This window comes from Natator depressus, chromosome 6 (assembly GCF_965152275.1).
Source record: "Natator depressus isolate rNatDep1 chromosome 6, rNatDep2.hap1, whole genome shotgun sequence".
Classification (NCBI taxonomy): Eukaryota; Metazoa; Chordata; order Testudines; family Cheloniidae; genus Natator; species Natator depressus.
Window position 1 is genome coordinate 111,214,905 of NC_134239.1, and position 143,185 is coordinate 111,358,089.

The 143,185-nt window shown below is 45.4% G+C and overlaps 2 protein-coding genes across 2 annotated transcripts; both read right to left on the minus strand.

Moving 5' to 3' along the window:
• Positions 1–78,306: 78,306 nt before the first annotated feature.
• Positions 78,307–114,994, minus strand: LOC141990195 (exocyst complex component 3-like). The gene is made up of 12 exons (XM_074957175.1): positions 114,748–114,994; positions 111,683–112,274; positions 105,933–106,044; positions 101,147–101,221; positions 95,241–95,341; positions 92,720–92,812; positions 91,442–91,574; positions 85,045–85,155; positions 83,677–83,832; positions 80,690–80,811; positions 79,311–79,499; positions 78,307–78,468 (listed from the first exon to the last, which is right to left on the minus strand). Exons 1-11 carry the CDS (start codon positions 114,992–114,994, stop codon positions 79,316–79,318), a joined length of 1,926 nt encoding a protein of 641 aa, XP_074813276.1. The 3' UTR covers positions 78,307–78,468; positions 79,311–79,315.
• Positions 114,995–126,048: 11,054 nt separating this feature from the next.
• Positions 126,049–128,102, minus strand: LOC141990196 (uncharacterized). Its single transcript, XM_074957176.1, has 2 exons — positions 127,384–128,102; positions 126,049–126,401 (listed from the first exon to the last, which is right to left on the minus strand). Exons 1-2 carry the CDS (start codon positions 127,751–127,753, stop codon positions 126,118–126,120), a joined length of 654 nt encoding a protein of 217 aa, XP_074813277.1. The 5' UTR covers positions 127,754–128,102; the 3' UTR covers positions 126,049–126,117.
• Positions 128,103–143,185: the final 15,083 nt, after the last annotated feature.

Consider the following 143,185-nt stretch of genomic DNA (forward strand, 5'->3'; position numbering starts at 1 on the left):
GTCAACCTGTGGAACTTGTTGCCAGGGGACGTTGTGAAGGCCAAAAGTATTACTCAGTTAAAAAAAGAACTAGATAAGTTCATGGAGGGTCGGTCCATCAATGGTTATTAGCTAAGATGATCAGGGATGCAACCCCATGCTCTGGGTTTCCCTAGCTTCTGACTGCCAGAAGCTAGGAGTGGATGACAGGGGATGGATCACTCAATAATTGCTCTGTTCTGTTCATTCCCTCTAAGCATCTAGCACCAGCCATTGTCAGAAGACAGGATCCTGGGCTAGACGGACCATTGTCTGACACACTATGGCCTTTCTTATGTTCTAAAATTAAAAAATGAGTGTGGCACTGGCAAACAAGGTGCCTGCTCATGCCAAGCTCCCCACGTCTCACTTGCATACTGAACACCACATAGCTGGAATCAGTCGGGTTCACCTACATGTTAGTACTGTCAAAACAGGCATAAGCAGCGAGTTATATGGGCCCGGGGTGCCCGGGCTCCAGCAATATTCAGAGCCCGGGGGAGCAGCTCCACCAATGTTCGGGGCTGGGTCTCTCCCCCGGCCCCACCTGCCGCCCCCCTGCACCTCCCCCGAGTGTCCCCCGGCCTCCCCTTGCTGCCCTGGATCCCCAGGAGTGCAGCGTCCCTGTCTCTCTCCAGCACCTCCATGCTGCCTCCCTGCATCAACTACCGCCGCAAGGTCCTAGTGCCCAGCATCCAAAACTGCCAGGACAGACTGACCCTGAGTCTGCCCTTCCCCCGCAGACACTTTCAAGGGAGCAAGCAGGAGGTTCCCGGAGCAGCTCCAAGGCAGAGGGCAGGAACAGCACACGGCAGTGGGGGGAGGGACAGCTGAACTGCCAACAATTGATAGCCTGCTGGGCGGCTGCCGCACAGGGAACTTAGGGGAACTGATGGGGGGCTGTCGGCCCACCCTGGTTCGAAGCCCCCACCAGCTTGCGCCAACGGGCTGCTCTTTCTGCAAGCAGTGGACAGAGCAGGTGGCTGCCAAACAATGTTATAAGGGAGCACTGGGCAACTTTAAATGATCATGTTCTCTAATTCAGAGGTGGTCTGCGGATAGTTCCCTCTAAGGTGCGCGCCTGGCTGACCGCACATGAGAGAATGAAGGACCACCCACCTAATTAGTAGAGCTGCGCAGGCGTGGCTCCTCTAATTAGATGCCCAGCAGGCTATCAATTGTTGGCAGTTCAGCTGTCCCTCCCCCCACTGCCGTGACCATCAATGTCCCTCCCCCCACTGCCGTGACCCCCATTGGTTCCATCGAGACCAATGTTCGGGGCTGGGTCTCTCCCTGGACAAGATGCACATGTAAGGGGAGGTGGTGGCCTTGGGAGGAATAGGGGGTAGGTAGGTAGGAGGGAGCAGTGGTGTGTGAAGAGGGGGTGGGGGGAATTTGGGATGTGCAGGGCTATGGCGGCCAGAGAAAGAGGCTCCAGGACTGCGGCTGCTGGGGAGAGACCCCCTTCCTTCCAAGTTTCAGCTCTGTGGCTGCTGTGGCAGGGGAGAGACCCCTCCTCCTTTCCAGCCAGAGCTCAGGAGCTGCTGCAGTGGGGGAGAGTGGGAGAGAGACTCCCCCCTTCTTCCCAGTCACAGCTTGGGGGCTGCTGCGGCAGGGGAGAGAGGGAGAGACACCCCCGCACTCCTTCCCAGCCCCAGCTTGGGGGCTGCTGCGATGGGGGAGAGAGGGCACATCCATCGCATTAGAAAGGTTATGGCTACTGATATTAAAATACGAGTTGGGTGCTTTTATGTGTAGAACAAAAAAAGTTAACTATTATTTAGGGTTTTTTTTAATATCGCACTTTAATCCAAAGCATTTTAAAATAGTTAGCTAATGGTACAAACAACATTTGGAGGGATCATTAAGTGGGCTGCCAAGACCCTCAGCAATTTTCAAGTGGTCCGCGGTAAAAAAGTTTGAGAGCCACTGCTCTAACTGATCCACAATGTAACAAGAAAGCAACGTAACAAGAAAGTTAACTGGGACAACTTTAAGTGAGGAGTACATTGGCTTACAAGGCAGGTGTTGGGGGAGGGGGAGTGCGGGACTTGGACCTGTTCTGGGCACCACCAAAAATTATACAAACCTGCCGTCCCTGAAAACAGGTACTATAGTTATAAAAATGTGTTTAGATTGTACTGAATGTTTGTAAATTGCTACATGCATTACTCTCACTTATAACATCTGTAAACCATATTGTAAGGTAATATTTGAGCACTTGTATTGTAAGCTTCTGTAACTGTGTAAGTCACCAGACAGGAGAGAAGCATTAACTAGTGTGAAATGTTAGACTCCAACAGAAGGTGTTATGTCCTGCCTGACAATAAAGGCCCATCGACACCAAATGAGCTATTGTGGAACATCAGGGAACAAAAGACTGTCCATTGCTTCTCTTCCCCCCCACCCTCTCTGAAGAGGAGACATGCAACTGAATTCCTCCCAACAGCTGAATCTGCAACTCAAAGCAGAACGGGGGAAGGAATAAAAAGCCCTAACAGGGAGAAAATGTATCTCTGGAAGGTGATAATAATAAGGTGATAAATAACATCAACATGGATTTGTCAAGAAATAATGATGTCAAACCAACCTAATAGCTTTCTTTAACAAGGTAACAACCCTTGTGGATGGAGGGAGTGGTAGATGTGGTATATCTTGATTTTAGTAAGGCTTTTGATACTGTCTCGCATGACCTTCTCATAAACCAACCAGGCAAATACAGCCTAGACGGAGCTACTATAAGGTGGTTCCCCAGGTAGTTGGAAAACCATTCCCAGAGAGCAGTTATCAATGGTTCACAGTCAAGCTGGAAGGGCATATCAAGTGGGGTCCCGAAGGGATCAGTTCTGGGTCTGGTTCTGTTCCACATCTTCATCAATGATTTAGGTAACGGCATAGAGAGTACAATTCTAAAGTTTACAGACAATACCAAGCTGGGAGGGGTTGCAAATGCTTTGGAGGATAGGATTAAAATTCAAAATGATCTGGATAAAGTGGAGAAATGGTCTGAAGTAAATAGGATGAAATTCAATAAGGACAAATGAAACATACTCCACTTAGGAAGGAACAATCAGTTGCACACATACAAAATGGGAAATGACTGCCTAGGAAGGAGAACTGCAGAAAGGGATCTGGGAGTCATAGTGGACCACAAGCTAAACATGAGTCAACAGTGTAACACTATGGCAAAAAAATAAACAAACAAAAACAAAAAAAAAACCACCACAGAAACATCATCCTGTATTAGGAGGAGTGTTGTAAGCAAGATACAAGTAGTAATTCTTCCACTCTACTAAATGCAGATAAGGCCTCAACTGGAGTATTGTATCCAGTTCTGGGTGCCACATTTCAGGAAGGATGTGGACAGATTGAGAAAACGTGATCTATAAGGAAAGATTGAAAAAATTGGGTTTGTTTGTTTAGTCTTGAGAAGAGAAGACTGAGAGGGGACATGTTAACAGTTTTCAGGTATGTAAAGATTGTTACAAGGAGGGTGAAAAATTGTTCTCGTTAACCTCTGAACATAGGACAAGAAGCAATGGGCTTAAACTGAGGTAAGGGAAGTTTAGGTTGGACATTACGAAAAACTTCCTAACTGTCAAGGTGGTTAAGCACTGGAATAAATTGCCTGTCATTGGAAGTTTTTAAAAGGAGGTTAGATAAACAACTGTCAGGGATGGTCTAATACTTAACCCTGCCTTGAGTGCTGGGGACTGGACTAGGAGACCTCTTGAGGTCCCTTCCAGTGCTACACTTCTATGATTCTATGCTGCTTGGATTCTCAAGGGCAAGGTTTTTTAGGTAAAAGCAAGAGATCCCCAAAGTGTGGCCTGTGTTAGCTCTAAAGGACATATAGAGCTTGCTTGTTATAGAAGCTTTTATTACCTTTTGAAGCTCAAGACTGGAACTCATTTGTGTGTATATATGTTTACGTGCTTTTACCTTGTAAAAACTCTTATTTTGTTTCCTTGATAATAAATATTTAGATACAATAGTTTATTATAGGAATGTCGACAGGTGTTGTCTTTGGTGCAAAATCTAAAGTGCAATTGACTTGGGGTGAGTGACAGGTCCTTTGGGACTGGGAGTAACCTGAATATTGCTGTGATCTTTGGTGTAATGGACCATCTGTCACAAAGGTAAGCTTACCTGGGTGGCAAGACAGATCAGAGTACCTAATGGGACTGTCTGTGACTCCATGTTTGGGCTGTTATAGTGCCTGAGGAGTTAGATTTCACCAACCGATTATCAAGTGTAAGTATAGAACTCACAGCCAGTTTGGGGGTTTGCGACCTGTTTTCCAACAGTCTGTGCTGAGGCTGGCACCCACGCTCTTGAGCCACGGTAGCACAGCTTGACAATGAGCATGCATGGACACAAGCTGCTGGTATCCTGACATTTAGGCCTTTCTGCATTCAAAGGTACACCACTTTAACATGAAATCAAGTTAGAGATCAATCTAGTTAAAATGATGCAACGCTATAGGTGGACATTCATAATTCAATCTAAATCTGGTTTATGTCAGTTCAATTCAGTTCTACATCAAGTTCAACTAAACCAAGCTAAACCAGACAATCAAATTAAGAGTGTCCACACTGGGTTTGGCATCATTTTACCTGGATCGGTTTAAAATTTCACCTTTAGTTAAACCGTGCAGGCTGCAATATAGACAAAGCCTAACTGTTACAATCCACTAGCAGCCTAGCAACTCTCACACAGCAGCCTAGCAACTCTCACACAATAAAGTAAATTAATTCAAATCAACCAATCAACCAAAGCAGCGGATTAGTGCCAACAACTACTGCATGGATATTTTTTGCCCCGATGACTGTGTCCTAGGAAGTCTTCATGTCTCCTAGTTGCACAGACAGGCATAAATTCAGTTAATGTAAACAAGACATTATAGCAGCATTTATGTGTCCCTCACTGTATTACCTAGTGGCACTTTACATAATTTAGATTCACAGCAAACACTTTGCAAACTCAGGGAGCAAATGACCTTATGACCTCACAATGCTAAACAGAGATGAAGAAAATTTCAGGAGCAGACTGGATGCTAGAGATTCCAGATGTGGCAGCTGGCAAAATCCTGATCAAAGTGGTGCCTCGGAACACTTTAGACAGAGGCGTTGGTGTGATGACTACATACGTGTTTCGTAAAGAGGATATGGCCACACCCTCTATTATGGCACTTTTAAAATATTGACTATATCTTGTGTAGTTAGCTGTAAGAGACGTGTCAAAATAGGCGGCAGCTTAATCCATCGCCTTTGTGAATAATTTAGCACTGCAGCTATTTGAACAAAGAACATTGCCCCCACCAAGTGAAGCAGTGATTCCACAAGTCTAAGAAAAGCTCTGAATCTTGCCAGCCCCATTGCTATGGAGATGAGAATGTACCTGTAGAAATGTGTTAGAATACAAATGCTAGTTTGATCACATGTGTCATCTGGGTGGTTGATTTGAAGGCTGGGTAATTACACTGTTTGAACAGATGAGCTCTAGAAATGTAAACATTCTTGATTATGGGTTACAGTCTCCCTGGGCTTTAGAAATTGGGTAACAATAGAAAATCCTTCTTTTTTTGTTCAGCCTAGAGATCTCCTCATTGGTCCTTTGACCCACCCGGTCAGTTCCTCCTCCACGTTCTTATGTATTACAGTAGGCCCTACGCACAGTAGGCTCCTGTACTTTGACTTTTGAAGCTCTCCAGTTCCCTCAGTGCCTCTCCTCTCAGTAGTCACTACTCTGCCCTTTTTCTCTCCTGTGTTGCTCTGCTTCTCTGTCTTCAGACAGACCTTTCTTGCTGATCATCCCTCTCTACAAACCCCTCTTCTCGGTCCTTGGTCCCGACCAGTGTGGTCCCCGCCCCTGCAGCTGCTCTTGCACTCCAGTATCACCCACCCTTTTGTCTCACATGGCAAGCACCCCAACGCTTTCCCTCGTTCTCAGTTATCTGCCACCCTTTCCTAGGGGAGCAGCTGACGTTTTCAGTCAAACCTCTCAGCTCAATAGCTCTAGTTTTCCTTGGCACTCTTTGCCCTTTCTCTACCTTGTTGCAATTCCCTCTGAATCTTTTAATTGCTTCTAGTGCCTACCCATAGCAGCAATTCTGGCCTGGGTCTCCCCCGGGATGTTTTTTGAATCCCCTCTTAGCATTCACGGGTAGTTCTTACCCCATGCGTTCCCTGTGACCTTCCCACTGCACTCTTGAACCATTCCCCCATTCAGCCAATGTACGCAATGCAGCAGAGCATGGAGTAAACTGTGTCCTAATACGCCATCTGCTTTAGGAGAAGGAATGAACCACAAGCTCCGATAATATTTATCTAACTAGGACAGAGCATTCAGACAAGAATAACTCCTGCTGGAGACTGACATGTTATTCAATCTTCAACAAGTAAAAAGAGTGAACTTTGAGCAAAAAAGCTGAGCTCTCCAAGTGCTCATTAATGTTGGAATGCCTGTGAGAGAAAGGAGATTAACCGGAAAAGGGAGGAGATGCTTTAACTCAAACCATATGATAGAAAAAAATATTGATCCTGGAGTCTCCCAGAGTTGCCAGATCCTATCCCACAGGCACCAACCCAACCCATAAACCCCACAGATGAGACTACTGAAGCTTGACAGCTCAGCCAAGAACAAGAATAAAAATGATTTTGTAAAGGCAGCTTCAATGTCCTATTTAATAGGGACCTATTTCTACTAGATTCTGTTCACTCGGTTCCATCATGATCCCACCTACTCACATATCTTCATTATTTTTCTGAACTATGCTTAGCACAATAGGGTCCTCGTCCTTGTCTGAGATTTCTAGGAGTTACTGTAATACATAGGAACATAAGGCATAGGATGGGAAAGGACCTTCTGAGTCATTGAATCCAGTCCCCTGCTATCACAGGCAAACCAGTCACATCCCATTCATAAATGTAGCAAGCTCCATCTTAGAATTAGTTAGATTGTTTGCACCCCTCCCCCGCCATTGGGAGGCTGTTCCACAACCTCGCTGCTGTGATGGTTGAAAAACCTAATTTCCGGTCGAAATTTACTCCTAGCCAGTTTGTACCCATTTGTTCTTGTACCAGCTTAAATAGCTCTTCCCTCTCCCTGATGTTTGACCCCCCAATGTATTTATACAGAGCAAGCAGATCCCCTCTCAGCCTTCGTTTTGCTAGGCTAAACAAGCCAAGCTCTTTTCGTCTCCTCTCTTAAGATAGGCCCTCCATTGCCCTGCTCATCCTAGTAGTCCAGCTCTGCACCTGTTCCAGGTACAATTAATCTTTTCACAGTATTCCAGATGAGGTCTAACCAGTGACTTGTAGAATGGCATTATTACTTTTCTACATCTACTGGAAATACCTCACCTGATACATTCTAGGATCGCATTTACTTTTTTCACAGCTGTATTTAATTGGCAGCTCAGACATCCTGTGATCCATGAATACATATAATGTAAGCACATAACTTGCAATCCTCATCAGCCTCAGTTAAGTCTCCAGTGCTTTTTAAAGCTTCTGATCCACTCTGAGCCTATTCTTCTAATTCCCACTTTTGTAATTCTAAGGTTTACAAAGCCCAAAGGGAGGGAACTGAAATGTGGAAGATGAACAAGAGGAAGTGAAAGTGGAGGCCTAGCCCTAATGCTGCCCCTTTCTGTGCCTATCTCTTGGATCTGAATTCCAGCCCAGCTTTGACATTTCATCCCCAGCAAGCAGGGCTGTTATTTGCTGTGTATTCGGACAGCCAAACTTTACCAAACTGATGGCCACGTGGCAACATGTCAGCAGCATGAAGGCAGCCCCAAACTTGCATGAAACAGACTAGGTTGAAATTGCCCTTAATTGCTGCAGCCCACAGAGATGCCATTAATTAATGGCAGCTTCAACCTATTCTGTTTCATGCAAATGCTCCATCTTGGAGACATGTTCCATCTTGGATCCAGATCACAGACATTATTAGAACAAGTCCATCCTCCAGCACATGTAGGCTATAGTTCCCAGTTAGGAGCCAGGCATGCTGGGAGCAGCTGTCTCCAAAGGCTGCACCTAATTAAAGTGGGAGTGTCACTGTTTTTGACCCAGTTAATCATTTCCAAAGTTTTCAGTATTTTCTCTCTACCCCTTTTCTAGCTCCTTCGCTGTCTGGTTCGAGCTGGGGGCTGCTGGTACTGCTCTAATGGGGCCCAGTTCATCATTGTCCTGTGGTTCCCCTTGCATAAAAGGGTTGTAAAGCAGGCATGACCCTCCCCCCCCACAACCTGAGGAATATCCCCAACATAGGGAACCTCGGCACCACTTCCAAAGGAGCCCTTGGTTCACAGGGCATTCAGGGTTGGGCCAGAAAGTGGAAGGGGGAGATTGTTAGCAGGTAGGGACATGGCCAGAGTGAATCTGCATCCCTGTGGTTCTACAACCCGGCAATAGGAACCATTGTATCAGGGGAGCAAATTAGGGTAACCTTAGTAGCCATTGAGAGAGCTAAACCATCCCCTGGCAGTGTCTACTCTGGGCAGCTCATAAACAGGAGAAGCACTCCCCGCATCCCAGTGACTTTCCTAGGCTTCACTGGGAACAGGTGCAAACTAGAAGTTAGCAAAACACTATATGGCACTAGCAGCAAGCACAAAGACAGCCTTAGCAGTAAGGCAGTATGAAAAACGGAGGAGTTGCCCTAGAGAAACAGGGCTACATAAACAGAGAATGCATCAAAGGAAGTGCAGCCATCAAAGCTCTCACAGTGTTTATAGCTATGCTCAAAAGCCTTTTGTGGGTCTTTGTTTAACTGCCCAACTCAGGATCCCCTACTAATCTGTTAAAATATCACGAGGGCTAAAGTGATATTGTGGAATGTATGAACCAAACATTCCCATTTTGTTTGATTTGATCTCCCTAATAAAAACTCCCAAGGAGCTCAAATTGCTTTTATGCAGGGGAAACACTTCTCCAGATGAGCACGTACAGCATGAAACCCACAGCAAATTGGTTAAAGAGAGGTCAGACCCGTTCTTGCTCTACAAGCTGAAGCTCGTGGTTCCAACTAGAAAGCCAGTCTGGGAAAGTACTGTAATTAAAGATGTCGGCCCCAGTTCTCAGTTCCATCGTGACCCTCTTATGCTGGCTGGGCCTGCTACGGCCTGCAGAAAGGCCGGGGGAGATATTTGTGGGCTACACGATTCAACAATGACGATCCATTTATTTATTAAAGATCAGAATTGGATAGATCTTTCCTGACACTCATCCCCCTGACGAGCTTTTCTGGATATCTGGGGCTGATGAATGGCCTACAGTGCTTCCCCATTGCTAATGGAGGCTAAACCATTTTAAATTCCATTCCTGCCAAAAAGTTATTTATCATTTCTATGACTACCATGTGCACCCAGCTGATAATGGAGTAAATGCCCAGCAGAGCTTGGAGACAATACAAATTCTTATCAATGTGCACTCTCTGTTATCAGTGCACAAATGGGAAAGCATGTATTTATCTGCTGTATGTTAACCAGTGAAGGAGCAAAGCTTCACTAAAGTTAAATCCTCCTTTCTAAATCAGACTGAAGCAAATTGTATGAAGTGTCTGTTTTTCAAAGGGAATTTGCTAGTCTACTAGCATTGTGGAAGAGCCTGGGAAGTAAAAAATACAGCTAGTAGATAGCATACGGCATTCAGCGCAATACTAGCCCCAAACTCTGAGTATGCTAGGCAGCAGTGCACCCCTTGGGTACCTTTTGGAATACTGCTGGAATATAAGCATAGGTGATGGAGACACACAGTCTGTTCACATATGTTACATGCTGAAGGATGAGAGTAATGTGGCTACACCATTATTAATCAGAAACTGACTGTGCCTCTTTTTGTTTTAAAGGCAAGGCTTCCCTTTGGTAAGGCCCCACAGGTCTAGAACTCAGGCCTGAAATGCTACTAGGGAGTGGGCAGCTCCATACTGCCACCTAGCAACAGCTGTAACCTGGTCACACACCACTGCCCACAACCCTCTGTGGACTCAGACCACGGGAAGTTCCGCCTCAAGGGGTCTGACAGGGAGCAACCTCATGGCTGCTGATTGACTCCCCATCCTATATAAACCTAAGGGCATTCCAGGAAGCATCCAGGCAACAGTGTGGATTTACTGTAGCTGTCATGGCCATTCCTTGCTCCTCAATTCCTGGCTTCGACCTCAGCTTGATTTGGGATTTGTCTTCTGACTCAGACCCTGACCCTTGATATGGACCCTGGCCTGGAGCCTGATTACACTCTACTCCATGCCTCAGGGTTGCTCCTGCTCCAACCCTTGGTCCTAACTGCCCGTGTTGGGATCCTGACACCTTTAAGCCCAACCTAACATTGGTTGATTTTTTATGTGTGTTTGATTTTTTGGAATGGCCAATGAAGTGCACAGCTCCCCACAGAGAGAATCAGGACACAGAAATCGGGGTTCTGAAAAGAGACTTTGGCACAAAAACTCCCCCCCCCCCCCACTGCACAGGGCCAAGATGTTATGCCTCATTGTGAAGTACCTCCACTACATGCGAGCCAGCCACTACAGACCTGTTATATTCTATACAGGTTCTCATATGATGCATATAACCTCAATGATATTATTACCTCAACACCAACCAGCAGATTCAGGTTGCACAGTTGCAAAGCACAACAGGACCAAGTTTAGACATTCCCAAACCCAGACAGGCAGACAATCAAGGTCCTCTTTCAGCAACCTGCAGGGAACCTTGAGGGAGGAGCACAGGTTGCAGGAGGGAAGAGTTTCAAGGAGGCACCAAGAAGCCAGTCTGTGTGCAAGTGGCTGGAATGCTAGCTGCAGTTACAGCACCTCTGTAAATAGTTCTCTTAACAAACAGCGTTAAGTTTTAGAAATATGGAGTCTTCATGTTACTACCCAACACATGGTACAAAAAACATGGTAGTAGTAGGCACTCTAGTGAGGCCCACACCAAGGAAGACTGTGATTTAGGACATTCTGCTACTTCTGGGAATGGTGTGGGCCCACCCCTGCCTGCCTGACCTCACATGCACCATCATGTCACACAGGGGAAATCATTTTGAAGAGCACACTGCTCCATCCCCGCGGGCATGATCTTACTTACACACACGATGCATGCGAGTTCAAGCTGGCGGGAATGGAGCAGCACATGCTTCAAAATGGCATCTCCCATCCAATACCAAAAACTATCTCCCGTTCTGTTTAAGTACCACATGGGGAACAAATTGCCCAAAAAGAGAGCTGTCCAGTTCAAAAATCAGACAAGTGGTGTCCCTACTGTGATTAACATGCAAACAAAGCAACACCTAGAAACAGAGCAAACAGGCAGCATGGAGGGACTCCAAACACAAGGCTTGCTGAATTTGAAGACAAAATACTTTGGACAAGCATGGGAGCAGGGGAAGCAATAACTGAGTCTGTATGCAGAGCTGACCATGAGGAATAAAAAGGCTTGGCAGAATTCAATTTTACATTCTTTTAAATAATTGCGACAGAAAATATCAATGTTTATTCTGAAGCATTTTTTCCCAAATTTGTATTGTTTTAAATTTTCAGTTGTGTGAAATTATGGTGGGGAGGGAGGGTCAACATCACACGTAAAAATATACAAAGTAAATATCTTCAAATCGAACTCTAATCAGTTCTCAAACATTCTTCTTACTCTGCCTATCTGTACATTTCTTTTATTATCAATGGAAATATTTTTTCCTCAACATTTATGATAAAAATCTAATCCTTCCAAGCATAGGGATAAAGATGAAAAAATGAGGTAAAGCTTTTTTTACTATCTCTATAGGAAAACAGGGCAAGAAGTGAGAACCATTGCCAGGAATAACGCCCAAAACTCTGGAACAGCCGGTAGAGGTGTTTGAGGAGTACTGAGACACCAGACAAAAATGAGACTGTGGAGAGATATTGGGGTGTTTTTTTAAAAAAACATGATACGAACAAACAGAAGAGAGAACAGATACTTACATTGCAAAGTGGAGAACTCTGTCGTCCACATGTAACTCTGGAAACATAAAAGATTCCCTGATTAGGGGACAGGATAATTTGTGGGACACTTGATTCCAGCTTCCATGAGAGAACCAGATCTAACCCCAGAAAAATGCTTCCAAATAGCAAGGGCAGATGAACTGCCTGGGGAAAGTATCAAAACAGCAATAGCTACGAGTGCAGAATAGGTACACAAGCTCAACCTAAAGGAGCCCGATAAGCAGGACAGAGATGGAGTGACTGAAAATGTGAACATCATGGTCCAGTGTACATACTGCAGAAGGCAACACAAAAGGCAGAAAGAAAAATGCCCAGTTTATGGACAATGGGGTACAGGGTGTGGAAAATAGAAGCATTGTCTGTGCCAGTGCTGAAGCTACCCCAGGAAGATGGGAAAAAGCAGCAGTATGTGCAGTGATTGAGGATGTAGAGACTTCTAGTGAAGAGGAGAATATCTGTAGTGTGACTTGGAGCCTCTTTGGGATCTGCTAATATACACGCACTACAGAAGAAGGCTGCCAGTCATTTAATTGCCATATTTATAGCTATGCTAGCAGAACAATGACTAATTCAATCCCAGATGGATTGCTGAGCCAGCTGCAGAGTAATCCCAGCAACACTGATAAACAACAATATTATACTGCAGAAATGTGACCAAGTGCTGGTGATGTACAAGAAAACCATTCTGAGGCCAGTGGGCAAGTACACAGTGTTGAAAAGAAACCCACAAAACAAGAGATTATCTCTAGGAGTTTATAGTAGCTGACACATAGGAGTATCTCTCACAGCTAGGCAGTGCAAACCATGGATTTGGTTGCAATACAGCACCAGAATATCCCCAGCTTGAGAGAAGAGGGAGAACAGTCACTGTGGGCCCTGTCCAGCTTTCTAATAGAAAATATGGACAGAGAGCCTCAGCTAGCAGGAAACCTGATGTAGGAGAGGCAGAAGAAATGAGGTGCACATGCAACACAAAGGACAAACAGGACACCACCCAACAGAACGAAGGCAGCAACAGGATGGAAGCAATCCTGCAATAACAATCATAACACAAACAAGTGGGATAGTGGTTTAAAGCCTATGAAGCTTAGCAGGCTGCAATGGGTTGGTGGTAAAGGCCATGAACTAGTAACTTCTGGCCCCAAGTCAGTAAATCCTGTCATAAAAGACAGAGCAGAAATTGATAAAAGGAAAGATGAATGTAGCAACCTGCATGGAATTTGGAGGGAGGAACACAGGTTGCAGGAGGGAAGAGTTTGAAGAAGACACCAGGAAGGCAGTCTCCTGTGTTTACATGGCTAGAATATTAGCTGCAGTTCCAACATCTTTATACACAATTTTCTTAATAAAGAGTCAGTTTAGTTTTAGAAATATGGAAACCTCTCCTGTTATTACTTAGCATGTAGTACGTGAAACATATTTTAAGTTCAAGGCTTAGTCATAGATAAGGCTGCGAGTCTGTCACAGAGGTCACGGATTCCGTGACTTTCCGTAACTTCTGTGACTTCTGCAGCAGCTGGTGCTGGCTCAGGGGCTGCCTGGCTCAGGCAGGCCTTGAGCCAGCAGCCGCAGTTTGGGTGTGTGGGAGGGGGCTCAGGGCTGGGGCAGAGGGTTGGGGTGTGGGGCAGCACTTACCTTGGGGTGGGGGGCTCCCCAGGTCCCACTGGCATGGCCCTGCAGCTCCTAGGTGGCAGAGGGATCAGGGGGCTCTGTGCGCAGCCTGCAGGCCCCACCCCCACAGCTCCCACTGGCTGTGGTTCCCAGCCAATGGGAGCTGCGTAGATGGTGCTTGTGGGGGGGAACAGTGCACAGAGCCCCTGAGCCCCTCCACCGCCTAGGAGCTGCAGGGTTACATGGGGCCAGGTACGGAGCCTGCCAGCCGCACCAACCATCCCCGCCTCAGCACCAGTGGGGGTCCTGGGCCACATGCTGCCTCCCGGCTTCCCCTCCCCTGCCTGAGCACCAGTGGGGGTCCTAGGACACGTGCTGCCACCTGGCTTCCTCCGCCCCCCCCCAGCACCAGTGGGGGTCCTGGACCATCTCCTTCAGCACCCATGGCACCCCCAGACCAACCTCCCCCAGAATACCCCAGCCCCTCACGCCCAGACCACCCCCCAGACCACCCCAGCTCCCCACCCAAGTTTTAGTTAGGTTTAGTTTAATTTAGTTTTAGTAAAAGTCATGGACAGGTCACGGTCCGTGAAGTTTTGTTTACTGCCCATGACCAGTCCATGATTTTTACTAAAAATACCTGTGACTAAAACATAGCCTTAGTCATAGACCACAAATAATCTCTGGGTAGTGCTTTACAAGCCCCAGCATAGTCGCTCACCAACTGAATTTCATAATGCTCATTTGCGTGGTCCCAAAGGGCCACATGTTCAAGAGTCTAATCTGGCACGCTCAGAAACCGGGATGTGGATGCATGTGGCCCGAGCCACTGTTAAACATGGGCCTGAGCTGCAAAATTCATACCTGACCACAGACGCCAAACCCATCCCTAGCTCCCAGAAAAAGAGTTTGGGGTGTTTGTCCACTAGAGGAGGGAAGATGAGCCACAAAATCCCAGTGTGGATCCGATCAGCATCTGCCTCAGTTTGGAGGTAGGAAGATGCCAGGTGTCTGCCTGGTATTCTTCTCCAGTTTCCACACTCCGTTCAGGCAGCTAGGCAGCTGACTACGCACCCTGTACACAGATACCGGCTGGGCACCACATCTGCCCTCTCCACAGAGGCCAGGCTGCGGTCAAATATTGAAATAGCAGCAAACACCGGCACAGTCCAAACAAGCTGCAGTCCAAGCTGACAGAGCCAGTTTAACTCTGCAGTAGCGAGCAGAGGTAGGGCATCTTCTGCCATTAAGCTGTCACGGCACAGGGTTTGGGAACCCCAACTGCAGATTTACAAGTTCATCTCAAACATGCTATATAGACCCCAGTACCAGGAAGAACGAGACTCTACCTTGAGCCCAGACCAACATCCATCTACATGCGTCCAGAAAACAAAGGCCCTTTCAGGGCTAACCAGTCATAGCTCTTTTTCCTCTTACCCGCATTGGTTATTCTCTTTCCAGAGCAAGACATTCCCTGAGAGACAGGGATAGGAGCTGCTCAGCACATATTAGCCCTACCACCAACTGCTTCCCATTAGGTTGAAGTCAGGTGAATCCACAATGAAAATCAGTAGGCCCCAGTTATTCTCTCCCCAATGCAGAGATAAATGTCAATCAATGGAGAGAAAAGTGGAAAACAAGAAGAGTCAAGAAATTAATCCAAACTGAAACTACAAAGCAAAACAGCTTTCACATACACAGCACTCTACTGATGTAGGGCTAGAATGCAGGGGATGAAGTACCTTTGGGTTATACTAAGCACGCCATTAATGTGCTACGCTAATACTGTGTTAACTATGTGTTGGATCATAAGGCCTAACAGTCTAAGCTTACAAAGTCATCTTTTCTTACCTCAGCCAAGAATCCTAGTGCTCTAACTAAGGCAGGAAAGAGATGAGAGTAGCTCATCCCAAGCATATCTGAGCATTCTGGGCAACAGATCCTGCAGGAGGGAAGGGACAGAATGCTGAGCACCTTCACCTGAGCCTACACTCAGACAGTGCAACTCCAATTAGTTGCCCCAGAGCACACCTGCCTATGGGAACTGCTCCCAGTTGATAGATTGGGATGGGTTAGAGGAAGCTGAAAGGCTAATTAATTCATTAGTTCAGAAGGCACAAAAGGAACAGGAAGGAAGGGGGAAGGGGAAAGGGGAGGAGGGCAGCGAAAGATCTCCCTTCACCTAGTCTAAGGAGCTGATGGCTCCATGTTACTGGCGGGATGAAGTAGTATAGTCTGTAGGTGGGTGTTTTCGTCCATCCTCCCCGTAGAAGGAAAAGGCCTGGGTAGAGACTGTTGAATCGTGGAAGTCAACGAATGGCTACGCAGGTGGTATCGGAGAGAAGGCTTTGGATTCTTTGACCATGGGATGGTGTTCCAAGAAGGAGGAGTGCTAGGCAGAGATGGGCTCCACCTAACGAAGAGAGGGAAGAGCATCTTCGGAAGCAGGCTGGCTAACCTAGTGAGGAGGGCTTTAAACTAGGTTCACCAGGGGAAGGAGACCAAAGCCCTGAGGTAAGTGGGGACGTGGGATACTGGGAGGAAGCACGAGCAGGAGAGCGCGAGAGGGGAGGGTTTCTGCCTCACACTAAGAAAGCAGGACAAACAGCAAGTTATCTCAAGTGCCTATACACAAATACAAGAAGCCTGGGAAACCAGCAGGGAGAACTGGAAGTCCTGGCACAGTCAAGGAATTATGATGTGATTGGAATAACAGAGACTTGGTGGGATAACTCACATGACTGGAGTACTGTCATGGATGGATATAAACTGTTCAGGAAGGACAGACAGGGCAAAAAAGTGGGGGAGTTGCATTGTATGTAAGAGAGCAGTATGACTGCTCAGAGCTCCGGTATGAAACTGCAGAAAAACCTGAGTGTCTCTGGATTAAGTTTAGAAGCGTGAGCAACAAGGGTGATGTTGTGGCAGGAGTCTGCTATAGACCACCGGACTAGGGGGATGAGGTGGACGAGGCATTCTTCTGGCAACTAACCGAAGTTATTAGATCGCAGGCTCTGGTTCTTATGGGAGACTTCAATCACCCTGATATCTGCTGGGAGAGCAATACAGCAGTGCACAGACAATCCAGGAAGTTTTTGGAAAGTGTAGGGGACAATTTCCTGGCACAGGTGCTGGAGGAACCAACTAGGGGCAGAGCTTTTCTTGACCTGCTGCTCACAAACCAGGAAGAATTAGTAGGGGAAGCAAAAGTGGATGGGAACCTGAGAGGCAGTGACCATGAGATGGTCGATTTCAGTATCCTGACACAGGGAAGAAAGGAGAGCAGCAGAATACAGACCCTGGACTTCAGAAAAGCAGACTTTGACAACCTCAGGGATCTGATGGGCAGGATCCCCTGGGAGAATGACATGGGGGGAAAGGAGTCCAGGAGAACTGGCTGTGTTTTAAAGAATCGTTATTGAGATTACAGGGACAAACCATCCCGATGTGTAGAAAGAATAGTAAATATGGCAGGCGACCAGCTTGGCTTAACAGTGAAATCCTTGCTGATCTTAAATACAAAAAAGAAGCTTACAAGAAGTGGAAGATTGGACAAATCACCAGGGAAGAGTATAAAAATATTGCTTGGGCATGCAGGAGTGAAATCAGGAAGGCCAAATCACACCTGGAGGTGCAGCTAGCAAGAGATGTTAAGGGTAACAAGAAGGGTTTCTTCAGGTATGTCAGCAACAAGAAGAAAGTCAAGGAAAGTGTGGGCCCCTTACTGAATGAGGGAGGCAACCTAGTGACCCAGGATGTGGAAAATGCTAATGTACTCAATGCTTTTTTTGCCTCTGTCTTCACGAACAAGGTCAGCTCCCAGACTGCTGCACTGGGCAGCACTGCATGGGGAGGAGGTGACCAGCCCTCTGTGGAGAAAGAAGTGGTTCGGGACTATTTAGAAAAGCTGGACGAGCACAAGTCCATGGGGCCGGATGCGCTGCATCCGAGAGTGCTAAAGGAGTTTGCGGATGTGATTGCAGAGTCATTGGCTATTATCTTTGAAAACTCATGGTGATCGGGGGAGGTCCCGGACGACTAGAAAAAGGCTAATGTAGAGCCCATCTTTAAAAAAGGAAGAAGGAGGATCCACGGAACTACAAGCCAGTCAGCATCACCTCAGTCCCTGGAAAAATCATGGAGCAGGTCCTCAAGGAATCAATTCTGAGGCACTTAGAGGAGAGGAAAGTGATCAGCAATAGTCAGCATGGATTCACCAAGAGCAAGTCATGCCTGACTAATCTAATGCCTTCTATGACGAGATAACTGGCTCTGTGGATGAGGGGAAAGCAGTGGACGTGTTGTTCCTTGACTTTAGAAAGCTTTTGACATGGTCTCCCACAGTATTCTTCCAGTAAGTTAAAGAAGTATGGGCTGGATGAATGGACTATAAGATGGATAGAAAGCTGGCTAGATTGTCGGGCTCAACGGCTCCATGTCTAGTTGGCAGCCAGTATCAAGTGGAGTGCCCCAAGGGTCGGTCCTCGGGCCGGTTTTGTTCAATATATTCATTAATGATCTGGAGGATGGTGTGGATTGCACCCTCAGCAAGTTTGCAGATGACACTAAACTGGGAGTAGAGGTAGATACGTTGGAGGGTAGGGATAGGATACAGAGGGACCTAGACAAATTAGAGGATGGGGCCAAAAGAAATCTGATGAGGTTCAACAAGGACAAGTGCAGAGTCCTGCACTTAGGATGGAAGAATCCCATTCATCGCTACAGACTAGAGACCGAATGGCTCGGCAGCAGTTCTGCAGAAAAGGACCTTGGGGTTTACAGTGGACGAGAAGCTGGATATGAGTCAACAGTGTGCCCTTGTTGCCAAGAAGGCCAATGGCATTTTGGGCTGTATAAGTAGGGGCATTGCCAGCAGATCGAGGGACGTGATCCTTCCCCTCTATTTGACATTGGTGAGGCCTCATCTGGAGTACTGTGTCCAGTTTTGGGCCCCACACCACAAGAAGGATGTGGAAAAATTGGAATGCATCCAGAGGAGGGCAACAAAAATGATTAGGGGACTGGAACACGTGACTTATGAGGAGAGGCTGAGGGAACTGGGATTGTTTAGTCTGCGGAAGAGAAGAATGAGGGGGGATTTGATAGCTGCTTTCAATTTACCTGAAAGGGGGTTCCAAAGAGGATGGATCTAGACTGTTCTCAGTGGTAGCAGATGACAGAGTGAGGAGTAATGGTGTCAAGTTGCAGTGGGGGAGATTTAGGTTGGATATTAGGAAAAACTTTTTCACTAGGATGGTGGTGAAACACTGGAATGCGTTACCGAGGGAGGTGGTGGAATCTTCTTCCTTAGAAGTTTTTAAGGTCAGGCTCAACAAAGCCCTGGCTGGGATGATTTAATTGGGGATCCCTGCTTTGAGCAGGGAGTTGGACTAGATGCCGTCCTGAGGTCCCTTCCAACCCTGATATTCTATGAAAGGACCCAATAAATAAATTGTACGAGGTGTTTTACCAGAAGGTCTTTGAGCAATTTGTGGGACTACAAAGTAGGTAGGGGCAAGTCCACCCTGCCACAGGGGCCTGCAGCTTGAAATTCCACTTACAGAAGGTGATGTCTGAGGCAGGGCTAAAGGCATCGTTCTAGTCAGAAGACACAGTCCAGCTGCTAACACCCACAGTGAAGTTATAAAAGGTCAGGTCCAGAGGAACACTGAATGTGGGTCTCCGAGGAGACATGCTGTTATGGAGATGCTGCCTGGGTTGGAAAGCAGATTGGTCTTTCTTGCCTATTGATAGAGAAGGGAAAGGGTATTTAGGAAGCAGCAGATTCAAAAAATTGATTTGGCCTATTGGCTATAGAGGAGAGTATGCCTATGTTTAACAAACCCAGAGAGTGGGTGTCTCTGCATCTTCCCTCCTAAGAAACAGTTTATTATAGATGGTCACTGTCAAATAATGAAAACAGGATGATGTGAATCCCTGGGTGGGATTGTTTAGGAGGAATATGCAACTGCACAAGTTCTGTTTCTCCTCCAAGCCAGCAGTTCTTTAGTTGTTAAGGCTGTGGGTATTTTATTTAATTGATAATTAAGACCCTACTTCATTTGTGATATTGCAGAAATTGCCAATCCTGCACTATTAAGCTTCCACCACAATTTTGGTTTTAATTCGTATCTCAGTACGGACAAGTCTTCATAAAGCAAAGACAGGGTGTGAAAGTGGGGTGCACAGCACTAACAGTCTATGCCTGTGAAATGTAAAAGGCTGAAGTGACTGGACTCGATTCTTCAGCAGTTGTGTTAAGACTTTGTCTTCTGCATTTTATATTGTACTGGTCACTTTTTTTTTTTTAATGAATGTAATATAGTTGCAGCAAAATGTCTGGTTATCAAAAAAAATTATCAGGCCTACCATAATATTTGAGTGTTTATATCATTCCAGCAAATTTTTCTTAAACAAATACTCAGGTAATTTTCCAAATTACCACGATAAATAAAGGTCCATTATTATTTTTCTGCGATTTTTTTCCATGTCTTGTCTACACCTCAGCTGCAATTATTTAAATATCATCCCATGATTCAAGTAGGGCCTTAGCTATAATTGATGGCTCCTCCACTACAGAAAGCTGTAATGGAATGAGCTAATAACCAAAACAGGTTAAAGTTCAGCATTGTCAAAAAACTTAAGAGGGCCCAAATTCAAGCATTATACAAGCGGGTGTGGAGCTGCAGTACATCAGGGCTGAATCTGATCTGTTATTCCTAAGGGAATAAATAAAATTTGACAGGGGAAATGGGTTCTTTCTGTCAGGGAATCCTGATGTTACAATCACCTCTGCTACAATACATGCAGAAAATCAGAACCAGGTAACAGCTAGCCACGTGGCAAGTTCTCATCACTGCTGCTGACTGGCTAAACCTGTGCTGCACATCCTATTGGGTGTGTTATCCTGTCTCACTTGCCCACCTGTTTGTCTCTCCCACCTGTTATGACTTGTCTTTTAGGCCCTGCCCCCAAAGAGTTTATCACTTATTATGTTTGTACAGCACCTAGCACCACCTGGTTTGTAGGTGTTTCCGCCACATCAATCCTAAATAACAAGAGTGGGAGAATGTAACTTGTAGCATTGCAGTATTACATTGCCAGATTTTATTATTTCAGGGTATTTCAGTTACAGGCATTCAAAGCACCAACTTGTTCTTTCTAGTATATGAGTTTGTGTGGAGGAAAGATTAGAGGACACGGGGCTTTGTTTGTTTTGGAAACCCTCCAGAGTGGAAGTGCTCTGCCCGCATGTGTGTTTTATTTGCTTTATATCTCATTAGCAGGAAATACTGGCACTTTCAACCCTGATGAATTCTGATTATACTAACAATAGCCAGGAGAATTCCTGCCAGGAAGTGGAAACCTGAACATCCTACACAACCCAACACAACAGCTCATGAGCTGAACTAACATGTCCTCACCCTGCAAGGACTTGTGTTGCAATTATTAATACTATTTGAACGTATTAATATGGGAAACCACCAAACACTAATTTAATCGTAAATTCCTTTATTAAATCCAAAGGCCAAATTTATACAATTACTCTAGACATGCCTAAAAAGCCTAACTAATAAAAAATGTACTACATCCAAACAGTAACAAAACATTATAAGCATTTGATCAAGATACTTACAAATGGACCAAACCCAGGGTGCTTAGACCCATATTGGCTGGGTCCAGTGTTGTCAGGCAGGTATTAGCAATGAACCCCTTTGAAAGTTTACTTTTTATACCCTTTAATGGACAAGCGATATCATTGCCAATTATTGACTTCAGCTAAAAAACAACTTGAGACAATTCACCCTTATTTTCAGTCTTCATCCAGACAAGATGACTTGCTGCTTACAAACAGGGAAGAATTGGTAGGAAAAGTAGAAGTGGGTGGCAACCTGGGCAGCAGTGACCATGAGATGGTTGAGTTCAGGATCCTCACAAAAGAAAGGATGGTGAGATGGATTGCACCCTCAGCAAGTTCGCAGATGACACTAAGCTGGGGGGAGAGGTAGATATGCTGGAGGGTAAGGATAGGGTACAGAGTCACCTAGACAAATTGGAGGATTGAGCAAAAAGAAATCTGATGAGGTTCAACAAGGACAAGTGCAGAGTCCTGCACTTAGGATGGAAGAATCCCATGCACTGCCACAGGCTGGGGATGGACTGGCTAAGCAGCAGTTCTGCAGAAAAGGACATGCAGATTACAGTGGATGAGAAGCTGGATATGTGTCAGCAGTGTGCCCTTGTTGCCAATAAGGCTAATGGCATATTGGGCTGCATTAGTAGGGGCATTGCCAGCAGATTGAGGGAAGTGATTATTCCCCTCTATTCGGCACTGGTGAGGCCACATCTGGAGTATTGCATCCAGTTTTGGGGCCCCCAGTACAGAAAGTATGTGGACAAATTGGAGAGAGTCCAGCAAAGGGAAATGAAAATGATCAGGGGGCTGGGGCATATGACTTACGAGGAGAGGCTGAGGGAACTGGGCTTGTTTAGTCTGCAGAAGAGAAGAGTGAGGGGGGATTGATAACAGCCTTCAACTACCTGAAGAGGGCGTTCCAAAGAGGATGGAGCTCAGCTGTTCTCAATGGTGGTAGATGACAGAACAAGGAGCAATGGTCTCAAGTTGCAGTAGGTTGGACATTAGGAAATGCTATTTCACTAGGAGGGTGGTGAAGCACTGGATTGGGTTACCTAGGGAGGTGGTGGTATCTCCATCTTTAGAGGTTTTTAAGGCCCGGTTTGACAAAGCCCTGGCTGGGATGATTTAGTTGGGGTTGGTCCTGCTTTGAGAAGGGGGTTGGACTAGATGACCTCCTGAGGTGTCTTCCAACCCTAATCTTCTAAGATTTGCAACTTCCTTTCCTCCTTATCGCTTCCCCTCCTTCTTGCTGACCAACACAACAGCTTTATCATTGGACCTGGGTTCACATGTGAGATAACACTGGTATGCCGGGTGGGGAAGGGGCAGGACCGTGTTGGCTCATTTTATGACAGGTTCTCTTTGTTTTATTTAAAGCCATCTGCAGTCACCCATATCAGTCAGAGGCCTTCTTTTTAGAAAATTCCCCTTGTCTCATTAGTTACTCTTTGAACCAGACATCCTCCTGACTTCTGGCCTTATAACTCATTATTTTCAAGGCCTTCCTTCTACTTGCTAGCCAGCGCCTTTAGTTACAATGCCTTTCCTTAGCCAACTTTAAACTAACTTTAATTTTATACTTATCCTACAACTTGCATGCGTACTTGATTTTAAACACAAGTAGTCCCATTGACTTCATCAGGACTATTCCCCTGTGTAGAATTAAGCATATATAATAGAATCTCAGAGTTACGAGCACCAGAGTTACGAATTGACCAGTCAACCACACACCTTATTTGGAACTGGAAGTACACAATCAGGCAGCAGTAGAGACTTAAAAAAAAAAAAAAGAAAAGCAAATACAGTACAGTGCTGTGTAAACTACTGAAAAAAATAAAGGGAAAGCTGCATTTTTCTTCTTCAAAGTAAAGTTTCAAAGCTGTATTAAGTCAATGTTCAGTTGTAAACTTTTGAAAGAACAACCATAATGTTTTGTTCAGAGTTAAGAACATTTCAGAGTTACGAACAACCTCCATTCGCGAGGTGTTCGTAACTCTGAGGTTCTACTTTACATAAGTTTGTGCAGGACTAGGGCCCAAAATCCTGTAACACAATATACACTCCTGTATATTAAGGGACTATAAACAACATGATAGCGCAATTGCTATTAAAACACAATTCAGTCTTGTAGTGCCGAGGGGGCCAAACGGTACCTTACAGTTGTTTATGAAGCACATACCATAGTCCTAGCAGGCCAGATTTATCCTTGGAGTAAACCTGAAGAAGTCAATGAAATTACATCAGTGCTGAATTGGGCCCATTATGTATGTTACCAGTTTCTTCTGTAAAAATAGTTTTACAAGATTTGTTTGGCTGTATTTAATTTTTCCAGAACAACTCTCTATTTTAGATGGTCCTTTTGCCACAGTGCAGAGCACATCACTGTTTCGAATGTATTTATCACCACACATCTCTCTGAGGTAAAGCAGAGCTATAATTGTACAGATGAAGAACCAGGCACAGAGAGATTGGTGGTATGTTTACACTGCAGTTAAACACCAGTGGTTGGCCTGTGTCAGCTGACTCAGCCTCATGGGGCTTGGGCTGCAGGGTTTTTTAATTGCAGTGTAGACATTCGGGCTTCGGCTCGACCCCACACTCTGGGACCCACCCTCTTCATGGCGTTCAGAGCTCAGACTTTAGCCTGAACCTGAATGTCTACCCTGTAATTAAACAGCCCTACAAAACCAAGTCAGCTGGCACAGGCCAGCCATGGGTGTTGAATTGTAGCGTAGACATAATCCACCTGACTTGCCCAAGATCACACAGGGGGTCTGCAGTAAAACAGAGAACTGAACCCCAGGTTTACCCGAGTACTAGGCTAGTACCTTAACCACTAGATCATCCTTCCTTTTCAGTTATGCTGAAATAGGAAGTTCTCAAATGGCTGAATGGAACAGTCTTTCCCCCCACTATTTGAATAGCTTCAACACTGTGCTGTTTGAGGTGCCATCTCTAGGATGTGTTTGATTTTAAGACCTGATTTCTTATCATTAAAGTTCTCGTGGCATTTTGTATAAGAGATGGCCTGTTAGCCCTAGAGTTCAGCCATATTCCAAGTAATTAATTACATTTGGCCTACCTAAAATTTCCCCCGCAGAATAAATTAGATATAGTGTTGTTCTTCACTTACTGCCCTATGTGGCTGCATAATGCTCCTGTAAGCTGTTAAAGAGCTGCCACCTTGCTTTTAGAAGTGGCTGCATTTCAGCGACAGCTGAAATGACTAATGTATAATTTGGACAGGGTATAAAACTCGTGCAATCTTTGTTTGTCACAGTGATCGCAATGGGATACCAACATGAGTGTTTCTATTTTTAATGTCACTGTTGTTGGGTTAATGTTAGAGCATTTCCCAGTGCCTTCCTCTGCCCTCTCACTCATTTCCCTTTACTTGATTCCTTTTGTTTGAGTGGTTCTGCCCTTCCCTGAGGCCCGTGAATCAGCCTCACGAAGTTTGCCAGTGAGTTTTCGGGTTTTTGCGCCACTTCCTCTTGTCCTTTCAGCCAGTCCTCCTGTCTGTGGTACAATTCACACAGAGACTCTGGCACCGTCTTTTGAAGAACCAGATGTTTAAAAGATGTAAAACCTGAAGATGTAGATAGACGCTTAGTGAGATTTTCAAAAGCACGTAGGCAGCTGCAGTTGTTGAAGGTGCAATAGCAATAAAAATGGTTTGCTAGATCAAACAGACTGGGTATTGCACATCTCTCACTGTTTACACAGCGAAGAGGCTAGAGCAACTGAAGACCATTAATTCCTAGAAAATGTCTTTCTGCTACGGAAAGTCTAATTACAATGAGCTGCTTTACTTTATAGCACAATCTCCTTCCTGGAACACCTAAATCTTTGTTCCAGTAAGTGGTCTATTTGTTGGAGGGCTTTATACAAACGGCAGTCTGAGCCATTGGTACAATGATTAACTTTGGCTTGGCGTGGTTTGGATGTAAATGATTTTTTCCAGACTAGAACATGCAAATTACAAACTGCAAAAACACCCTGATAGGGCAGAGGAAATTCCAAGCACAGTGACTAACTGCAGAGTCTCGCTGAGAGGGGAAAACTCATCAAAAGTAGGCTGGGAAACCATTACAATTAAGAGACAAAACTGAGATACAAGCTTTGTGCCTGGTCTTGCTGCTACTCTGCGTGCTGAATTCTCACAGATTCCAAACCAGGAAACTCAGTCACTTCGGTTCAGTTTTAAATTTGGGGATCCATTTGAATCCAAAAGTGAATATTAAAGTCAGGGGACACAACACAAGCAGCCCCAAATCCTCCCCACCCCCCCAATTTGTATGCATCCCTGTACAATTATAAACTACCAACTTTTGAACAGCCCAGGACCTAAAACAAGGGCGCTCAAACTGATTCATAGTGTAGCCCACATCTTAATAGAATGATTGTTGCATGAACCCCATTCACACATAGGTAGGCTGCCTCCCATTCACAATTGCATAATGTTCCTGTGGCAACTAAAACAGCAACCCATATAGAAAAGTAATATTGGGAAAATATTTCATATATTTGCAGCTGTCATTAATACCATCAGTGCATTGTCCTCTCTGAAAACAATTAGTGGCCCTCTACTTTTGCTCTTCATTTCATCTCCCCTTCCCACCTGTTCTGATCCTCTCTCTCCCCTGCACATTCTCCTTTGCTGACTGGTTCCTTTCTCTTCTATTTACTCACCATCATGCGTAGTGGGTAGGATAGGCAGGGGAAGGCTGTGCCTCCTCAAACAGCCCAGTGTGGCCCCGCCCATGCTCTGCCTCCACACCCCCTTCTGCCTGCTTCCAGTTCCCTTCCCGCCGCCCGGTGCCCACTCTTCTGTGGCGGAGATGCTGGGGCAGGCAGGGTGGGGGCAGTGCGCACAAGGCCGGGGGCTGGGGGCACACCACCCGCCTGTCCGTCCGGCGCTGGGGGTGGGGGCGTTCTGGGGCTGGGGGCACTGGCCACCCCCAGAGGGGCTGGTGGCTGAGGGGGAGGAGGGTGTTCTCGGGTTCTGATGGGGGAGAGTGTGGAAGGGGAGGAGCGGGGCAGAGGGGGAGGAGCCGGGGGCTAGCCTCCAAAGGGTGTGTTCACCCGCCGCCTAGGCTCACCATGCTTGATTGTTTCACAGCTATGGTCTAAAGCAGAACAGGGAAAATCTGGCTGCTGAAGTGTAGGGTTGTGATGAAATTACCCACCCGGTAAGAAAAAGGAAGCACTGAGTAGGAAGTGGAGAAAGGGAAAGTAGGCCTATTTCCTCTTGGCACCATGTGCCCTAACTGCAGAGCCAAGTCCACATCAGAGCTAAGGGCCACATCATTCAGTGCTTGAGTGACGACCGCAAGGATCTGCATGAACAGGCCAACAACAGCAAAGAAGGGAAAGAGACTGGCAAGAGAGTGGAGAGCCCTGGGAGCCCTGAGATGGGTATAGGGCATGATACCAGAAGGGAGAGCTCCTTGCCCATATTCTGGAGCAGGACTGGCCCTGTTACTTGGTTAGGAAAGCGAGAAAGTTGCTCACAAGGGTCATTGTGGCTCCTCCACATCCAAGGAAGAGAAGGAAAGATAACAAAAGATGTAAAACAGAAACATTATAATCTCTCCCAGCTGCTGAAGGTATCCAATCTGGCTGGTTCGAGCTCCATTCTGCTGGGATGGCTTTCAAACGTAGCTATCATTTCTTCCTAAAACACTGAACCGGCTCCAAGCCTTGCTTGGACTCTGTGTGTCTAACAGGCGACTCCAGCATATTCTAGCTTTTGAATTTTGTTGGAACAATTAGTCTGGTGTTTGAGGCAGTGGGCGCAGCGTGGTACAATGTCCACTCCCTCTAGCTAGCTAAAGAAACAGCTAGCCCCGTAAATTCCATTGCATTTCAAATAACTAAACACCAAGATTAGTTACCCTTTAAAGAATGACACATGTGGATCTATCCTCCCATTAACATTCCAGGGCCTGTTTGTAATTCACACTAAGGCCCCTTTACATTGCATCAGATTTCCATAGGGTGCAGGTGTACAGTGCTGCCTGCTCACTTTTCTGAGTGAGTTAATGGATAAAATCTCTGTGGCTCCTAAATGGAACTTTCAGGACAACGCCCAGCACATCTACAAAACAATCGACAATGGCACGTACCAGTGCATCCACAGTGTCCGTATTTTTAACAGTGAAATTACTACAGAGGAAGGTTGCTGTTTTGAGTAGTTTGAGCCCTGGAGATAGGAACTCCTGGATTCTACTCCCAGCTCTGACAATGGTTCCCTCTATAGCCTTGGACAAATCACTTAACCCTCTTCTCATTTTACACATCAGTGAAATGGGGACACCTATCACACTGGGAGTCTTGTGAAGGTGAATAACACCCATTATGTGTAATGCCAGCCATGGAAAGGAGTCAGGCGGCTAAACTAGTAGCTTCCCAGAGCCAGAGAGTTACCCGAGAGCTGTTATTACATGAGCACTGGAAATTGTAAGGGGTCACTCTCAGGTCCTGCAAAAGCTTTATCAATCACACTCATTCCTGAGGTTAGGAAGTGAACTGGAAAATAAAGCAACATCCACCTTCATCATTGTCCTTTCTAAAATCTTTCTCTCCTGCTTTTCAGTGTTGCCATTAGGGGCAAAATACTAATGACCTTAATCTGGAGGAGGAAATATATTTATAAAATACTATCAGCCGTGTCCATTTTGGTCAGCAGAGAATCCTGAATCTTCCCCTTGTTTAAAGAAGTTCTGGCCATGTGTACAACTAGAACTATTCCTCAATTTCTGAGGCTGAAAATGTTTACAAGAAAAATAAGTGCACCCTGACATCTGATGGTGAGGTGTGGCAAGTTGTGGAAAAGAACTTCAGGGGCTGATCTCATTTGCATAGGCACACCCACCCCGCCTAGAATGAGGCCATAGCTGCCCAAATGGTCACTTTGGCTGCTGTGGGATCCCCAGTGTCTCTGTTATTGGGGCAGGAAGAATAAATTGTTATTACCCTGATTATGGGAATCAAGGACAGTGGAACTGTACTTGGCCTTTTGTTATGATGGAGGGACTCGCCATCAACTAAGTAGCACTCGCTAGGCAAGGGACATGGGTTCCAAAACTCTGTGAATTGAGAGAGAGGTTGGGGACGGGGACGGGGACGGGGACGGGGACGGGGACGGGGACTGGGACTGGGACTGATACTTATACTTGGTGGCATGGGCCCCACATGCTAATTGCACTTCCTACTCTCTCCACTGTGGAATATCAGAGCTAATTTTGATTCCATTAGGAGTCTAGTTACAGGCTGCTAAACTGAATTCACTTTGGGCTAATGGTGCACCAGCACTGAGGCTCCCCTACTACAAGCTGAAAGCCCAAAAGAGCTAAACTTACTAAGAGCTGAAATCACTGAGTGTTGTGTTAAGTAGTGGGGGAGCCTGAAGATATAGGATGGAGCAGTTTGTGGGACAGCGAGCAGAGCGGCTTGTGGAGCAGAGCATTGCAGTTTGCAGGACGGTGAGCAGAGCGGCTTGTGGAGCAGAGCCTTGCAGTTTGCGGGACGGCGAGCAGAGTGGCTGGTGGAGCAGAGCAGTTTGTTGGATGCCTGGAGCAGCTCATGGGGCGGCTGGCAGAGCGGAGCCCCATGGAGAGGTGGGGCCATCAGCTTTGGACCATGTAAGGTGCCCCTTAACCCCCCACCCCCCATCTCCACCCAGGTTGGGAGGTAAAACTCTGCAGATAAACTTTCGAACTCTGGGGCTGCCCTGACCAGGGACAGAGACTTTTGCGTCTTTGGACTTTTGGGACTTTGGGTGATTTTGGGTTGCTGGAATCAAGAACCAAAGGGAAAGGACACGCCCCAATTTGCTTGGGGTGGGTTATGAATCCTGTTGGTGGTGTTTCCCCAACATAATGCCACATTGTTTCTCTCTGTTATTAAAAGGCTTTTTGCTACACTCAGACTCTGTGCTTGCGAGAGGGGAAGTATTGCCTCTTGGAGGTGCCCAGCGGGGGTGTTATATATTTGTCCCAGGTCACTGGGTGGGGGCTCGAGCCGGTTTTGCATTGTGTTGTTGGAATGGAACCCCTAGATACTGAACCCGGCCCTTGTTGCTGCCAACTCTGACAGCCAGAAGGGTTACATAAGTATTCGTGTTTCAGACATTCCAAACACCATAACAAAAGGATTTCTTGCTTCGGTCCCTTGAGACTACTAGTCTGTGGGAAATTCCACTTTTACTTCAGAGTTTCAGGTCACTGCTGAGGTCTGGATTTTAAGAAAGCGATATGAGATGTAAAAGTCTTTGGTAGCCAGAGACATCAGATGGAGAAAGTTTGCCTGCCAAGCTGAATTCTATAGTCTTTTTGAAGCCATCCCGCTTCCTGGTTTGTTGGTTGTTGCGGTGCTGCATAATGAGGCATTTGAGAGATCTGCCACAGCCTGCTCCAGCCCTACTCTCTGAGTGGGCATCAGTCAATTCTAAAGGGGACTGAACCGCTGTATCCCACTGGCTGCTGAGCTCCCTAGGACTGGGTAGTGACTGATCACTGCTCCTGGCTCTGAGTCACTCAGACGCACCTGCCAGATGCAGACCCCATGTTTGACACCCTTCTTGTCCCCGTAGTAAGGCTGCCTAAACCCTTGAACAAGTGACTCGGCCCTCCCGAGCCCCCAGTTGCTTATACCTTTTCCCTTCAGTGTCCGCCTGGCTGGGTGAGCTCTAGTTACACGCTGCAAGGACCACGTGACTGTTCAAGTAAGGAACACGTAGGCTAACTCACATTTTGAGTTGTGCCACCCTCACTCTGAATATTCTGCACACCTCTCGTTAAAAAGCAGCTACCACCTTTACAAAGGTACAGGGTAGGTGGCAACACACCTGCCAGGGTGCATTATACTTACAGAGATAAATCGGATGAGCTGTTACTGTGGGAGGTTAGGCTGTGCTATTGGAAGCTATGCCTTTAAGGGCTGAGCTTCCCAGACAGAGTCTGGGCAGGGCACTGCGAAGCTCAGGTTATGCATAGCAACAGATCCAATTCCTCAAAGGTATTCAGACTCCCAGTGATCACTGATCCCCCCAAGGACAGTCAAAAGGCCTGGTGTATCTGAGGAAAAGACTCCATGTTTCCCAAGCCATTATGTTTTTTGCAGTGAACAAATTACAATCTCTGGCCACGGTGTAGATGAATGAGTAACACAGGCATTGACATATGATCAAACTAATAATCCATCTAGGCCAGTATTCTCTTTCTGACAATGGGCAGTGCCAGATGTGCCATGAGAAGGCCCAAGAAACCCCTGAGGACAATTATGGACAAACTCGCCCCTATGGAAAGTTTCTAACCCCAGACAGTAAGTGGATGGCTTATGCCCTGAAGCATGAGGATTGAAGTCCCTTATTCATTTTTATCCTAAGAATAACTGCTTAAGAACTACTTTATTGTCCTTAATTAATATAATCCCAGAAGGAAAGGGTTAAGGGCCTACTCCTGCTTCTATTGAAGAGACTCCCATCGACCTCAATGGGGTTTAGAGTAGGTCCAAAGCCATCCAGGTATAATTAATTCAATGGGGAGTTTCCCAGTTCATTAGAATAGGAGCAGGAGCCAGGGCCTCTGTGCCATTTGGGAGGAATGAAATACTGTAGGAGGGTTATGTTTCATCACAACTTATGGAAAGGGTTATAACTGGGAGCGCAGCCAAGTGTTGTGCAAGTCTGGAGAATAATGGTTGGTACAAGAGACAAATGCATTCTGCAGGGGTTGGGGGAGTGGGAGATTGTTTATGCTGTGACACTGCAGAGTCAGACATTATTACCTGTTCTCTTTCCCTGCTCTGAGGTGAGGTGCAGTCACACCGGAGAGGTGCAGAGGATAAATGGGAGTGGGTGGTAAGCCTGATTTGCATTTCATTTCTAGATGACAGCTCCTCAGATTGTCTCAGTTCGGCAGCATCTTTGGGATGCCAAAATTCATGCCAGTGGGATACATTCCACAATGTCCTGTTATGAGAAATAACCACCTTGTGGGTTTACATCTGGCATTTTAATCATCCTGTGACATAAATTTACCACAGTTTTTATAGCTGCGCATGGATTTACAGGAGCTTGTGATGCACACACCAAGGCAGCCGTAGCTGGGGAATCGAAAAGACAGTGGGGATTCAGCTAATAGCAGGAGGGTGATGGCTTCAGAGTGACACTTTAAAAGCAAAAACAACGAGGAGTCCTTGTGGCACCTTAGAGACTAACAAATTTATTTGGACATAAGCTTTTGTGGGCTAAAACCCACTTCATCAGATGCATGGAGTGGAACATATAGCCCACAAAAGCTTATGCCTAGATAAATTTGTTAGTATCTAAGATGCCACAAGGACTCCTCGTTGTTTTTGCTGATACAGACTAACACGGCTACCCTCTGAAACCTATTTCAAATGGGTTACTTTGGGTGTCACCCCAACTAGCCCTTCATGTACAACAATAAGAAAGCCACACAGTGTTAGTGGCCAAATAGCAAAGACAATGGACTGTGAAAAAGCTTAGTCTTCCTGTGGAAGCTCGAGACAACCTACGAGTAATGGCTGCCACAGCCCTGCAGAGACACGGGTCCCAGTCACCTGGTACCGGACCCCTTCTTCCCTTTTGAATTGCCATTGTTTTTCTACTGGAAGACAAAGGGTTCCTGCCTTACACAAGAGCTATATAAGGCAGAGGAATGATATCATTGTGGTTCTACTCTGCTTCCCCACCCAAAGAGAAACACTGAAAAACACCTGGAAGCAAGAACTGAACTGGGGGAGAAGGGTTGAGCCGAAGCTGGAAGGGCATCTAGCTTGTGAGTAATAATACCTGAGGTCTCAAGCTGCAGATCAGAGCAGCTGCCTTTCAAGACTTTCTGCACTCTGCCTGTAACAATATCTAGGGTGAGAAATTACTATTTGTAACCAATTTTGTATTATAGCAATACAAAATAATAATAAATAATATAATTTGTATTAATTATACAATTATTATTTGTAACCAATCTTCCTGTGGTGGGAAGAACACATCAACAGTCCAACACCGTGGCATTTAATTTCAGAAAGGGGAACTATGCAAAAATGAGGAGGTTAGTCAAACAGAAATTAAAAGGTACAGTGACTAGAGTGAAATCCCTGCAAGCTGCATGGACACTTTTCAAAGACACCATAATAGAAGCTCAACTTAAATGTATACCCCAAATTAAAAAACACAGTAAAAGAACTAAAAAAAAGCTACCATGGCTTAACAACCATGTAAAAGAAGCAGTGAGAGATAAAAAGGCATCTTTAAAAAGTGGAAGCCAAATCCTAGTGAGGTAAATAGAAAGGAGCATAAACACAGCCAAATTAAGTGTAAAAATGTAATAAGAAAAGCCAAAAAGGAGTTTGAAGAACAGCTAGCCAAAAACTCCAAAGGTAATAACAAAATGTTTTTTAAGTACATCAGAAGCAGGAAGCCTGCTAAACAACCAGTGGGGCCCCTGAAAGATCGAGATACAAAAGGAGCACTTAAAGACGATAAAGTCATTGCAGAGAAACTAAATGAATTCTTTGCTTCAGTCTTCACAGCTGAGGATGTTAGGGAGATTCCCAAACCTAAACCGTCTTTTGTAGGTGACAAATCTGAGGAATTGTCACAGATTGAAGTGTCACTAGAGGAGGTTTTGGAATTAATTGAGAAACTTAACAATAACAAGTCACCCAAGAGTTCTGAAAGAACTCAAATGTGAAATTGCGGAACTATTAACTATAGTTTGTAATCTGTTCTTTAAATCAGCAACTGTACCCAATGACTGGAAGATAGCTAATGTAACGCCAATATTTAAAAAGGTGATCCTGGCAATTACAGAGGTGATCCCGGCAATTAGAGGTGATCCCGGCAATTACAGACCAGTAAGTCTAACGTCAGTACCAGGGAAATTAGTTGAAACAATAGTAAAGAATAAAATTGTCAGACACATAGAAGAACATAAATTGTTGGGCAAAAGTCGACATGGCTTCTGTAAAGGGAGATCATGTCTTACTAATCTATTAGATTTCTTTGAAGGGGTCAACAAACATGTGGACAAGGGGGATCCAGTGGACATAGTGTACTTAGATTTCCAAAAAGCCTTTGACAAGGTCCCTCATAAAAGGCTCTTATGTAAATTAAGTTGTCATGAGATAAGAGGGAAGATCCTTTCATGGATTGAGAACTGGTTAAAAGACAGGGAACAAAGGGTAGGAATAAATGGTAAATTTTCAGAATGCAGAGGGGTAACTAATGGTGTTCCCCAAGGGTCAGTCCTAGGACCAATCCTATTCAACTTATTCATAAATGATCTGGAGAAAGGGGTAAACAGTGAGGTGGCAAAGTTTGCAGGTGATACTAAACTGCTCATGGTAATTAAGACCAAAGCAGACTGTGAAGAACTTCAAAAAGATCTCACAAAACTAAGTGATTGGGCAGCAAAATGGCAAATGAAATTTATTGTGGATAAATGTAAAGTAATGCACATTGGAAAAAATAACCCCAACTATACATAGAATATGATGGGGGCTAATTTAGCTATAACTAGTCAAGAGAAAGATCTTGGAGTCATCGTGGATAGTTCTCTGAAGATGTCCACACAGTGTGCAGCGGCAGTCAAAAAAGCAAATGGGATGTTAGGAATCATCAAAAAAGGGATAGAGAATAAGACGGAGAATATCTTATTGCCCTTATATAAATCTCAAAAAAGATATACTGGCATTAGAAAAGGTTCAGAAAAGGGCAACTAAAATGATTAGGGGTTTGGAACGGGTCCCATATGAGGAGAGATTAAAGAGGCTAGGACTTTTCAGCTTGGAAAAGAGGAGATTAAGGGGGGATATGATAGAGGTATATAAAATCATGAGTGGTGTGGAGAAAGTGAATAAGGAAAAGTTATTTACTTGTTCCCATAATATAAGAACTAGGGGCCACCAAATGAAATTAATGGGTAGCAGGTTTAAAACAAATAAAAGGAAGTTGTTCTTCACTCAGTGCACAGTCAACCTGTGGAACTCCTTGCCTGAGGAGGTTGTGAAGGCTAAGACTATAACAGGGTTTAAAAGAGAACTGGATAAATTCATGGAGGTTAAGTCCATTAATAGCTATTAGCCAGGATGGATTAGGAATGGTGTCCCTAGCCTCTGTTTGTCAGAGGGTGGAGATGGATGGCAGGAGAGAGATCACTTGATCATTACCTGTTAGGTTCACTCCCTCTGGGGCACTTGGCATTGGCCACTGTCAGTAGACAGGATACTGGGCTGGATGGACCTTTGGTCTGACCTAGTATGGCCATTCTTATGTTCTAATTTCTTTAAACACGCTTAGTTTGCATGTTTTGTTTTATTTGCTTAGTAATCTGCTTTGTTCTGTTTGCTAGCTCTTTAACCACTTAAAATTCACCTTTTGGAGTTAAACTTATTTCTTGTTTATAATATAACCCCATTTGTACAATTCATAATTCGGGGGAAAGGGTAAGAGGCTGTGTATACCTTCCACCACATTGAGGGAGGAGGCGGATTTCATAATATATCTTTGGGTCTGCATTCCAAGGGAGGTGGACACCTGAGTGCTGGGGCAAGTCCCTTAAACTGAGTCTTCCCAGAGCTGATCTCGGTGTCTGAGTTGTTCTGCAGTTGGGTGTGGCCCTGCCTATGTGTGGGCTGGAGGAGCCTTAATAGCCTGGCTCAGCAAGACAAGTAAAAAAGGGTGCCCAGGCTGGCAGAACAAGCCAGCTCAGTGGTATCTTAGCACATCAGGTGGCATCTTAAAGGGGGGCAACCCGTCACAGTCTGCCCTTTGAAGAGGCAAATGTGTACCTCTGGCCTGCCTCCATTTTTACAACAGGGTTTCAGGTCACTACCGAGGTCTGGATTTTAAGGAAGTGGTATGAGATGTGCAAGTCTTTGGTGCCCAGAGACATCAAATGGGGAACATTTGGCTCTCAAGCCAAATTCTGTAGTCTTTTGAAGCCATCCTGCTTCCTGGTTTGTTGGTTGTTGTCATGGGCGATAGGTGAATGAGCTGTTGGGGGAGGCTTGCCCCAGCCCCTCCCACTTTGCCCAAGGTTCCACCCCTCCCATTCCCCATGGGAGCCCAGACCACCCCCCCCCCATGGCCACCAGCCCCCCATGCTCCCCCAGCCATGGATCACCCCAGTCCCAGCACACCGTGGCCGGAGTACCCCCTGCCCCAGCCCAAGAGCACTTGTGAGCACCGGCTCCAGCCTGCCCCAGCCTCTCCAGCACGGAAGAGCAGAAAGGGAACTGGAAGAAGGCAGAACAGGGCCTGGAGGCAAATGAATTCCAATTCAGCAATCTCTCGCTGGAGTCTGGATTTGAAGTTTTTTTGTTGTAATATCGCAACTTTCATGTCTGTAATCGCGTGACCAGAGAGATTGAAGTATTCTCCGGCTGGTTTATGAATGTTATAATTCTTGACATCTGATTTGTGTCCATTTATTCTTTTACATAGAGACTGTCCAGTTTGACCAATGTACATGGCAGAGGGGCATTGCTGACACATGATGGCTTATATCGCATTGGTGGATGTGCAGGTGAACGAGCCTCTGATAGTGTGGCTGATGTTATTAGGCCCAGTGATGGTGTCCCCGAATAGATATGTGGGCTCAGTTGGCAACGGGCTTTGTTGCAAGGATAGGTTCCTGGGTTAGTGGTTCTGTTGTGTGGTATGTGGTTGCTGGTGAGTATTTGCTTCAGGTTGGGGGGCTGTCTGTAGGCAAGGACTGCCCTGTCAAATCCAGACTCCAGCGAGAGACTGCTGAATTGGAATTCATTTGCAAATTGGATACAATTAACTTAGGCTTGAATAGAGACTGGGAGTGGCTAAGTCATTATGCAAGGTAACCTATTTCCCCTTGTTTTTTCCTACCCCCCCCCCCGACGTTCTTGTTAAACCCTGGATTTGTGCTGGAAATGGCCCACCTTGATTATCATACACATTGTAAGGAGAGTGGTCACTTTAGATAAGCTGTGACCAACAGGAGAGTTGGTTTGTGTGTGTGGGGGGGGAGGGGGAGAGAAAACCTGGATTTGTGTTGGAAATGGCCCAACTTGATTATCATACACATTGTAGGGAGAGTGATCACTTTAGATGGGCTATTGCCAGCGGGAGAGTGGGGTGGGGGGAGGTATTTTTTCATGCTTTGTGTGTATAAAAAGATCTTCTATGCTTTCCACAGTATGCATCCGATGAAGTGAGCTGTAGCTCATGAAAGCTTATGCTCAAATAAATTGGTTAGTCTCTAAGGTGCCACAAGAACTCCTTTTCTTTTTGCGAGTACAGACTAACATGGCTGTTACTCTGAAACCAGTACTCCAGATGAGGCCTCACCAATGTCAAATAGAGGGGAACGATCACGTTCCTCGATCTGCTGGCAGTGTTATACCAATAAAATAAAAACCAGCAGGATCTTATTAAAGAGGAAAAGGCAAAATACCACATTTATTGTGAATACAGAAAGAATCATAGTAAGCAGTTAGTTATAGCTATAACATTCCATTCAATCTCATATTTATTCACACATTCATTCATACAAACACACACACACAGGTTCTGCAAGGTTGTTATCATAGTTACCAGCCTTAGAGTTGCTCATGCCAAGCCACTGGCCAGGTGGCCTGGACATGAGGAGGGAGCAGGGCCTTGTCAGATGCTCATCTGATGCTCCTGGAAGTTGGTTTGCAGAATCAGACCCCGAAGTTCTCACTTTCCAGAGTCCATTTTTATAGGAATTTCTTCCTATGCCAGTCTATGGGAATTGCTTCATCATGCTGTTGCTGAATCAGTCAGCAGATAGCACATTCCTGACGGCTCCGTGCTGCCAGATGTTATCTTGTTCTTTGGTTCTCCCATTCTTGAGGCTGTTGGTTGAGGCAGATTCCAGTCTGCCCTCCGGGGGGTCCTCTGTTTATTTCCACTTGACGCCTTCTTCAGCCCATGGACACTGGATTCTTACGCTGGCACCTCCCTGATCATTCAGTTATTATCCACACCAAGCATCCATCCACATACATCCTCTATCTCTATTTTAATCACAGTTGTTAATACAACAAAAGGGCGGGGAGTCTCTGGGTGCTGTTTCTGTTGTTACAGAGTATTGCTTTGAGTCTCTCTCTGTGTGAATTGCTTTGAGAACAGACTCTGTCTTAGAATGTACTAACGCAATTAGCAGCTTGCAAGTTTCACACATAGAGGGAGAGAAACAGTACCAAAAACCAAGAGACCTCTTAATTAGTAATACCTATGGGGAATCAAACTCATTTGTGATTTTAATACAGAACTTCTTTAATATGATTCAACAGCAGTGCCCCTACTTATACATCCCAAAATGCCATTGGCCTTCTTGGCAACAAGGGCACACTGTTGACTCATATCCAGCTTCTCGTCCACTGTAACCCCAAGGTCCTTTTCTGCAGAACTGCTGCTGAGCCATTCGGTCCCTAGTCTGTAGCAGTGCATGGGATTCTTCTGTCCTAAGTGCCGGACTCTGCACTTGTCCTTGTTGAACCTCATCAGATTTCTTTTGGCCCAATCCTCTAATTTGTCTAGGGCCCTCTGTATCCTATTCCTACCCTCCAGCGTATCTACCTCTCCTCCCAGTTTAGTGTCATCTGCAAACTTGCTGAGGGTGCAATCCACACCATCCTCCAGATCATTAATGAAGATATTGAACAAAACCGGCCTGAGGACCGACCCTTGGGGCACTCCACTTGATACCGGCTGCCAACTAGACATGGAGCCATTAATCACTACCCGTTGAGCCCGACAATCTAGTCAGCTTTCTATCCACCTTATCGTCCATTCATCCAGCCCATACTTCTTTAACTTACTGGCAAGAATACTGTGGGAGACCGTGTCAAAAACTTTGCTAAAGTCAAGGAACACGTCCACTGCTTTCCCCTCATCCACAGAGCCAGTTATCTCATCATAGAAGGCAGTTAGATTAGTCAGGCATAGATTCATAGCCCTGGTCTACACTAGGAGTTTAGGTCAAATTTAGCAGTGTTAAATCGGTGTAAACCTGCACCTGTCCACATGATGAAGCCCTTTTTTTCGACTTAAAGGGCTCTTAAAATCGATTTCCTTAATCCACCTCTGACAAGTGGATTAGCGCTTAAATCAGCCTTGCCGGGTCGAATTTGGGGTACTGTGGATGCAATTAGACGGTATTGGCCTCCGGGAGCTATCCCAGAGTGCTCTATTGTCACCGCTCTGGACAGCACTCTCAACTTAGATGCACTGGCCAGGTAGACAGGAAAAGGCCCGCGAACTTTTGAATTTCAATTTCCTGTTTGCATGGTCACCTGCAGCTTGCCACACTGGCCAGAGCTCATCTGCAGAGGTGACCATGCAGAGCTCATCAGCAGAGGTGACCATGATGGAGTCCCAGAATCACAAAAGAGCTCCAGCGTGGACCGAACAGGAGGTACGGGATCCAATTGCTGTATGGGGAGAGGAATCCACGCTATCAGAACTCCGTTCCAGTTTTCGAAATGCCAAAACATTTGTCAAAATCTCCCAGGGCATGAAGGACAGAGGCCATAACAGGGACCTGAAGCAGTGCCGCTGAAACTTAAGGAGCTGAGGCAAGCCTACCAGAAAACCAGAGAGGCGAACGGCCGCTCCGGGTCCAAGCCCCAAACATGCCACTTCTATGATGAGCTGCATGCCATTTTAGGGGGTTCAGCCACCACGACCCCAGCCATGTTGTTCGATTCCTTCAGTGGAGATGGAGGCAACACAGAAGCAGGTTTTGGGGACGAGGAAGATGATGATGATGAAGTTGTAGATAGCTCACAGCAAGCAAGCGGGGAAACCGGTTTTCCCAACAGCCAGGAACTGTTTCTCACACTGGACCTGGAGCCAGTACTCCCCGAATCCACCCAAGGCTGCCTCCTGGACCCGCCAGGCGGAGAAGGGACCTCTGGTGAGTGTACCTTTTAAAATACTACACATGGTTTAAAAGCAAGCATGTTTAATGATTAATTTGCCCTGGCATTTGCTGCTCTCCTGGATGTACTCCCAAAGCCTTTGCAAAAGGTTTCTGGGGAGGGCAGCCTTATTCCACCCACCATGGTAGGACACTTTACCACACCAAGCCAGTAGCACATACTCGGGAATCATTGTAGAACAAAGCATTGCAGTGTATGTTTGCTGGCGTTCAAACAACATCCGTTCTTTATCTCTCTGTGTTATTCTCAGGAGAGTGATATCATTCATGGTCACCTGGTTGAAATAGGGTGCTTTTCTTAAGGGGACATGCAGAGGTGCCCATTCCTGCTGGGCTGTTTGCCTGTGGCTGAACAGAAATGCTGTTCCACCAGCTGCATGTTCTCCACCAGCTGCATGTGTTTCAATGATCACAGGATCTTCTCCTTCCCAGAGGCTAGTGAAGATTAGAAGGCAAAAAAAATGCACTCGTGATGAAATGTTCTCTGAGCTCATGGTGTCCTCCCACACAGACATAGCACAGACGACTGCATGGACGCAGACAAAGTCAGAGTGCAGGAAAGCACAATATGACCGGGAGGAGAGGTGGCGGGCTGAAGAGAGTAAGTGGCGGGCTGAAGAGAGTAAGTGGCGGGCTGAAGAGAGGGCTGAAGCTGAAAGGCGGCAGCAGCGTGATGAGAGGAGGCAGGATTCAGTGCTGAGGCTGCTGGAGGATCAAACCAATATGCTCCAGCGTATGGTTGAGCTGCAGGAAAGGCAGCAGGAGCATAGACCGCCACTACAGCCCCTGTGTAACCAACCGCCCTCCTCCCCAAGTTCCATAGCCTCCTCACCCAGACGCCCAAGAACGCGGTGGGGGGGCCTCCGGCCAACTAGCCACTCCACCCCAGAGGATTGCCCAAGCAACAGAAGGCTAGCATTCAATAAGTTTTAAAGTTTTAAACTTTTAAAGTGCTGTGTGGCCTTGTCCTTCCCTCCTCCACCACCCCTCCTGGTGCTTCTTTCCTCCACCACCTCTCCTGGGCTACCTTGGTAGTTATCCCCCTATTTGTGTGATGAATGAAAAAAGAATGCATGAATGTGAAGCAACAATGACTCTATTGCCTCTGACAGCGGTGATCGAAGGGAGGAGGGGAGGGTGGTTGGCTTACAGGGAAGTAGAGTGAACCAAGGGGCGGTGGGTTTCATCATGGAGAAACAAACAGAACTTTCACACTGTAGCCTGTCCAGTCATGAAACTGGTTTTCAAAGCTTCTCTGATGCGCACCGCACCCTCCTGTGCTCTTCTAACCGCCCAGGGTGTCTGGCTGTGCAAAACCAGCAGCCAGGCAATTTGGCTCAACCTCCCACCCCGCCATAAACGTCTCCCCCTTACTCTCACAGATATTATGGAGCGCACAGCAAGCAGTAATAACAGTGGGAATATTGGTTTCGCTGAGGTCTAACCGAGTCAGTAAACTGCACCAGCGTGCTTTTAAACGTCCAAATGCACATTGTACCACCATTCTGCACTTGCTCAGCCTGTAGTTGAACAGCTCCTGACTACTGTCCAGGCTGCCTGCATATGGCTTCATGAGCCATGGCATTAAGGGGTAGGCTGGGTTCCCAAGGATACATATGGGCATTTCAACATCCCCAACGGTTATTTTCTGGTCTGGGAATAAAGTCCCTTCTTGCAGCTTTTGAAACAGACCAGAGTTCCTGAAGATGCGAGCGTCATGTACCTTTCCCGGCCATCCCACGTTGATGTTGGTGAAACGTCCCTTGTGATCCACCAGTGCTTGCAGCACTATTGAAAAGTACCCCTTGCGGTTTATGTACTCGTCGGCTTGGTGCTCCGGTGCCAAGATAGGGATATGGGTTCTGTCTATGGCCCCACCACCGTTAGGGAATCCCATTGCAGCAAAGCCATCCACTATGACCTGCACATTTCCCAGGGTCACTACCCTTGATATCAGCAGATCTTTGATTGCATTGGCTACTTGCATCACAGCAGCCCCCACAGTAGATTTGCCCACTCCAAATTGATTCCCGACTGACCGGTAGCTGTCTGGTGTTGCAAGCTTCCACAGGGCTATCGCCACTCGCTTCTCAACTGTGAGGGCTGCTCTCATCTTGGTATTCTTGCGCCTCAGGGCAGAGGAAAGCAAGTCACAAAGTTCCATAGAAGTGCCCTTACACTTGCAAAAGTTTCACAACCACTGGGAATCGTCCCAGACCTGCAACACTATGCGGTCCCACCAATCTGTGCTTGTTTCCCGAGCCCAGAATCGGCATTCCACCGCATGAACCTGGCCCATTAGCACCATGATGCCCACATTGCCAGGGCCCCTGCTTTGAGAGAAGTCTGTGTCCATGTCCTCATCACTCACGTTACTGCGCTGACATCGCCTACTTGCCCGGTATCGCTTTGCCAGGTTCCGGTGCTGTATATACTGCTGGATAATGCGAGTGGTGTTTAATGTGCTCCTAATTGCCAAAGTGATCTGAGCGGGCTCCATGCTTGCCGTGGTATGGCGTCTGCACAGAAAAAAGGCGTGGAACGATTGTTTGCCGTTGCCCTGATGGAGGGAGGGGCAACTGACGACATGGCTTACAGGGTTGGCTTACAGGGAATTAAAATCAACAAAGGTGGTGGCTTTGCGAGAAACAGAATGGCCCCCTCAAGAATAGAACTCAAAACCTCAAGGATAGAACTCAAAACTGGGTTTGGCAGGCCGTTGATTTCACAGAGGGAAGGAGGAGAAAATGAATACAAAACAAATCTGGTCTATTTCTTGTTTTGAGCCACTTCATCTATCTTTATACATCTTGCTGGCAGCAGACTGTGCAGTACGACCGCTAGCCGTCATCATCTCCTGGGTGGTCGGCAGAAGACGGTGGAGTATGACGACTAGCCATCATCTTCTGCTGGCTGGAGGTTAAAAGACAGTGCACTGCTGGTAAGACTGAATCGCCAAGAGATGAAACTTAAAAGGGAAATGACCTGGCTGAGTCACTCCCATGTTTGCCCAGGCGCCCGATTAAAAGAGCACCTTGGACTACGTCGATGACGGCTACCAGTCATACTGCACTGTCTGCTGCCAAAAGACAATTAACTGCTGCTGTGTAGCAATGCAGTACCACGTCTGCCAGCACACAGGAGACATGCGGCCCATTAGCACCATGATGCCCACATTGCCAAGGCCCCTGCTTTGAGAGAAGTCTGTGTCCATGTCCTCATCACTCACTGCGCTGACATCGCCTACTTGCCCGGTATCGCTTTGCCAGGTTCCGGTGCTGTATATACTGCTGGATAATGCGAGTGGTGTTTAATGTGCTCCTAATTGCCAAAGTGAGCTGAGCGGGCTCCATGCTTGCTGTGGTATGGCGTCTGCACAGGTAACTCAAGAAAAAAGGCGCAAAACGATTGTCTGCCCCTACTTTCACGGAAGGAGGGAGGGAAGGGGGGCCTGACGATATGTACCCAGAACCACCCGCGACAATGTTTTAGCCCCATCAGGCACTGGGATTTCTACCCAGAATTCAGATGGGCGGCGGAGACTGCGGGAACTGTGGGATAGCAACCCACGGTGCAACGCTCTGGAAGTCGATGGTTGCCTCGGTACTGTGGACACACTCCGCCAACTACATGCACTTAGAACTCTTGTGTGGAGACACACACAATCAACTGTATAAAACCGCTTTCTACACAACCGACTTCTATAAATTCAACCTAGTTTCGTAGTGTAGACATACTAAGGTCAGAAGGGACCATTATGATCATCTAGTCCAACCTTCTGCACAACGCAGGCCACAGATTCTCACCCACCCACTCACTCCTGCAAAAAACCTTTCACCTATGTCTGAGCTATTGAAGTCCTCAAATCGTGGTTTAAAGACTTCAAGGAGCAGAGAATCCTCCAGCAAGTGACCCATGCCCCATGATACAGAGGAAGGTGAAAAATCTCCAGGGCCTCTTCCAATCTGCCCTGGAGGAAAATTCCTTCCTGACCCCAAATATGGCGATCAGCTAAACCCTGAGCATATGGGCAAGATTCACCAGCCAGATACTACAGAAAATTCTTTCCTGAATAACTCAGATCCCACCCCATCTAATATCCCATCACAGGCCATTAGGCCTATTTACCATGAATATTTAAAGAGCAATTAATTACCAAAATCACGTTATCCCATCATACCATCTCCTTGTCTTCATAGGGAAGTTGACCGGAACAGCTATTGCCCAATAGTTCCCTGGTGTGGGCACTTATTCCAGAATAGTCCGAAGCAGAGTAATTCTTGCAGAACAGAAGTGACTTTTATTCTAGAATAGTGTCCACACATGGAGCTATTCTGGTCAATTTCCTCATGTGGATAAGACCTTAGTCTAAAAGGGAACTTCACTGGTCAGTCTTCAACAGTGTCTCTTAACACAGTGAAGAGGGTTGAAAGGGACAATAAACATCCATTTATAAGTGGAAACAGAACAGCAGATGGTACCCAATTGAAGCCAGCATTATAATTTGCTCAAGGTGTTCTCTATAATTTACTCGTAGGCCAGATGAGCATACCTTGAGCAGGTTACAGACAGGGGCTGAACCCAAACAGTGAATATAAAGTGCATGTTTTTTCTGGGCTGCCCTCTGGGGAAAGAGACTTAATTTTTTTCAATCAGAATGTTCTAAAGCAGTGGTTCTCAAACTTTTTTTTCCCCACGGACCACTTGAAAATAGCTAACTATTGTAAAGCACTTTGGATGAAAGCGCTACATAAAATAACAACTTAATAATAATTGTTTTTTGTTCTCCAAATAAAAGCACACAACTCATATTTTAATATCAGTAGTCTTATCTTTCTAATGCGATGGATGTGCCCTCTCTCCCCTACCATGGCAGCCCCCAAGCTGGGGCTGGGAAGGAGGGGGGGTCTCTCCCTGGCAGCCACAGCCCTGGAACTGGGGAAAGTTGCCTCTTTCTGTGGCCGCCACAGTCCTGCACATCCCAAATTCCCCCCACCTCCTCTTCTCACCCTACTGCCCCCTCCCACCTACCCTTTATTCCCCCCAACGCCACCACCTCACCTTACATGTGCATCTTCTCCAGGACCCAGGCACCTAATTAGTGGAGCCACGCCTGCACAGCTCCACTAATTAGGTGAGTGACCCTTCATTCTCTCATGTCTGACTGCCCACCTTAGAGGGAACTGTCCATGGACCAGCTGAATGGAGCTCGTGGACCCCTGGTGGTCTGCAGACCACCATTTGAGTACCTCTGTTTTAGAGAGAAAATGTGAGCTTTGTTCTCCCATCACATATCTGGGTGGGATCAGCCAAGGGACAATGTCATGCTACAAATATAAATGTGCTTCTCTTGGAGAAGCTGAGCTTTCCCAGCTGTGTGACACCACTGTCCCCCACTCTTCTGCTGCTGCCGGCTTGTCTGCACGTGCACTCTCCAAACTATGCAGTGGGTTTTGGCTTGTATCATGCTTGAGAAACTAAAGTTTACAAGACAGAGACCATGATTTCCCAGAATTGCTTCTTTTCCTGTACACTTCATGTCAGTGGGTTTTAGCAGTGCCAAACCTTGGCCAAAATAATCCCCTCCTTCCTCTAACCCTTAGCCATCAACCTTGAACTCAGCATCCCAGCACCAGGAGACAGTGTGCTGAGTGGAAGGTAACTAGGCTGGAATAAGAAATAAGAAGGGCTACTAGGATGATCCGAGGAATGGAAAAGTTGTCTTATGAAAGGAGACTCAAGGAGCTTGGCTTGTTTAGCCTAACTAAAAGAAGGTTGAGGGGAGATATGATTGCTCTCTATAAATATATCAGAGGGATAAATACCGGAGAGGGAGAGGAATTATTTAAGCTCAGTACCAATGTGGACACAAGAACAAATGGATATAAACTGGCCACCAGGAAGTTTAGACTTGAAATTAGACGAAGGTTTCTAACCATCAAAGGAGTGAAGTTTTGGAATAGCCTTCCAAGGGAAGCAGTGGGGGCAAAAGATCTATCTGGCTTTAAGATTAAGCTCGATAAGTTTATGGAGGAGATGGTATGATGGGATAACATGGTTTATGATCGCCATATTTGGGGTCAGGAAGGAATTTTCCTCCAGGGCAGATTGGAAGAGGCCCTGGAGGTTTTTCGCCTTCCTCTGTAGCATGGGGCACGGGTCACTCGCTGGAGGATTCTCTGCTCCTTGAAGTCTTTAAACCATGATTGAAGACTTCAATAGCTCAGACATAGGTGAGAGGTTTTTTGCAGGAGTGGGTGGGTGAAATTCTGTGGCCTGCATTGTGCAGGAGGTCAGACTAGATGATCATAATGGTCCCTTCTGACCTTAGTATCTATGAATCTTTCAGCGATAACAAGCAAGCATAAAGCCAGGGGTGTAGCAGGGTGCACAGTAGCAGTATTGTAACCCAGGAGGTTACACGGAGGCTTGATTACTGCAAACTTTTCCCAGCGCATACCCCCTCATGGTGCATGGTGGCACTGCAGTCACCCTGCCTCAGTTTCCCCTTGTGCCCAAAAGTTCCCTCAGCCTTTAGCACAGCTCCGCTGCTGAGGTGACTTAGCCCCCTGGCCAAGGCACAACAGTTCACCCCTTCCGGGATAATCAGGGTTCAAAGGAGAACACTAGCATCAGCTTTCTGCCCCAGCTCACACCAGGCACAGCCATTCCTCTGAGGGTCACTTCAGTTATACACAACAGTCTTCAGCCTCTTTCTGGGCTCCAGTTCCCACCTTCCTGGGTTCCAGTTGATCCCTTTTCCCTCCCCTGAACAGCAAGGTTTGTTGCACCCCTTGACCAGGGTAGCAGCACGGGGGGGACCCATACCCAGCCTTACTATGGGTTCCCAACCCCTAGATTACTTGGCTCTCTTCCCTTCCCAGGGCCTCTTTCTACATACCAGTTTGCAGAGTTTTTCCCTCCAGGAGGTTTTTCTAACCCCAGTCCTGGGCCCAAAACATCTTCCCCCTTAGAACAGAGCTTCTGCAGCCCTCCTTCCTAGGGTGTGCTTTAACCTGGTTTTAACACTATCCCCGATAATGTCACGGCTAACCTGGTGGCTGAACTTTGTGACTTTGTCCTTACCCATAACTATTGTACATTTGGGGACAATGTATACCTTCAAATCAGCGGCACTGCTATGGGTACCTGCATGGCCCCACAGTATGCCAACATTTTTATGGCTGACTTAGAACAACGCTTCCTCAGCTCTCGTCCCCTAATGCCCCTACTCTACTTGTGCTATATTGATGACATCTTCATCATCTGAACCCATGGAAAAGAAGCCCTTGAGGAATTCCACCATGATTTCAACAATTTCCATCCCACCATCAACCTCAGCCTGGTCCAGTCCACACAAGAGATCCACTTCCTGGACACTACGGTGCTAATAAACGATGGTCACATAAACACCACCCTACACCAGAAACCTGCTGACCACTATTCCTACCTACATGCCTCCAGCTTTCACCCAGACCACACCACACGATCCATTGTCTACAGCCAAGCTCTGCGATACAACCGCATTTGCTCCAACCCCTCAGACAGAGGCATACACCTACAAGATCTCTATCAAGCATTCTTACAACTACAATACCCACCTGTGGAAGTGAAGAAACAGATTGATAGAGCCCGAAGAGTTCCCAGAAGTCACCTACTACAGGACAGGCCTAACAAAGAAAACAACAGAACGCCACTAGCCGTCACCTTCAGCCCCCAACTAAAACCCCTCCAACGCATTATTAAGGATCTACAACCTATCCTGAAGGATGACCCAACACTCTCACAAATCTTGGGAGACAGGCCAGTCCTTGCCTACAGACAGCCCCCCAACCTGAAGCAAATACTCACCAGCAACCACATACCACACAACAGAACCACTAACCCAGGAACCTATCCTTGCAACAAAGCCCTTTGCCAACTGTGCCCACATATCTGTTCAGGGGACACCATCACAGGGCCTAATAACATCAGCCACACTATCAGAGGCTCGTTCACCTGCACATCTACCAGTGTGATATATGCCATCATGTGCCAGCAATGCCCCTCTGCCATGTACATTGGTCAAACTGGACAGTCTCTACGTAAAAGAATATGTAACCCTTCTGCCCATCAGAGTTGGCAGCAACAAGGGCCGGGTTCAATATCTAGGGGATCCATTCCAATAACACAATGCAAAACCGGCTCGAGCCCCCACCCAGTGACCTGGGACAAATATATACCACCCCCGCTGGGCGCCTCCAAGAGGCAATACTTCCCCTCTCGCAAACACATAGTCTGAGTGTAGCAAAAAGCCTTTTAATAACAGAGAGAAACAATGTGACATTATGTTGGGGAGACACCACCAACAGGATTCATAACACAACCCATGAGCAAAAAAACCCACCCCAAGCAAATTGGGGCATGCCCCTTTCCCTCGGGTTCTTGGGTCCCAGCACCCAAACGTCTCTTGAGTCCAGCAATCCACAAACCACCCAAAGTCCAAAAAGTCCAGCCCCAGAGTTCAAAAGTTCATCTGCATAGTGTTACTCCCCAGTCTGGCTAAAATGTGCCTATGTGTGGGGGAAAGGGGTAAGGGGCACCTTACGTGTCCTGAAGCTGACTGCCCCACAGGGCTCTGCTCTGCTACGCTGTCTCACGAACAGCTCTGCTCCACCACGACCGGCTCCGCTCTGCACAGCTCGCCGTCTCACGAACACACCGCTGTCTCACGAACGGCTCCGCTCCACCACGACCGGCTCTGCTCTGCACAGCTCGCTGTCTCACGAACGGCTCCACTCTGCACAGCTCGCTGTCTCACGAACACACCGCTGTCTCACGAATGGCTCCGCTCCACCACGACCGGCTCTGCTCTGCACAGCTCGCTGTCTCACGAATGGCTCTGCTCCGCTCTGCCAGCCTATCCACGAACAGCACCACTGCACTCTAGATCTTCCCGCTCCCCACTACTTGACACAGTGCTCAGTGATTTCAGCTCATAGTAGTGGGGGCCTTAGTGCTGGTGCACCATAAGGCTACAGTGAATGCAGCACAGTACCTGTAGCAAGACTCTTAATAGACCCAAAATTAGCTCTGACATTCCACAGTGGAGAGAGACAGAGGTGCAATTGGTGCTTCAGGCCCTCACAAAGGGGCCCACACCACCAGGTACTAATACCTGTCTCAAGTCTCTCTCCCTTCCCAGAGTTTTGGAACCCATGTCCCTTGCCTAGCGAGTGCTACTCAGTTGATGGTGAGTCCCTCCATCATAACAAAAGGCCAAGTACAGTTCCAAGCACAGTTCCCATAATCAGGGTAATAACAATTTACTCTTCCCGCCCCAATAACAAAGACACTGGGGATCCCACAACAGCCAAAGTGACCATTTGGGCAGTTATGGCCTCATTCTAGGCGGGGTGGGTGTGCCTATGCAAATTGAGATCAGCCCCTGAAGTTCTTTTCCACTACTTGCCACACCTCACCACCAGATGTCAGGGTGGAGCCCATCCTGACTCTGCTTACAAATAAATGGACACAAATCAGATGTCAAGAATTATAACATTCATAAACCAGTCGGAGAACACTTCAATCTCTCTGGTCACGCAATTACAGACATGAAAGTTGCGATATTACAACAAAAAAACTTCAAATCCAGACTCCAGCGAGAAACTGCTGAACTGGAATTCATTTGCAAATTGGATACTATTAATTTAGGCTTAAATAGAGACTGGGAGTGGCTAAGTCATTATGCAAGGTAACCTATTTCCCCTTGTTTTTTCCAAACCCCACCCCCCCCCCCCCCCCCCCCGTTCCTCAGACATTCTTGTTAAACCCTGGATTTGTGCTGGAAATGGCCCACCTTGATTATCATACACATTGTAAGGAGAGTGATCACTTTAGATAAGCTATTACCAACAGGAGAGTGGTTTGTGTGTGTGGAAAAAAGGGGGGGGGGAGAAAACCTGGATTTATGCTGGAAATGGCCCACCTTGATTATCATACACATTGTAAGGAGAGTGATCACTTTAGATAAGCTATTACCAACAGGAGAGTGGGTTTGTTGCGGGGAGTGGGGAGAAAACCTGGATTTGTGCTGGAAATGGCCCAACTTGATTATCATACACATTGTAAGGAGAGTGATCACTTTAGATAAGCTATTACCAGCAGGAGAGTGGGGTGGGGGGAGAGAAAACCTTTTGTAGTGGTAAACACCCATTTTTTCATGGTTTGTGTGTATAAGAACATCTCCTGTATTTTCCACAGTATGCATCCGATGAAGTGAGCTGTAGCTCACGAAAGCTTATGCTCAAATAAATTGGTTAGTCTCTAAGGTGCCACAAGTACTCCTTTTCTTTTAACCTGGGAAGCATTCCTTAGCCCACTGGAATTTTACCTCCATGTGGCTCTGTCTATCCTGACTGAGCTGAAAGTAGCCTTTGTAATGCTCAGGAGGTAATCACCTGACAGCCACACCTGGCCCACGTTCCCAGCTTAGTCTGAGGATCCTTCCTTAACACCTTCTCTGATAGGGGCCAGTCCTTGGAATAGGGTTGGCTGGCCCTCGGTTCCCACTGCCCTTAAATAGGTGCAAGCTAGTTTGTTCCAGGAAGGTTCAGGTCAGGATTTAGGCCCAGATCTTCAAAGGTATTTAAGCTTCTAACTGTCTTGGGTTTCAGAGGAAATTAGGAGCCCAAATATCTTTGAGGACTTGAACCTTAGTGTCTCCACAGTCTGAAGCACTCATGCTGTGTGTGTTACACCCTCAGCCACAGGACTTTGCTTTTAAAAAGGAGAACTTGGTGTATTCTGGGAAGCCAAACCTTTGCTTTAAGAGCTTCTCTGAGGCTGAGACATCCCCAGTACGCTGCTAAATCCGGCTTCCTCCTGCAGCAGCAGTACACACAGTGCTGCTCACCCCTGCAAGAATGCCCTCCAAGCCCCCCAGCCCCACCCTATTCTTAATGGGGCTGCTCCCATTTCTCTTATTATAATAAGCTACTAGCAAAAAGAGCAAATACAAACAAATATCCCAAATGATTACTAGATATCAACAATATGAACCTCTTCCTAAACCATTTTTTCCAGAGGCCCCACATGTCCTGGATATGGAAACGACAGGGTTGCAGCAGCTAGGTCTCCCACTGGCTGCGTTTCACTGCAGAGCTCCCAGGCGCGCCCTCCACTTGAGTGACGCTGCCAGAAGCGGAAATGCTCTCAAATGCTGTACAGTGCTGTGCACCCTTGGGAACCAAAACTGTGTAATTCAATTCTTCTCACGCACGCTTCCTCTCCATTAGCCGCGTCCTAGCCGCTTTGTGGTTAAACTTCTGTGACTCTGTGAGAATGGTGTATGCAGCTTCGGGTCAGCATTTTTGCTTTCAATAGCCGTCGTGCGCATGGTTTTGGTGTTGTCTGGTGAAACTTTGGATTCATTCATATTTTTATGTTTTTGGTGTGTAGGTTTTGAGGACTGGAAACACATACTCAGCGCTCACCAGAATGGGTTTTGGGGGAAGGAACTATTGAAAAAAGCCCCATGTTGTATCTAGTACAGTTCATCAATGTAAGTCAGAGCTCCTGAATGTTACTCCCAGCTTTGTCAGTGACCTAAAGTCAGTCATTTAACCATGGAGTTTCCTACCCCCTCTGTGAAATGGCTGCTGATTAGCCATTTCCCAGGACTGGTTAGACAGGTAATGTCGTTAGGGCATTGTGCTGTAGGGCATGCTAATTCATAGAATATCAGGGTTGGAAGGGACCTCAGGAAGTCATCTAGTCCAACCCCCTGCTCAAAGCAGGACCAAGCCCCAATTTTTGCCCCAGATCCCTAAATGGCCCCTTCAAGGATTGAACTCACAACCCTGGGTTTAGCAGGCCAAGGCTCAAACCAATGATAAAGGATTCTTATTCCAATCACATCCGCTATTTATCTACAAAAACTCACAAGCAAAGCTGGGGAATTTTTCTTCAGGGAATAGAAAGTTCCCTCAAAAGTGAAATTTTCAGGGCCTGGAACAATTCGCAAATTGGGGTCAAATTAAAAAAAATAGTTAAGGGCAAAAAAGAAAAAAACTTGAAAGAAATTCAAGGTTGTCAGTGTTTCAGTTCTATTTTTTCATTTCAAAACAGCATTTCATTTTCAATTTGTCCAATAAAAAAACACAACCCCCCCCCTCACAGAGATGTGTGAAACTCCTCCCCCCCCCCCAACAAGATGGGTGGAAACCCCTGAAAATGCTTGAGTCAAAACAGAAAAATTAAAACAATTAATTTACAGTCATCCTAAAACATTTTGGTCAATTTGAAATAAAACTGATGTTTTTGTTTGTTTTCAAATGTTCTTCACCATGTGTTTGTGCACATGTGTGTGGACATGTGTGCTTTAAATTGAGAGGAAGAGGAGAGACACAGCTCCTTGGGACACAGAACTGACTGGAGGGGCAGACTTGGAAATTGTGAGCAAGGAAACTGGCTAACATGGCTACCACTCTGAAACCTGTTTGGTTCTAGTGTATTCAGAAGAACAGGACTTTGTGCACAAGCTTGGTAAATAAAAAGGATTGTACCAAAGAAATACTTGACTCTGTTATCAATTTTTCCTTCTAATGGAAACAATCTTGCAGGGCCCCAAATATTGATGAATCAGAGAGGCAACAGCAGTTTGATACACTGCGAGGGCTAGTCTTCTCAGCTGACAAGAAGTCTGAACAACTGGGAGCTGAGCTAATTTCTCCAGAGGAGTAAACAGAGGCAGAGATAGGGACAGGGATAATAGCAGGACTATTAAGGGGCATTAGGAGAAGACAGTACAATCCCCTTTGATGCCTGATCCCTTTTAATGGGTAATACTTATATTGATTGCCAAGTGATCCGATTAATGAGCGGAGGGTAATAGGATTCTTATCCCCAAAAAATCAGACTATACAGAACTAAAACCAATGAGTTCAATATCCTGTAGGGAACCTCAAGGTGAATAGCAAAGACACTCACTGAAGGCAAAGCAAAACCTTAGAGATTTTTATTAAGATCAAATAATAAAGCCAGAAAAGCTCCAAACCACATAAACAGATAGGAATAATACAGTGTTTGGATATCTGTGGTATCATTCTTTGCATATGGTCCTAGACTTACATACTTACACCCTTCCTTGAGGAGCTGATGGTAAGAGACAGCAGGCCAGCCCTGTCTCTGGCATGCCAAATGAGTCCAATGGTCCAAGTTCCTCAGTGCTCAAGATTGATGGTAGAAAACCGTAGAGCTGAAGGGTCAAATGATGGAAAGCTAACCCCCTCCACGTAGTGGTTTGTCCTATTATAGGGTCTGAGCATTATAATGAATATTTATTCTAATGCTCAGTCTTCCATGTCCAAATCTAACTTCCTCACCCTCATAATATTGGGGTGCACTTATCCTATAGGTTAACATATTAACACAATTAAACTCAATATCATATACATTACTATTACTTAGGGCTTGGCTACACTTGCAAGTTAGAGTGCATTTAATCAGCCCTGGGCGCCCTAACTCCTGAGGTGTCCACACTGGCAAGGCACTTCGAGTGCCTGGACTGTGCAGCTGGAGCACTCCTGGTAATCCACCTCCAGGAGAAGCATAGAGCTTGCTGCGCCCTGGCTGAAATGCCGTGGTGTCAGTGTGGACGATGTGTTGCATTACTGCGCTGTGATTGGCCTCCGGAAATGTCCAATAATCCCTTGAAGTCATGTGGCCACCCTGGTCATTGTTTTGAACTTGGCTGCAGGCATGGGGATAACCCCTTTCAAAGCTCCGTTTCTGACAACCGGCTGCTTATCTGCTCTGGGACACAAAGCAACCATTACTGTGGAATGCTGCTGCTGCAGAGGCAGGCGCTGTGCATGTGTGTGTGTGTGTGAGAGAGAGGTGGAGGGGCTGATGTTGGGCTTCCCCCTGCTGCTATCTGAACTTACAAGACAGCCTGCTGACATACTCTCTGCCCCCCAAAACACACTGTCTCTCCCCACATACACACAACACACTCCCTGTCAGACTCCACCCCCCCATTTGAAAAGCACGTTGCAGCCACTTGCACACTGGGATAGCTACCACAATGCACTGCTCTCTGTGGCGTTGCAAGAGCTGCTAATGTGGCCACGCCACTGTGCTCGCAGCTGACAGTGTAAACACGCGGCAGCGCTTTCCCTGCTGCTGTCTCCGAGGGCTGGTTTAACTCCCGGAGCTCTAAATCTGCAAGTGTAGCCATGCCCTTAAGCAAAATTGTGGTTAGACATCTACCAACTATTCTATCCTAAAATAGCCCAGCCCAGCATCACTTGGATGTTCCTGTGGTTGTAGGTACCGTTAGGTTTTAATACTCACAGTTAACCAAGCTACTGCTAGTTCCCCAAAATCTAAAGGTAACTGTCAGGCCATTTATCTAGGCCGGGGTCACAGGCCTACTATACTTATGCTAACTTGCTTAAGCTCATGTCTTGCAGGATACAGGCCTGTAGGTTCCTTGAGTTACAGCTGAATCTAATAAAGGCTAAGCTAGCCCTATGGCCTACAAGTCACCTTCCACTAGCACAAAAAGGGAGTGCCCCATTTCAAGACTTGGGCCAGAAGCTGGGTCAAGTGAACAAGGGTGCGAAATGGGTGGTGCTTTGGTTCTTGCCCCAAGAGCCAGAGATGGCAGTAACTTACTGCTGGTGTAGGTCAGCACTAAATTACTACCCCCGCCTCTTCCCTATAGCACGGGGGAAGCAGGGAGAAAACTGGGGCCCTGTGAAGGGGCGTTCACCCCACACCATCCCTGAAAGGGGTAAAGAAGCTCAGAACAGGTCACTTAATGAGATAGACCCCACATGAAGGGCTTACACCAGGGATGGGAGGCAGCAGGTGGGACCCAGGTGCAGGGCAGACAGCCTGACCCCCATGGAGCACTGAGCAGGCAGCCGAGCCCCAGTCAGTGTGGGGGCCGGCAGCCCAAGCCCCAGCGGTCAGCGTGGGGCTGGCAGCCTGAGCCCCATGGAGTGCAGGGCTGGGCAGTTGAAGCTAGCAGCCCAAGCCCGGCTCCTGTCAGTGGGGGGACCGCCAGCCCGAGCCCCAGTGGTCAGCGTGGGGCTGGCAGCCTGAGCCCCATGGAGAGTGGGGCCAGGCAATTGGAGCTAGCAGCACAAGCCCTGCGGAGTGCACAGCTGAGCCCCTGTCAGTGGGGGGGCCAGCAGCCTGAGGCTGCAGCAGTAGGGGCCAGCAGCCCGAGCTCTGCGGAGCAAGCAGCTGAGCCCTGGTTGGCGGGAGCTGGCAGCCCAAGCCCCATGGAGCATGGGGCCGGACAGTTGGGGCTAGCAGTCCGAGCCCTGCCCCCATCAGTGGGGGGGCTGGCAGCCCGAGCCCCAGCGCTCAGTATAGGGTTGGCAGCCCAAGCCCCATAAAGCGTGGGGCTGGGCAATTGTGGCTGTCAGCCCAAGCCCCGGCGGTCAATGGGGACCAGCAGCCCAAGCTCAGTGGAGCGCTGAGCAGGCAGCCCAAGCCCCGATCAGTGGGGTCCAGCAGCCTGAGCCCCACGGAGTGCGGAGCCAGCAGCCCAGACCCTGGCACATGGCTAGCAACCTGAGCCCCATGGTGGGCAGGGCGGCAGCTGGGACCCCAGGCATGCAGATGGCAGCTCTGACCCCTGTCCTTGGCAGACAGGAGAAGTTGGGTGTCATGAGGGGCAGAGTGAGTAGGGGGGGGCTCGCTGTGCGGGGGGGGGGAGGGGGTTCAGGCTAACTTGTCCCTCGCAGGGCACCCCCCCAGTCACATCAGTGACAGGGAAGTATACTAGATTTGTAGCTCGAACAAAAAAGGTTGCATCAAAAGTCTCATGGGCTCATTGCAGCATCCATAGACAAGCCCTCGCAACAAAATGCATGCCCGAGAGACTGAAGGAAGTGCTGGACAATGCAGCGAAAATGGTGAATTTCATAAAATCACAGCCAACAAATTCCAGCATATTTCACGTACTTTGTGAAGAAATGGGTAGTGTACACAATTGTCTGTTGCCCCGTACCGAAGTTAGATGGCTCTCACGGGGCAAAATTCTTGTGTGCTTGTTTGAGCTTTGAATGGAAATCCCAGGTTTTTTCAGCAACCACCCTTTCCACCTTTCCAGCTGTATGGAAAATAATGTCTCGCTCCAGAGCCTAACTTATTTAGCAGATATTTTCTCAAGAATTAATGACCTAAATTTGTCTCTTCAAGGCCTCAATATAACAGTTTTCAATTTGAAAGAGCGAGTTGAATCCATGATAAAGAAGTTGCAATTCTAGGAGAATTGTTTGGAAAACAATCAAACGGAGTGTTTCAGTAATCTTCATGACTTCCTGGCAGAACATAAACTTCAGTTGGATCAGTGCACTAAAGCCAGTATAACTGCACACCTAAAAGGACTTTGCACAACTTTCAGGAAATACTTTCCAGCTATGTCAGGCGATAATGACTGGATACATAACCCTTTTGATGATACCACTCTCTCAACACAGATATTGAACACTGAGGAAAAAGAAATTGATTGAGATCTCCTGTGGTTACGAACTGAAAAGGAGTTTCAGAAATCTGTCATTGATCAACTTTTGGCTGAGCTTAAGGAACGAGTACCTCCTTCTGGCAGAAAAAGCTACTACAGTTTTGTTGCCATTTTCAACAACATACTTATGCGAGAAAGCGTTTTCCTCATGTGCACATCTGAAAACCAAATACAGAAACAGACTTGATGCCAAACCAGACCTGAGACTTTATCTTTCTTCCGTGGTTGCAGACTTCCAAGAGCTATGCAGAGCAAAGCAAGCACATCCATCACACTGAGGAAATTTAAACTTAAATCCCTGGAAATATTCCTTTTTAGGAGGGGGTTCACAAGATTTCACAATTTAGTGAAAGGGGTTCGCGGGCTGTTAAAGTTTGGGAACCACTGGCTTTGACTGAAGACGCAACCCCGGATGGGAGGATGAAGCTCCGCTGAGCAGGTGGCCTGGGCTAGTATAAAGAAATGGTAGAAGTGAGGAATTCTACAGCCACCCTCCTGGGAGCTTGGCCCTGAGGGAAGGGCATGCCCAGAAAAAAGAAGGTTGGAGAAGAAAACTGGTGGGAGGCAAGTAGGAAGCATCCCAGGGAGAGGGCAGCAAGGCTGAAGACTGAGCAGACCTTGGCTGCGTGTTGTAGGGTCCCTGGCCTGGAACCCAGAGTAGTGGGCAGGCCTGGTTCCCTACCAGCCACAGCTGGAGCGACATAGCCTGGACTGCTGGTCCAGTGCATCCCTATACCCTGGAAGGGGAAGCACACAGTGTCCGGAGGGCTGGGTCATGAAGAGGAAGCTGCAGTCCCTGGTGTGAGAGGTGCTGCAGAAGGAGAAGAGGACAGTGGGTGGGGAGAGGCTGCAAGGGGAGGTGTCGGACCTGAAAGTGAGCTAATCCCCAGAACAGCCACGAGGAGGCACCACCTCGTTGTCAGTAGAGTGCCCGGGGGCAGTTTCGTTCAGTATGGCCACTGCATTTCCACAAGTGCAGGGCAGCCCTGTCTGCAGCATGGCATCTCCACAGGACCAAGATACCACAGTGCTTTTGGCACTGAGCACTCTATTACTCAGAACAGAGCTTTTATGGCAATGAGTCTGCTGCAGTTCTCTGGCCCCTGAGGCTGTCCAGCCAAACCTTGTCCCATGACGGGCACCACCCTTCCAGGAACAGACTTAGCAGCTGATCGCTTTGGAATAACTCTCCCCAAGATATGAGGAGGATCCTTTTCCTAAACTATTGTAAGTCCTATTTTTCATTTGCCTATCAGGATCTTTATAGCCTGCTGGGAAAAGCCATCAGTTTTTGTCTGTCTGGCATGACTCTGATTGGTCATATTTTTTCAGAGTAGCAGCCGTGTTAGTCTGTATTCGCAAAAGGAAAAGGAGGACTTGTGGCACCTTAGAGTCATATTTTTTGTGAGTCAGAGAAAAGCCCCACTGCCACAATCGAAAGCAGAGAAATCTAAAACAGCTCAGCGAGATGGAAAACTCAGAACAGCACAGGAGTGAAGTCAAGTTGATAGTATTATTGATCTCTTTTTGATCTCGAATAGGTCCAGTTCTTCTACTTGGGGGCAATGGGACAGATGCACGTCCTTGTGAACACTGTGTGTGTTATCAGAACTTTACTAACAAGCAATAAATATAATACCCAAATGCACAAAGGGTAGTATTCTAAAACCATTGCACTAAGTAGAGTTACCTTCTTTTGGGAGAAAGTTAGGGTGCTTCCTGGCATGCTCTGGTAACTGTGTCCTGGTACTTGTATCTGCAGTTTGGAGGCAGGCCATAAGAAAAAGGTGACCCTGCTAGTATGCGTAACAAATATGAATATTCTGATTTAAGGATCCCATTATAGGAAATATTTTTCCAGGATAAACATTCTGAAATGTTTGTCCCATTCTGAAGAGAAGGGACTTTCTTCTGTGAACGGGAACTGGGACAAAACCCGAAGTGAGCATTAGCTAGCATTACTGTCCATGGGAATGAGTAATCTAGTTCAGGCACATACAGAGGGGGGCCTGCATGGTTATGTCACTGACATGGCTGTGCCTTAGCAACCCTACTGGCCAAGTGTGGCTTTGCAGCTCCCTGCCTCAGTTTCCCCTCGCCATGGTTTTCTCTCTCCTGGGGATTCATGTGACTCAGCCAATGGCAGATTAATGCACAGGCCCAATTTAGGGGCCCCAGGAATGCTGGAAGCTGGGTAGAAGAGGGAAGGCCACCAGTGCTGGAACTGATTTCAGAGCAGCAGCTGTGTTAGTCTGTATTTGCAAAAAGAAAAGGAGTACTTGTGGCACCTTAGAGACCTTGTCTTTCCCTGGGGCCCCACCCCCTGCACCTCTTCCCCCTGAGGTCCCCCCCGACCAGGCTAGAAGCCAGAGACAGGCCAAGACAAGAGATGCCCAGGGAGCCTAGGCCACTGTGGAGAACCCCAGACCCTCCACCTGCTCGGAATGAGGAGGCCCGAGAGTAGCCCCCCGCTCTGTGTTCCCACCCGCGCTGGGTCACACCGCCCTGGGCAGGTCGGAGTGTCGGGGGCTCCCCACAGCAGCCCAAGCTCCCTGAGCAGCTCTTAGAAGCCTCGGGGGAGAGGATGAACAGGGGGAAGGGCCCATGGTGAGGGAGGGTCCTAAGGCTCATCTCATGCCCTCCCCCCTGGGAAGAGGCTGGCACCGCTAGCAGGGGCCGCACTTTGCAGTGCAGGAGCTAATCACCTTATCAATTCCCGCAACACAAAGCACAGCCCCTGCCAGAGTCCCTGCCTATGTTAAAAAGTGGACAAGCATCGCCCTCTCACAGTTCTGGCACCCTTGGGGTGGGGGCCCCCTCCCAAATGTTCTTTGGGCCCAGGGCCTCAATATATCTTAATCCACCTCTGGGCTCAGATCTCCAGCCGGGTCATTATCTGGCTTCTCCACCCGTTGGAGTTGGTGATGTGGTTTAGCCTTCTGGCCAAGTTAACTAAAATTTACCCCCTTCTGGTGTAACATAAGTCCAAACAAACAGTACTTTGGTTCACCTTCTGGGCTACCTTTAAGTCTCTCTGCTCTGGGATAGAGTGCTGATTCCCAGGCTCCTTTCAGAGACTCCTTCTCACAGTCTCAACCCCACTGGGCCACCTTTCAGCGTTCCTAGCTCTGGGATAGTCCCCTGTTTCTTCCAGACCCTACTTCAGGGCCTTCAACAAGAACCTAACTTGCTCCCTTCTTCCTGAGTTCTCTCAGTCCTTTTATGAGGTCCAGGTATATCAGGCTGTTACTTGACTCCAATTAGTTCTGCCCCTTTAGGCTGGGAGGTAGCTAATTATGACACAGACAGGAATGATTGAACAGGGCTGGCTAGCCCCAGGCCCCCTTATCTTAAAGAAGCAGGCCACACTGTTACAGGCAACAAACACATCATTGGTACTCAATAAATAATAAGCCTATGTAATGTAAAAAATTGATAAGGGAAGCAAAGGGACACAAGGAGAACTCTGAAAAGGAGTACTTGTGGCACCTTAGAGACTAACCAGTTTATTTGAGCATGAGCTTTCGTGAGCTACAGCTCACTTCATCGGATGCATCCGATGAAGTGAGCTGTAGCTCACGAAAGCTCATGCTCAAATAAACTGGTTAGTCTCTAAGGTGCCACAAGTACTCCTTTTCTTTTTTCTTTTTACGAATACAGACTAACACGGCTGTTACTCTGAAAGGAGAACTCTATGGCCAGCCAAGTTAAGAACAACAATAAGGAGGGTTTTTTTAAAGTATATTAGGAACAAAAAGAATCCTAACAATAGTATTGGTCCATTACTAGATGGAAATGGTAGAATTATCAATAATAATGCAGAAAAAGCAGAAGTGTTCAATAAATAGTCTGTTCGGTATTTGGGAGGAACAAACAGATGATGTAGTCATATCCTATGATAATGTTCTTTCTATTCCACTAGTATCTCAGGATGTTAAACAGCAGCTACTAAAGTTAGATATTTTTAAATCAGCAGGTCCAAATAACTTGCATCCAAGAAGTTTAAGAGTTGACTGAGGAGCTCACTGGACTGTTAATGTTGATTTTTCAATAAGTCTTGGGAAAGTTCCAGAAAACTAGAAGAAAGCTAATGTTATGCCAATATTTAAAAAGAGTAAATGGGATGACCTGGTTAATTATAGGCCTGTCAGTCTGACATAGATATCAGGAAAGATAATGGAGCTGCTGATATGGGACTTGATTAATGAAGAATTAAAGGAGGGTAATTTAATTAATGCCAATCAACATGAGTTTATGGAAATTAGATCCTGTCAAACTAACTTCACATCTTTTTTGTACGAGATAACAATTTCAATTGTTACAGGTAATAGTGTTGACCTAATATACTGAGACTTCTATAAAGTATTTAACTTGATACCACATGACACTTTGATTAAAAAAAACTAGAAAGATATGCAATTATCATGTCACACATTAAATGGATTAAAAGCTGGATGATAGGTCTCAAAATGTCATTGTAAAGAGGGGATCATCCTTGAACTGGTGTGTTTCTAGTGGGGTACCACAGGAATAAGTTCTTGGCCTTATACTATTTAACATTTTTATTAACAATCTGAAAGAAAACAAAATCACCACTATAAGTTTTCAGATGACCCAAAAATTAGGAGAGTAGTAAATATGAAGAGGACAGGTCACTGATACAGAGCGATCTGGATCTTTTGGTGAGCTGGGCTCAAGCAAACAATATGCATTTTTGTACAGCTAAATGTAAATGTATATAGTGTGATGGGGCAAGGCCAGATGGCTATAGAAAAGTAGTGAGAGATAGATATATTAGCTCCAGGCTAAACAAATCCCTGGTGCCAGGATAAGTGAAATGGCAGCTGCTCCAGGTCAATTAAGACACCTGGGGCCAATTAAGAACTTTCCAGAAGGCAGGGAGGATGCTAGGTTGATTGGGACACCTGAAGCCAGTCAGGGGCTGGCTGAAACTAGTTAAAAGCCTCCCAGTCAGTCAGGTGGGGGTGCATGTCAGGAGCTGTGGGAGGAAGTTGCGCTGTTGTAGAGGCTGAGTAGTACACACCATATCAGGCACAAGGAAGGAAGCCCTGAGGTAAGGGTGAAGTGGAGCTTGAGGAAGTGAGGGCTGCTGTGGGGGAAGTAGCCCAGGGAATTGTACATGTCATGTTTCTAAAAGGTCAGCTACCATAGCTGATACTATTAGGGTCTCTGGGCTGGAGCCCGGAGTAGAGGGTGGGCCTGGGCTCCCTCCCCCTGCCCCCAACCTTTTCCCCCTGTTTAATCACTGAGACTGGGAGACATCAGAGACTGTGCAAGGAAGGATAACTTCTCCTCACCTCCCTCGCTGGCTTATGATGAAAATGGCTCAGTAGACTGTGACCCTTGTCTCTAGAGAGAGAAGAGTTACGTGGAGGGTCACAGTGAGCCTCTGAGGCTAGTGAAATCCGCCAGGAAATGCGGGACCCACAGAGGCAAGGACAGAGCTTTGTCACAATAGCTAGGAACAAAGAATGTAGGCCCTACTTACAGAATGGGGACTTTACCCTGGGAAGCAGTGACTCTGAAAAACATTGGATTCAAGGTAGATGTGGTGGATTCAAGAACATGAGCTCCTGATGTGGTCAAAAGAGCTACTGTGATCCTGGGATGCATAAACCAGGGGAATCTCAAGTAGGAGTAGAGAGGTTACTTTACCTCTGTATTTGGCACTGGGTGATGTGACTGTTGCTGTGCCCAGTTCTGGTGCCTGCAATTCAGGAAGGATGCTGACAAGTTGGAGAGAATTCAGAGAAGAACCATGAGAATGATTAAAGGATTAGAAAACATGCTTTATATAGTGATAGACTCAAGGAGCTCAAACTATTTAGCTTAACAAAAGGAAGTTTAACGGGGGACTTGATTACAGTCTGTAAGTGCCTATGTGGGGAACAAATATTTAATAATGGGCTCTTCAGTCTAGCAGAGAAAGGTATAACACAATCCAGTGGCTGAAAGTTGAAGCTAGATAAATTCTGACTGGAAATAAGGCATACATTTTTAATACTGAGAGTAATTAACCTTTGGAGCAATTTCCAAAGGGCCGTGGTGGATTCTCCATCGCTGACCATTTTTACATCTAGATTGGATGTTTTTCTAACATTATTTTGGGAAGTTTTGTGGCCTATGTTATCCAGGAGGGCAGACTAGATGATCACAGGGGTCCATTCTGTCCTTGGAAGCTATGAAATCTGCGAATGTCGATAGAGCTGTGTTCTAGGGCAGAAGTTTATCTATAGTAAGAAATACTTTTTGAAAATGAGGAGCTGACATTTCTCCATTCAATATATAAACAGGGTCTGGGTTCTACCTTGTCCCAGAACCATATCTGCAAACCATGGGTTGCCCCCCACAGAATAACTTGATCATGTTCTGCTGTTCTCTATATCTGCAATTACCATTAGCAAGTTGCAGCATATTAAATCTAGGTGAGACTTTCTTTCTACTTGATTTTAAACCAACTTTGGTGAATCAGAGTTCACTATAAGCAAGTTCTGTTCTATGCACAGAATGCCACACTGACCTGGAATATTAAATACATGTTGTGCACAGTGAATATAGTGATGCATTTTTAAATGAAAAGGATCATTTTTCCTCCCTTCATTGCACAGGGGGAAAGTGGAGCAATAAATATGAGGCTATAAAGCCAGGGAACCATCATACAGTGTTGGAAGAGAACACTACCATATTTTGAGGTGGTTTATTGTGTTCTGTAGCTCCATCTAGTGGATGGTTTTCAATTTCACTTCAATATCTGAAGCTGTATTATCATATGGATTGCACCAACAGACTGGGCAGGTTTCCAGTATGCCCTATGGATTAAAATGTAAAGTGATATTATGTACCAATCATGCATTCCTTTCCCAGCCTAAATTTCCATTGATTTTAATAGGGCCTTGTTTCCACTTAGGAAATTTGGACCCCAATACACCTGAAACACATCATCTCCACACACAACATTTCTCTCCCTGGTACATAAGAATTCTCCCCACCACCTGGAGCACAGCTGACCAGAACTGCTCTGAGCATAGTGAACCAACATGCAGTCCTCCACTGTCTCAATTTCTACTGGTGCAGTAGCCAGGTAGATGACAAGCCTTAGTATAACGGCCCCAGCAGCAGGTGTGGAATGATGAGGAGCGGGTACAGAACTTGTGCAAGGCCATATTCCTGGGTCTGTGTGCCGAACTCGCCCCAGCCCCACACCAAAATGAGAGCTTCACTGACCGAGGAGAAGCGAGTGGCAATTGCACTCTGGAAACCTGCAATGCCAGATTGCTTCCCGTCAGTTGGGAATCAGGAGTCAGGAAATCTACCGTGGGGGCAGTTGGAGTTAGGAAATCTACCGTGGGGGCAGTTGTCATGTAAGTGTGCTGGCAGGGCCATTAATCACCTCCTGCTATGCGGGACTGTGACGCTTGGCAATGTGCACGACAGAGTGGATGGCTTTGCAGCTATGGGTTCCTGAACTGCGGTGGAGCGATAGATGGCACATATATCCCTATGCTGGCACCAGACCACCTTGCTGCAGAATACGTTGGCAGAAAGGGCTGCTATTCTATGGTTATACAAGCATTGGTGGATCACTGCGGACACTTTACCAACATCATTGTTCGCTGGTCAGGGAAGGTGCATGACACACACATCTTTAAGAACACAGGCCTGTTCAGAAAGTTGAAAGCAGAGACTTTCTTTCCTGATCAGTGGATTATTATTGGCAATGTTGAAATGCCAAGTGATCCTGGGAGACCCCGCATTCCCCTGGCTTCCCTGGCTCATACAGCCATAAACTGGCCATCTTGACAGCACCAAGGAGTGCTTCAACTGCTGGCCCAGCAGATGCAGAATGACAGTTTAATGTGCCTTTGTCATTTGAAGGGGGTGCTGGTGTTCTTTATTCATAAGACTGAACCTCACTGAGAAAAATATTCCAATGGTTATAGCTGCCTGCTGTGTCCTGCATAATATCTGTGAAACAAAGGGGGGCAGTTTCCACCAGGGTGCAGGGCAGAGGTGGAGTGGCTGTCTGCTGAATTTGAGCAGCCAGCACAAGGGATATCAGAAGAGGTCAACATAGAGCTGTACAGCTCAGGGGGCTTGGAAAGACCATTTTAATAGTGAACTAGAGTAATGTGTGGTGTTGAAAGTTCTCTACCTGGCCCTGCTCTTTTGCAGCCTGGAATGAATCATGTGGTGATTCCTGTATATGTAGGAATAGAACATTCTTAATGCACATACTAATTTTGTTTGTGAAGGATCTTATGAGTTATGTGACACTGGGCAGTAACAGGTAAGGGGTCACTTTCAGAACTGCTGAGCACCAGTCAGCACATGTTGTGAGCTATTACAGATGAATTATGTTCCAGATGATAGAACAACAACAAAACAAAAAACAACGAACAACCCAGGCCATTCAAAAATAAATACATTTAAAACGTAATAAATTAAGAGAATAGACCTTATGAAGGAGAAAAAACATTCCTGTCCATTTCAGCTACACATATACCAGCCGTGACTTCCACAGGTCAGCGTATGTGAAGCTGTGATTGTCTTTAATGTCCCCCAGCTAGAGTAGTAGGGGGAGTGCGGTGACTTCTGATGTCACATGGAATGTTAAAGAGGGGTACAGATAGGTCTCAATGTAGAGTTCTGAATGTGCTTTGGAGGGAAGCAAGCTTGGGATTGTTGAACCTGCAGATCCACCAGAGTCTTCAGCATCTCTGGTTGCTGCCAGAGAAACCCCGTTATGTCCTGGGGCATGCCCCTCTTCTTTACCTGGGCCTTTCTCCTCTCCACTCTCTCCTTTTCCAGACTTTCTGCAGTGGTCATCCTCCAGGCCCTGAGTGCGCGGTCAAATGCAGCACTGGCTTGCAGGACATCCTGGAACGTGTCATCCCCAGTCCTCTTCTTTCTCCTCCTTATCTGGCTCAGGTGTTCTGTGGATGTGGAGGGGGAAACCTTGAATGCTGCAATGTCAGCAGCTGCAGGTAAAACACAGAGAGGTACCACCGTAGTGTATTCACTACCTGTGTTCCCCCTAACAGTGGCACTGTTGCGAGATGCAGCGAGGTGCAGCGCTGTTTTGCAAGGATAGCTTAATGGTTCTAACCGTCATGGTGGGAAGGATTTGAATGCAACTCTCAGAAGTTAATTCCGAACGTCAGCAAAGGGAACTGGCTACTCAGTCATATTCAAAGGATCAACTGAACACTAGATGGTCTGGTTGTCCCCTAGACCTACCCCTTCCCCTTTTCTCCCAAGAAGATTTGCCACTGAAGGTAAGAAGAAGAGCGAAGATATGGTTGGAGGATGTAGGTCATTCTTGAGACATCCTTTGAGTGGGGCAACCTTAAAAAACTTTCCTGAATGTCCAAATATTATTTTTGTGTTGAAGGCTGGATAAACGTTCCTGTGTGTGTGTGTTCTGTAGTGTCTCTTGTAATAGACCGAATATAGGACTCAAATGTGGTACCCACAGAAGGGATTCTCCACTTGGGATGTTGGAGGCATGGAAGTTATTATTAATTCTTTATATTACAGTAGTACCCAGAGGCCCCAGTCATGATCCAAGCCCCATTGTGCTGGGTGTTGTACAAACATAAAATAATAGTCAGTCCTTGCCCCAAAGAACATGTGCAATCTAAGGCTCTGATCCTACAAGCCACTGAGGTAGGGATGGGCTGCCCTAGAGTCCGGCTGACTTCAGAGGGACTCTGTGATGGCTGAGGGAAGAACGGCCATACTGGGGGCAGGGCTGCAGCGGGGAAAGAGGCGGGATCTGCATTAATTACCCCTCGGTTTTTTGTTTCTATTGGTGGCATGCATCCGCACATCACCTCGATATCGGTGCTGCACATAACAAAATTCATTCTGCACCTGAATGGAAAAAATGAGAGGGAACTTTGTTACGGAAAGCAAAACTTAAGATGCTGAACTCATTCCCCTTGTGCCCCCAAAGTTTTAGGCACTACAGTTCCACTTCTGCTTGGGCTTGCTTGTTCTCAGGGCCAGTCACAGCAACAGCCATGGTGAGTATGGTTCTCTGGGTTGGGGAAATGAGGAGGGAATTGCTCAGGTGCACGATTCTCGTCGTATAGGGCAATGTCACTGAACACTGGCACCATTTTCCACAGGCAGTGGTGATTTTGGCTGAGAATAACCAGAGGCAGAGCTGCTGCTGGTGTCCCAAAGCTTCCCGGGTCCATATGCCGGTAGCCTGTGTAATGCAATGGTTCCTGCTGAAGTTATCACTGAGGGTGTGGGAAAATGTCCTACCGCGGCAGAAGAAATAAGGTAGCTCTCCCTAGAAACCTTTGGCAGAGCACCTCCCTGAAAGTTTCATCAAGATCTCCCTGGAGGATTCACAGGATATCCTGCTGCACATAAACCATCTGCTCCTTATGCCCCGTCTATTCAAGAGGGGAGTGAAGAGCAGATAGCAATTCTACCTCCCCTGGTTGTACCACTACCTCTTCTAACCCAAGTAAATTAATAAATCCAAAGATGTCTCTTGCTACTGTCGGGGGCCATCCCTGATACTGAAAATTAAACTACACCCTTACCTGAGATTCCTTCCCCTGCAGCGGGCTTGCCCATGTGCAAATGGCTGGACCTGTACTGGAGTCAAAAACAGGTCCTGACTCACTGTGCAGCTGGATCCCCTGGTCATCTGTCCCCTATACTCCTCCTCCGCTTCCTTGTCCATCTTCTCCTCCTCACTGTTCATGGCAGGGCCGTGTGACTTGGGCTCCTCAGAGGTGTCCAGTGGTGCAGTCTCTGCCAAGGATCTGTAAAAGCAGCAGGTCTGAGGCTCGGCTGCGGATTGATTGATGGCCTCTCTGGCCTTCTGGTTTGCCTGCTGCAGCTCCTTGGCTTTCTCATGGCATAGCTGCTGGTCCCTGTCATAGCCCTTCTTCTGCATCCCCCTAGCAATCTGCTTGTAGATGTCCACGTTTCTACAGCTGGATTGGAGCTTTGACTATAGAGCCTCCTCTCCACACAGGCCCAGGAGATCAACATCTCCTTTCTACGCCAGGCAGGAGCAGGTCTGCAGCATATGGTCGCCTGGGCCATTGCACTGAACATGCTAGGCATGCTCACCAAGCCAGGAAAAGGGATTTCAAAAAATCACAAAGCTTTAATGGGGGGGGGGGGGGAGGAGATTCCCTGGGCAGCGGCTCCCCCCTAGTGTGACATTGTGGCCAAAGGGACTAATGTGATCCTGGGATGCATAAACAGGGGAATCTCAAGTAGGAGTAGAAAGGTTGTATTTGGCACTTGTGTGACCGCTGCAGGAATACTGTGCCAGTTCTGGTGCTCACAATTCAAGAAGGATGTTGATAAATTGGAGGAGTCAGAGAAGAATCATGAGAATGATTAAAGAATTAGAAAATATGCCTTACAGTGATAGACTCAAAGAGCTCAGGCTATTTAGCCTAACAAAGAGAAAGTTAAGGGGTGACTTGGTTACAGACTACTGTATAAGTATTTGAACAAATATTTGATAATGGTCTCTTCAATCTAGCAGAGAAGGGTATAACATGATCCAACGGCTGGAAGTTGAAGCTAGACAGATTCAGACTGGAAATAAGGTTCCAATGATTTAAAAAATTACACAATATACCAAGAACTGTAGTAGATTCTCTATCATTGACAAGGTTTACATCAAAGTTGGATGGTTTTCTCCAAGATCTGCTCTAGGAACCATTTTGGGGAAGTTCTCTGGCCTGTGTTATACAGGAGGTCAGCCTGGATGATTCCACTGGTCCCTTCTAGCCTGGGAATTAGGAGTCTCCAGCCTTTGTTTGCTGCTGCCCTGAGCTAGAGCTGGGTGAACTATTCACAGAAAAGAAGTTCTCTTGTCCTCTATTTGGATTGTAAGCTCTTTGTCCTTTTGATCTATGTCCATACAACATCTAGCACAATGGGGCCTGGCCAGTGACTGGGGCTCCTAGATGTTATTGCAGTACAAGTAATACATTTTCTCCTTGTCTGTTTGCAAACAGACTCTGTTCCTAATTCATCCATTATCTGGGTGGCAGAAATACTTGGGTGGCGTGACTACATATTTGCATGAGTATTCATGACACTGTCTCTCTCTGCATAGCAAATGTGCTTGTCTGAACCTTGGCAGAAAGTACACAAGATGAATGTCCAGACTGCATTCATGGATTTATTCCAACAAATGGTGGCTCGTAGTATTCATTCCATTGCTGTAGTGGTTGAGCACCCCACACGCGGGTTAGCAGCCCATTGCAGACAACACAACACCGATAGTATCTCCCAGTCTAGAAAGCTCACAGTCTAGAATGTGGACACAAACAGCAGGTGAATAAACTGACAAATAGAAGTGGGAAGGACAAGGTAACAGTAGAGAGAGGTGCATTAGTAGTCACCAGTTTGATGGAGTGACTTTTTTGGCACTTTTGACCAATCTCTGCTCAGCACCGAGGTTACGTTAATACTGTAGATTCAAAGATGATAATGACAGAAGGGGCCACCGTGATCTCCCAGTCTGACCTCCTGAATAACACAGACCATAGGACTTCCCTGAAGCTCAACTCACAGACTTCAGTGATTGCTGCTGAAAGCTGACACTCACAGAAACAAGAGACAGTCTGAACCCCTGTTTTTAGCAAGATAACTTTCAGGCTATAACATCATCTGCTGTTTCCTTATTGCCTCTTTATTATTACAGCAAATTCTAGTATCTAGTCAGCCCAAAGTGTGTACCCTTTGGAGACTGGGAGCTGTCATAAACAGGATCACAACCTGCAAGTCCTCTGTCCTGCCCTCCCCAGCTCCACTAGATGGCAGCAATTGTGTATCTTTTTCACTTCTTTTCATTGCTCCCATTGCACTTTTGTAAGATGCACACTAAGCTTTAAGGCAGCCGTGAAGCTGTCTTCTATGCTGTAGAGTGCCCTTCCCCTCCTGGTAAATAATTGTCTTTATCACCATTTCTAATCAAAGGGCTCTTTTTTATACTCTGCTACTTCTGGAATCTACCCTAAAATGATGTCCTGGGGCCATAGCTCCCCACAATTTCCAGTCCCTCCTTCTTTGACCATATTAATTAAGCTGTGACACTCTGGGGACCTTTCCCAGACCTGAAGAGCTCCGTGTAGGATGAAAGCTTGTCTTTCTCCCCAGAAGAAGCTGGTCCAATAACAGATATTACCTCACCCACCTTGTCTCTTTCATATTAATCAAGTGTTTTGTAGGGTGTTTAACATTATTAATGTCTATGGATGTTTGTTGTAATAAAGATTAGTTGGCTTTATCAGTGAGTGTATGATCACTGTCTTGTCTGTCCTGGATGTTTATGTCGTCGTCGTCCCCCCCTCCCCCCAGTCAGGAGACTGATGACTAAGCTGGGGTTTTCTGTTCTCAGCTGTAACCTTTGACCTGGAAAGTCACAGCTACAGACAAAATGTGAAAGAGATTTCCACACACAGGTTATTCTGGCCAATGTGGTGACAGACACGTGTCACGATGTTTGATTCATTAGCTCCCTGGATTTTCCTTTTTGGGAGGGAAAAAAAAATCACAAATAAAAAACCAGCTTCTGTTTTATAGTAACAATACCTAGCTCTTATACAGTCCTTGTCAACAGTGGATCTCAAAGCACTTTATAAAGGAGGTCAGTATCATTAGCCCTATTTTACAGATGGGGAAACTGAGGCACAGAGAGCACAGGTGACTTGCTAAGGTCACCCAGCAGCAATAGACCCCAGCTCTCCTGAACACAGGCCAGTTTCCTATCCACGAGGCCACACTGCCTAGTGAATTGTTCCTAAAGAGGTCCAACTCGCTGTGGGTCTTTTTTTCTTCCCCCAGAGGATGTTATATGTCTGATGAAACTGAAAGGCTCGCACACACTTGCCTTGAGCACTATATCCTCCTTCCCCATACATCATACTGCCTTGTCAAAGCTATTTAATAAAGCCATGATATGCATATGGCTATGAGAATCTCACGAAGCCTCTGCTTCTAACTTACATCTAGAAGGTGCATTAGTGCTTGCAGTGCAATTCAGGGGATTTGAGACTCAATGAAACTAACTCTCTTGCGAGACAAAGATAAATCCTTTAAGGTGGCTGCTGTAGACCATCTGACTAACCTGGGGAGTCAGAAGTCTCCTGGAAATACAATGTCATAATTAACCCTTTTATAGACACTACATCACTGTTCAGAGACCCCACTAATAATTAAACTGAGCCCCTACAGTAGCTGTCAGGTTACCTGCCAAGCTATTCTGGGAACAGACAAAACTAGAGCTGGTCTCAAGGCACAAAATTCAGATCCAGCAGCCCTAATTTTGCAGGCTCTGTCTGTAGAAAGCCACTCCCTCCCCCCTCCCAGGTTGGGAAAGTAGGCAACTGGTAACAGTTAATCAGCAAAACCCACTTAACCCTTTCCCTTCCCTGAGGAGCCAAACCTGTTAGCTGGGCGAGTGGTTTCAGATTAACATTGATAGCCTGTCACTGGGTTGTTTCGCACGCTTTCCTCAGCAGTTCTTAATAGATGCTCCCTCGGAATCCCACCGGATTTGTATCTCTCTGAATGCTATGGGGTGGAACTGTGCTCACCCACACAGAGCTTAAGTAAATGTGATATGTACAAAGAAAAGGAGTACTTGTGGCACCTTAGAGACTAACCAATTTATTTGAGCATGAGCTTTCGTGAGCTACAGCTCACACGAAAGCTTATGCTCAAATAAATTGGTTAGTCTCTAAGGTGCCACAAGTACTCCTTTTCTTTTTGCGAATACAGACTAACATGGCTGTTACTCTGAAACCTGTGATATGTACAGTGAGTTTGAGGCCCTCTAGCCCTTTCAGTAGAGAACAGAGCAGATGCACAGCTGGGCTGTGTCTGCAATGTACACCACCTTCACTGGGATGGGAACCGGTTGATCAGCACAGTTCACTGACAATGCCCTTTCCTGTCCCCAGCCTGTCCCCTGTCCCAGGGCCCCTCCCTGCTGCCATAAAAAGATGTTGCGGTCATGATCCATGATTCCCTTCCTTTAGGGCCTCCTGTCAGGGTTTGTTTGTCACACAAACAGTGCATCCGATGAAGTGAGCTGTAGCTCACGAAAGCTTATGCTCAAATAAATTTGTTAGTCTCTAAGGTGCCACAAGTCCTCCTTTTCTTTTTACAAGCAGTGCAGGAAGCTGAGTTATTCTTAGTCCCTAGAAATGCTTTGGAAAACCTGGTGTACTGTAACAATTTCCCACACACAGGCCCCTCACCAAAAAACTCCAGTCCCAATGCTGTGCTCTCGTTCCAGAACCATGAATTACCGAGATGGTTCCAAAAAGTCTGTCACAGCAGAACATGAGGGGCTGCAGCCAAACAGCAGCCATGGAACACAGACAAGGAATCGTCTTCCAGCAGTCAGTGGCTCCATTCTGTGCCAGTCACAAGAGGAAATGGGAAGAAAGGATCTCTCAGAAAAGCTGAGACGTTTAAATCCTAGGAACCAATGTTATCTCCCTTTTAAAGTCCTGGTGCCCGTGGTCTCATGAGGTGACTTTAATGGGAGCAGGACCTCTGTGCCTGATCTAGGATGGGGCTGAACATCCTCTGTTCCTATTGGCTGGTGGGAATTGAAAGGAGGAATTCCTCATCCTCTGCAGCCCCTATATGCCAAGCAAGAATCATAAGCCCCGCAGCCAGTGTATCAGGGGAGTGGAGGAGGCTCATTGTCGAGGGAGTCTCTGGAGTGCTGAAAGCTACAGAGATTCTGTGCTGCCATAGACCATGGAGCAGCTCACTAGCAGCCCACAAGAGGCTGCTGTAAATTAGAGCAGCTCTGAGCTGCTCTAATTTAGCTCTAGGGTACAGGAAGTCCTGGCTGCTTTAAAATTTATCAGCAAGACAAGATGGGTGAGGTAATATCTTTTACTGGACCTTCTTCAGATCTGGGGAACTAACAGAGTGTCACAGCTAAGCACAAGAGGGAACACATTGTTTAGCATAGGCAGTTAATATATAGTGCAAGGGGCCATTCAAGTGAAGTGGCCTGTTAATACCTCTCCAGTCATAGGAAGGGAGGGGAGAAAGGGCAGCTGAGAGGGGTTGTTTAGTGGACTGTAAATTGTAATAAGCCATAAATCCAGTGTCTCTACTATTCAGTCCATGATTTTAAGTGTCTAGGAAAGTTATGGATGTAAGCTCCCAGGCTTATCGTTTGAAGGTGTTGTGCAGGTTTCCTTTGAGGATGAGGACTGAGAGGTCACATACAGAGTAATCACTTTGTGAACAGTTTTCACCCACAGACGATAGGGTGTTTTTGTCTTTTATCATTTTTCTGTGCAAGTTCATTTGCGCACGTAGTGAGTATCTCATTGCAGCCTCTTAGTTGCTACTGGGGCATTTATTGCACTGGATGAGGTACACCACATCTTGTGATAGGCATGTGTAGGACCCAGGGGTCTTGAAAGGTGCGTTGTTGGGGGTGTTGATCATTGTAGAAGCAGAGATATGTCTGCAGGTTTTGCATCTGTTACTGTGGCAGGTTCTGGGGCCGCTTTGAGTTTGTGTGCCCTGGTGTGCGGGGAGCTTGCTTCTGATGATGAGCTTGGAGAAGTTGCGGGGGTTGTTTGAAGGCCAGAAGAGGGGGTTCCGGAAAGATTTATTTCAGGATGGGTTTCCCATCAAGTATGGGTTGTAATTTTTCAGTGGTACCCTGTATGGGTTCCATTGTGGGGTGGTAGGTGACAACTAGGGGTGTGTGGTCAGAGGGGGCATTATTTCTCTATTGAAATAGGTTTTCTTGGGTTATTTGTGTGGCCCGTTCCATGATGTGATCTACTTCTCTGGTGGATTTCAGAGTAACAGCCGTGTTAGTCTGTATTCGCAAAAAGAAAAGGAGTACTTGTGGCACCTTAGAGACTAACCAATTTATTTGAGCATAAGCTTTCATGAGCTACAGCTCACTTCATCGGATGCATACTGGGGAAACTGCAGAAGAGATCCACTTCCTGGACACTACAGTGCTAATAAACAATGGTCACATAAACACCACCCTATACCGGAAACCTACTGACCGCTATTCCTACCTACATGCCTCCAGCTTTCACCCTGACCACACCACACGATCCATCATCTACAGCCAAGCTCTGCAATACAACCGCATTTGCTCCAACCCCTCAGACAGAGACAAACACCTACAAGATCTCTATCAAGCATTCTTACAACTACAATACCCACCTGCTGAAGTGAAGAAACAGATGGATAGAGCCAAAAGAGTTCCCAGAAGTCACCTACTACAGGACAGGCCTAACAAAGAAAATAACAGAACGCCACTAGCCATCACCTTCAGCCCCCAACTAAAACCCCTCCAACGCATTGTTAAGGATCTACAACCTATCCTGAAGGATGACCCAACGCTCTCACAAATCTTGGGAGACAGGCCAGTCCTTGCCTACAGACAGCCCCCCAACCTGAAGCAAATACTCACCAACAACCACATACCACACAACAGAACCACTAACCCAGGAACCTATCCTTGCAACAAAGCCCGTTGCCAACTGTGCCCACATATCTATTCAGGGGACACCATCACAGGGCCTAATAACATCAGCCACACTATCAGAGGCTCGTTCACCTGCACATCCACCAATGTGATATATGCCATCATGTGCCAGCAATGCCCCTCTGCCATGTACATTGGTCAAACTGGACAGTCTCTACGTAAAAGAATAAATGGACACAAATCAGATGTCAAGAATTATAACATTCATAAACCAGTCGGAGAACACTTCTATCTCTCTGGTCACGCAATTACAGACATGAAAGTTGCGATATTACAAGAAAAAAACTTCAAATCCAGACTCCAGCGAGAAACTGCTGAACTGGAATTCATTTGCAAATTGGATACTATTAATTTAGGCTTAAATAGAGACTGGGAGTGGCTAAGTCATTATGCAAGGTAGCCTATTTCCCCTTGTTTTTTCCTCCCCCCCCCCCCCCCAGACATTCTGGTTAAACTTGGATTTGTGCTGGAAATGGTCCACCTTGATTATCATACACATTGTAAGGAGAGTGGTCAGTTTGGATGAGCTACTACCAGCAGGAGAGTGAGTTTGTGTGTGGGGCGGGGGTGTGTGTGAGAAAACCTGGATTTGTGCTGGAAATGGCCCACCTTGATTTTCATACACATTGTAAGGAGAGTGGTCACTTTGGATAAGCTATTACCAGCAGGAGAGTGAGTTTGTGTGGGGGGCGGGGGGGGGGGGTGAGAACCTGGATTTGTGCTGGAAATGGCCCAATTTGATTATCATACACATTGTAAAGACAGTGGTCACTTTGGATGGGCTATTACCAGCAGGAGAGTGAGTTTGTGTGTGGGGGGGCGGAGGGTGAGAAAACCTGGATTTGTGCTGGAAATGGCCCGACTTGATTATCATACACATTGCAAGGATTGGTTAGTCTCTAAGGTGCCACAAGTACTCCTTTTCTTTTTAGATAAGCTATTACCAGCAGGAGAGTGGGGTGGGAGGAGGTATTGTTTCATGGTCTCTGTGTATATAATGTCTTCTGCAGTTTCCACAGTATGCATCCGATGAAGTGAGCTGTAGCTCACGAAAGCTTATGCTCAAATAAATTGGTTCATCTCTAAGGTGCCACAAGTACTCCTTTTCTTTCTCTGGTGGAGTGTCCTTTGATGCCTGCACTGGCCCCTACACAATCCAGAAACAAGGGTAAAACAGGGAAGTTAAAGCCACCCTTGTCCCCTATTTTCCTGGAAGCACAGCACAGATGGGTTTAAATATGTCACAGGATCATATCTAGAAAGTCCATAGGTTTGAGATCTTTCTCAGATCAGGGCAGATTCACCTCCAAACTCTGCAGTCCAATATGCAGCAAACAAGTCTAAGAGTGCATTTTTCTTCATTTAAGTTTTATTTGAATATTTTATGGCTCCATTGCAAAATAAGAAAGAGAAATTTACAATGAAGAAATATTATTTAAAATAAATATCTTTCACATACAGATATATATTACAGAACACATTGTATATACATACACAGACAGGATTTATTTACATAACACTATGTTCCAATACATGCCGATTTCCAATTTACATTTATTTATTTAGTAAGCACAAAACCCTTCTCTGAATGTGACTATCAGATAGAGTAGAAGCAACTAATTACCAATATTTATTTGAAGAAATCTTTCCAGTGCTGTGGAATGTATTTTTAGACCAGCTATGATCAGGATATCTGAAGGGTTTTGTCTGTTTTTATTTATTTGCTCTGTAATGCTTGTTGATTTAAATATCAATAAACATGGGCTCACTATAATCCTATCTCCAAGAAATATTAGATATAACGTATTCCCTGCCCCGGAAATAAATGCGTAAGTCATAGCACAGAAGGATGAATACTGTGACTAGCTTGATATACCCAGCTCAATTCAGAGCCCAGGCCTGTATATTTTGACAGATGTCCATATTTCTTTGTGTGGCAAGAAGTTTGAGGCTGGATGAGCTGGGTGCAACATGCAGACTGTGCTGTCTTCCAACCTGTGCAAAGTGGGAGTGAATTTTTTTAAATTGTTTTACTGAGTGATTTATAAGTCCATTGAATGTTTAGCTGGACTAAAAATTGCACATTTATCTAATACCTGGACCATCTGAAGCTTTAGAAACTGTTTTCAAACAGAACAGGGAGTCAGCTGTCTTGGAAGAGTAGCCAAATTACTGACTTTTGTTAAAACGCTCTTCCTAATCCTTTAATAGCTGAAATTGACTTTTATGATTTTGAAGTTCTCACAATTCATTAAAAGCAATAAAGAGTCTATTGGGGATTAAATCATTTGGTCCATGGGAATCAAAGATGTGCTCAGTATTGTACAAGACAAAAATAATATTAATACTCCCCCTCCCTCATCTCCTGTCCCTGTGAGGCTCACAAAGTAAAGGCAGCATTCTGCAAAACCTTACAACCAAAAGTAGTGCTTACTACTCATCCCAGTAGTAGGAATTTGCATGATTGGGTCCTAGAACACAGACATACTGTAGATCAGGACCAATTACCTCCACCAAAGCTCCCCTCCCATCTACCCAGGACAATTAGCAATATGGGAAGGACAGGGTGGTTGTGAGCCCTTGACACCTGTTTGCAATCCCCAAAGAAAGATAAGGCTTTTTTTTTCTTCATCCAATTATTTAATGTTGGGCTGCAGAAGGTATTTGGTCTTTACAGGCCTCAGAGAATAACAGGTCTTTATGAGGAGGTTAAAAAGGGAAAGGAAGGGCCAGCTGCCCTTGTATTGGGCGTGGAGGAAGGCGCGAAGATGGGCCTAGAGAAATAAACTCAGAAGGCTGTGAGTGGAGCTGTGCGAATAATGGATTTTCTGGTTCATTGGCCATTCTGGAAAATTAAAAACACCGAACCCCTTGGGTTGAACTGACAGGTTTCAGAGTAGCAGCTGTGTTAGTCTGTATTCGCAAAAGGAAAAGGAGGACTTGTGGTACCTTAGAGACTAACCAATTTATTTGAGCATAAGCTTTCGTGAGCTACAGCTCACTTCATCGGATGCATCCGATGAAGTGAGCTGTAGGAAAGCTTATGCTCAAATAAATTGGTTAGTCTCTAAGGTGCCACAAGTCCTCCTTTTCTTTTTGGGTTGAACTGAAACTGTTCAAAATTTTTGGGAAAACAAAAAGTTGGGAAAAAACTACAGTGTCCAGTCAAACAAAACGTTTGCTTCACTGCTGACCACGTCTGATTATTTTACACATTTTCAAAACAGTCAATTTGAACTGAAAAATCAAAATGTCATCTTTTTTGAAAGGAAACATTTTGATTTTCTCTGAGTCCTTTTTAAGGGATTTTGTTTGTTTTTCTCACCAATTTGGCAAAACCGACACAAATTCACCAAATGTTTTTGTCCCTGAAGAGGCAGGGCACATTGGCCCATTGACATAGAAAGAATATGGGTCATGTTAATAGATCAGATCCAAGGTGTAGGCCAGGGCAGAGCTGTGCAGGGAAAAGTGAATGAAGAGTTCAAGCTGAGATGGCAAACAAGGGAGAGCAATTTTTTGGTATGGTGTGGTGCCACTTCTAGTTAATTAACAACCTCTGTGACTCAGCTGGTGTTTGCTGGTCCTTGAAGGGTCACTTAAGGCAGATTACATGGTCATTCTAAAGTTGTTTGAGTTGTGTTTTAAAACCCATATATTTGCCATGGGCAAGGCACCCATTCCCCTGTTCACCCTGTGTGTCACCTTACTTGGAATAGGTCTATTTGGGTCTAGTTGTAGAGGGAGGTACCGTTCACCAGGAGTAAGGAAAGCAGAATCTGGCCTTTAAAAGCTAGTTTCTTGAAGAAATGAGCTTTCAGACTCAGCAAAGAGCACAGATAAGAGTTTATAATTTTGTAGTGTGACACCTTTTAAAATTTCATTTTGATTTAGGGGACTTTCCCCCAAACATCTCACGGAGCAGCTTGATTACAAGTTTTTCATATACACAAAAACCAACCAACTTGCTTCTCTTGTTCCATTCCTAATTAATCATGAGCACATTGAACTGCCAACAAAACAGGGGTAAAAGGCCATGTTTGAGGAAGCTGTCACTGATGCAGAATGGCTGCCTATAAGAGTTGAAGAGTATCTGATAATCGCAGTTTTTTTCTGCACGGCTAATTTGTTTACACTTGTCAGAATGGCAGTGACCTATATTAACACAATAGCAAATGCGGCCTTGAACCAAATCCAGCTCTGAGATTATGACCAGCCTATACATGGGCAAAAAGAAGGGCTATTATTTTCCCCTACTGTACTTCTTGTCTAGTCACATCCGAAAGAAGTTCACACCGACCCAGAGTGGAAACAGCTATTTTAACTGTCCACTGCACACGAGACTTCCACAGCAAAAATTCCCATGTTAAAGAAATGAGAGTATTACAGCAGGGGAAATTTTCGGTAAACGGAGTTATATGGCTGGAAAGACAAACTCAGCTCTGAAGCCAGTTATAAAACTAAGATACTAATTATGTCCTATGTCCACAATCCATTGTAATGGGCTACTGGGGATTGATGTAAGTTCTGTGCTCTTAGTATGGCTTTCCATTTAAGCAACTGAATGGGACACAAAAGCTAAGTTGCCACATCCTGCTTCCCCTCTGTGGGCATGCAAGGCCCCAAATGCTGTGGAAATGCCGCCTTCCGGCTGAGCAGGATGCTAGGGAGTAACCATGCGCCAAAAGGCTTCTGCAGCCCTCTGCATGCCACAGAGCATGCTGCATAGTGGCTCTCTGTGCAGGACTGTGGAAAGGAGCATTGTAGAAGGACTGGGGAAATGGCAGGGGCTTACTGACCCAATCCCCTACTGAAGCAAGATGTGGCTCTCTCCAGTGCTTCTCTCCCTAGCAGCCATAGCCCAGCTAAGCAAGAATCTAGCTGCAGGTTTGAGGGAGGATTCTAACCCATGTGCATTCCCCTTTTCAGTTGGACTTCATGCAGGGAACCATGGTTTGGGTTTATGTGATCTTCTTGTCTTGAAACACTCTGGCACATGTTCTCGCATGGCCTACAGGCTGTTTTCAACAGAAAAATACTGTTTGCCATTCCGAGCAACTTTCAAGTAGCTGTGATCTCTGATGTTGCCTGCTGATGATGGAGCCTTTGTGACACAGGCGAGGAGGGTGGCTTCTGACTTTCCATATTAGACCTGAGTGAAAGAAAGGAAATGTTTGTGAAACTGAAATAAAACAATGTGTGTGTGTGAATGCACTCTCAGTACAGAGCGAGGCGATAAACCTACATAGGGAGAGCAGCCAAAGATTTAACATGATCCTATGGTTTGAAGCTGAAGCAAGACAAATTCAGACTAGAAATAAGATGTAAATTATTCAGAGTGAGGGTAACTAACCATTGGAATGAGTAGGCATTGGCCATCACTGGAAGTCTTTAAATCAAGACTGGATATCTTTTCAGAAGATATGTGCTAGCTCACTCAGAAGTTATGGGCTTGAATGCAGGAATCACGGTGAAATTCCCTGGCCAGTGTTAAGGAGGTAGTCAGACTAGATGACCATAAAGGTTCCTAATTGCCTTAAAAGCTATGAATCTATGCACTCTGTTGAAATGCATTGGACTAGGGGAGATTTATGGAGGGACCAAATGGAAAAACATTAAGTATTTGTTTAAAAAGGATAGGGATTGTCACTCCTAAGCAGGGCTAACTGGACAGTCTGAACAGGCCCTGTGCTCTGTGATTCTCTGTGATTAGACTAGGAGCCAAGAGTTCTGGGTTCTATTCACAGCTCTTCCACTGACCTGCTGTAACTTGGCCAAGTCACTTAAGCACTCTGTACCCCAGCTGCTCTATCTGCAAAATGATACTCAAAGACACGCCGAGATCTACAGGTGGAAAATACTATATAAGAGTTATTAATGCCGATTTGTATTAGAAATCTAAAAAAGTGGCATTACAGTCACAGCAACTATTACATTATCTAGCTATAAATCTATTTACACACACCTATAGGCATATTATTCACACACACTCACCTTTCCTAACAGCAGCAGCAGCAGCCACAGACTCCATATTTTCCAGCCTTTATTTCTATCTTGTCAAAAAACAAATTGTGTCCTCTTTCAGCTTCCACATAATTATCATAAACCACCTCCAACACAGCATTTCTGTCTTTCCAGCTGAGAGTTCCTTTGATGTCCAAGATTATATTCAGATGTTCTTTCCTTTCCAAAAGTACCAGGAATCAGACCAGTAAAACAGAGGAGACAAATATGTTTGCTTGATAAGACTCAATTACAAAGAGCAGAGTCTTGGAAACTATTAAATTTCGGCTGCTGATAAATTGGTTTCTAACACCTATGGCCACCCAGCCTGTTATAGCTGTATTTAAAATTATGATCTCACCTAGCCAAAGCTTTTCCTGACCCAGTTCTCTAGTAAGAGCAGAGCAGGACTGTTTGATTGTTTGGCAGGTTGGTTTTTATGGTGACTCCACATTTTATTTTTAAAAGCATTTTTTGTACCCCTTCTGCAAAGAGATGGTGACCTCTTGGTCACCTGGAAGATGGTTTTTTCCTCTGTGTGGTAGTTGCTTGACTGAATTGAATGGTCACTTATCACCCTATTTAATGATGCGGGCAATAAGAACCCAAGTCAGATGTGATGTAAGCAGGTGTGACGCCATTGAAGTCAATGACATTGAACCAGCGCTAGCTTTGGCCCTAAGAGACTACGATCAGAATGGGTATTTTTCCGAGTATTGTCTGTGCATATAAGTTAACTTGGAAAAATACAGTTACTAGAACAGGGCATCAGAAAAATGATGGAAGGAATTGAAGGAAAAAAACCAGAACAGTTTGACAAACTGAGATTAGCTACAATTTCATTTTTGGAACTAAAAGTCAATTTTAGTTCCTACTGTCAGTTTCCTGTGTGAAATGTAGTGCTGAATGCACGCTGGATAATGTATAATTAATGACACACAAAAGAACTACGTTAGAAGAATGTTAAGGTTGCCAAGTTAAACATTCAAAAGTTAAGAATTGCCTGAATTAAGATTGTTGGTGCAATGCTAATTTGGCCCCCTTGTGCATGTGCATTATGATATAGTCTTTAATTACATGATCACCTGCGACTTTTTTCCTCTGGACCCCTATCTCATTCAGTGCACAGAATGGGAAATGTCAACCCAAATGGTCAACGTTTGATAGTTATAAGCAACTGAAAACAGGATCTAATAATGGAGGTGTCAGGCAGCCTTAACTATAGATGTTGGTACCAGCTCTGACTATAATAATCCCAAAGCACAGCCAAGAAGGTGCACAGGTAGTGTATTGGATAACAAATATTGTTACAGGATTTATGGCTGTAAATAACCAGCTAAGCAGCCTGAATAATCCATGCAATGCCTTACCTTATATCTGGAAACTTGTGGACAAGAATCACAAGCTGTATTTTCATTGCTTCGATGTCAGTAAGTAGAATAAACTCTAGGATTCCTTCAATAGGATCATCCAGTGAAGCAGTTCTAGGGCCCTAGGGATATAAGAACATATGCATTCAACTGGAGTGGCGGAGGAAGTAGAGTGCACTGTGAAGATCTGGCTTCAGGATCAGACTTGGGTCACCTACTTGTGGACCAGAAAGAGCTATGAGCATTGCAGGGGTTGTGTGGTATTTTCCCCCAGATGTAAGAATAAAATAGAATCTAATCATGCAACTGCATTAGCATCCCCTACTGGTCAATACATGCAACTGCATTATTGCTGGCTTTAAACAAGCCCACCAAAAGAGCGAGGCTATGAGGGGGTGAAATTCGAACAGAAAGACAAAGTGAAAAAAGGGTTTGATCCTGCATGGATCTGTGCACTCCTGCAGGACTGAGCCCTATAAAAGCAAGGAAAGAAATATTCCTTTTTTAATGACATTTGATAAATGAGGATTGGGATGAACTGCCCAGAGTTAGCTTCAGATCTTGCTCACATTTTGAGTAGGAAGGTAATAAGAGTAAATTGCTACTCTGAATTATTTATGCCACAATATCAGCATAAATTCTATGGCAAAGCAAACCTAGGGAATGTGCTGTTCAAATTAGTTCAGGACAAGCACACATTCCCACGATATCTACTTAGCACCAAGAATAAGACTGGATTTTCCAGGAGCTAGCACATCTCTGCACTGAACATAAATTCAAAAGATAATATTTAGAGAAAACCCTCCTCTCTCTCTTCCTCTGCATTACAGAAATACAGACTGCGTGTAGCTCTGCATACCAAGAAAACTATAATTATTGCCGGGTTTTGCTCCCTAACATACTCAAACTGTACAATATTCCCTGTTTGTCAAGCTCACTATTATCAAATATTATTTATTACAGAGTGCCAAAAAGGTCTATACAGAGAGGCAGGAAGACAAGATCCTTGATCTAAAATAGCCAAAGTGTAGGTGACTGAGCCGTAATGCTTAACACAATCTTGTTCGCTCTTCTTTTACAATATATGTAATTATTATTTAGCAAACACTTCTTTGAGGGGAGGGCTGGGAGTTTCAACATGTGTTTTGAGAAGGGACTTGAAAGGGGAAAGCATGGACACATGGCAGGCTTGGTCAGGAAGCAGGTGCAACCATGGTAGTAACTGCATGCATAAATTAAGTATGCAGTTGAGCATATATTTTGCATGCACAATTGTGCACCTAACTTGACTGAACATCAGCCCGCATTTTTAAGTATATTTCTTCTAGCAAGGTTTTCAGTGCTAATACCCTGAGCAATGAGAGAGGAAAGAGCATGGGTGAAGGGAGTGGCATTTTACCAACTGCATGCAGATTGGTTCTTCAACCTGTGTATATTATAGATTGTGTGTGCTTATACATACAATTAGATTTTCTTGGATTGCCTATGCATTGCCTAATTTAGTGATAAGATCAGCTCTTCTTCCATGTCTTATACAATGCTGAGCACAGCATTAATGGTAAGTTTAAGAACTATCTGTTAGAGATTCTTTTTTTTTTTTTTTTAAATAACATATTTCTGGTGGCCTCTGAAAGTTTTAAGCACTCTTTAAATGGCCTACTTAATACAATAGACTTTAAAAGTACTAGCAGTTTTCATTTTTCCATACTGAGACTAATGGATTAATTGCAGTGAGTCTGAGCTTTTTCCAAGGGAGACTAAAAAATTTTGTTTATTTATACAGAGTTTGAATCACTGACAACCAGTTTACTGCAGCTCTCACTGAGGATAGAAAGAGAATTGTCAAACCCAAGCAGCCAAAAATAATGAGTTGGGCCTAAGAAATCATGTGATTGGCTTAAAATTCATAGATTCTTTAAAATAATTAATTTGGTGTCTTTTTATTTGTGCCATTTAGTTTCTGAGCCCTTTGGGTTCATGTTTTCCAGCTTTTCTCTCCAACCGTAAGGCTGGTAACTTAATTTTTTTAAATGAAAGCTAAGAGCCTGATGTAATCACATGACTCCAGTAGCTGGGGGATTAGGAAAAATGCCAGATGTTGAGAGATTTGCTATAAAATCAAAAGTGCTGGCAATACTACAAAAGCCTCTTTTCACATCCCAGACTGCTGTTTGCATGCACTTCCTTCTGATTTCACACAAAACATCCAGCATCCTTTGGAAATTCATCTGTTCTGGATCCACCTCGCCTCTGCTTTGCTTTATCTTGTACTCACCAGTAATTTATTTGGGAAAATGTACCAGGTAGCCAAGAATTACAGTATTCTTAATTATAATACATTACTAGGCCCCCTGCAATGCATTTCACCCATCTCTCTACATGTGCTTTACAAACCTTCATAATAATCCTGATCCCTCTGAGGTAAGTAAAAGAGATACAGCAAGCCCTTTACCCACCACTGAAATGCAGCAACTTCTGTAGTGGAACACGGAAGCATCCAACAGCCTGTCAGAGCAGGAAGTGAGAAGGATACCGTATCCAACTGAAACTATACTACAGCAGACCTTTGAGGAGAGTGTAGGTTCTATAGGACTCTGGCAAAAGCCGCATGGTAGAGCAGCATAGACAACATCACCTGTTCTACTGAGACAATTGCCCCCTGAAGTACAATGGGCCTAGATGATGTAATTGACTCACCCCAGTTTTGAGTCTCTCACTGTTTCGTGTTACAGGGGAAAAAGTAGAAATCTTGTGGTTCCCCCTACATTCCAAAGCTACAAACTAATAATATTTTGCACCATTGATAGCAGATTTGAACTGCCAACATGATGTCTTGAAACATGACTGATGTTTATGTATGGGAAGCTGGGTATCAGTTTGTTAAGTGCTCCTGTTCCATTCAGAAATGTGCCGCTCATTGCCCAGGTTCTTGTACTTGGTGGTGGAAAGAGTAAACATAACACTGCAAAGCCAAATCAAAGACTTACGAAGCATTCTTCGAAGAGTGTTTGCATTGCCCTGTGATCTGCTTCAATTTTGTTGGCAATTTTCCTCCGCTTTGCAGAAGATGACTTCCCAGAAGCAGTTAGGAGAGCCTGAACATACTCAGTGATAATGTTGTGGTGGACAGTCTGGATGAGGGTCTGTTCCAGACAAAGAAACAAAGATTAGTCTCTTTGTGCTGAGTGTGGCTATGAGTAAAGGCCGATTCTGGATAGAAAGACACTGACCACTTTGGTTTCACTCAGAAGCAGGCCCCAATCTTCCCCCTCTGAACCCTTTTAAAGAGTCTTGCAGTGCTAGTCTGACACATGGATGTACTCTGGTGCGCACAATCTGCTTAGAGACTATGGGTGATGAGGGCCATGTAAGTATTTAAAGGGAATGAGAGAGATCTAGCCCTCAAATATCACTAAGAAAAGACAGTTTATTGGACAAAACTACAGTTCATTAACAATTTAAATCAGGTCAGTTTTAGACTGCAGTCAAAGCACGTAGGAAATCTCTAGCCCCACCCCAAACAAACTTAGCAACACAGTCAGTTCTGGCTTAGTGTTCTACCCCAGCACTGCTACCTGATATGGCATTCGTGTGACACAATGTCCAGTGACAGGTTCTAACGAGCAAACAGAATAGCTCCAAAGTTCTATGTTGCAATGCTTTTTCTATCTTTGAATTGAAATTAGTGGTGGTGAAAGGTGCCATATTTACAGATGTGGAATTGGAAGTCTTGTTTTTAACCATAGGACATGCATAGCACAGGCAGCAGCAATGCAAACTTCCCCTTAATGAGAGGAAGGATAGCCCAGTGTTTAGGGAACTAGCTTTCTACATGGGAGACCCAGGTTCAAATCCCTGCTGTGCCACAGACTTCCAGTGAGACCTTAGGGAAGTTATTTAGTTTCTCTTGGCCTTCATTCTCCACCAGTAAAATAAGGATAATAGCAAGTCCCTACTTCATAGGGTTGTTCTGAGGACAAATGCATTAAAAATTACGAGGGTTTCAGATACAATGGTAATGGGGGACCTTATAAGTGCTTAGCTAGACAGATTGCTACAGCCATGACCGGGTGAGGCACCTTTTAAGATAGTCCAACCCCCTCCCCTGCCTGTTTCCATGCCCCTTCCTTTCCTGGCTTCTCTGCTAAGATCACAACAAGAGTTGTAATTGTAACAGTGGTTTTTGTGATGTTGACACCTGTCTGTTAGGAACCGGACTGAGACCGTCAGGTCTTCTTCTAAACTGCTTGGGGCTAAACGGGAGTTGGGGTTAACTCTGAAATACGTAGCAATCCCAACATCCACTAGCATGGTTTGTGGTGGTTTTTCTTAGTAATATCTTGCTTATTTCTTACCTCATAGGTCTCTGTATTTTTCATCTCAAACCTTGAAAAACTGGACCGTAAGCAGTCTAGAAATCTGTCAAAATCACTATGACCTTTTCTGAAGTGACCCTTCAATGCCACCTGAGGAACAGGAAATAACTGAGGTCAACGGCAGACCATGTAGAGACATCACAGAGCTGGTATATGGGCTTTGTTTCTGTTTGCTCCATCCACTTTTAGAGGTGGAGTCATTCAAGTGCTGCAGCTTCTTCTTTTCATTCCCTTGTTTCAAATGATGAGCAAAGCGAGGAAAGCAGGGAAACAACTAAAACCCAAGATGGACTAAATTAACTTGCTGAAGCCCCAACACTGGAAGACCTCAGACTGTGGAAGAGACTGGGTAGGGGAGGCAATATCTTTTACTGGACCAACTTCTGTTGGTGAGAGAGGCAAGCTTTGGAGCTATACAGAGCTCTTCTTCAGGTCTGGGAAACTTACTCCAAGTGTCACAGCTACATACAAGGTGGAACAGATTGTTTAGCATAAATAGTTAACACATATTTCAAGGGACCATTGAAGGTGAAGTGGCCCATTAACACCCCTCCAATCATAGGGAAGAATGGGTGGGAAAGAAGTGTGGGCGGGGTTGGTAATGGGTTATAGATTTTTTGCAATAAACCATAAACCCAGGTCTCTGTTCAGTCCATGATTTTTAGTGGCTAGCAAAGTTATGAATTTAAGCTCCCAGACTCATCTTTTGAAAGTATTGTACAGGTTTCCTTTGAAGATGAGGACCGATAGGCCAGATATAGAGTGATCTCTTTGTAAAAGTGTTCACCCACAGGTGACAGGGTGGTTTTGTCTTTTAGCATTTTCCTGGGTGAGTTCATGCAAGACTGTAGTAACTGTCTGGTTTCACCCACATAGTGGCTACTGGGGCATTTAGTTCACTGGCTGAGGTATACCACATCTTGTGATAGGCATGTGTAGGATACATGGATCTTGAAAGGTGTGTTGTGGGGTGTGTTGATCATTAGAGCAGTGGAGATATGTCTGCAGGTTTTGTATCTCTTGTTCTCACAGGGTCTGGTGCTGCTTTAAGTTGGTGTGTCCTGGTCTGTGGGGAGCTGAAGAAGACATCTGAGTAAGTTCCAAAGCTTGTCTCTCTCATCAACAGAAGTTGGGCCAATAAAAGATATTACCTTGTCTCTCTAATATCCTGGGACCAACACAGCTACAACAACATTGCATGAAATAACGGAAGATACCTAATTTTGCCATCTGAAATGGAAACTCCACAGCATAAAGAAAAAGGAAGTGAAACTTACCAGCGACATCTATTTCCTGAGCAAATATGAGAAACAAAACATCATCCCAGAGGTCTCATCATTGAACACACTCTGACCACTATATACAACTCCAAATATGCTGAACTGCTTGGCAAATGGACTTCAGAAAAACTGAGGAACCACTTACTGCACCTCACATGCTCCAGAAGGAACCAGCTTCCTCCAAGAAACAACCGATTTCCTTCACAAACCCTGCAACATTAACAACCTCCCTCAGAATACCATTCTTCCCACCCTAAATTTCACCTCCCTGTACACCAACATCCCTCACAATGATGGCATAGTTGCCTGCCTCAAATATTTACAAGACAGTGGACAACCCTCAGATATCCACCCCAACACACATCACCAAATGCATCCATTACACCCATTCTCACCCATAACAATTTTACATTAATCAATTAAACAACCAACACTTTGTCCAAACCATGGGAACAGCCATGGGTACTAGGATGGCTCCCCAATATGCCTACCATTTCATAGCCAACCTTGAAGAAGAATTTCTGGACAAATGCACCATGAAACCAATGATATACCTGAGATACATCAATGATATTTTCATCCTCTGGAAAGACAACCTACGTGCCTCGTAGATTTCTACCACAACTTCAACAACCACCACCCATCCATTAAACTGTTTCTGGAACACTCCCACACCAGCATCAACTTCCTGCACACCACAATCAACTTCAGCAATGGAACCCTACAGACAACTATATACAAGAAACCCATGGACCACCACACCGACCTTCATAGATCCAGTCATCATCCAAAACACGCCAAGAAATCTGTAATCTACTCAGGCCATGTCTACACTTACAAGCTTACAACAGCACAGCTGAACCGATACTGCTGTGTCACTGTAAGATCAATGGTGTAGCCGCATTATGCCAATGGGAGAGAGCTCTCCCATCAACATAATAAAACCAACTCAACAAGCGGCTGTAGCTTTGTCAGCGGGAGAGCATCTCCCATTGACATAGCGTTGTGCACAAGAGCACTTATGCCAGCAAAACTTATGTTGCTCTTAGAGGGGTGTTTTTTCACATTCCTGAGTGACAAAAGTTTTGCTGACATAAGTGCTAGTGTAGACATAGCTTCAGATACCACAGAATATGCTCAGAGAAGAGAGTCTAGGATATACACCTTAGCACACTCAAAACCACCTTCACCAAACAAGGACACTGCACCAGACATGCAGATCACATCATGGAATGGGCCACTCAAATATCCCAGGAGAACCTGCTCCTATACAGAAATGAAACCCCTTCTGACTACATACCCCTAGTTGTTATCTACCACCCCACACTGGAACCCATATGGGGTATAAACAAATAACTACAACCCATACTCAAAGGGGACCCCATCCTGAAAGAAATCTTTCCTGAACCCTTCTTCTGGCCTTCAAACACCCAACATCCCCAGGAGCATCATCAGGAGTAAGTTCTCCACAGATAAGGCTACACCAACTCAAAGCGACACCAGACCCTGCCAGAATAACAGATGCAAAACATGCAGACATATCTCCACTGCTAAAATGATCAACATCCCCTTCCACAACACATCTTACAAGATCCATGAGTCCTATGCATGCCTATCACAACATGTGTTGTGCCTCATCCTGTGCACTAAGTGCCCCAACAGCAACTAAGTGGCTGCAATGAGATACGCACTACGTGCTCAAATGAACTCATACAGGACAATGATAAAAGACAAAAACACCCTATCACCTGTGGGTGAACATTTTTCACAAAGCAATCACTCTATATCTGATTGCAGAGCCATTGGCCATTATCTTTGAAAGATTTTGGCAATTGGGGGAGGTTCCGGACGATTGGAAAAAGGCAAATATAGTGCCCATCTTTTAAAAAGGGAAGAAGGAGAATCCAGGGAACTACAGACTGGTCAGCCTCACCTCAGTCCCTGGAAAAATCATGAAGCAAGTCCTCAAGGAATCCATTTTGAAGCACTTGGAGGAGAGGAAAGTGATCAGGAACAGTCAACATGGATTCACCAAGGGCAAGTCATGCCTGACCAACCTAATTGCCTTCTATGATGAGATAACTGGCTCTGTGGATATGGGGAAAGCGGTGGATGTGATATACCTTGACTTTAGCAAAGCTTTTGATATGGTTTCCCACAGTATTCTTGCCAGCAAGTTAAAAAAAGTATGGATGGGATGAATAGACTATAAAGTAGATAGAAAGCTGGCTAGATCATCAGGCTCAATGGGTAGTGATCAACGGCTCGATGTCTAGTTGGCAGCCGGTATCAAGTGGAGTGCCCCAGGGGTCGGTCCTGGGTCCGGTTTTGTTCAACATCTTCATTAATGATCTGGATGATGGGATGGATTGCTCCCTCAGCAAGTTCGCAGATGACACTGAGCTGGGGGGAGAGGTAGATATGCTGGAGGGTAGGGATATGGTCCAGAGTGACCTAAACAAATTGGAGGATTGGGCCAAAAGAAATCTGATGAGGTACAACAAGGACAAGTGCAGAGTTCTGCACTTAGGAGGGAAGAATCCCATGCACTGCTACAGGCTGGGGACCAACTGGCTAAGCAGCAGTTCTTCAGAAAAGTACCTGGGGATTACGGTGGATGAGAAGCTGGATATGAGTCAACAAAGTGCCCTTGTTGCCAAGAAGGTTAACGGCATATTGGGCTGCATTAGTAGGAGCATCGCCAGCAGATCGAGGGAACTGATTATTCCTCTCTATTCGGCACTGGTGAGGCCACATCTGGAGTATTGCATCCAGTTTTGGGCCCCCCCCACTACAGAAAGGATGTGGACAAATTGAAGAGAGTCCAGCGGAGGGCAATGAAAATGATTAGGGGGCTGGGGCACAGGATTTACGAGGAGAGGCTGAGGAAACTGGGCTTATTTAGTCTACAGAAGAGAAGAGTCAGGAGGGATTTGGTAGCACCCTTCAACTACATGAAGGGGAGTTCCAAAGAGGAATGAGCTAGGCTGTTCTCAGTGGTGGCAGATGACAGAACAAGGAGCAATGGTCTCAAGTCAATTTTGGATATTAGGAAAAACTATTTCAGTAGGAGGGTGGTGAAGCACTGGAATGAGTTACCTAGGGAGGTAGTGGAATTTCCATCCTTAGAGGTTTTTAAGGCCCGGCTTGACAAAGCCCTGGCTGGGATAATTTATTTGGGGTTGGTCCTGCTTTGAGCAGGGGTTGGGACTAGATGACCTCCTGAGGTTTCTTCCCACCCTAATCTTCTATGATTCTATGACCTCTCAGTCCTCATTCTCAAAGGAAACCTGCACAACACTTTCAAAAGACAAGTCTGGGATCTTTGATTCATAACTTTGCTAGACACTAAAAATCATGGACTGAACAGAAACACTGCATTTATCACTTATTAGAACAATCTGTAATCCACTAATAATGTCCCCTTCCTCCCGCTGCTTCCCCCTCTCTTCCTTTCCTCTCTATGATCGGAGGGGTGTTAACGAGCCACTTCACCTTCAATGGTCCCATGAAATATGTGTTCACTATTAAACTAAACAATCTGTTCCACCTTGTATTTAGCTGTGACGCTCTGGGGGCTTGTCTACCCATATGGCACTGCAGCTGTAGCACTTCAGTGAAGATGCTACTGCACTGACGGGACAGCTTCTCCTGTCAGTGCAGTTAATCCACCTCCACGAGAAGCAGTAGCCGTGTTAACAGGAAAAGCTCTCCCGTCAGCTATACAGGGGTTAGGTCAGCATAACTATGTTGCTATGGGGTATGGATTTTTCACACACCTGAGCAACGTAGTTATACCCACGTAAGTTCAGGGGTGCTGGAACAATTTGTATAGTGGGGGTGCTGAGAGCCATTGAACCAAACTGTAAACCCTGATATGAGGGAAACCACTTCAAGCCAGGGGATGCTGCAGCATCCACCCCCCCTCCCCCACCCCCGCACCCTTAGTTCCAGCACCTATGTGTACGTTTGTAGTGTAGACACAGCCTGAAAAAGTTTCCCAGTCCAGAAAAAGAGCTCTGTGTAAGCTTGACATTTTGACTCTCTCACCAACAGAAGCTGGTCCAATAAAAGATATTCCCTCACCCACCTTGTCTGTCTGGCATCCTGGGACCAGCGTGGCTATAACAACACTTCATACAACTGTGGAAGGCAGACAGCCTCTCAGTGGAGCGATAGCTATATCAGTGAGGCCCACACAGAACTGCCAAACTGGATCAACCCTGGGGTTCATCTAGTCCAGCAGCCTATCTCCAACAATAGTCAGCACCAGATGCTTCAGAGGAAGGTACAAGAACCCTACAGCAGACATATGCAAGATAATCTGCCCTCCATATTAAGGCTCATCCTGATCTCTAACAGTCAGAGGCTGACTTAAGGCCTCAAGCATGAGGTTTAAATTCCCTTCCCAAATTTTGTTTCCATTGGCTATGATAACTCTGGATATTCTTGATCTCCAGATAAATATCCAGGTGCTTTTTGAATCTTGCTAAGTTCTTGGCTTTAATGACTTACTGTGGCAATGAGTTCTACAGTCTAATTGTGCACCATGTAGAAAAGTATTTCTTTTATCAGTTTTGAATTTGTCACCTTTCAATGTCACTAAATGTCCCCGTTCTTGAGTTATGAGACACGAAAAACAGAAGCTCTTGATCTACCTTCTCTGAACCTAGATTAACCCAGGGGAGACACACACACGGGCTTTGACAACCATCTGATATATTTGCAGTGGTCTTCATCTTTGGGAAGAAGTGAACAATACACCAAAGATAAATGGCATCACATTATTTAACTTTGTTCATTGAGAAATTCATAGCCATTAGAAATTAATATTTTTCACTCCAGCTCTTGGGATTTGAATACAGGCGGGCAGCCATCGGTGCAGCTTTAGTAATAGCAGAAAAGACTATGGCTCCAAAAAGCAGAGTATTAGAATCCTGAATGATTAAATAGACAGAAGCTCCAAGGTACAGATCTAAAATATATCAATTCCTCAGTCCTGCAGACAAAGCCATACATCATCCCCGGGATCAGGATAGGAACATCTGCCTGACAGCATGAAAATATCATTAAATGTTAACACTGGTCTCAGATACCTTGACTCTAGAAGTAATTGCCTGCAGAAGAAGTTCTCTACTCTGTTCTTCTGTACTGTCTATAAATTCCTTCACTTTAGCATCAGTGTCAGCACTAGCGTGATAGATGTACATTAGCTTATGCCAAGCAGCTCTGTAAAAAAAAAAAAAAAAAAAAAAAGAACAAACCAAAACCAAAAGTCACATTGGGCCATATTTTCAGTCCATGTCATAGCCATGGTCTCCTTTAAGGGCTGATCCAACTCCCATTTAAGTCAACGGGACTTTTTCAAATGGTTGAAGGTTGTTACATGCTTAACTGCACCACTGGATGAGGGCCTCAGTGCACAATCACTTGTGCATATATTTTTGAGTGCTCTCGTTAATGTGTGCAACTTTACACAAACAAATGCCACATTTGTACATGCGAATCAAACATAAATGGGTTTTGCAAATGCAAATTCTGTCATTTTCCCAAATGAGAGGACGCAAAAAATAGCACACAAACAGGATTTGCACATGTAAGACAGCTTGCAGACAAATGGAGACTGGGTCAGGGATCCTTTGTACGTTTGGCCCATAACAAATGCAAATTGAATAGCACTGTACATTAAAAAGGCCAAAGCTTACAAGCAAAAAATACAGACATACATAATCAGAACATTCTTCAGATCTACATAATCATGCAAGTCCTAGGTTAACGTGTTCACAAATCAGAAATCATCATTTTTATTGTCTGGAAAAGGTTAATGTGTAATTTTTATTTTCACATTTTAAAAGAATAATATACATATTTTCTACTCAGTGGAGCCACGTAACTCTTCAGTTTAGGATTCATAGTGTTAGAAACATGTCATGGGACTCTTGCCTTTGCTGTAAGCTACATATCACAGCGCATATATTATGAAAGAAAAAATTACTTGCACATGACTGACTCTAAAATTGAAGTAAACACTGTGGCTATTTTTGGGGCTAGGGATTTTTGGCTGACTCCAAAAGATCCCTAGGTAATCTTACACAGAAAAACCACCAGTGAGCCTGTTTTCACCACTGTCACAAAAACTACTGAATTGAGCATTTTGGTGCCTAGAACCTCCTCTCTCCTTTTATGCTTTGTTGCTTCCTGTTCCTTTTAACAATAAGAGGTAGGATGTTCATATAGGGCTTGATCCAGCAAAATCACTGAAGCTCTTGCTTAACTTTAAGCACTCAAGTAGTCTCATTGACTTCAGTGGGAGCTGGATGAGGCCCATAAAGCAGAAAGTTCACTTCACATGTCACACTGGTCTGTTTTCTCACCTGAAAATGCAGCAGTTCTCAAGTATTTGCAAATTGCTGTCGGTCTCAGAAAAGGTGTCAAGTTGGAGAAGGCTTCTTACTTCATGTTTATAGCTAGATAAAACGAAGTAATAAAGACATGTTTAAATAGCAAGGTCTGACAACATTACAGAATCGGCTAGCCTGGTAGCAAACAGACCAAATATTCCATTATTACTTTGATTCTTAGCGTTCACAGTTTTACTCTTCTAGGTGCTTTCTAGAATAGGAAAAAGATACAGTCCCTGCCCTAAGTAGCTGGAAGGGATAGGGAAGCGTTACAGTAATAAGACTGGGAAGTTACTTAGCTTAGGCATTGTCATTGTAATGGTTCTGGGGATTTTGTGTGTTCATTTTTTAAAATACTTGCTCCTTGTAAGCGACAAAGCAAAAGGGACTTGCCCGAAACCTGGTGCACTTCTAGAAGACTCAGTGTGTATGAGTAACCAGTGAAATCTGTAAAAGCGGCAAAGAGTCCGGTGGCATCTTATAGACTAACAGCATATACGTCTGTTAGTCTATAAGGTGCCACAGAACTCTGCCGCTTTTACAGATCCAGACTAACACAGCTACCCCTCTGATACAGTGAAATCTGGTGATAGCTTGAGTCCCTAAAGGCCTCAGATTTATAGCACTGCTGGGCAACTCACTCTTGTACTTAATTCCTTCCCTCTGTTAATTTAAAGGGACAGTGAACTTTAAAAGAAAAATAAATCACACTCCTTTCTGAAAATATATTGCCTACAAGTAGTAGTACAGGACTCTCTGCTGGATGGGATACAGTGAGAGACCCATACTGGAAAAAGAGGAGAAGGAAGGAGCCAGAAGAAATGACAGGGTAAGAAGCCTGTGGATAGTGGGGAAGCGGTAGATGTGGTATATCTTGACTTTTAGTAAGGCTTCTGATACTGTCTCACATGTCCTTCTCATAAACAAACTAGGGAAATTCAACCTAGATGGAACTACTATAAGGTGGGTGCATAACTGGTTGGAAAATCATTCCCAGAGAGTAGTTATCAGTGGTTCACAGTCATGCTGGAAGAGCATAACAAGTGGGGTCCCGCAGGGATCAGTCTGGGTCCGGTTCTGTTTAATATCTTCACCAATGATTTAGATAACGGTATAGAGAATACATTTATAAAGTTTGCAGACAATACCAAGCTGGGAGGGGTTGCAAGTGCCTTGGAAGATAGGATTAAAATTCAAAATGATCTGGACAAACTGGAGAAATGGTCTGAAGTAAATAGGATGAAATGCAAAGTACTCCACTTAGAAAGGAACAATCAGTTGCACACATACAAAATGGAAAATGACTGCCTAGGAAGGAGTACTGTGGAAAGGGATCTGGGGGTCATAGTGGATCACAAGCTAAATATGAGTCAACAGTGTAACGCTGTTGCAAAAAAAGCAAACATCATTCTGGGATGTATTAGCAGGAGTATTGTAAGCAAGACACGAGAAGTAATCCTTCTGCTCTACTCTGCGTTAATTAGGCCTCAGCTGGAGTATTGTGTCCAGTTCTGGGCACCACATTTCAGGAAAGATGTGGACAAACTGGAGAAAGTCCAGAGAAGAGCAACAAAAATGAATAAAGGTCTAGAAAACATGACCTATGAGGGAAGATTGAAAAAATTGGGTTTGTTTAGTCTGGAGAAAAGAACACTGAGAGGGGACAGTTTTCATGTACATAAAAGTACATAAGGAGGAGGGAGAAAATTTTTTGTTCTTAACCTCTGAGGATAGGACAAGAAGCAGGGATAGGAGAAGAGGCTTACTGTGCGGTATGGTAAGCGCCTGTTAAATAGAGAGACCTGATTATTATATTAATGTAGAATGTTTCTCTAAACAAAAATCTCACTGTTGTACTGATAATTGTGTTGTCTCTGATACTTACATAGTAAGGATTTAGAAAGAAAGAAAGAAAGAAAGATGAGGGTGCAGTACTTTATTCAAGTGGGAAAGGGTTAGGAGGAGGTAGTGTCCTCTGCTTTTAGTAATTAAGAGTGGGAAAAGAGCCTTCTCTCTGAGCAGTTAGGAAAGAGAGTTAAAAAAAAAATCTTACTGGTAATTTAGTGAGAGCCTTATTCTGGGCCTGATCCCAAACCCATTAAAATCAATTAGAGTCTTTCCATCGACTTCAGGGGTCACTGGATGAGGCCCTCAGACCGCAGAATATGCATGGCACTGGTACACTACTGTTACACACACAACACACCTGGGTACTAACAGGGTGTGAAATGTCCTTTTCTATTGTTTCCCAGAATAAATGTTGACCCAAGTACTTAAGAAAACCAAATAAGTCCAGAGGAATAAAATCTCCAAGAAAGGTGATGAAACTTGAGTCTGGCAGCTTGATGAGAACTTGCTGTACAATGGGGAAATAAATGGGGAATTGGGAAACAAAAATAGGTTCAGACAAACAAAAAATCACCAATAAATCTGCTACCATTTCTTCTTTCTTTTACTGATGATGGGTCAATGCAGAAAAAGATGGGCCTCTTACCTATGCAGAAAATGCAGAAGTTCTCCCAAACATACAGCTTCCACCTTATCTTTTATGGTATCACTGATATGCTGGACTGCCTGTGCCCTCCTTGTTAATACCTGTCGATTTAAGTAGTGATAGAACATTCTGAAGTTATTCAAATGTCATTGGGTGCACATGATTTCTCACACCTTCTTCACCTTTGAAAGTCCCTCCATCTTCTTAGGGAATGATTTAGTTCCTTGTTTTAAAAATCCTCATGTGAATAAATATACTCCCTAGGGTCTAGATTTGGATACCCAGACTCACAGTGAATAGTATCTTACTCCACAAATGCTTCTGCTGAAGTCAGTAGGACTTCCTGTGCAGTAAGGTGCCACTCAGTGCGAATAAGAGTAGAAGAATCTGCCCCACATTTGGGCATTACTAGTAATACTCAGCTGTAGGGCCCACTTCATACAATATTTGCCATCTTCATTTCTGTGGGGTTTGCCAGCAACTTTAGCATGACCTTGTATTTGAATAGATATGACTATATAGAGAAATCCCATCTTTGACCATAAAAAGATGCCTATATAAAAACTTACGCAGACAGTATTCCTGGGGTGAGATGCTTATTCGACCAGATTGGCGGCAAGGAATAGGTGGGCTCCATTTCATGGCCTAAGATAATAAACAGGGTCCTGGCAATTTGCTCATGTTAATTCCCCCTGATACCCCCTTACACTTGCAAGTGGTAAGCCAAGCAGAGCACTTAGTTTCTTCCTGCCAGAAGGATGAAAATCAGTCTCTGTTTGGATTGACTCGAACAGGTGTTAACTTAACACTACTAGCTGCTCTGTTGAAATGGAGCCTTGCGGTAGGAAAGGACCAGATGGAAAAAAGGAGACAGACAGAATAATATATCCTGTGTTCAGCCCATGATCTGCGTAGTGTCAGAGAGACAAACGATGACACGCAGAGAGAATGGGATTTTCCATGCACTAGCCACAATAAATGTATCAGTTCATCAAAACAGGAGGAAGGAAACACATCCCCTTAATCTGAGCACGAGACATGTATTGTGAAAATATTGATAATCAGTTCATCTTTAGGCATAAAGAAAACGAAATTGCAGAAGTTCTATTTTCATGATCTTACATAATGTATAATATTACATAGTAATATTATGCATCATCATCATATGTATATACCTAAGTGCCCCAGTGAAGGATCAGGTCCCTGTTGTGCTAGGCACTACACAAACACAGAACAAAAAGAAAGTAAGTAATATTTTCAGGATCTTACATTCATACAGCACTTTTCATTACAAAAAACCATCCCAAAGCCCTCTCCAAATAGCACCAACTCTATACACCACTGAAATGCAGCCAGATCTAGCAGTTGTTAATCAGGGTACAGCAACACTATGCATCAGTTTAGGACAGCGAGTGAAGAATGCCGTATTGAGTTGACATGTACAGAATGGTAGCTGGGTAATCACATTCCATCTCAGTCAGGAGCTTGATCAGGACATCAAGTCGGACAACAGTGTCTCTTGGGAAAAGAGGTACACAGCATTCAAAAGGCAGCCTTAGGCCTGCTCTACAGTTAAATTTTGCTGGCATTGTTCCTTCAGTTAGGAGTATGAAAAAAAAAAATCACACTTGTAGCTGACATAGCTATGCTGGCAAAAGCCTTAGTGTAGATGCAGTCGTACTGGCAAAAAAAGTGCTTTTGCCAGTATGGCTTATTTCGTTTGGGGAACTGGTATAAAATATACTAGCAAAATAACTCTCTGGCCAGTATAAGCTGTGTCTCCGTTAGGAGGCTTTGCCAGTATAGATATTATAGACAGATACATAGATCATAGAATCATAGAATATCAGGGTTGGAAGGGACCTCAGGAGGTCATCTAGTCCAACCCCCTGCTCAAAGCAGGACCGATCCCCAATTAAATCATCCCAGCCAGGGCTTTGTCAAGCCTAACCTTAAAAACTTCTAAGGAAGGAGATTCCACCACCTCCCTAGGTAACGCATTCCAGTGCTTCACCACCCTCCTAGTGAAAAAGTTTTTCCTAATATCCAACCTAAATCTCCCCCACTGCAACTTGAGACCATTACTCCTTGTTCTGTCATCTGCTACCACTGAGAACAGTCTAGAGCCATCCTCTTTGGAACCCCCTTTCAGGTAGTTGAAAGCAGCTATCAAATCCCCCCTCATTCTTCTCTTCCGTAGACTAAACATCCCCAGTTCCCTCAGCCTCTCCTCATAAGTCATGTGTTCCAGTCCCCTAATCATTTTTGTTGCCCTCCGCTGGACGCTTTCCAATTTTTCCACATCCTTCTTGTAGTGTGGGGCCCAAAACTGGACACAGTACTCCAGATGAGGCCTCACCAGTGTCGAATAGAGGGGAACGATCACGTCCCTCGATCTGCTGGCAATGCCCCTACTTATACATCCCAAAATGCCATTGGCCTTCTTGGCAACAAGGGCACACTGTTGACTCATATCCAGCTTCTCATCCACTGTAACCCCTAGGTCCTTTTCTGCAGAACTGCTGCCGAGCCATTCGGTCCCTAGTCTGTAGCGGTGCATGGGGTTCTTCTGTCCTAAGTGCAGGACTCTGCACTTGTCCTTGTTGAACCTCATCAGATTTCTTTTGGCCCAATCCTCCAATTTGTCTAGGTCCCTCTGTATCCTATCCCTACCCTCCAGCATATCTACCTCTCCTCCCAGTTTAGTGTCATCTGCAAACTTGCTGAGGGTGCAATCCACACCATCCTCCAGATCATTTATGAAGATATTGAACAAAACCGGCCCGAGGACCGACCCTTGGGGCACTCCACTTGATACCGGCTGCCAACTAGACATGGAGCCATTGATCACTACTCGTTGAGCCCGACAATCTAGTCAGCTTTATATCCACCTTATAGTCCAGATATAGATAGCTAATCTAATATGCCTATGTGCCATGTTAAAGACATCATTTTCCACCTTGCCTTAACCAGGCCTGTGCGGTCATTTGTGGCCACACTGGCTTCGATTCCTAAATACCTGATGGAGCCACAAAGCAGGTGCTTAGACATCTGATCAAATTTCAGACATAATTTGTGCCTGAAGAGAAACTGAGGCCACCGTCTGAAGATTTGTGCCTAAATATTTATCGCATGTAGAGATGGGCCTGAACTGGAACCTCAAGTCTGAATCCATAATCAGATTTGGGAGACGAGGTTGATTTGAATAATTGAACCTTCCTGTAAGCAGGTGGCTTTCTTACTGGCCCAGGGAAGAACCAGGGCCATGCCAGAGTCTGTTTCAGGCCCTTGCATCAGGGCCATGGGCAGCGCATAATGGAGACTAGGAGAGGCTAAGCCTCCCCAAACCTCTCACTTCTGGGGAGGGGGGCACGGATTATCACATGGACCCACAGGACCCATGCCCAGGGGCCCCTGGAAAAATCTCCCCCCACCAGGGCCACAGAGCTGGAGGAGGTCTCAGTCCCAGCTGCAGAGCTTTTCCGGTCTCAGGGCCACAGCAGGGTGTGTGTGAAAGGAGCAAGCAAGCAGAGGGCAGGGCCTCGGGGGAAGAGGCCGAGTGGGGAAGGAACATGGGCGGGGCTGTGGAGGAAGGGGCGGAATGGGGTGGGGCCATGGACGGGGCTGTGGGCGAAAAGAGCGGAACAGGGGACAGGCTCCGGGCTTGGAGCTCCGGCAAGGGCCAAGAGCTCTGCTGTGGTCCCAGCTGGGGTTGAGAGCTCGACTCGAGCCAGGGCTGAGCTCTCAGCCAACCTCCCCTCCCCATAACCCCGACCAAGCTCTCAGCCCACCCCGCCCCAGTTGGGGCCATGTGCAGGAGGGCCCAAACTCTCAGCTCCACCCTCACCCGGGGCCACAGGGCAGCTGAGAGCAGTGAGCAGGGGATGGCCTTGCCCAAAAGAGGCGGGGCCTTGGCCGGAAGAGGCAGGGCAGAGGGCTAGCTTCCCCAAGGGGAAGTTTTACCCGCCGCCCGTGATCAGGGCACACTTTCACAAACACAAACTGAGGAAGTTAACAAAACAAAGTGATTCCCCCAACCAAAGCGATTCCCCCAACCAAAGCAGGCTGCAATCCCCAGAGGTTTTTCCCCTGCCTCTCCTTAAATCCCTTGCTCAGTCATGCGACAGGCAGGCGGCCCTTAATCCTTTCCTGGATGTTTCACCCTGTCTCACTGCCCCTATGGGATTGGTTCTGGATGTAGCCCCTGCTGGTGGAAATCTCATGAGAACACCTTGAAAGATTTCATAGATTCATAGAGTTTAAGGCCAGAAGGGACCATTGGGTCATCTAATCTGACTGTCTGTAGCTCTCAGGCCACTACATTTCACCCAGTTACCCCTGCACTGAGCCCAATAACTTGTCATTTCAGTACCACCAAATCCAAACTCCAATGCTGTTATACTCAATTAGATCTGCCTGCTGGCCGATTTGAGTATTTTATGACAAGCGGCAGGCCATTTGTGCAGAAGAATGACAAAATAAAAGGAAAAAAACCTCAGCTGCCAATAAATACAGACCTTGATTGGAACATAAGTATTAGTGTTTCTATCTTTTAACAGAGTTTATAAATCAACATTATTACCTGCAGTGCTTAATTTGTAATGAAAGAGATGCCAGGGCTCAGCCCCAGCACAAATTAAGCACTGGCTGGGCAGCCGAATAGCAGCAGCTGCTGGCCGGGCGCCCAGCTCTGAAGGCAAAGCCCCCACCAGCAGCAGTGGAGAAGTAAGGGTGGCATGGTGTGGTGTATTGCCACCTTTATTTCTGCGCTGCTGCTGACAGCAGTGCTGCCTTTAGAGCTTAGCACCCGGCCAGCAGTCACCACTCTCCAGCTGCTCAGACAGAGTTTAATCGGCAGGCCACACAGGAAACCTTGGCGGGCCAAATTTCAAAGGATCCTCAACTTGGCCTCTATATGTGCCCATGCAAATTTCCTGTAGTAGCTATTTTTGCAAAGTATCACCTGCACATTCCTAGGTTGGTTTGACATGATTTTTTTCCTGACAAATCCATGTTGACTGTTACTTAGCACCTTATTATCTTCTAGGTGTTTGCAAATTGATTGCTTGATTATTTGCTCCAGTGTCTTTCCAGGTACTGAAGTTAAGCTGACTGGACTGTAATTCTCCAGGTATTCCTAATTCCCCTTTTTATAGATTGGCACTACCTTTGCTCTTTTCCAGTCCTCTGCAATCTCTCCCATCTTCCATGAGTTTTCAAAGATAATCACCAATGGCTCAGTATCTCCTCAGTCAGCTCCTTGAATGTTCTAGGATGTATTTCATCAGGCCCAGCTGATTTGAAGACATCTAACTTGTCTATGTGATTTTGAATTTGTTCTTTCCCTATTTTAGCCTCATATCCTACCTCATTTTCACTGGCATTCACTACGTTAGATGTCTGATCACTACTAACCTTTTTGGTGAACATGGAAACAAAAAAGGCATTTAGCACTTCTGACATTTCCATGTTTTCTGTTATTATCTCTTCCCCCCCAGCCCTACATTGAGTAATGGGCCCATCCTGTCCTTGGTCAGGTTAGGAAAATCTGGACCAATGCCTCTACACCACATATTAAAGTTTCTTGCAAACATGCATGCAGCACTTCAAGCATGAGCCTGCCCACAATGAAGTTAATGGCAAAACTCCCACTGACTTCAGTGGAAGCAGGAGCAGGGTATTACTGAGGATATAGAGAAACATAGGAAAGTTCATTATTTTTCTTTTATACAAAAGAGGAAAAACTCTGCTCTCTGTGACACAGCTACAGCTGAATTCCGTAGGATTGCAGGTGTGCAACACAGCAGACTTGAGCCTAGATCTGTAAAATTAGAGTATATTAGCAAATGCTGAGGATCTTGCATGTAATGACTTGCATGCTACAAAGAACATCAGCTGTGGTTTACCTGAATGATTGTAGTGTCTGTATAGGGTTTTCTCCCCGCGGTAATTACTTGTCTGAGCGCTTCTCTTACTTCCTTCTGAATATAACAAAGTTAAAATACAAACATTTACAATATGAACCAATTTGTAATCTGTTAGGTTTCCCTATCTCACCCCGCACCTGTGCATTTGAAAATCTTCTGCCTTTGTGTTATGCTCACTGTCCAGTCCTGTTTAACCCAAGCGGACATCATGCAGCTGCCCTATGGGAAGCTGGCCAAGGACTTTTGGATGCACCATAAACACAAAATCTGAAAACAAACCTGACACTGTAAAGAGAAGTTTCATTGCTTCAATGTGAACAGCAAAGGATTTTTTTATAAATTGGGCTTGTGCCCTTTTTTGCTTCTTATGATGAACAGAGAAGACCTAACATTGTTTAGCGTTTTTTATTTTTTTAGATTGTGGGCAGTCTTTTTGTTTGTTTGGCTTAGAAATATCAAGAATGCAATATTTGGCCATCCCTGTTTTTTGTGGGCAGACCTGTGGGAAGTTTAAGGGAATTTATGTTGGGCCCTTAACTTTATTGAAGGGATGAGAGTGCTGAATCTTTAACAAAGTATTAATTAATTATTACACCGTCATTCAAACATTTTAACCAAAACCAAATAAACAGTCTGATGAAAAATCCTTCTCTCTCTCTTAGTAGCTAAACTTTCATGTTTAGCTCTTGTGATGTCGCTAGTTCTCCAGTCACCACAGAGTCTTCCAATCTCGAGAGGATCTGAACTTCCCATGTAAAAAACAAGCAGGAACCAAACCTCCCCCTCCACTCCTCAACTTTCAGACCTTCTTTTTTCAGCATAAAATATAGAGGGGGAAAGATGCATGCTCCATTTTTTCCCCTTTGTGGGTCACTTTGAACTTGGGCATCCTGCCAAGTTTACATCCAGCTGTGCCTACCCTCGCCCTGCTGTGTCCTCTATGAGAAGATGGATCAGCCATTAAATGACAATCCACAATGCTATGGGAAGAAAAGCTTTGAAAACTGGCCCCAAGTGGGGATCAAATTCCCCACCATTGTATGTCAGCGCTTCAAGATGAATCCCTGATATCTGCACCAAAGAAATGCTGATAATTTGATAAATCTGCCCTCCAAGACAGCTAACCCACAGGGGCAGAAAACATCATCATACTAGTTATAAGAGCTCTCAGCACTGGCAGGCTGAAGACCAAAGTAGGCTGAATAGGGCAAGACAGGGTTTGGGTGAAGCCATGTATTCAAAGTCTGAATGTCCATTTGATTTGATTGTATCCCTTGCTATTTTCTATTTGTGAATGTCTGTGAAAACAGCCTTTTGTATGTGCAAATATTTGGGCAATACTCCAATCAGAAAACAAATCAGGATGTCAATGAAAAGAATTAGACAAGTCATTATTCATTCTTCTTCTTCTTAAAAGTTTGAGACACCCATGCAAGGAGCAAAAACAATACCATGTGACTTACATGATCAGTCAGACACCAGGAATGTAATCTATTCAAAGACACCAACTCATGAATAACCCATAGGCTGACATTTTTTCATATGTCTTGATTATCATATAGTTATTTCCCAAAAGGAATAAAAAGGGTGAGATTCACCATCAAAATTATTCAGGATGGATAATTGCATCAGGTCTGCCAATGAAGCAGATGCGTTCTTGGAGCTGGTCTTACAGTGCTTACCATGATTATAGTCACATCCTCATCTGAAACGCATGCTGAAGAGAGACATTAAGAGCATGAGGTCTTCCCTATAGTCCTGATTCAGGAAAGCACTTAAGCATGTGCTTAGCTTTAAGCATAAAAAATCAATCAGGCTTAATCACATGCTTAGATGCTTTCCTCAACCGGTGCCTATATGAGTATGTACATGACTAAATATGCCTTTTCCTTCAGAAATCATTCCTGGGGTGCTGCTGTGCAAAGCATAATGCTCCATAGTATTTCCTGAACTGATTCAGCCCATTGTAGTGGTTTTCCCCTCCTTCACTAGCTGGGTTGCAGGTGGATGTTGTTTGAGAGAGGCTGGGAAAATGAAAGAGATAATGTTACAAGGGCATGGTGCCAGCTTACTGCAGCCAGTGCTAGGGGAAGTGGGCCCTGCCATGCTTGGGTTCTAGCTACATTAAAAAGCACTGCAACATGGTCTCACCTTCTTCATTTGGCTACCCCTGACATTACAATGTACACCGTCAGAAGCTCATCTCTTTCCTTTGGAGCCCACACCACATTCCTACAAAGCATCCTTCTAAGGGGTTTTTAAATTTAAAAAAAATACTGTCCTGGAAGCCTTGGGAGTTGGAGTCATGCTTTGACTGTAAGGCCCTCTTCCCCACTCAAGCCCCACTAAGGGTATGTCTACACTGAATGTAAGCCCGGGGTTACTGGCCCTGGTGCCAGCTGGGCTTGAGCATCTACATTGTATTTTAACCCTATGTTAAGACTTTTCTAACCCATGCTCAACCCTAGGGCTCTGGGGTCCACACTGCAGTGCACAGACCCAAGTCAAAGTAACCACATACCAGAGTCCCTAGCTGTCCCCCACCTCTGAAATGTGGCCACTTTACTGCCCTAGGGCCATGGTGCACTGTAGGAAAACTTTACTGCCTGCCCTGCACGTTACCAGGAAGCAGCTCACTTCACAAAAGGCTTGATCGGTTTGCTCTCCACAGCAAACCCAGGAGGGCTCTCTGATAGTGGGTTTGCAGATCAGAAGAGAATGGGTTAACACTGACCTGAGCTGCTGCCATTTGCAAAGCCATTTGAAAAGAGCTTCCATTTTCAATAGAGTAGATTGCAGATTGTTGGCACCGAGAAGACTAAGGAAGTTGTCCCGTGGAATTGTGGGATACTTCCAGCTGACACCTGGGAACCAAGTCAAGCAGGGCTGCATCTATACTGCAAAGCAATAGGGCTTGGACCCTGGGTCCTGCAACTTGAACTTGGGCCCTGCAGGGTCCTGGGACCCTGGGCCTGAGCCCTGGGCTAGCACAATTACAGAATAGACGCAAGGGGGATTAGGCCTGTCATAAATAGAAAGGGAAGGGTAAACCCCTTTAAAATCCCTCCTGGCCAGAGGAAATCTCCTCTCACCTGTAAAGGGTTAAGAAGCTAAAGGTAACCTCGCTGGCACCTGACCAAAATGACCAATGAGGAGACAGGATACTTTCAAAAGCTGGTAGGAGGGAGAGAAACAAAGGGTTTGTGTGTCTGTCTACATTTTGTCTTTGCCGGGGATAGACCAGGAATGAAGCCTTAGAACTTTTAGTAAGTAATCTAGCTAGGTATGTGTTAGATTATGATTTCTTTAAATGGCTGAGAAAAGAATTGTGCTGAATAGAATAACTATTTCTGTCTGTGTATCTTTTTTGTAACTTAAGGTTTTTGCCTAGAGGGGTTCTCTATGTTTTGAATCTAATTACCCTGTAAGGTATTTACCATCCTGATTTTACAGGGGGGATTTCTTATTTCTAATTCTATCTTTATTAAAAGTCTTCTTGTAAGAAAACTGAATGCTTTTTCATTGTTCTCAGATCCAGGGGTTTGGGTCTGTGGTCACCTATGCAAATTGGTGAGGCTTTTTATCCAACATTTCCCAGGAAAGGGAGGGTGCAAGTGTTGGGAGGATTGTTCATTGTTCTTAAGATCCAAGGGTCTGGGTCTGTAGTCACCTAGGCAAATTGGTGAGGCTTTTTACCAAACCTTGTCCAGGAAGTAGGGTGCAAGGTTTTTGGGAAGTATTTTGGGGGGAAAGACGTGTCCAAACAGCTCTTCCCCAGTAACCAGTATTTGTTTGGTGGTGGTAGCGGCCAATCCAAGGACAAAAGGGTGGAATATTTTGTACCTTGGGGAAGTTTTGACCTAAGCTGGTAAAGATAAGCTTAGGAGGTTTTTCATGCAGGTCCCCACATCTGTACCCTAGAGTTCAGAGTGGGGGAGGAACCTTGACAAGGCCTGAGCCCATGCTCAAGCACAGGCTTATGTTGCAGTGTAGACATGCTCTTAGAGGCTCTGTGGGGTGTCTGTGTGCTTTGCCAAGGAAACTGTATCTATGCCAGCCCCACAAAGGTTAGCATGGAAGGCCACTTTGGGGCAGGCTAGGGGTGACCATAGATCCATATTACTCAGATCCAGAGGCCCCAGTATCCTGCATGACTGGTGCAAAGGGTCTGTGACCCTTAGTCCAAACTATAGGTTGATTAGCATCCATAGGGAAAGGGGTACGTAGTCCCATGAAACAGCCCTGGGTTAGTTGGGGGATGGATTTCACCTCCATGGTCTCCTGTACTCCACCTGGATAGAACCTAAATACTCTGATTCTGTGTGTGTGGAGTGAGTCCCCCCCATAGTGCAGGTATAGTAATAGCATGAAAAGAGGCAGTGCAAAGTTCCCAGTAGCCTCTTGCCAAAATGCTCAAATAGGGCACCGCCTATCGGCGAGGAAGGCAGACTGCTGTTTGTGGACCTTCAGTTCTTGGCTTCTTTACTGAAACTACCAACACATTGAGATGGGGGCCATTTGTGATGTAGGCACCTGTCTGCTAGGAACCACCCTGAGACCACCACCTCATTTAATACCATTCTCTGTGTGGTATGTTTTCATTCTCCTACTAAATAAACAGATTGAGGAGTAGAGCCGGGGGTAGCCAGCTGGGCAGGACTATTTGACCTTTTCTATACATGAGCCAAAATAACAAGGAAATGTATTATTAAAAAGAGAATGATTTGGGGTGACAACCAGGTTTGCTAGAACTCCATGTTCTTACCTGGATGACTGTGAGCAGCTTTTCCTCCACATTTGAAAAATTCCACTTGAGAACATATGCATCAGCGAAGAGCATCTGCTGTGGAGTCCAGCAGGGCATGAGCAGCTTCTCACTGTCATTGCACACAGAAAACAAAATTGCAGTAAGAGCGGCAGTTTTCCAGTAGCTTTGTGGCTCTTCCAATCCCAGTACTGAGAACCTGTGCTTGGCTATGGCCATATTTGTGACGTGTAGCTCACCTGGCTAATTGCATGCACAAAGCAGCATTCAGCTCTCATCTAAGGAACAACTGCAACTAGGTAAAATATTTTTTTGATCCTCCCCAGTCCCATCCTTTTTTTATTCTTCTCTTTTTGGCCCTTTTTGTGGCCCCATTCTCGGATTACATCCTCCCCTCTCCTCTGTCTCACTCCTTCCTGCAGCTCTCTCTTGGCCTTGTCTGCACTAGAAAGTTGTACTGCTAGTGTAGACCCTTCCGACTCCCAGTGTGGATACAGCTACATAGGTTCAAAGGTGATATTCCTGTATGGGAAGGGGAATAACTATACAGTACCAGTATAAGTCGAAAGGCTTTGGAACTCTCCTCCCCACTTGGTCCAACAGATCATAGGTTTGGTGACCTTCAGAACATGCCATAAGACACACAATTACACATTTCCCCAGGCTTTTCTTGAAGGGAGTGTGTATGTGATTGATGGATGGGATGACCGAGGCGTCAGAAGGCTGGGCAGAGTAATGTAGTTTGACAATGGGAAGAGGAGGCAAAAATTCTTTACATCTGAAATAGGGTCTGCTGGTGTCACTGGGTTTGGGCAGCCTGTTGTTGATCTTCAAAATGTGCTTTAGGTAACATTTGTGTAATAAGCCTAGCGTTGAGAGAGGTGCAGTGTACAAGTTCAGATAAATATGCTTACAGCTGAGAACACCTATTATATTTGTCGTGAAAGAGATATTTGGCATAGTTAAATGCAAAGACCTTAGCGCCATCAGCCCTCCCAAAAGTTCTATTAGTTCTGGGTACTCAAGAGTCTCTGTTGGGAAATAATAGAGCTCTCCTGCTATTTCCACACACGCTACGCTGATTCATGTGCAAGAGTCAATCATTAAAGCAAACATATTTTACAGAATATACATAATATTCTGTGTGGATAGGTGCCATCCCAGGGCACCCCCAATGGCCTGGGATGGCACGGCACACACCTTGCCTCAGTTTCCCTCTGACTTCTCAGAATAATCCACTTACACCCAGAGTCTTTAAAAACAATATTCCCGCCACCCCAGGGTCTCCTTTATTCAGATTAATCAGCTCCCCCAAAAGAACGCTCCTTTTAGATTCAGGGTTTCACAGCCCTCCCTCTTGGTCTGTGTGTGTCTAGCCCTAGCCCCCACAACTTGTAAAATCTCCCCTCAAGCTCAGAGTATCCACAGTCCTCCTTCGTGGGGCCTGCCTGTGTTTGCCCAGTCAGGCTAGTAGACTTTCCCTTGAGGTTCAGAGGTTGCATAGCCCTCCTTCTTGGGGCTTTACCCTAGCTGAGTTCTTCCCCTCAGCAGCTTCCCCTGACTAGGCTTGGAACCTCCATTTTGATTCATCTACCCAGTTACCTGACTACTCCCTTAATCCTTCCCAGGTGGGTCTAGCAACCAAAACACCTGCCTGGGCCAGCTGAGAGAGATGAGAGCCATGTCTCACCCACTCTCCAAGGCTCCTGGTCCTGGGCCCATAAAGGAACACTAGCCTGGGTTTTTCCTGTCCCTTCATCCTCCCAGAAACTAACTAATCCATGGGAACACCTGCCTCTCATCTCCTTCCAGGTAACCAGAACAGACATTGGGTAATTGGCCTCTCACACAACCTCTCCTGACCTTAAAGAACCAGAACCCGCCCACCATAATCGCTCTTAAAGGGCTGGGAAAGTAAATAATATTTGGCTGCAAACATACAGCCCCAGTTCAGCAAAGTACTTAAGCACATGCCTAACGTTAAGCATGCGAGTAATCACACTGAAGTCAATGGACTCCTCACTTGCTTGAAGTCATCATGTTCTTTGCTGAATTGGGGCAACCAAGACATTTCCCAAGTTGTACAGTCAGTTCTTAGGGTCACTGGCTTCCAGAACAGCACAGAGATGGAGCCCTGCTTGGTCAGAACTGATCTTCACTATGAATTTATGTTGTTAGGATAAGGACAACAATCATTACATTTCAGGGTGCAAAGTTTAAAATGTCAGATGAGAAGCTACACAGAATAGAAAAAGCCACATCACCATAGCAATAAAAATTATCAATGTATCCAGACTTTAATGCAACTGGTATGGTCTACTGATCATGTTACGAATTATACCTGGTAGGACACGCACACAACTGCTGCGAATTATACCTGGTAGGACACGCACACAAATGCTGCGAATTATACCTGATAGGACACGCACACAAATGCTACGAATTACACCTGGTAGGACACGCACAGTTCGAATCTAGGCTGAGGCACATAAACAAAGTCCACAACTGCAGAGTTCCCAAAAGACACTAAAAGAAAAGGAGTACTTGTGGCACCTTAGAGACTAACCAATTTATTTGAGCATAAGCTTTCGTGAGCTACAGCTCACTTCATCGGATGCATACTGTGGAAACTGCAGAAGACATTATATACACAGAGACCATGAAACAATACCTCCTCCCACCCCACTCTCCTGCTGGTAATTGCTTATCTAAAGTGATCATCAAGTTGGGCCATTTCCAGCACAAATCCAGGTTTTCTCACCCTCCGCCCCCCCCCCCACACACACACACACACAAACTCACTCTCCTGCTGGTAATAGCCCATCCAAAGTGACCACTCTCTTTACAATGTATATGAAAATCAAGGTGGGCCATTTCCAGCACAAATCCAGGTTTTCTCACCCCCCCCCCCAAAACACACACACACAAACTCACTCTCCTGCTGGTAATAGCTCATCCAAAGTGACCACTCTCCCTACAATGTGCATGATAATCAAGGTGGGCCATTTCCAGCACAGATCATGGTCTCATGGTTTCATGGTCTCTGTGTATATAATGTCTTCTGCAGTTTCCACAGTATGCATCCGATGAAGTGAGCTGTAGCTCACGAAAGCTTATGCTCAAATAAATTGGTTAGTCTCTAAGGTGCCACAAGTACTCCTTTTCTTTTTGCGAATACAGACTAACACGGCTGTTACTCTGAAACCTGTCAAATGACACTAAGTTTATTAAGCTCGAGCGTGGTGCCCCCCTGCTAGCCAGGAGGGGACCCTAAATACAGATTATACAAAGGTTATATACTTTTTAGCAAAGCATGTTGCCCTCGTGCATCAGAAACCTTAGCCAATAAACAAACCCTTTTCTTATCTACTACCTATCCCTGCTTGGTGCATTCCTCGTGCTAAACCAGTATGTTAATTACACAGCATGGTCCTAAAGCCACGCATCAGCAACTTTTATTATCAGGATGGGAGGCCTCACATCAAAGGCCAAGAGATAGGGAGTTAGAGACTGACAAAAAACAGATACTGGGAGTCAAGGCAGGCTGGAGACAAGGAGGAGGATTTTCACAGGGATTCAGTATCTAAAGATCACTCCTCCTGGTGTATGATGTGCTTGCTTTTAGACAATGGTGGGCCCCAAACCAAAATGGAGTCACATGTGCTAACTTTTCCGTAACAATCATTATCCCCACTAACACTTTCTAAGCCACATCTACAAGTTCTTAAGTACACAGGGAAGGATGTTCAGTGCTTAAATCACTAGCTTGTGCTGTGGAAAACACAGGTTCAATTCCTGCTCTGCCACAAACATCCTGTGTAAAGCTTGGCAAATCCCCAAGGCTCTCTGTGCCTCATCTGTAAAATGAGGATAATAGTGCTCCCCTATAAATACTTTAAAGATACAGTAGTGAGTTCAGATACTACGGTGATAGAAGCCATGTAAGTACCATAGCCAGAAAGAGGTTGGGTGTATGCTGAGGGAACTGCATCCATGGCCAGTATTCTGGAGACTCCAGATGCTCCATTATTGGTGAGAATCGTTAACGTCTCCCTGTGGGAAGGCTGGATTCTATTCCCCATTAAACAAGAAGAAGTGCTGCCTCTGCTAAACAAAGTATCCCTAGGATACTGTGATCAGTAATGGGCACCACATTACCAGGAGAAACAACCTGCAGGGAGTTCAGAGATGAGCGGTGCACCCCACTATGCTTGCTCTGTTCTAACGCAGCTCACACCATGGTGAGCCCTTCATTTGTTAAGCTCAAGGCTAAATGGCTGCAATGAGTTGTCTTGTGCTTGAGCCATCCTTGAAAAGCACTTGAAGAGTGCAGGGGCCAGAGTGCTGGGGCTGACCTTGGGAGTGGGGTGAGCCATCTGTGGGTAGAGGGACAGATTATGTGCTACAGATGAGTTCCACTCAGTGCAAAAGAGCTGGGGGACTGTCAGAGGGCTGGTTACAGCTCCCCAATTCTTTATTCAGCTCTTCCCTAACATAGGTTAGAGTACCATCTGCCAGTTAAAAACAGATGGAGCACCATACAATCCAGCCACACCTCTGAGCCAGGGCTGCAGCAGGGATAATGCAGGAGCCCACCATGCTATCCCTAACACCACTGGGAACTCCTCAACAGTGGAATCCCTAGGTGAGATGCAGGGGATTTCCAATCTGTGTAGCACAAAGTGAGCAGAATAGGGAAGTCAATCTGCCCCATAATGCCTATTCTTTAGACTGTCTCTCTCGTCAGTTCTGGGTGAAGTTCAAGGTTGTGCTCTACCGAGCCCTAGATGGTCAGGGATTCAGCTACCATGATACCATTTATAAATTGGTAGGTATCTAGGGGCTTGTCTTCATGTACAGTGCTACGTACAGCTGTCTTCTCTGCTGTAGCGCTTTAGTGAAGACCTTCCTTCGCCGACATAGCACTGTCTACACGTGGATTTTTTCACACCCTTGAACAACGTAGTTATTCCAATATAGGTCTGTAGTGTAGACATGGCCTAGGTCTGGAAAGGAAATCCATTCACTAAGAACAAGCAAAATCAAACTCATAGAAAAGACACTGTTATGCGGGAGGTTGGGTGGCTCCCATGAAGTGTGTCTTTGGCCTATGGGCAGTGCTGGTAGGCATGATAGCTACCTTCCATTAGATTAGGCTAAATGAGGGAGGTGTTAAATGCCCCTTTCATGAGTAATAGCTGAAACAATAGAAGCTACCACCCAAAATAACAGACCAGCATGGCAAGGCTGGAGTAGGAGTTGAGCCATGTGGTCTAAGGAATTTTTCCTGGGGCCTGAATACAACCGCAGGGAGGCGGGGCATTGTTTGATCGAGCTGAGCATGTCTGTGAGCCAGAAGTCAGACGCAGACAGAAAGCAGCAAGAAATCCAAGGAGACAGTAAGAGAAGCGCTAGTAGTGAGACCATGAGAGAAAGCCTAAAGAGAGAGCTTTTGGGGCAGTGCGCTTGACTGGAAAAACTGTGAGCAAAGAAAATGCCTCCCGTTGTTTGATTCCTACTGTGCTTAGGGAAACAGGACTTTGTGTCCATTCTTTGTAAATAAACAGGATTGCACCAAAGAAATACCTATAATCAATTTCTCCTCCTAACCCACAAGGGCCTGAATATTGGCTAACCTTTCCCTTTATGTTCCTTCAGTATCACTGCCTTGAAGCTCAAGAAGGACCATGCTCAGAACTAAAAGGGAAACTGAAAGGTATAAAGAAAAAGAGGAATTACTTGGAACGTACCTTCTGTACATATTAAAGCCCCATTCATAAATGAGAAGACATTTGCTGAAGCTCATATCACCGTCTGTAAGTGTGGAAAGGTAAGAAGACAAACAGGCATTACAACATTTTGTATAGGTAGTAAGCAATCCTGCTTCTTTGAAGACATCTCTTTTGTATCTCAGGTTGGGAAAAATTGTGGTTTCCAACTGACTCAGATGATCTTTTAATGCAGACTCATCTGTGTTGCTAGCAGACACAAAGGAGGGAATCTGTGTTGCCATGCACTCCATTAGCAGTTTCTCCAGATCTTTATTCCAGTATTTTGGGCTCCAGGTTGAAACAGATTCCATGTCTTTGACGCTGTTAAACCATTCTTTTTCTTTCTCTTTCTCCCACTTCAGTGATTCACCTACTGATTTCAGTGGCTCCAGTAACATACTATCGCTTCCACTGATTGCTTCTTGCACAACTGACCACATTCTTTCTGCTACTTTTTTGTAAAGTAAGTCAATCTTTATTTCACTCTTATGTTCAGATTGCTCCAGATCATAAATGTGATTACAAGCTTCAAGAAATTTTGCTTGATCTATCAATTCACAAACGGCTTGATCTGAAACAGTAAAAATACAACCAGAAGGTTATTGACTTAGCTATAGACTTTTCTATGGCAATCATCATAGTAATTACTGAGCAACTCACAGATAATAAGAATGTATTCTCATAGCAGCCTTGTGAGGTAGGGTATCATTCCCATTTTACAGGTGGGTAGACTGAGGCCCGGTGTGGTTAAGTGATTTTCCCACAGTCATCTATAGTTAGGCTTGGCAGAACTTATATATATATATATGTTTGACAAATACTATTGATGTTTGTTTTGCAACACTTTTCAACATTTTTATCCATTTACATTTTCACAGTTGCACACAATTATGGGATTTAATGTTTTTTAAATTTTTGATTGATTTAAACTTTCACAGTTCCGGGAAACGGGATGAGTCAGACAATAATTATTTAATGACAGTAGATGCTGCAATTCAAAAAGTTAAAGCTTTATAACACAATTGTCAACATCACAAGTCAAAATATACAAAGTGAATAGCCTTAAATCAAACTCTAATAAGTTCTCAAGCAGCAATAAAAAACTAACTCTTCCAAGCCTAGCTATAGCAGAGCCAGGAAGGGAACCCGAATCTCATGGGAGCCTATGCTTAACAGGCTGGTGTGATTGGTGATTGGTCACACCCTGGAAACAATTTCAAATACATCTGTGGAGAATGAGGGAGTTGTGTATTATTGTTTATACATATCATGTGCACCTCAGTATACTTGTGCCTGATTACATAGAGTGAAAAGAGGCTGTAAGTGGGAAACCAATAGGAAATTAAACAAATGAAGCAAAGATAAGGTACAGTCCATAGAATACAAAGCGTCTCTAAGGAGACAAGCAAGAAGCCACTGATTGGAGAATACTCAATGCCTGGCTCCAGCTCCTATGGCAAGGTCCACTCTTCCCAGACCTAAATCAGGATCAAAGGAGATGCTAAAACTTTAAAGATGTTGGCCTAGGAAAGAAGGGAGTTGAGTAGGTTGTCATGATGAGGACAGACACGCACATTGGGAGAGGGAGTCACAGAGCACGCTGCAGAACTCAGTGTCACTCTTCTGACCAGAGATGGGATTAACTGTGTTGAGCTTGCAAGGAAAGATTAAGGTGTAGGCTAGGGGGAATATGCACACAGGCATTTTTGCTGGGTACCTTTGCTCTGCATGCTTTGTACCTTTGGGTGAATAGCCAATGCTTTGTTTTGAAGAAGCTATTTCTGTGTCCCTGCAAATCCATTCTGTAACAGGCTCCCAGAGAAAAAGGACCTGAAGATGCCAAACCCAGTTGGGTCTGTCAGGTTAGCCAGAGGGCTGCATCCTGAGATTTAGTGTAAGGGTGGTAAAGTCACATGGTTCCAACCTTGGGAGTGGTTTAGGCAGAAAGGTCTGTCACCTGAGGGGCGCACTCGAGAGGGATTAAGGGTTTGTCTACACTGCACACTAAGCCCGGGCTTTGACTCAGGTTTGAGCCCAAGACTCCCTTCCATCCATGCACAAATCAGTCTGACTCAAGTCAGCAAACACCTAGGACCCTGCTAGGGGGTGGGTCAGAGCCTGAGACCCGCTATGACTCAGGTCCAAGCCCTGTCATTTTGCAGCATGGACGCAGGTTAAGCCGCAGACCTGTGACAAAAGGTCTGCATAGTGCAGTATGGATGTATTAGCAAGGCTGTGAAACCCAGGCCCAGCAATTGTAAACCCAGGTTTACAATGCAGTTTTTAGATGTGCAAGCATGGGTTTGGAAACACCGACTCCCCAAGCACGGGTCCCACAAACCTGAGCTTGAGGGCATGGTAGACACACCTTAAAAGGGGTCTAAAGCCCAGCTCGTCCTGTAACTGTGTCTATATCTTCATGTTTGTCATTAGAGTCGGGATCTAGAAGGGCATTGCTCTTTAAGGGATATAAAATGATGATTCACATAGGAAAATATTTCCCAGAATCCGGCTTCCTACAAAATGCTTTATTGCGTCTAGTTAAAAAGTGTGCTTTTAACTCTCTGGTTCTCGCAACAATCACTAAATATCAATTGCCTGTGGCAACAGATTTCTTTGGTATCAACATATAAGGGCCCAGCACCTGCCAATAGATGTAGCATGGAGAGGGAGCTAAATTGGCATAGGTTACCTACACATGCCCCCCTGCACATTACTGGAAGAATAGACCACCATATGAACACTCTTACAACCAAACTCTGCTTTGTATCACATCTTTCTTACAAACTAACCCAAGGCGCTTTTCAGGGATGGATAATACAGTTGCAAAGTGAAATACAAATGAGCAACAGAAAGGGGAGTAAAATTTAAAAACATCGGCAAGGAGAAATATACGTTTCAGAAAGGATTTGAAATGAGAGGTGAATCCAGGAGGAGGAGAGAGATAGGAAGCCTATTCCAAATGGCAGGAGCTGATGAAAACAGTTTCCATGGTGAGAAGAAACAGAGGAGGCCAGTGGGGAGGACAGACTAGCAGAGAGTACCTGAGAGATACTGCCTCCCACCAGACTCTTTGTCCACAGGCTTCTCTTCAGTTTCCTCCTTCAGAAAGGACAAATTCTTCAGCAATTTGACTGCCATATCTTTCACTCTCTGTCTCCTATTTGATTTCTGCTTCTCTCTCTCCTTTTGAGCCTCTTTGGGAAGCATTGATGCATTTTCACCAGAAGATGGTCCCTGCAGCTTTCTCCCTCCAGTGAATTGGTAGCAGGCATGCTTCACTTTCTTCATACTCCCAGCAAGAGCCAAGTGTTTGCTATCAGGTTGAGAAGGCTAACTGGAAAACGTTGGCACCACGGTAACTCAATGTGATTTTACACTCTCAGCCTTAAGAGTTCCTCTCCGTGAGACGATGTCTGTCCCCAGATTCAGTGTCAGTGCTCCTGCCTGCTTTAACTGACTTCCAGACAACTCAGCCAACTTCATATCACAGTTTAGTCCAGTAGTTTTTATAAGCTACCAGCTCTATTATGTAAATGATCCCCTGTAGCGTTACATCAGCAAACGTTTAATACATAACCTAACCACAGGTGCTGGAGGAAAGCCAGTGGAATTTTCAGCAGTTTCTAAATGACTAAAATTCCCCTGGATGCTGCCAACTAATTTAGATTCAGAGTCCTCTCAGTCCAAGAGATTTTGTTGTTGACAGTGTCCATGAATACACACAGCAGCTCTACACTGACGCACTTGCCTTTCTACTGACTCAGTGTTATTTCTCAGCACCAAGATCATCCCTTATTTTAGACCCAAATTTGCCTCCATCTTCAAGAAAATCAAGTATTCCACCCTTGGATGTGCAAACCCCAAAAGGACTGGCATTGGTTTTCATTGTTGAGCTATGAGGTTCTTATGTGATGAGAGTGGACCTGAACTCCTGGGGTACCCAGCGGCTGCCTGGGACTGCCCTCCAGCAGTTATACACAACCCAGCATTTTTAAATGAAGAAAATGAAAAGTTTAAAGTTATAGGGGCAACTAGACCCTTGGTTATCTACCAACAAGAGAACCAGTCAGCCTCTCTCATCCCTCTCTATGGTATCCTACATAATTAGGGCCTTTCTTTTCATATATTCAAGTACAGTAACTCCCATTGTCATTCATGGGGATGGCTGTAAGTGTGGAAAGAGGAACAGACACATTAAAATGTATCTTTAAATGTATCCATTGTATTACTAAAAGTCTATTGATCTATACCTATTTACACCAGCTGAGGACCCGACCCTGAATATATAAAGGGCAAGGCAACTTGTGCCCCTATAAATGCTGATAATCCCCAACTTTCTTCCACTGCTATTATGACCCACTAGAGCAGAGCAAAGACTCTGGAATGAATAATTTTTTCAATTCATCAAATTTTGTCATTTCTCTGTGTGTGTGTGTCTGTGAAATGTACATAAACAGACTGTGATTTTCTTGTAATTCAAATGAATTCACTGATTGCATTTCTGCTAATAACTCTTGGGTTGCAGATAATTCACACATTGTGAATGTTAGCAATTTGTGCTATATTGCTGGCTTCCAGAAATCACATAGTATTGCTTTTCTCTCCCAACTGGCAATAGGTAACCACAGAGTGTGAATTACAAAGCTGAGAATTCTATAACCGAATATGCAATTTGAAATTTGCTTTTGGCAAACACTAGAGAATCCAAGCTGAGATTCTGATTCCCTCCAGCAATTCATGCAAGGTAAGGTCAAGAACTCAAATGTTCGCAGCAAACCAAATCCAGCTGTCACTCACTTCCATCATACTGCAGGAGTAAAATGATCAGGACTTGGATGGACCCACTTATGTGCAGAGAAAAACATGCTTGATCTCATCATAAAGGGAAAAATGGTTTCCCTCCCTCTTGAATACAACAGTCCTGGACACTACGGTGCTAATAAGCGATGGCCACATAAACACCACCCTATACCAGAAACCTACTGACCGCTATGCCTACCTACATGCCTCCAGCTTTCATCCAGACCACACCACATGATCCATTGTCTACAGCCAAGCTCTACGATACAACCGCATTTGCTCCAACCCCTCAGACAGAGACAAACACCTACAAGATCTCTATCAAGCATTCTTACAACTACAATACCCACCTGCTGAAGTGAAGAAACACATGGACAGAGCCAGAAGAGTACCCAGAAGTCACCTACTACAGGACAGGCCCAACAAAGAAAATAACAGAACGCCACTAGCTATCACCTTCAGCCCCCAACTAAAACCTCTCCAATGCATCATCAAGGATCTACAACCTATCCTGAAGGACGACCCATCACTCTCACAGATCTTGGGAGACAGGCCAGTCCTTGCTTACAGACAGCCCCTCAACTTGAAGCAAATACTCACCAGCAACCACACACCACACAACAGAACCACTAACCCAGGAATCTATCCTTGCAACAAAGCCTGATGCCAACTCTGTCCACATATTTATTCAAGTGACACCATCATAGGACCTAATCACATTAGCCACGCCATCAGAGGCTCGTTCACCTGCACATCTACCAATGTGATATATGCCAGCAATGCCCCTCTGCCATGTACATTGGCCAAACTGGACAGTCTCTATGTAAAAGAATAAATGGACACAAATCAGACGTCAAGAATTATAACATTCAAAAACCAGTCAGAGAACACTTCAATCTCTTTGGTCACTTGATTACAGACCTAAAAGTGGCAATTCTTCAACAAAAAAACTTCAGAAACAGACTCCAGCGAGAGACTGCTGAATTGGAATTAATTTGCAAACTGGATACAATTAACTTAGGCTTGAATAAAGACTGAGAGTGGATGGGTCATTACACAAAGTAAAACTATTTCCCCATATTTATTTCCCCCCCCCCGCCGCTGTTCGTCAGATGTTCTTGTCAACTGCTGGAAATGGCCCACCTTGATTAACACTACAAAAGTCCCCGTCCCCCCCCAGCTCTCCTGCTGGTAATAGCTCACCTTATCTGATCACTCTCGTTACAGTGTGTATGGTAACACCCATTGTTTCATGTTCTCTGTGTATATAAATCTCCCCACTGTATTTTCCACTGAATGCATCCGATGAAGTGAGCTGTCGCTCACGAAAGCTTATGCTCAAATAAATTTGTTAGTCTCTAAGGTGCCACAAGTCCTCCTTTTCTTTTAACAGAAACAGTGAAGTTCTAATGCACTGTGGGTGGTGGTAAAATGCAGGAAGCCCAGAAAAGGGTCCTCAATATGGTGAGCCACAGGGCTGTGCTTCATAACGTGTGCTTTACCAGCTAACAAAAGATCCAGTGGGAGGCTAACGTAGGTAAGATGAGGAGCAGAAGTGATGCGTACGCAACTATGTATATCTGCTAGTCAAACTCCACACTGCGGGCAGAGGAAAATTCTGCCCCCTCAACACCTACAGACATTTTCTTGGGCCCAGATCTAGGAAGAGGTTCTGGCTCATGTTTACCAGACTGAATTCATACACAGTAAATCTAATTTAATGCATCAAATTGCAAAAAAGTATATTCATGTTTTAAAAGTCTCTCTCTAAACTAATAAGAGAAAGACAGTTGAGGTGTTAAAGGAGCACTCAAGGAAGATAACGCCATTGAGGAGAAGCTAAATGAATCCTTTGCATCAGTCTCACTGCAGAGGATGTGAAGAAGGTTTCCACACCTGAGCCATTCTTTTTAGGTGAAATTCTGAGGAACTGCCCCTATTGAAGTGTCAATAGAGGAAGTTTGGGAATAAATTGATAAATTAAACAGTAATAAGTTCCCAGGACCAGATGGCATTCACCCAAGAGTTCTGAAGGAACTCAAATATGAAATTGCAGAACTACTAACTGTGGTATGTAACCTATTGCTTAAATCAGCCTCTGTGCCAAATGACTTACTCCTGGGGGAATTCTGCATCACTGTGAATGCACAGAATTCATGTGCCCTGCAGATTTCTTTGCTTCTCCACAGAAAAATGACTTCTGACGGGGAAGCAAAAGAAAGCCTCAAGACTGGTCACATGCCCCTCCCCAGCAGCTCAGGCAGGTCGGTTTGGGTGCCTGGAGTAGCCAGTAAAGACGTAAATCACCGCCGGGGGGAAGACGGGTACTGGGCCGTCATGCGTCTGAGAGAGAAAGTCATTCTGTCCCTCTCACATGCTTTTGCGACACGCTTGGCATGGAGGGGCAGGGCTTTGGGGTATTTCTGAGCAGGTAGGCATGGGGAAGGCTCTGTCCCCTCAGGCAGAGAACAATGTAGCAGCCTGCCTGCTTAGTGAATTGTTTTTAGTGAATTGTTCCCATTGTCTTTGTGAATTACCCAGGAGTATAAAACAGGTGTAAACATTTTAAGGTTCCTTTACATTGCCAGAGTGGTGTAAAGGAGTCTTATTGTAAGAACAGTATGGCTTATAAATGCTTATGGTGCTTTAGTGATTAGAACTGGTCTAAAAGTTTGGACTGAAAACATTTCCTAATAAAATATGCTCCATGAACTGTTTGCTACTGAGCTTTCTGGAGATGGTCAGTAGCCAATATAAATTGTGAGTTTGATTCACCAACTCTCATCTGCTCTTCAGTTGCCTATGATGTAACACTGAGCATGTGGCTGCATATATTTGTTGATTAATAACTAGCAATAAAGGGTCAAACTTACCTACACTACTATTAGAGAAAGGAGGTTTGGGGATTTCCTCTAATGCTGCCCACTCCCATTCTCCAACCATTATATTGTAGTTTAAACAAATTACCAACATAATTGAAACCAGGATGATTATATTGTGTTAGTTTGACAAATAAAATATGCAGAATTTTAAAATATTGTGTGCAGAATTTTTAATTTTTTGGAGCAGAATTTTTAAATTTTTGGCACAGAATTCCCCAGGAGTAATGATTGGAGGATAGCTAATGTAATGCTTATTTTTCAAGAGGCAATGCTGGCAATTAAAGGTCAGTAAGCCTAATTTCAGTACCAGACAAAATGGTGGAAACTATAGTAAAAAACAGAATTATCAGATACATAGATGAACTTGATTTGTTGGGGAAGAGTCAACACAGCATTTGTAAAGGAAAGCATGCCTTCCCAATCTATTAGAATTCTTTGAGGGGGTCAACAAACGTGGACAAGGGTGATCCAGTGCATATTGTTTACTTGGACTTTCAGAAAGCCTTTGCAAAGGTCCCTCACCAAAGGCTCTCAAGAAAAGTAGGCAGTCTTGGGTAAGAGGGAAGGACCTTTCATTGATCAGTAATGGGTTGTAAAACAGGAAACAAAAGGTAGGAATAAATGGTCAGTTTTCAGAATGGAGAGCAATAAATAGTGGTGTCCTCCAGGAATCTGTACTGGGTTCAGTGCTGTTCAACACATTCATAAATGATCTGTAAAAAGGGATAAACAGTGAGGTGGCAAACTTTGCAAATGACACAAAATTACTCAGGATAGCTAAGTCCAAAGCAGACTGTGAAAAGTTACAAAGGCAGGGATGAAAGTAACTTAAAGGACTTACTGGTACTCCGGAGTCCTGAGCAGGGGGGCGTGGCCTCAACTGGAAGAGGCAGGCCTTTAAATACCCAGGCCCTCTAAATCAAGATTTAAAGGCCCCAGGGCTCCGTTTGTGGCTGGGAGCCCTGGGGCCTTTAAATCACCCCCGGAGCTACCAGCTGCAAAGGCAGTTGGGAGCCCTGGGGCGATTTAAAGGGCCCCAGGCTCTGGCCGCCGCTACCGCAGCGGAGCTCCGGGCCTTTAAATCACCACTGGAGCCCTGCTGCCGCTACCCCGGGGCTCCAACAGCGGGGCTCAGGGGGCACTTTAAAGGGCCCAGGGGCTCCGGCTGCTGCGGGGAGCCCCAGGGGTTCGTGGGGGGGGGTGCTTTAAAGGGTCCAGGGCTCCCCACAGCGGCTGGAGTCCTTGGCCCTTTAAATCAGCTCCGGAGCCCTGCCGCTGCTACCCCAGGGCTCTGGCAGCAGGGCTCGGGTGGCGCTTTAAAGGGCCCGGGGACTCTGGCTGCTCCGGGGAGCCCCGGGGGCTCTGGCCACTTCAGGAGCCCCAGGGGTGCTTTAAAGGGCCTGGGGCTCCCCGCAGCGGCCAGAGCCCCTGGCCCTTTAAATCGGCACTGGAGCCCAGCCGCTGCTACCCTGAGGCTGCAGTAGCAGGGCTCGGGGGGCGCTTTAAAGGGCCCGGGGCTCCCTGCAGCAGCCAGAGCCCCGGCCCTTTAAATCACCGCTGGAGCCCTGCCACCACTACCCTGGGGCTCGCAGTAGGGCTCGGGGGGCGCTTTAAAGGGCCTGGGGCTGCTGCTGCTGCGGGGAGCCCCAGGGGCTGTGGCCGCTGTGGGGAGTCCCGGGGGCGCTTTAAAGGGCCCAGGGCTCCCCACAGTGGCTGGAGCCCCAGGCCCTTTAAAGCACGGCCAGAGCCCTGCTGCCACTATCCTGGGGCTCCGGCAGTGGGGCTTGGGTCGGGGGAGGGGGGGACTTTAAAGGGCCTGGGGCTCCTCACAGCAGCCGGGGCCCCGGGCCATTTAAAGCGCAGCTGGAGCCCTGCTGCCGGAGCCCCGGGGTAACGGCGGCAGGGCTCCGGCCGCACTTTAAAAGGCCCGGGGCTCCAGCTGCTGCAGGGAGCCCAGGGCCTTTTAAAGCGCCAACCTGGGGAAACCAGTCCAGTCTGGCACGGCGTACTGGCTCTTGCCAGTACGCTGTACCGGACCGGACCGGCTTACTTTCACCTCTGTACAAGGGGATCTCACAAAACTGTGGACTAGTCAATGAAATGGCAGATGAAATTCAATGTTGATAAATGCAAAGTAATGCACATTGGAAAACATAATCCCAACTGTGCATACAAAATGGTGGGATTTAAATTAGCTGTTACCAAAATCTCAAGAAAGAGATCTTGAAGTAATCGTGGATAGTTCTCTGGAAACATCTGCTCAGTGTGCAGTGGCAGTCAAAAAAACCAACAGGATGTTAGGAACCATTAGGAAAGGGATAGATAATAAAACAGAAAATATCATAATGCCACTATATAAATCCACAGTATGCCGCACCTTGAATACTGCATGCATTTCTGGTCACCCCATCTCAAAAAATATATATTAGAATTGGAAAAGATATAGAGAAGGGCAATAAAAATTATTCTGTGTGAGGAAAGATTAAAAAGACTGATACTTTTCAGCTTGGAAAAAAGACAACTAAGGGGGGATATGATAGAGGTCTATAAAATCATGATTGTGTGGGGATAGTGAATAAGGAAGTGTTATTTACTCCTTCACATAATGTAAGAACCAGGGGTCACCCAAAGAAATAAATAGGCAGCAGGTTTAAAACAAACGAAAGGAAGTACTTCTTCATACAGCGCATAGTCAACCTGTGCAACTTGTCAACAGATGTTGTGAAGACCAAAATATAACTGGCTTCAAAAATGAGTTAGATAAGTTCATGGAGGATAGGTCCATCAATGGGTATTAACCAACATGGTCAGGGATGCAACCCGATGCTCTGGGTGTCCCTCGCCTCTAACTCCCAGAAGCTGGAAGTCGATGACAGGAGATGGATCACTTGATGACTACCTGTTCTGTTCATTCCCTCTGAAGCATCAGGCATTGGCCACTGTCGGAAGACAGGATACTGGGCTAGATGGATCATTGGTCTGACCCAGTATGGCTGTTCTTATGTTGTTATGATAATACACTCAGAGCTAAGCTGAAATTCCACTCTTAACTTGCTTTGTTTTAAATAATTGCAATTTGTTTTCTTTTTCTCTCATTACTGTTAACAAGGGAGTCAAGGAGCTACACCAATTTCCAGCTGCTGAGTATCTGGTCCCATTAAATATTAAAGCCATAGTTGTTACAAACCATATATCATTAAGGAATGGTTTCAGTAGGTATCAGAACTTAAGGGGTAAATTTTCCATGCAGCATTTAGAATGAATGGGATACATGCATTTAAATCTCTGGGTATGGCATCCAGAATTTACCCCAGGGTATCCCTACATTTCTATGCCAAGGAAATCCTACTAGTTTCTATTTTGAAACCATGTATATTTTATCCTGCTTTTTGTCTATATTTTCTATTTTTATCCTGGTGCCTCAAGTTTCCTGGCTCTTTCCTACAGTGCAAACTATCAGATAACAGTTACGTTGTTATACCAATAAAATAAAAACCAGCAGGATCTTATTAAAGGGGAAAAGGCAAAATTCCACATTTATTGTGAATACAGAAAGAATCATAGTAAGCAGTTAGTTATAGCTATAACATTCCATTCCACTTCATATTTATTCACACATTCATTCATACACACGCACAGAGGTTCTGCAAGGTTGTTATCATTGTTACCAGCCTTAGAGTTCCTCATGCCAAGCCACTGGCCAGGTGGCCTGGACATGAGGAGGGAGCAGGGCCTTGTCAGATGCACATCTGATGCTCCTAGAAGTTGGTTTGCAGAATCAGACCCCAAAGTTCTCAGTTTCTAGAGTCCATTTTTATAGGAATTTATTCTTATGCCAGTCTATGGGAATTGCTTCATCATGCTGTTGCTGAATCCATCAGCAGAGGGCACATTCCTGATGGCTCCGTGTTGTTCTTCAGTTCTCCCATCCTTGAAGCTGTTGGGTGGATTCCAATCTGCCCTCCGGGGGTCCTCTGGTTGTTTCCACTTGACGCCTTCTTCGGCTGATGGACACTGGATTCTTAGGCCTTGTCTACACTACAAAATTAGGTCGAATTTATAGAAGTCGGTTTTGTAGAAAGTGTTTTTATACAGTTGATTGTGTGTGTCCCCACACAAATGCTCTAAGTGCATGTAGTCGGCGGAGTGTGTCCACAGTACCAAGGCAATCGTCGACTTCTGGAGCATTGCACTGTGGGTAGCTATCCCACAGTTCCCGCAGTCTCCGCCGCCCATTTGAATTCTGGGTAGAAATCCCAGTGCCTGATGGGGCTAAAACATTGTCGCAGGTGGTTCTGGGTACATATTGTCAGGCCCCCCTTCCCTCCCTCCCTCCGTGAAAGCAAGGACAGACAATCGTTTTGTGTCTTTTTTCTTGAGTTACCACGGCAAGCATGGAGCCCGCTCAGCTAACCATCACCATCTGTCTCCTGGGTGCTGGCAGACACGATACGGCATTGCTACACAGCAGCAGTTTATTGCCTTTTGGCAGCAGACAGTGCAGTATGACTGGTAGCCGTCGTCGACGTAGTCCAGGGTCCTCTTTTAACTGACCTCGATGAGGTCGGGGTGCCTGGGCAAACATGGGAGTAACTCAGCCAGGCCATTTCCCTTTTAAGTTTCGTCTCATGGCGATTCAGTCCTACCGACAGTGCACTGTCTTTTAATCAGCAGCCAGCAGAAGATGATGGCTAGTCGTCATACTGCACCATCTTCTGCCAAGCACCCAGAAGATGACGATGGCTAGCGGTCGTACTGCACAATCTGCTGCCAAAAGATGTATAAAGATAGATGAAGTGGATCAAAACAAGAAATAGACCAGATTTGTTTTGTATTCATTTTCTCCTCCCTCCCTCTGTGAAATCAACGGCCTGCTAAACCCAGTTTTCAGTTCTATCCTTGAGGGGGCCATTCTGTTTCTCGCAAAGCCACCCCCTTTGTTGATTTTAATTCCCTGTAAGCCAACCATGTAAGCCATGTTGTCAGTCGCCCCTCCCTCCGCCAGAGCAACGGCAAACAGTCATTTCGCGCCCTTTTTCCTGGATTGCCCAAGCAGGAGCAGATGCCATAGCACAGCAAGCATGGAACCCGTTCAGCTCACTACAGCAGTTATCGTGCAGTGTATGCAGAACCAGCACCTGAAAAACCAGGCGAGGAGGCAACGGCAGCGCGGTGATGAGGACATGAACACACTTTCCTCTAAAACCACATTCCCCCACAATTTGGAGATCATGGTGTTAATGGGGCAGGCTCATGCCGTGGAACGCTGATTCTGGGCCCGGGAAACAAGCACAGAGTGGTGGGACCGCATAGTGTTGCAGGTCTGGGATGATTCCCAGTGCCTGCGAAACTTTCGCATGTGTAAGGGCACTTTCATGGAACTTCGTGACTTGCTTTCCCCTGCCCTGAAGCACAAGAATACCAAGATGAGAGCAGCCCTCACGGTTCACAAGCGAGTGGCAATAGCCCTCTGGAAGCTTGCAACGCTAGACGGCTACTGGTCAGTCGGTAATCAATTTGGAGTGGGCAAATCTACTGTGGGGGTTGCTGTGATGCAAGTAGCCAACGCAATCACTGAGCTGCTGCTATCAAAGGTAGTGACTCTGGGAAATGTGCAGGTCATACTAGATGGCTTTGTTGCAATGGGATTCCCTAACTGTGGTGGGGCTGTAGATGGAACCCATATCCCTATCTTGGGACCGGACCACGAGGGCAGCCAGTACATAAACCGCAAGGGGTACTTTTCAGTGGTGTTGCAAGCACTGGTGGATCACAAGGGATGTTTCACCAACATCAACGTGGGATGGCCGGGAAAGGTTCATGATGCTTGCGTCTTCAGGAACTCTGCTCTGTTTAAATGGCTCCAGGAAGGGATTTACTTCCCAGATCAGAAAATAACTGTTGGGGATGTTGAAATGCCTATAGTTATCCTTGGGGACCCAGCCTACCCCTTAATGCCATGGCTCATGAAGCCGTACACAGGCACCCTGGACAGTAGTCAGGAGCTGTTCAACTATAGGCTGAGCAAGTGCAGAATGGTGGTAGAGTGTGCATTTGGACGTTTAAAGGGTCGCTGGTGCAGTTTACTGACTCGCTCAGACCTCAGCGAAACCAATATTCCCATTGTTATTGCTGCTTGTTGTGTGCGCCACAATTTCTGTGAGAGTAAGGGAGAGACGTTTATGGCAGGGTGGGAGGTTGATGCCAATCGCCTGGCCGCTGAATACATGCAGCCAGACACCAGGGCAGTTAGAAGAGCACAGCAGGAAGCAGTGCGCATCAGAGAAGCTTTGAAAACCAGTTTCATGATTGGCCAGGGTACTGTGACACTTCTGTTTGTTTCTCCTTGAGGAAAACCCACCCCCTTGGTTGACTCTAATTCCCTGTTAGCCACCCGCCCTCCTGCCTTTGATTACAGCTTGCTTGCAAAGGAAATAAAGTCACTATCATTTAAAAAACATGTATTCTTTATTAATTGATTATAAAAATAGGGAGATAACTCACAAGGTAGCCCAGGTGGGGTGTGGGAGGAGGGTAGGAGGGAAGGAAAAGGCCACTTTAAAACTTGTTGAATGCCAGCCTTCTGTTGCTTGGGCTGTCCACTGGGGAGGAGTGGTTGGGTGCCCAGAGCCTCCCACCCCATGTTCTTGGGCGTCTGGGTGAGGAGGCTATGGAAATTGGGGAGGAGGGAGGGCGGTTAAGCAGGGGCTACAGTGGCAGTCTGTGATTCTACTGCCATTCATGAATCTCCACCAGACGCTGGAGCATGTCCGTTTGATCCCGCAGTATCCCCAGCGTTTCCTTATGCCTCCTCTGATCTTCCTGCAGCCACCTCTCCTCACATTCATCGGCCACCATCCTGTATTCTGCTATTGTGTCCCTCCACACAGCTCTGTCAGTGCCGGACAACTGCATGAGCTCAGAGAACATTTCATCATGTGTGCGTTTTTTTCGCTGCCCTATCTGAGATAGCCTCTGGGACAGAGGAGGGAGGCTTGAAACATTTGCAGCTGCTGGAGGGAAAAAAGGGAGTGAAGTATTTAAAAAGATACATTTTACAGAACAATGGCTATACTCTTTCACGGTGAACAACACTATTCACATTACATAGCACATGTGATTTTGGTACAAGGTCGCATTTTGCATCTTATATTGAGTGTCTGCGGCTTTGGTGTGAGAGATCACACATGCAGGGCTGGGCAACAGAATTCAGCTTGCAGGCAGCCATGGTAAGCCATAGTCTTTTGGCTTCTGCAACCTTCATAACAGCAGCCCCCTCCTTTCCCATACCAAGCAAAGCCCATTGAGTTGGCCATTTACTGCTGCAGTTTTCCTGTTAACGTGCAGCAGCAGAAACCAAACTAACCCACTCCCCCCATCCAATTCTCTGGGATGATCGCTTTTCCCCTCCCCCCACCGCCTGGCTGGTATCAGGGAAGATCCCTGCTAGCCAAACGCGAACAGCTCAGCGCCAATGGCCCTCCCTCCCACCGCGTGGCTAACTGCGGGGAGGATTTCTTTTCAGCCACAGACAAACAGCCCAGTAGGAACGGCCACCTCTGAATGTCCCCTTAATCAAATTCCCCTATTTCAACGAGGTTACCATGAACGATAACACTCTCCTGAGGATAAAACAGAGAGATAAAGAATGGATGTTGCTTGAATGCCAGCAAACACCGGGACCATACGCTGCCAGGCTTTGTCATGCAATGATACCAGATTACTTGCTACTAGCATGGAGTGGTAAAGTATCCTACCATGGAGGACGGAATAAGGCTGCTCTCCCCAGAAACCTTCTGCAAAGGCTTTTAGAGTACCTCCAGGAGAGCTTCATGGAGATGTCCCTGGAGGATTTCCGCTCCATCCCCAGACACGTTAACAGACTTTTCCAGTAGCAGTACTGGCCACGAATGCATCCCAAGTCCTCAGGGCTACTTAATCATTAAAAAACGCTTGCTTTTATAACATGTATTATATTTAAAAAGGTACACTCACCAGAGGTCCCTTCTCTGGCTTCGTTGGTTTGGGAGGGTATTTCAGTCAGGGTGATAAAAAGATCCTGGCTGTCGGGGAGAACAGTGTGCTGTGTGCTCTCCCCAAGCTCGTCCTCCTCCTCATCATCTTCCCCATCGGCAAAATCCTCAGCCGTGGCGGAGAGTATCCCATCCTTGGAGCCCACGGACAGGAGTGGGGTAGTGGTGGCGGCCCCCCCTAGAATTGCATGTAGCTCAGTGTAGGAGCGGCATGTCTGGGGCTCTGTCCCGGAGCATCCGTTTGATTTTTTGGTTTTCTGGTACGCCTGTCTGAGCTCCTTAAGTTTCACGCGGCACTGTGTTGCGTCCCCGATGTAGCCTCTGTCCCTCATGGCCTCGGAGATTTTTTGAAATGTTTTGGCATTTCGTCTTTTGTCACGTAGTTCTGATAGCACGGATTCCTCTCCCCATACAGCGATCAGATCCAGTACCTCACGTTCGGTCCAAGCTGGAGCTCTTTTTCAATTCTGGGACTGCACGGTCACCTGTGCTGATGAGCTCGCCTGGCCACACAGGAAATGAGATTCAAAAGTTCCCGGGGCTTTTCCTGTATACCTGGCCAGTGCATCCGAGTTCAGAGTGCTGTCCAGAGCGGTCACAATGGTGCACTGTGGGATAGCTCCCGGAGGCCAATACCTTCGAATTGCATCCACACTAACCCTAATTTGAAACGGCGATGTCGATTTCAGCGCTAATCCCCTCTTTGGGCTCTGTGTTGGATCCTGGTCAGGACCTGGCCAGCCCTGGTGGAAGAATGACTGTAGTGAGAAAACTACTCTGAACAAAAAACCCTCGTGTGTGAAGTTAGGTTTTAGTCTTAGAAGCATATTGTTACTTTTGTTTGTTTGCAACCATTTCTATCCCAATTCCGTCCGCTTGGTATCATTTAAATAGCTGCTCTTTGTTAAAAAAAACTTGTTTTATTAACCTTGTTTTATTACACACCCATCTCAGTGCAGCGTTTCAAACTGAAGAGTACAATCTTCAGCCAAATTAACAGGCTGGTGATGTGTACTGTCTCTTTAAAGGAGTAGCCAATTTGAGACGGTGTTGTGAGTGCTACCATGAGAGGGACTGGACACTGCAGGGAACATGGTTTTAAGGAAACTCAGGTCTGGAAGGGCTGTTGGGGTCACCCTGCAAGGAGTAACCAGGCAGGTGGAAGCCAAGGTGAAACCATTGCACCGTGAGCAGGCTGCTGGTGTCAGGGCTCTGAGCTAAAGTGGCACAGCACAGAAGCACCCAGGGGTACAGGGCAGGTGGTGACATGCCCCCTTACTGGTCTGGGTGACCCCCAAAGGGGCACAGCTGGGTGTGTTGATGAAAACCTTTTACTGCATTCCCTGCTTCCCACTTCCACGGCCATCAGAGCCTGTTGTCACAAAAGATTAACCACAGCAGTGGATGGAATGACAGCAGGAAACTAGTCAGAAGAAAATACTCTAATAAATGTAATTCTATTTCTTTACAGCCTCCTTGATCTCATGTGCCAAATGACCACCCTCTTGCTCCTCAAAGCTCACTTCTTCCAGGCTGAAGCCTGGCCTACCAACTCTAAGCCTCCACTGTACGAGCACTCATTGCTTCAGACATCTGATTGGATCGCTAGCACTATTTTATCCATAGTGCAATATTCTCTCTACCAAACCTAGGGGGGGAACTTTCCATTCTGCCCCGGCCCCTTTACGCAATTCTGGCCACCGAAAAAAGCAAATATCCCTGGTGTAAAGGGGTTCCCTGCATGTTGTAGCACTGCAGGAACAGTCCCATGCTGCTTGGATGTAGCCAAGGCTCTGTACCATTGCCATTTTTCAACAGTCTATAACCCCTTTGTCTTTAGGGACTTTTTTTAAACAAAATATTTCAAATAAATTCCCTGTGGAGTTCCTCTATTCATCTTAGACTTAACCTTGCTATCTAGCAGTTTCCCGTTTTTTGCCTGTGTACAAAAACAACTCTTTATAATAAATGGACTGTATGTCTAACTTGACCAATAACTAGTCACTGGGTTTAGATACGAATTAGAGGAAGTCAGAGTATCTGCACTTCTCTTATAATACAATGCCTTTGTAAGAATCCAGCTTCAACAATTAATATTCCAACTGCAGCAATTTAATGGTGCCCCACCCCATTTTGTAGAGACTGAAGATGGGGATCTGTCACGTAAAGACATAATGATGAACAATGGACACTGTTTGCTCAATAGAAGCTGCTATATAACTTGTACATGAATGCTGCCAGGCCAGCTGGGTTCAAGATATCCAGAGAGGGATATCTTGCCCCTTTTGCTTGATTTCAAAACAAATTGATGTCACCATCACTTTGAACAAAATGCATGAATATGTGACAGAAAAAATATTCATTGCGATCACAAAACATTCAGGGGACAATATAGAAAATGATGCAGCAAGTTAGAATGTAAACTAATGCAAAACCACTTTTTAAAACTACACCATGTACTAACAAAAAAGTGTCACTTCACTCATAAGTAGAAAGGTCAATGATCAAAGAAATAATTATGCAAATCATTAGCGAGGCATACTTCTCTTTAGATTTGTACTTCTTTCTTTAGTTCTACAGCACAAGTAGAATTACTAGGTTTTGTGATGTTCCTACACAAGAGTTTATTTTGTTAGTTATACAGTACTATGTACAATGCTATGTGAAGAAAAGTATTGTTTTGTACTGTCTGGTTAGTTTACTTAACTTCTTTAAATAAAACAATGCAAATATTGATCAAAAAAAGTGCCATATACTTGACCTCTCCACTTTCTCCTATTCCTCAACCATGCCATGGCCTAGTGTGGCTGGAGTTCTATGTTAGCACTGAAATCGCACCAGGGTGAATGATGGAATGTCACAGAGGACGCAAAGCAGCTAAGGCTGGCTGGGAATTTCTCAATTAAACTTTTTTTCATGGAAAAATGCAGATTCATCAAAACTGAAACTTTTTGTGAGAAAGGGTCAATGTGACCCAGGGACCTCTTTGTGCCAACTGGCAGACAGCACAGGGGTGAATAAAGGTTACAGAGATCACCCGAGTCTGGGATCTACAGAGTAGTTTCACTGAAGAAGGTCATGTATGGTCTCTAATGAAAGCCTGGGTCACATTGGTTATCACAATCATTGTGAAATGTCTGTGAAGATAATGTGTAAGGAGTGATTGTGTGTGTGTCTCTCTCTCTCTCTCTCTCTCTATATATATATATCCCATATATATACAATGTTTTTCAGATCTGAAAGTTAAGGCAGGTCACTGAAAGGTGGTGAGACACATACTGGTGTCAGGCAGGAGAAGGGGATGCTTATCTCTCTCTGGCAGGTCATGTGCAAATTAAGTATTGTATAGTTCACAATAGTTGACTGTTTACAGTCTGAGCAAAATGCTAATCAACAGATTGTGGGGGCTGCAGGAAAAAACAAAAACAGCAGGGGTCATTTCAGGAGAAAAGTCAATGAACTTTGGAAACTCTATCTGGAGTACAGCTGAACACCAAGCGTCTCTCCCTGAGGAAGTAAAATGACAGTGGATTTTGCTTCATGAAAAAGGAATCTCAGCCAGGCTTGGCTGAAAATGCTGAAAAAAACTTTGGGTAAGATAAACTTTTTTAGATAGGCGCATACCTTGTGAGTTAAGTTTCGGCTTTAGTGAGCGTGGTATGATTTTGTTTGATATGTAACCATTTGTTTCCATCACTCACACTTGTTTCTTGTTGAATCTCTGTTCTTTTTAAAACAAATTTCCTTTTCTTCTCCTGTAATCAAATTCAAGTGCTGTATGTGAGACAGGAATGGTGAGCTAAGGTAAAACTGGTAAACTGGGATACACTGTTTCTTTGGGGACAGAGGAGCTGGGATTTCTGTGAGTATCCTGCTATTGGGGCTGAACACGACAGAGGGTCACTTTGAAGCCACACAGGGGCTGAGGTGTGTTTTGTCAACCTGCAGGGCAAAGGCAGGGCTGGCATAGCCCAGAGGAGAGTCCTGGAGTGGCTGGCAGGCTGGTTGTGTTAGGGGCTTAGCTGGCAGAGACAAGACTCCCTCATGCTGAAGGCAGGTGGCAACAAGGTGACTCACAGCCCTGGGTGCCCTGGGAAACATCCCAGTCGGGTTTGATACATTTCCTGACTTGCAAAAATGTTGGGGTGGGGAGAACCCACTTTTGAAATTATCAAAATGGGACAACTGAACACTTTCAAAATGAAACGTTTTAATTTTTTTTCTTTTGAAACGACTTTTCATTTTGAAATTTAACTTAATTTGTACTAAAAAAAAAATAAAATGGAAACATTTCAATTTTGACCAGACCCAAACAATTTATTTATTTATTTATTTTAATCCTGATTCAGGGTAGGAAAAGTTTTTGAAATCTTGAAAATTTTCACAGGACGGGAAAATCATTTGCTATCTAGCCCTAAAAGCAACTCAATGACGCCTAACAAGGAGGAAAACAACAACAACAAAAAGACTACAAATAGAGTGTCTGAAGTGTTAAATGCCCCCTGCCTCTTGCTAATGAAAACAAAACAATTTCATGGTTGGTAGGCAATTAACATAGTCCATATTTTCTTCTTTTTTATGAGGACATGACTTCAAACTGACATCAATTGTCATTTAATTAGTAACCTAGTTTATTTCTCCTTTGAAAACATTTTAGTTAAGTCCAGTGGGTGTTATTCTGTATTTGTCTAGAAGAAACAAAGATCTGTAGTGTGTAAGTTCCCCCTTTAAAAACAAATACAAAGAATAAAAAACACCTAAGTTACAAAGATGTACAGAAATAGGGCCTGAGCCAGGACTTTTAGAAGTTGTCATGGAAATATCAGTATTATCAGTATCTTGCCCTCTCACTAATTCAAACATAATGGAGTCATTGTAGAGGTTATAAGTTTATTTCTCAGGAAGCAAGCAGAGATACTGAATCAGAAATACCCTTTCACTGATCTCACACAGCAGGTCTCCAGAATTAACAGAAAAATATTGAAGCAATTTCAGCTTCTTCCTATTTTTCAGGGCAACATCAGGGCAAGAGGAAGATTTATCTCTGTACAAGAATTCATGAAAGCAAAGGGGTATCATACATACACCATAGCTAAGGAACTTATCATGTTTCCTCAGAGAGCACGCACTGAATGCTTGGCTTAAGTCAATGCTTTTTTTGAATAAAATATTTCAAAGTAAATGAATCAGGTTTAATATCTCTGAAGGTCATGTTAGGGGAACTAGGTTGTGTTTAGCCCTGCACAGGTGCAGAAGTGCCACAGAAGCCAGATGCGGTCTTGGTCCTTACACCACCGGTGGACACTAACAGTGGCATTAGAAACCACTTAAGGGTTGGGGAGGGTGGAATAAAAGGCAGCACCAGGGTCCCACAGACATATCACACTGGCCAGCAGAATTGGGTCAGGGCAGGGAAAGTACACAGCGCACCTTGTTAAAGGGCATAAGAGATGCCATCATTGTGCACATTCTCCCAGCACTCAGGAGGTATTGTGTCTACCTCTACTAAAATTCCTCTGGAAGCTGCTGCTGCCTGACCACAGCCACTACCTTTCATGCATGTAGTGACTTAAAGATGCAGTTTAGCCCTAGCAATATAAATAGTGGTCCCTGAAATAGCAAGAAGGCACAAAGTAACGTTGGATTCTCCCTATCATTGATATACCACACACACACCCCACACCCCCCCGTAGTGCTCTCAGATGCCAGCACAGCTCCTAAAGTGAATTGCAACCTTGAAAGCACTCCAGCACATTTGATACAAAGTAAACATGGTCTTTGCAATGATGTGGTATGCTAGGAACTCAGAAGCACCAGACAGACACCAGAGGCACTGTTCCCTCTAAGCTGTGCGCATGTGTGTGAGCACACAGATCCTAAACCCCACGCACACAGCAAAACACTGCATGCACAAAAATTTGCACAGAAGCACAAAAATTTGCACAGAAGAAATTTTTTGTGCACACGGCCTGTCAAAAATTAGAGGGCACGTTGACCAGAGGGGAGGGTTTTTCTGAGCTGCAGTAAGGAAATGAAGTTTCGGTGTTCGAAATGCATCAGCTGGATGGAGGGTCCAAATCAGTGAATTCCTCAAAATGGTGCAGTTTAGCAAAAGCCCCAAATTGGATTCTACTGCCCAGCACAGTTAGAAATATAGGCTGTTTAAGGGAGAATGGATATTTCATTCCTTTAGGTGCACAAGAACCTCCACAGATGAGGAGTGATCAGGGAGATGAATGGACATGGAGTACGTAACGGTTGCAAAGCATGTCCTGCTAATGATAGGCCTGATCTTCTGGAGCTTATGCTTCCCCAATACCTCCACAATTGTGGGTGGGCACCATGTGACAAGATTCTGGGATTATCTACCAAACATTTAGTTCATGGCAAATTGGGATGTAAATCTACCCTGAGCTAGCCTGGTGCCAACCACATATCTGTGTGGACGCTGCTGTTGTGCACTAAAAGTTCCCTAGTGTGCTTTAATCTCCTGTTTCAAAGCATAGTAGGTCAAAGGGCACTATGGAATTTTTAGGGTCTACCTGGATAGTGAGGGGTAGATTTACACCCTAATTTGCTGCGAACTAAGTGTCCATGTAGCCAAACCCAAGGTCTAACCTTGCACCACACTATACATGCCTCCAGCCAAACCAAAAGACAATGTATCCATACCACACTTACCAGTGTACAAGAGGTTCAAAGGACTCCTCTCCCAAGGGGAAAAGTAGCCTACCGTGCCAGGCTAAAAAGGGAGCAGGAAAGCAGATCCCGAGGAAGGAGAGATCATGAAAGTGAGCTTTTCACCCCCTGTATACTGCTATTTCCGGCACTCATTCAGCATCACCTCCGCCTCTTTCCAGAGCTCACGTAGGTTCCTTCAGCACAAAGGAAGGGGGCAAATCTCAGGAGGCCTCAGAATGCCACTAGGAGCATATGTTGCTGGAATATAACAGAGAGCAGCTTTTATGCTGCATTCCCTGAAGCCTACTGCAGTGTCATTCTGGATAGCATCTCTGGAGGGCAAGCAATCCAGAGCAAATTAACTTTGAGAAGAGGTTAACAAGGTTTCTAGTTTCCACCTCAGTAAGTGTTAGTTAGGAATGTTATCGTTAGAGTTATCCTAATGAGAGCTCTATCTGCAGACATTTACCAGGGTAAAATTAAAACATGGATTAGTGTCCCTTGTAATGTAAATGTATTTTTATTATAAATGATGGGTACCATTTGTTAAACATATTAATAACATTTTAACCCTATCACTATTTCCCCTTTTAAACCGCTCAGTGAACTAGCCTGCACTTTTTAAAATAAAGCATGTATTGATAGTGTACAATGTCCATTTGTGCCCAATATAACAGTTTAACCTTTCTTTTTAGCCCTATTTGGATAGATAGAAATCCTCTTGCACATTTTTCCTATGCCACCTATTGCAATAAATAATTTAGGTTTAATTTTGCATGCCCTGTCACAAACTTCCTGAATATCACAGCTGTAGCTCAATATGGCCAAGTATATATAGTTGGGACTGACAACTCACATTATGGTTTCTAAAACTGTTTGTGTGTTTTCTTCTGCTGCCACAAGGGGCCAGTGCTTCTTTAATTTTTCATCACCAATATTTCTTTGGCACTGCGTTGCTCTCTCTCCACAGGCACATCTGCTAAGCACCACCTGGAGGCTACAAGTCATAACTACAAACTGGTTTCCAGGCTAGCTTGCAAGCTGTCAGACAGGAGCACTACCCAACTAAGCATTAACTCAGGATCAGAACTCATCTATTTCTAGCCCTTGGGGACAGTCAGAGTTTAAAGCTGTCATGAGTGCAGAGGTAAGATCAGGTATCTCAGAAAACAACGGGGCTGGGAAATAGGAGCTTTAGGAAACAGACAACCCTATCTTTCCAATGGGACCAATATATATTGGTGGGCCAGATTTTCCATGGTGAGCACCCACAATTGTGGGCAGGTTAGAAAAGAGAGCTCAGCTCCCACTTAGACACCCCTATAAGAGCCAGATTTTCAGAAATGCTCAGCACCCAGCAGCTCCCAGTGTGACACTCCTGGCCAGACTTTTAGAAGAGCTATAACATAGATTCATAGGGTTGGAAGGGACCTCAGGAGGTCATCTAGTCCAACCCCCTGCTCAAAGCAGGACCAATCTCCCATTTTTGTCCCAGATCCCTAAATGGCCCCCTCAAGGATTGAACTCTCAAGCCTGGGTTTAGCGGGCCAATGCTCAAACCACTGAGCTATCCCTCCCTACCATGCTGATCGCTTTTGAAAATGTGGACCCACTTGTGGATTCCAGTTAATTCTCAAAATCTGACCCCTACACCTGGAAGATCCTAGGATATCAAATTTGAAATTATGATGTTATGTAGAGAAAAGTTATTTTAGGTTCATTTTCAAAGTCATTGCAATTTTCTCCCTCTCTGAGCCCTGTATAGTTGTACTCAAGCTATCTATGGCTTGTGGCTTTCCATGCAAGAGATGTATAAAACAGTCCCAAAAGATTGTTTCAGTAAAATATACTGTGTATAGAGATTATGTGGATTAGTTAGATGAGATTGGGATGAGTGTTATAACTTGCTCAGGAGAAATGCAGCCATCCCAAACTCATGCTGATAAAACATTTATACCATCTCAACATGTTTTATTCCATGTACACGAATGCATTTAGTTCAGACTTGACATTAAAATATCCAATATTGTTACATCATGTGGAAGCTCTGGAGGAGTCTTCAACCTTTCCTGACCCATCCGACTGCTACAGGAAAGGAAGAAACATTGATAAGAGGCAGGTGAGCAGTGGGCCAGATCCAGGCAAATCACTCAGAAACAGGCCGAGAGAGAGAGAGAGAGAGAGATTAGTGTTTGCAGAGCATCCGATCTCTGTTCATGTCAGAATAGATCTTGTCTTCCTACTTCTCTGTAAAGCTACACAAACGCTATCTAAATAATAACAAATACAGGCTAACTCCTGAGAGGTGCTGAGCACTTGCAACAGCTTAGCCCAATAATAATTATGCCTGGTGTTCATTACCAACTGTCTCTTCTCTCCTGAACAAACAATGCTCTGCTCCTCACATAACCAAAAATGGACACTGTGAAGACATTTTGTTGACTGGACTTTAGACAACAAAATGAAATTCAACAAAGACAAATGTAAGGTGCTACACTTAGGGAAGAAAAACCAAATGCACATATACAGAATGGGGGAAAACTGGTTTGGCAGCAGCACTGCTGAGAAGGATCTGGGAGTTGTGGTGGACCACAACCTCAACATGAGTCAGCAACGTGATGCTATTGCAAAAAAAGCAAATGCGATTTTAGGTTGCATTAACAGAGGCATAGCATGCAAGTCACAGGAGGTGATAGTACCACTCTACCCGGCACTGGTTAGGCCTCAGCTGGAGTACTGTGTCTAATTTTGAGCACCAATGTATAGAAAGAATGTAGAGAAACTGGAAAGGATCCAGAGGCGAGCGACAAAGATGATCAAAGGTAGGGTGACCAGATAGCAAGTGTGAAAAATCGGGACAGGGAGTGTGTGTGGGGGAGGGGGAGCGCCCATATAAAACAAAGCCCCGAATATTGGGATTGTCCCTATAAAATCAGGACATCTGGTCACCTTAATGAAAGGGATGGAATGCAAGCCCCATATGAGCAAAAGCTGAAGGAACTGGGTATGTTTAGTTTGGAAAAGAGATAAAGAGGGGGACATGATAATGGACATCAGATACTTGAAAGGCTACCACAAAAAAGATGGAGAAAAGTTGTTCTCTTTTGCCACAGAGGGCAGGACAAGAGGCAATGGGTTCAAACTACAGCATAGCAGATAGAATAGGAGTACTTGTGGCAATTTACAGACTAACAAATTTATTAGAGCATAAGCTTTCATGGGATACCGCCCACTTCATTGGATGCATAGAATGGAACATATAGTAAGAAGATATATATATACATACAGAGAAGGTGGAAGTTGCCACACAAACTGTGAGAGGCTAATTAATTAAGATGAGCTATTATCAGCAGGAGAAAAAAACTTTTGTAGTGATAATCAAGATGGCCCATTTAGACAGTTGACAAGAAGGTGTGAGGATACTTAACTTAGGGAAATAGATTCAATATGTGTAATGACCCAGCCACTCCCAGTCTCTATTCAAACCCAAATTAATGGTATCTAGTGTGCATATTAATTCAAGCTCAGCAGTTTCTCGTTGCAGTCTGTTTTTGAAGTTTTTCTGTTGCAAAATTGCCACCCTTAAATCTTTTACTCAGTGGCCAGAGTGGTTGAAGTGTTCTCCCACCGGTTTTTGAATGTTATGATTCCTGATGTCAGATTTGTGTCCATTTATTCTTTTGCATAGAGACTGTCTGGTTTGGCCAATGTACATGGCAGAGGGGCACTGCTGGTACATGATGGCATATATCACATTGGTAGATGTGCAGGTGAACGAGCCACTGATGGCGTGGCTAATGTGATCAGGTCCTATGATGGTGTCACTTGAATAAATATGTGGACAGAGTTGGCATCGGGCTTTGTTGCAAGGATAGGTTCCTGGGTTAGTATTTTTGTTGTGTGGTGTGTGGTTGCTGGAGAGTATTTGCTTCAGGTTGGGGGGCTGTCTGTATGCGAGGACTGGTCTGTCTCCCAAGATCTGTGAGAGTGAGGGATTATTTTTCAGGATAGGTTATAAATCTTTGATGATGTGCTGGAGAGGTTTTAGTTGGGGGCCGCAGGTGACAACTAGTGGCGTTCTGTTATTTTCTTTGTTGGGCCTGTCCTCTGGTAGGTGACTTCTGGGTACTCTTCTGGCTCTGTCCATCTGTTTTTTCACTTCAGCAGGTGGGTATTGTAGTTTTAAGAATGCTTGATAGAGATTTTATAGGTGTTTGTCTCTGTCTGAGGGATTGGAGCAAATGCGGTTGTATTTTAGAGCTTGGCTGTAGATAATGGATCATGTGGTGTGTCCTGGATGGAAGCTGGAGGCATGTAGGTAAGTATAGTGGTCAGTAGGTTTCCGGTATAGGGTGGTGTTTATGTGACCATCGCTTATTAGCACAGTAGTGTCCAGGAAGTGGATCTGTTGTGTCGACTGGTCCAGGCTGAGGTTGATGGTGGTATGGAAGTTGTTGAAATCATGGTGGAGTTCCTCAAGGGCTTCTTTTCCATGGGTCCAGATGATGAAGATGTCATCAATGTAGCGCAAGTAGAGTAGGGGTGTTAGGGGACGAGAGATAAGGAAGCGTTTTTCTAAGTCAGCCATAAAAATGTTAGCACGCTGGGGGGCCATGCGGGTACCCATAGCAGTGCCGCTGACTTGAAGGTATATATTGTCCCCAAATGTGAAATAGTTGTGGATGAGGACAAAGTCACATAGGTCAGCCACCAGGTTTGCCGTGACATTATCGGGGATACTGTTCCTGATAGCTTGTAGTCCATCTTTGTGTGGAATGTTGGTGTAGAGGGCTTCTACATCCATAGTGGCCAGGATGGTGTTTTCTGGAAGATCACAGATGGATTGTAGTTTCCTCAGGAAGTCAGTGGTGTCTCAAAGAGAGCAGGGAGTGCTGGTAGCATAGGGCCTGAGGAGAGAGTCCACATAGCCAGACAATCCTGCTATCAGGGTCCCAATGCCTGAGATGATGGGGCGTCCAGAATCCTTCCTACCAAAACTACAAAAAGAAGGAGTCTGCGTGGACTCCTCCTGAAGGTCGAAACAACAGACTGGACTTCTACATAGATTGCTTCCGTCGACATGCACGGGCTGAAATTGTGGAAAAGCAGCATCACTTGCCCCATAACCTCAGCCGTGCTGAACACGCCATCAACAGCCTCAGGAACAACTCTGACATCATAATAAAAAAGGCTGACAAAGGAGGTGTTGTCGTCATCATGAATAAGTTGGAATATGAACAAGAGGCTGCTAGGCAGCTCTCTAACTCCACATTCTACAGGCCATTATCCTCTGATCCCACTGAGGATTACAAAAAGAAACTACATTATCTGCTCAAGAAACTCCCTGAAAAAGCACAGGAACAGATCTGTGCAGACACATGCCTAGAACCCCGACCAGGGGTATTCTATCTGCTTCCCAAGATCCATAAACCTGGGAATCCTGGATGCCCCATCATCTCAGACATTTGCCTCAACCTCCCACCCTGCCATAAACGTCTCCTCCTTACTCTCACAGATGTTGTGGAGCACACAGCAAGCAGCAATAACAATGGGAATATTGGTTTTGCTGAGGTCTAACTGATTCAGTAAACTGCGCCAGCGCACTTTTAAATGTCCAAATGCACATTTTACCACCATTCTGCACTTGCTCAGCCTATAGTTGAACAGCTCCTTACTACTGTCCAGGGTGCCTGTGTATGGCTTCATGAGCCATGGCATTAAGGGGTAGGCTGGGTCCCCAAGGATAACTATTGGCATTTCAACATCCCCAACAGTTATTTTCTGATCTGGGAAGTAAGTCCCTTCCTGGAGCTGTTCAAACAGACCAGAGTTCCTGAAGATGCGAGCGTCAAGTACCTTTCCCAGCCATCCCACATGGATGTCAGTGAAACTTCCCTTGTGATCCACCAGTGCTTGCAGCACCATTGAAAAGTACTCCTTGCGGTTTATGTACTGGCTGCCAAGGTGGTCCAGTCCCAAGATAGGGATATGCGTTCCATCTATCACCCCCCCACAGTTAGGGAATCCCATTGCAGCAAAGCCATCCACTATGACCTGCACATTTCCCAGAGTCACTACCCTTGATAGCAGCAGCTCAGTGATTGCGTTGGCTACTTGGATCACAGCAGCCCCCACAGTAGATTTATCCACTCCAAATTGATTCCCGACTGACCGGTAGCTGTCTGTCATTGCAAGCTTCCCGAGGGCTATCGCCACTCGCTTGTGAACCGTGAGGGCTGCTCTCATCTTGGTATTCTTATGCTTCAGGGCAGGGGAAAGCAAGTCACAAAGTTCCATGAAAGTGCCCTTACGCATGCGAAGGATTCGCAGCCACTGGGAATCATCCTATGCGGTCCCACCAGTCTGTGCTTGTTTCCCAGGCCCAGAATCAGCGTTCCACAGCATGAGTCTGCCCCATTGCCACCAGGATGTCCAAATTGCCGGGGCCTGTGCTTTGAGAGGTCTGTGTCCATGTCCTCATCACTCTTGTCACCACACTGCTGTTGCCTCCTTGCCTGCTTTTGCAGGTTCTGGTTCTGAACATACTGCAGGATAATGCGCGAGGTGTTTACAATGCTCATAACTGCTGCGGTGATCTGAGCAGGCTCCATGCTTGCCATGGTATGGTGTCTGCAGGAGAGCAGAGTTGCAGTGGAAGCGGTGGCTGACGATGGATGCCACGAGAATAGATATTTATAGAGAATGACAAGAGGACCTGCGTGGTGGAATCATGAGAGCAGGAGAGCAGAGTTGCAGCGGAAGCGGTGGATGACGATGGTTAGCACCACACACATTTCCCAAGGAAGAACACACATACCCGGGAGCCCATGAGAGACAACATGGAGAAATTCGCTATTGAGACAATAGCAGCAGAGCAGAGTTGCAGCGGAAGCAGTGTATGATGATGGTTAGCCGTCCTACTGCACTGTCTGCCGCCAGCAGCACTCAGGACACAACAGCGGCGGTGTGGATGAGCTGAGTTGAGCGGGCTGCACGGTTGCCATGGTATAGTGTCTGTGTGGAAAAAAGGGGCGAAACGATTGTCTGACATTGCTTTCACGGAGGGAGGGGCGACTGACAACATGTACCCAAAACCACCCTCGACAATGTTTTTGCCCCATCAGGCATTGGGAGCTTAACCCAGAATTCCAGTGGGTGGCGGAGACTGCGGGAACTGTGGGATAGCTACCCACAGTGCATCGCTCCATAAGTTGATGCTAGCCACAGTAGTGAGGACACACTCCTCCGACTTAATGCACTTACTGTGGACATATGCAATCGACTGTATAAAATGGATTTCTAAAAATCGACTTCTATAATATCGACCTAATTTCGTAGTGTAGACATACCCTTAGAATCATAGAACCATAGAGTTAGAAGGAACCACAAGGGTCATCTAGTCTAACCCCCTGCCAAGATTCAGGATTTGTTGTGTCTAAACCACCCAAGACAGATGGCTATCCAGACTCCTTTTCAAAACCTCCAGGGAAGAGGCTTCCACAACCTCCCTAGGCAGTCTATTCCATTGTCCTTCTTCTTACAGTTAGGAAGTTTTTCCTGAGATTTAATCTACATCTGCTTTGTCCTCACCCACAACTATTTCACAATTGGGGACAATATATACCTTCAAGTCAGCGGCACTGCTATGGGTACCCGCATGGCCCCCCAGTATGCTAACATTTTTATGGCTGACTTAGAACAACGCTTCCTTATCTCTCCTCCCGTAACACCCCTACTCTAATTGCGCAACATTGATGACATCTTCATCATCTGGACCCATGGAAAAGAAGCCCTTGAGGAATTCCACCATGATTTCAACAATTTCCATCCCACCATCAACTGCAGCCTAGACCAATCCACAAAAGCGGTCCATTTCCTGGACACTACTGTGCTAATAAGCGATGGTCACATAAACACCACCCTATACCGGAAACCTACTGACTGCTATACTTACCTACATGCCTCCAGCTTCCATCCAGGACACACCGCATGATCCATTGTCTACAGCCAAGCTCTAAAATACAACCGCATTTGCTCCAATCCCTCAGACAGAGACAAACACCTATAAAATCTCTATCAAGCATTCTTAAAACTACAATACCCACCTGCTGAAGTGAAAAAACAGATGGACAGAGCCAGAAGAGTACCCAGAAGTCACCTACCAGAGGACAGGCCCAACAAAGAAAATAACAGAACGCCACTAGTTGTCACCTGCGGCCCCCAACTAAAACCTCTCCAGCACAACATCAAAGATTTACAACCTATCCTGAAAAATAATCCCTCACTCTCACAGATCTTGGGAGACAGACCAGTCCTCCCGTACAGACAGCCCCCCAACCTGAAGCAAATACTCTCTAGCAACCACACACCACACAACAAAAACACTAACCCAGGAACCTATCCTTGCAACAAAGCCCGATGCCAACTCTGTCCACATATTTTTCAAGTGACACCATCATAGGACCTGATCACATTAGCCACGCCATCAGCAGCTCATTCACCTGCACATCTACCAATGTGATATATGCCATCATGTGCCAGCAGTGCCCCTCTGCCATGTACATTGGCCAAACCAGACAGTCTCTATGCAAAAGAATAAATGGACACAAATCTGACATCAGGAATCATAACTTTCAAAAACCAGTAGGAGAACACTTCAACCACTCTGGCCACTGAGTAAAAGATTTAAGGGTGGCAATTTTGCAACAGAAAAACTTCAAAAACAGACTGCAACGAGAAACTGCTGAGCTTGAATTAATATGCACACTAAATACCATTAACTTGGGTTTGAATAGAGACTGGGAGTGGCTGGGTCATTACACATATTGCATCTATTCCCTTAAATTAAGTGTCCTCTTACTTTCTTGTCAACTGTCTAAATGGGCCATCTTGATTATCACTACAAAGGTTTCTTTCTCCTGCTGATAATAACTGATCTTAACTAATTAGCCTCTCACAGTTTGTATGGCAACTTCCACCTTCTCTGTATGTGTATATATATATATATATCTTCTTACTATATGTTCCATTCTATGCATCCGATGAAGTGGGCTGTAGCCTACGAAAGCTTATGCTCTAATAAA

What these genes read in the sequence shown, in the direction of transcription:
- LOC141990196 (XM_074957176.1), bottom strand. Translation starts at nt 127,753, where the DNA reads ATGAGGGACAGAGGCTACATCGGGGACGCAACACAGTGCCGCGTGAAA. An exon ending in AGCCAGAGAAGGGACCTCTG is followed by an intron (nt 126,402 to 127,383) that starts GTGAGTGTACCT and finishes TTTTCCCTCCAG; the next exon opens with CAGCTGCAAATGTTTCAAGC.
- LOC141990195 (XM_074957175.1), bottom strand. Translation starts at nt 114,994, where the DNA reads ATGAAGAAAGTGAAGCATGCCTGCTACCAATTCACTGGAGGGAGAAAG. An exon ending in AGCTGCTCACAGTCATCCAG is followed by an intron (nt 101,222 to 105,932) that starts GTAAGAACATGG and finishes TGTTATATTCAG; the next exon opens with AAGGAAGTAAGAGAAGCGCT. An exon ending in CACTCTTCGAAGAATGCTTC is followed by an intron (nt 80,812 to 83,676) that starts GTAAGTCTTTGA and finishes TTATATCCCTAG; the next exon opens with GGCCCTAGAACTGCTTCACT.